General features: G+C 60.3%; 6 protein-coding genes and 1 long non-coding RNA gene across 10 annotated transcripts in view; 4 read left to right on the plus strand and 3 right to left on the minus strand.

Moving 5' to 3' along the window:
- Nucleotides 1-15,202: 15,202 nt before the first annotated feature.
- On the plus strand, nt 15,203-37,161 carry TTC34 (tetratricopeptide repeat domain 34). The gene is made up of 8 exons (XM_030865856.2): nt 15,203-15,983; nt 23,944-24,790; nt 26,198-26,423; nt 27,596-27,800; nt 28,692-28,858; nt 32,643-32,913; nt 33,683-33,897; nt 36,634-37,161. Exons 1-8 carry the CDS (start codon nt 15,203-15,205, stop codon nt 37,159-37,161), a joined length of 3,240 nt encoding a protein of 1,079 aa, XP_030721716.2.
- An 8,710-nt stretch (nt 37,162-45,871) lies between these two features.
- MMEL1 (membrane metalloendopeptidase like 1) lies at nt 45,872-77,941 on the plus strand. The gene is made up of 23 exons (XM_030865866.2): nt 45,872-46,022; nt 59,842-59,919; nt 60,628-60,687; nt 61,695-61,856; nt 62,033-62,113; nt 64,682-64,777; nt 65,166-65,284; nt 65,847-65,912; nt 67,322-67,456; nt 67,539-67,628; nt 71,647-71,783; nt 72,140-72,233; nt 73,440-73,568; nt 73,973-74,071; nt 74,489-74,572; nt 74,942-75,045; nt 75,325-75,383; nt 75,590-75,709; nt 76,183-76,316; nt 76,414-76,479; nt 77,020-77,115; nt 77,562-77,638; nt 77,711-77,941. Exons 1-23 carry the CDS (start codon nt 45,872-45,874, stop codon nt 77,808-77,810), a joined length of 2,337 nt encoding a protein of 778 aa, XP_030721726.1. The 3' UTR covers nt 77,811-77,941.
- On the minus strand, nt 74,636-77,945 carry LOC138842778 (uncharacterized). Its single transcript, XR_011377625.1, has 3 exons — nt 77,580-77,945; nt 77,026-77,257; nt 74,636-75,019 (listed from the first exon to the last, which is right to left on the minus strand). It is a non-coding gene; the product is annotated as an uncharacterized lncRNA (long non-coding RNA).
- An 80-nt stretch (nt 77,946-78,025) lies between these two features.
- PRXL2B (peroxiredoxin like 2B) lies at nt 78,026-82,745 on the minus strand. 2 transcript variants are annotated; one of them, XM_030880843.3, is made up of 7 exons: nt 82,601-82,745; nt 82,175-82,379; nt 81,042-81,093; nt 80,470-80,533; nt 80,311-80,386; nt 79,897-80,015; nt 78,027-79,403 (listed from the first exon to the last, which is right to left on the minus strand). In XM_030880843.3, exons 1-7 carry the CDS (start codon nt 82,661-82,663, stop codon nt 79,380-79,382), a joined length of 603 nt encoding a protein of 200 aa, XP_030736703.1. In that variant the 5' UTR covers nt 82,664-82,745; the 3' UTR covers nt 78,027-79,379. The 2 variants fall into 2 exon arrangements, with proteins under 2 accessions (XP_030736712.1, XP_030736703.1); XM_030880852.3 differs by lacking the exon at nt 80,470-80,533 and having other exon boundaries at nt 78,026-79,403.
- A 29,411-nt stretch (nt 82,746-112,156) lies between these two features.
- Nucleotides 112,157-112,894, plus strand: HES5 (hes family bHLH transcription factor 5). Of its 2 annotated transcripts, XM_030880880.2 has the most exons (3): nt 112,157-112,258; nt 112,334-112,499; nt 112,617-112,894. In XM_030880880.2, exons 1-3 carry the CDS (start codon nt 112,205-112,207, stop codon nt 112,892-112,894), a joined length of 498 nt encoding a protein of 165 aa, XP_030736740.2. In that variant the 5' UTR covers nt 112,157-112,204. The 2 variants fall into 2 exon arrangements, with proteins under 2 accessions (XP_030736740.2, XP_030736723.2); XM_030880863.2 differs by having other exon boundaries at nt 112,334-112,894.
- A 2,691-nt stretch (nt 112,895-115,585) lies between these two features.
- On the plus strand, nt 115,586-131,750 carry PANK4 (pantothenate kinase 4 (inactive)). 2 transcript variants are annotated; one of them, XM_030880903.3, is made up of 19 exons: nt 115,586-115,721; nt 119,312-119,394; nt 119,688-119,902; nt 120,340-120,523; nt 120,877-120,969; nt 121,339-121,492; nt 121,576-121,757; nt 122,401-122,482; nt 123,167-123,267; nt 125,607-125,762; nt 126,606-126,718; nt 126,998-127,085; nt 127,982-128,133; nt 128,946-129,001; nt 129,156-129,205; nt 129,582-129,686; nt 130,046-130,146; nt 130,234-130,302; nt 130,989-131,750. In XM_030880903.3, exons 1-19 carry the CDS (start codon nt 115,598-115,600, stop codon nt 131,200-131,202), a joined length of 2,322 nt encoding a protein of 773 aa, XP_030736763.1. In that variant the 5' UTR covers nt 115,586-115,597; the 3' UTR covers nt 131,203-131,750. The 2 variants fall into 2 exon arrangements, 1 of the variants encoding a protein (XP_030736763.1); XR_009558869.1 differs by lacking the exons at nt 130,234-130,302; nt 130,989-131,750 and having other exon boundaries at nt 115,590-115,721; nt 129,616-129,686.
- Nucleotides 131,751-134,042: 2,292 nt separating this feature from the next.
- PLCH2 (phospholipase C eta 2) overlaps nt 134,043-135,802 on the minus strand; it is a 26,208-nt gene continuing 24,448 nt past the window's right edge. The window contains 3 exon segments of the mRNA XM_060284061.1: nt 134,043-134,736; nt 135,027-135,191; nt 135,194-135,802. The exon segment at nt 135,194-135,802 is cut by the window's right edge and continues 224 nt beyond it. Of these exon segments, the coding sequence (XP_060140044.1) occupies nt 134,320-134,736; nt 135,027-135,191; nt 135,194-135,802 (1,191 nt within the window). The 3' untranslated portion in view covers nt 134,043-134,319.

Consider the following 135,802-nt stretch of genomic DNA (forward strand, 5'->3'; position numbering starts at 1 on the left):
GTGGAATCCTGCCCCTGACCCTTTGGATCTGGGGTGAAGGATGCAAGTCCAGAGCAGCCTGGGTGATCTGTGTTTTCTCTCTGTCTCTCTTTCTCTCTGTCTCTCTCTCTCTTCACCCTGCTTCTGCCCTGAGAACAGCTCAGACTGGCCTGTGGAGAAGGCTTAGGTGCCCAGCTTACAACCAGCCAACCCCCAAGGATGGGGGGGGACACAGCCTGGCCTGCAGGGTCCCCTACCTGATCCACTGCTGACCAAAGAGATGTGAACAATAGTCAGCACTGATTATTTAAGCTTTGAGTGTTGGGGTGGTTTGTTACGCAGCTGTAGCTAACTGATACAGACAGGTTCACTTGGAGACAGAAGGGTCAGAGACAGACATTTGGAGAAACAGCAATCTCCTCACCATTTTCTAAAGTATTGAGACACAGAAAGAGCTTTTGTCCAGCTGTTCTTACATGCATTAACTTCTTGTATAAGATACTTTGTTTTAATCCCCACGCACTCCCACTGCTGCTCCAGCCCAGGGGTCTTGTCCTTAAAAAGACCTTAAAAAGTTAAAATCCAGCTCTTCCTTAAGCTCTTGAGTAACACGCAGAAACCTTATCATCGTTTTCCTGACTTTAAAATTGCAACCATGGAACTTACCTGGTAGCGCAGTGGTTAAGAATCTGCCTTCTAGTGCAGGGGACGCAGGTTTGATTCCTAGTCAGGAAACTAAGATCACACATGCCTCAGGGCAACTAAGCCCGTGCACTCTAGAGCCCACGCACCACAACTAGAGAGAAGCCCACGCGCCTCAGCAAAGGGCCCACATACGTGCTGCAGCGAAAGATACGACGCGGCCAATAAATAAATATTTTTTCAATAAATAAATAAAATAAAAATTAAGAAAATAAAATTGCAACCATAATTTTTAAAGGAGGGAGGGTAATTAAATGCTTGTAAACATTTTAGACATTAATAAGGGAATAAATCGTATTTCCTCTTAAAATATTTCCATATTCTGATGAAACAAACCTCTCCAAGTACTTGTTAAATAACCCTTATAATTTCATGAATTAAACTGATAAATATAGAAAAATCTTTAAATTCTCTTCAAATTCCGATACTGTTCACACTTAGTAAAGTGATCTTATGTCGTTCAGCTTAAAATTACAAACCTGAATCAATTATTTATAATTTTAAAGTAGAAGCCCAGGGCTAGTCTGTTGGACAATCTAATACACCAAATTCTCTTAAAATATTGCAAGTACATAAAATACCAAAAAGAAATGATTTCTAAATTTAACAATAAGCTGTGGATAGTTTTGCTTTACTGTCATCTCCTTGCTGGATTCCTGTTCTCCAAGGGGACAGAGATGGTTACTCACCAGGGAACGATGACGTGCCCACTCCCAAGTGACCTTTCTCATGATCCGAGCAGCCGAGCTTTTTATAGCCACCGTGCAGTGGGCTCCAGCCCTAAAAAGGGCTGGTCTCACAGTCCAAGCCCGTGGGTTTAAATCCGGCCATCACTCAGTGCCCCTAGGGAAGCTGGCCACTCCTGCTCAGACGGGGACTGGCCTCATTCCTGGAACCCAGCTGGTGAAGACCGGCAAAGCCCAGCAGAGCTGCGGCCAACCAAGCCTTCACGTGATACAGCTGAGAAAGAAACAGCTGTCGCGAGTCACTGAGATGCGGGGCGGGGCTGTTCCCGCAGCCGAAGTGACCACCGCACCTGTCTCTGCTCCTCTGGAAACACTGAAGCATCTTCTGAGCTCAGCAGAGGGCACTGGACACCATCATCCCGTCCTTCAGCCCCGTCGCACCCTCTCACTCAGCTTGGATTCGCCTCTTCTTGTCCCCGGGGGCAAGGCCACAGCTGCTACGGGAAATGAAATGGCTCTGGATTCTGCCATCCCCCTCGGCTTCAGATCCTGCTGACGGTGGCGACCCTGATGGCTACGTGGAATCACGTCAGCCACTGGGCCAGGGACTCCTGGATTTGCTGCGCCTCGCAGGCACTGCGTTTTTTACAGACTGAAGGTTGGTGGCCACCCCGCACCGAGCAAGTCTATCGATGCCATTTTTCCAGCAGCATTTGCTCACTTCATGTCTCTGTGTCACATTTTGGTAATTCTCGCAATATCTCCAACGTTTTCATTATTCTATTTGTTATGGTGACCTGTGATCGCTGATGTTACTGTTGTAATTGCTCTGGCACATTTTAGCAATAAAGTACTTTTTTGGTGAAGGTATGCGCATTGTGTTTTTAGACAGAATGCTATTGCACATTTAGCAGACTACAGTGTAATATGAACATAACTTTTACACGCACTAGGAAGCCAGAGACTTCGCACGACTTGCTGTATTGCAATAGTCCCTTTATTGCTGTGGTCTGGAACCGAACCCGTGAGATCCCCAAGGTGCCCGTGGTGAGTTCCAAAATCACACTTTGCAGCATCTCCCAGATGGGCTCGGCAGCGTGTCAGGAAGTCCTATGGGTCAGGGGGGTGGTTTCTGATTAAAGGTACCTGGCAGAGGCTTTGTTCACCCTTCAGGAACGTCCTAACACGTTAGACTATTAAAGGCTCTGAGAAGTCCTGCAATGAGAAAACCTGTTTACTTGTATTTAACCCTGTATCTTCCCCACCATGTTACGTTGTTTTCATGTCACCCCTGTTGAAGACTGTATTATTTGTTCACAATTATCTGTTTCCCCCCATTTCCCAAGCTCCCCACGGTCAGAGCTTCTCCACCCTCCTGACTTGGGGCCTGGCCGCTTTGCTTCAGCTGAGGGAGGTGGAGTGCGCGTGCTGTTTGCTGGGCTACGGCCTCTGGCTCCTGCCCTCCAGTTCTCACGGAATGTGACCGAGAAATAAGCAGCTGTTGTGAGCCTCTGAGACGCTGGGCGTGTCCGTGCTGCAGCCAAAGCTGACAGATGCAGAAAGTGGCACCCGAAGGGTGACCGTGACAGCATCGTGACATGGCTTTGGTGTAGAGGAAACGCATAGGAGGCTGCAAGAGTGGAGACCATGTCACGACACAGCCAAACAATCCCTGAAACAGATGCCTGTGATGACGGGGGGGCGGGGCAGACCCCGCACCCAGTGAGCGTGTGGCCCTGGGAAAGAGGCTCAGACGCAGGTCCTCGGCACTGAGCTGTCAATCGGCTGCATCCGATCGAAGGGACCACAAGAGGAGGGTCTGTTCACAGAAGGGGGAACGTGCATCCAGAAATGCTGGGCTCCAAGATGCAGCTCCTTCTCTTGAATAAAAGCAAAAGATTTCAGATTAAGACTCAGCCTGGGTACAAGGACCAGATCGGAGAATGGGGCTCCCGCCGTCTGTTGGGGTGGAGGTGCACTTAGCAGGAAACTGTGGTGAAGAGGACACGTCTGGAAAAGCTTGTGCTGGTCTCAGCTCTGCTCAACCTGATTCCACACCACCCCCACCTTCTCTTTCCAGACCCCAGGCCGAGGGGTAGCCTTCATCGGGGCCATGATGATCTCGTGTGAGGTGTGGCGGGCAGGATAATGACCCCCCAAACACATACACACCCCGATGTCTGGAATCCATGTATACGTGACCTGACACGGCAAAAGGGAGTTTGAGGATGGGATTAGGTGAAGGGTCCTGGGATGGGGGTTATCCTGGATTATACAGGTGAGTCCAGTGTCATCACGAGGGTCCCCAGGGACCAGGAGGTTCCGAGTCACAGACAAGAAGTGACAGTGGGAGCAGAGTCCAGGGAGGAGAGGACACTGGGCTGCTGGCGGTGAGGATGGAGAACAAGCACGTGAGCTGAGGAACGCGGGCGCCTCTAGAAACAGATTCTCCCTGGAGGTTCCAGGAGGAGCCCGCCCTGCCCACACCTCGATTTTAGCCCCGTGAGCCTATCTGGGACGTCTGAACAGCAGAACTGTGAGAGAATAAATTCTGGTTGTTTTCCACCCCCTCACCTGTGACAGTGTTTTTGTAGGAAGCTGATGGAAGGGGGAAGGGATGGGGGCGAAGCCAAGCCTGCATTTCAGCTCCCCCTGATGGAGCCACGGGGCACGTGCGCCCACATCCCATTTGCCAGAGCTTGTCACGTGGCCACGCCTGAAGCCCCTGGGCCACAAAAGCCCGCTCCCCACCTGGGAAGCAGGCGCTCGGGTCCCGCCCTCACCCCACCGGTGAGGTTGTGCTCACAGAGCGGGATCAGGGCCCTCAGTCAAGGAAACCGTGCCGACCACCGGCAGTTCTCAGGCCTGTGGGGAGGCGTCCAGCCTGTCAGACAAGGGGGCGCAGAGAAGGCTGTGCCCTCAGCCCGGGGCTGGTGGCCCCCAGCTTCCACGGGGTCCCCAAAGAGCCCTCCTGCACCCACAGCATCAGGACCCCAGGGTGATCCTCAAGCATGGGTCTCGGGGCCCCATTCCAGATCCAGCGAAACGGCCTCGCCTGCCCGTGGAGCCCGGGAACCTCCTTTGTTCAACGGCCTTTAGGGTGAGGCCAGAGGCCCAAGGACGTGGGGGCCGCCATGGCAGAGTTTGGATTCGGGTAGAGGCATGGGGCCAGACCACAGGTGACCGTCCTCAGGTCTGTGTGCCCCTTGCCAGTGCCATTCCTTAGCCCTCAGGGGCACAGGGGTGGAGGGGCTGGCATCCGTGCTCTTGAAGAGGTCCCCCTGCATGTCGGGGTGGCCACTGTCCCCCTGTGCTCCTTGGTCACCACGTCCCTGCTTCCCTTGAGAGAGGCTGGCACACACAGGTGTTGGCACGTCCCACACGGGGCTGTGCCAGCCCCCTGGGTCCCCCCAAGGTGGGAGGGCACGTGTAGCAGACCGCAGCCCCCCACAGCCAGGCCAACCGGGCGGGGTCAGCCGAGGCCCAGGTGACCCAGCAGAGGAGACGCGTGGGAGGGCTTTCACCGCTGCCTCTTGTCCAGGGAGGACCAGCCCCCTGCAGGGCATCCACGGCAAATTCTGCCCGTGCCGAGTACTTTGTATGTACTAGGAGTGGTGCTGGGGGGCCTCTCTCCAGAGGACCAGCCCCCCTTCAATGGGGGGGCACAGGGGACCAAGAGGGGAGCTGAAGCTTCCCACTGTGGGAGCCAACATGGCCCTGTTGCCCAGCTCTGGAGTTTTCTGCGGGCATCGAGGTCCCAGAGCCAGGCTCGCGGCGGCAGCACCACCCCAGCCCACCTACTGGCGACAGTCCGGAACCTCCCCGATCACTGGTTACCCGACTGAAGAAGGGTCTTGTCAACCCCCGCCCCACCCCTCACGCGTTACCCCCGACTCAGAACCTTAGTGCACCTGTTCCCTGGAGGCTTAAACAGGACTTTGCTTTCTCACGGTCTGGAGGCTGGAAGTCCGAGCCCCAGGTGTTGGCAGGTTGGTGCCCCTGGACTCTGTGAGGGAGAATAGGGTCCAGGCTTCTCCCCAGCTTCTGGTTTGCCAGCGACCCTTGGCGTTCTGTTCCGTGGCTTGTAGATGCATTGCCTGATCCCTCTCCTCCGTGCTCACGTGGCGTCTCCCTGTGTGTGAGTCTGTGTACAGAGTTACCCCTTTTTACAAGAACGGTCCTGTTGGAGTGGGGCCCACCCTAAGGACCTCCACTTCACTCGGTTCCCTCCATAAAGATCTCATCTCCAAAGGTGGTTGAATTCTGAGGTAGGGGAGGATATGACTCCAGTACATCTTTTGGGGGGACACGATTCCACCACTATACTTAGTGAACAGTTCTCTGTAAAGACCCTCTCACCCCCTCCCCACCCCCGTTTCCTGGTTGCTGTAGAGAATGGAGCTTCCTGGGGGCCGTCCTGGACTCTAACACTCCCGCCCCCCAGAGCCACCCCATCAGGACCACACAAGCGAGTGCTGGCATCTCCTCCTCACACGCTCCAAGGGGCCGCCTGACAGCCTCTGACACCGTGGACTCTGGAGGCACAGGAGGACACCCACACGGGCAGCCTCACATTCCGCAGCCCTAGCCCAGCACCCGCAGGGTCCACGCCCACGTGGTCCCCTGTCCTGTGCACCTGCTGGCCCTGCGATTCCTCTGCTTCCCTCGAGGGCAGTGCTGAGCCCACCCCGAGATCATGAGGGAGGGGCTCCAGGAGAGAGGGGTGTCCTGCAAGCCATCTGCCTCAGCTGAGGTCTCTGGGTGGCAAGGGGAGGGGCCTGTGCTCCTCTTGGGGTCAAGGGTCTGCCTCTGCTGCCAGAGGACTAGGGACCCTCAGGCCAGAGCCTCAGGTGCCCCCACCGCGTGTCCCCAGCCAGGTTCTCGGGGTCCTGCTCCTCTGCTATCTATCACAACCCCACCCATGTCACAGGAGACCCTCAGAGGCCAAGCACCCAGCCGCCCTTGCAGCCCTGCCACGCATCGTTACGTCCTGGGCCTGCTTTCAGCGGGGTCTGCCCGCAGTTTCAAGGGAACTTGGTAAGACCGCATCCCTCCCCGTCCCACTGCCCTGTCACCCGTCAGCCACCCAAACCCACAGCCTTCTCTCGCTGAGGCTCTCCGCACAGGACACAGAGGCTGTCCTGCCACAGTCCCCATCGGCGCTGTTACCCTCGCTCAAGTCACTGCCACGGTCACTGCACGCCCAGCCTCTCACCTTCCACCTGTACCTCTGCGCCCGCTGAGAGCCTTAGCCCCACCAGGGCCCCAGGCCACTGAGAGATCAGCTCCAAAACGTCTTCCTGACAGTCTGCCTTCCAGGGCTACCTGGGTCTGGGCCCTGCAGAAAACACAGCCTAATAGGGAGGCTTTGGGGCTGCTATCTAACCAGGGAGCAGTGGGGAGGGAAGTGGAGGCGGATGGCCACCAGGTCAGGCCCCCATGGCACAGCGGCCTATGCCTGGGGCCTTCCCTCCTGCAGGGAAGGAGAGGTGGCCATCCACTGTCTCAGCTCCCCGGCCCTCCGGGTGTTCCCTTCTGCAGACTCTGGGCACCGCCCTGTGGCAGCATCAGCAGGCTGCCCTCCGGGGCCGGGAGGTATCACAGCTCACACCTCCGTGGGCTGGGAAGAGAGCAGGTATGGGGCTGGAGCTTCTGCGTGGAGTGTGGGGATACCTGAAGCAGCAGGTGCAGGACCCAGAGGCCGGGGCCCAGGCATGCCCGGGGGACACGTTGACAAGGTCATCGCTGACCGTACAGCCAAGGCTGGACGGGGAGGCCCCATCCCCGTTAGTCAGCACCGGACAGCAGCTCTGGGGATGTGTGGGCAGGAGAGGGAAGTAAGAGGCCTTAAGAGGAGGAGAGAAAGCCAAGTGCTTCCAGGGGCATGACCCAGTGCCGGAAAATCCACCAGCATCAGTTAACGGCTTTTCTAAGCCATGGGAAAAGTCAGCCACGTAACCTGGTCAGAACTAATGTAGAGAAGCCCGTGGCTCCCTCACAGGCAAACAAGCCACCCGAAGCTACAACGGAAGAAAATGTCTGTAAAACAGCAACTGGTAAAAAAGGTTAAGCAGCTCGGGTGACTCAGAAATGTGCAGGATCTAGATGAAACCGGCCAGCCTTCCCGAACTACCCAGTACGTTTAATAAGAATCCCCCTAAAACAGATAAACAACAAGCACCCACGGTACAGCACAGGGAACTACATTTAATAGCTTGTGATAACCTATAATGGAAAAGAATCTGGAAAAGAACAGATACACTTTGCTGTTCACCCGAAACTGACACAACATTGCAAATCAACTACACTTCTATTAAAAAAACTTTTTCATCGACCTAAAATATGCCATGCAGCTTTTTATCGGAACCAATCAGATTTTAGAGTCCACACAGGGGACTTCCTTGGTGGCGCAGTGGTTAAAAATCCGCCTGCCAATGCAGGGGACACGGGTTCGAGCCCTGGTCCAGGAAGATCCCACGTGCCGCGGAGCAACAAAGCCCGCGTGCCACAGTTACTGAGCCTGCGCTCTAGAGCCCGTGAGCCACAACTACTGAAGCCCACGTGCCTAGAGCCCGAGCTCCGCAACAAGAGAAGCCCCCACTCGCAGCAACTAGGGAAAACCCGTGCGCAGCAATGAAGACCAAATGCAGCCAAAAATAAATAAATAAATTTTTAAAAATAAATAAATAAATAAAATAAAGTCCGCACGGCAAGGAAAGCATGAAAGAATGCCCAGATCTGGCCACTGGCTGGTCTTGTGAGCTCGCAATGGTTTATGCACATCTTAATGGGTGGAAAATATCAAAAGAAGAGTAGTCGTTTGTGACACGGGGAAGTAATGAGAGGTAGGTGTCAGTGTCCATAACTGCAGCTTTAATGGCACACAGCCGGTCCACCTGCTGACTTTTGTGACCACTTCTGTGCCCCGACGGCAGAGCTGGCTGTGGCAACAGAGACCTGAGCCGTGAATCGTACACTCCTCACTCTCGGGGCCGCCCCTGCTCTGGGGTACCACGCAGCCAGACTTGGCCCCAGCTCAGGGCTCCCTGAGTCCTGCCGCATGCCAGGCTGTGCCAGACTCCGGGAAGACGGGGGTCTGGGCTTGGGGGGTCCCTGCCCTGGTGAGCTGACCTTCCAGCCAGTGAGATAGACAGTAAAACATGTGACTTGGTGGGTTCTGGATGGGGCAGCCAGACAGGCTCTCTGGGAGGAGAACCCTAACAGACTCAGAGTGGCATAAGCGAGCCACACCAGCATCTGGAGGGCGGGTGCTTTGGGAGACGGGAGAGGCAGGTGCAAAGGCCCCGGGACAGGAACGCCCCTGGAGAGCAGTGCAGTCAGAGAGGGGACCCAGGGCTCATCAGACACCACGGTCACCCCCTCACAGGGCTGTTCTGTGGCAGGAGGGGTTGTAAGGCACAAGAGGCAGCTCAGAGCCGGACCCATAACTGGAGCTGGTGAGAGGAGTAGGGACCTGCACTTGGCCGAGGAGCTGCAGGTCCAGGACCGTGAGGAGGTGCAAACCTGGAGAATTTGGACTTTGTGTTGACAAAGACTGTCCTCTTGACCGAGCCTCAGACGGCCTCCTGGAGCCCCGTCCTCCACTAGGCCTTGTCCTTGGGCCCTGCCTTCAGCCTGCCCAGCCCAGTGGTAGCCAGAATCCCCCCGAATCAGTTAGGGGAGAGTGCCCACGCCCCCGAGACCTGATCAGTATCCACGGCCAATCAAATTCCTTCTCCCCGACCCTGATGCCCCCACCCTGGCCTCGCTTCAGCGAGAATCACCCTCCCCGTAACGTCTGCTCTTCTAATCTTCCACCCCCTCCCCCATCCTGCTCTTTGCCTATAACTCGCCTTGTCCTGCGGTATGCGGACGGGAGCCTGACCCCTCTCCCCTGCTGCAGCAGTCCTGAGTGGAGACCTTACCATCTGAACAAGTGTCAGAGCGATATCTTCTCTGACAGTGACCCCCCACCCCGGTCTCACCCAGCCCCGGCCAGATCCCCAGCTCTCCCTGACCATCCTGAGACCACAGCCCAAGTCGGAGAGGGGCCCGACCCTAGACAGTGCCAGGGGCCAGCCTGAGACTCGGGGCACCCCGTTCATCGAGCCGCAGTGCGTCCGATCATGGCGCCAGCTCCGTGAGGACACCCACCGCCCCCACCAGGAGGGCGGCTCGGCCCGACTTCATTAATCTAACGCTCGCTCACGTGTCAAGGTGCACAGCAATTTCTGTAAAAATGATCTGGCTGCTAATTAGGCTGTTTATAACTTGTTTCCCTGGTCGCTGATGATAATTAACATGCAAATTAGCTCGGGGAGGGAAGGCTCTGGGGCCCCCAGTTCATTACCACGTTAATTACTGTTTGCTTGAGCACCACAGATATAAATGGCGGCATTTAGTGTAATGGGCAAGACGATAATTATACCAACGACATTTGGAAAAGTCATTTTGGTGCGTTATTTTTCTGCGTGATTAATGCTTCCGTGCCTGGTTGATAAACTTCGTTAGTTCAAACCAATATAGGCTCCGTACACACACCGGCCAGCAGGCGCGGCCCATTAATCTCCCCCCATCCCCGGATGGCTACAAAGTTTGGGAGGAAGGAAAAAGGCAAAGGAGAAAGTTGGGCAGATTTGGGGGGAGGAGAACTTCCCGAACTTCTTGCTTTTAAGCAGCTGGTTCCTTGGAATCTGCTCTCACGGCCACGGCAGCTGGTAACTGTTTAAGGTGCTGAATTTGGGGAGACCTGTGACGAGGCCAGCCTCCTCTCAGGGAGCTGGGCGGGCCTCACTCCTTCCTTTCTTCCTACCCTCCCTCCTTCCCTCCTTCCCTCCCACGTGTCAGGTAGGTGCCTGCTGGGCAGCAGCAGCCTTGTCCTGCTGGAGCCAACATTCCAACAACAAAATCCAGTAACAGACAAATGGGCGATGCTGGGCAGTGAAGCAGGCGAGGGAGCAGAGGGGAACAGGGAGCTGTTTTAGATGAAACGGGGTCAGAGAAGGAAGTGAGGGAGGACGTGTGGCGGCAGAGAGGCCGGCAGTGCAAAGGGCCTGGGGCAGAAACAAGGGTACAGGGTGGGGCAGGCACAACAACAGAGCCAGTGTGGCTTAGCCGAATGACCAGGGTGCTGGGCGGGGCAGGTCCCAGGGGCAGGAGCTGTTGGTTTAGGGGAGCCCCAGAAGCCTCCCTGATAAAAAGAGGGGCCTTCTCCATCAGCCTAGGACCTCAACATCGCACACCTGCTCCTTCTAAAACGGGAGCTTCACCCACAATGTGCCCCTAAGGCGGAGGCTCCCTTGGCAAGCCACGGCCACTGTAATTGAGATTAGGAGACAGGTGGGCGATGGGCGAGGAGCGTGCTGGGGACGCAGCTCCCCGGCTGCATTATTGATGGAGGGATGACGAGCGGTACAGGTGTGGTCCCCGTGCCAGCCTGAGGGCTGCTGGAAGGAAGCTGCCTGCAGGAAGCTCGGGGAGAGGCCAGAAGAGGGAGGGGTCCATGCGCATGGCTGGTCAGCAGAGAGGGGGAGGGGCCCGAGAGGAGGGGTCTCCCCGTCCCAGGCTCCCGGTTCCAGACTCCAGAGGGCCGTAAGGCCCGCAAATCCTGCCGATCTGGCAGGAGGGACGAGAAGCTGAAATTTCATCTGGTGGCAAACAAGCCCCAGCCCACCCCGGTCCCCTGGATCCCGCCAGTGTCCCTGTGGGTCCCCCGTTGCTGTTCTGATGTGTTCGGCCACTGCGCCACAGGTGAGCCTCCAGGGCTGAGGGAGGGGCTTCTCAGAGCCGGGGGGGATGTGGGGGGTGTGGCGGGGGGCAGGTTTTCCTGAGCCCTGGCAGCCAGGGGGCCCTGAGTGGCTCACACACTCTGGGAGAGCACCCTGGGGAGCACAGGACGGTGGGGCTCGCTGAGCCCAGAGAAATGACCAGGGCTGCTCCTGGCTCCTGGGGAGAGCCCAAGGTCAGCTTTGGGGGAGTTGGGTGCAGTCTTAGGCTGTTGCTAAGAGCTCCCCTTTCTAACCGAGGTTGGTGGAGAAGCAGGGAGCCTGACTTGCTGGCCGGTGCCTGGGGAGGAGGGGGCAGGCATGTTGGAGGCCAGTAGGCTGGGGGTCCCAGGAGAGCTCCCAGGGAGACAGGAGGGGCTCCATGGGCCCTCCCCTCCCTCGTGTGCGGGGTGGACAAGACCAGCTTGCCTCCAGGGTCGGGCCAAGGCCCCTGCTTGGAGCCTTGGCCATGGAGGCGGCTCACGGGCTTCAGGAGGCCCAGTAGCAGCCTCCGGGCCCCTGGTCCTCCCGGGGCCACAGCGGAGCCTGCAGGCAGGGCCACAGCGGAGCGGGACCAGACCTAGCACCCACCTCCCGATTTCGGGGCCCAGCGCTGGGATCAGGCCTGACCTTGCGGAGGCAGGTGCAAAGGCAGGGAATGGGCCAGGGTGAGCACACGCACCTGCTTTCGTGGAGGTGATGGGTAAACCGATGCCCTCCAGTCCCTCTCAGAGGAGCCCCGGGGGAGGGGCTCGTGAAGATTCAGAATGAGCTCCCGACAGGGCCGGGGACCTGGTCCCCGGGCGAGCGACCCCACTGCTCCGCGTCTTTCCATCAAAAGGGCCCAGGAGTGCCCGGCACACCCCACCTCGAAGGAGGTAAAAGACACACAAGTGCAAGGTCAGCCTCAAGGCCATCGCCTACCATCCACTTTCATGAACCGCTTTTATTTCCAACTCCTTTGCCGCTCCTGCTACCACTGAAGACGGCTCTGGAAACGGGGGCTCAGCGCTCTCTCCAGCTGGCGGGCCTGTGTCCCAGTCAGGGCTGGGACTATGCAGGGAGAACGTCCTCTTTGGGGGCAGTAACGGCGCTCGGAGGCTGTCAGCTCAGGGTGCTTCTTGCTCCATTCCTGGCTCCGTGGGGCATCCATCCAAGCGTGTTCAGCTGGAGCCTTAACGCTTCCATCACAGTGACACCCCGTGTGCCCCTAAAACTGTGGATGAGTCACAAACTCCCCACAAAGACGTGGCCTGGCCTGGCCCGGCCTGTCAAGGTTTTGAGGGGCACAGCAGTGTGAAGGGCAAGTGCACTGAGTCACCTCCATCTGGATACGGGTAGAAATGGCGAGAATCCCACGGTAACGGACAGAAAGCAGCTTCCTTTTGAACTCAGTTGTCACACCACGGCCTGAAGCAACACACATCTGCACACAGGATACCTGCGCCTGGTCCAGCATCCTAAAGTTGCCCTGGGGTTACCTGTATCCAGGTGTGCTGCTCCCAGGTAGGGGCTGCGATCACAGCTTCTGGCCCACCGAGACCACTGGGCTCATCCGGCCAGCGCCCGAGGGTCCACGGGCACCATGTGCCAGGGCAGAGGCTCGGGGGACCAATCAGGCTAATGTGATGGCGAATGTCAGGCAGGACTGCTGCCTCCACGCCCCGGGCCCTTCCCACAGCCCTGGGACAGCCCAGCTCCATTACCGCTCTTGCCTAATTAGGGTACGAAAATGAAAGTAATCAAAGCCATGGGAGATCTCTCACCGCTCAGCTCGGGTACTGTGCCTTTGTGAATGTCAAGGAGCTAAAGAACGGGCCAGGAGCTGGACCTGGGGGCCAGGCCCTCCTGACCACACCTGCCTGACCCTTGCAGACCTTGAGCCCAGACTCTGACTGTGCCCGTGGAGCCCTCCCTAAAGGGCTGGTGGGCCACATCCCAGCGGCCAGGACCCTGGGGAGGACATCAGAGGCAGCAGCCCCCTCCCCTGCCCCTGCCCCACAGCATCCAGCGCACTAGTGGGCACTCCACCTGGTTCCCTGAGCCCCACAGAGGACCGGGGTTTCCCGGCATCTGGGAACCTTGGCATCTTGAATTGGGAGGGGCCCTAGCCCCAAACAGGACCACGTCTCCAGGGACGTGCAGCTCGGCGACCTGCCCAGAGGCCCCTGCCCGGGCTGGGCTCAGCGTCTCGGACCCCAGTGCCCCAGCAGCCGTGCCCACCTCTGCACCTCTTCACACTTACCCTCCTTGCTGCTGGGAGGGGGTGAGTCCTAAAATATCACCCCCACCCCATGCTGCCGGCCCTCCTCCACTACAGTCCAGGTGACCCTGGGCCAGCAGGTGCATGTCACAGCCCCTTAGGGCCACCTCCTGGGTCTCATCTCAAGAAGGGACAGGCCCTCTGCTCAGGAGTGGCGCCCAGGCCATTGGGAGTGGAGGTGGCTGGGCGTGCACACAAGGGTCTGGTCTGTCTGCCCAGCTGGGAGTAGCCTGTGGGGAGGGAGACCCAGGGCCAGTAGGAAGTCTTACAGGAGCCCAGGTGGACAGGGCGACTTGGGGGCCGGCTTCCTAGGAAGCAGCCTGCAGGAGGGGCACCAGACCGTAGAAAGGGGCCCTGAACCAGCCGGACAGTTCTGGGGATGGCGGGGGCCCAGGGCTCCCGCACCGCCCCGGAGCTCCTTCCTCCCCTGTGAGTGTGATGAGGACGCGTGTGCGGCTAGCCCCAGACTGCAGGCAGCTCCTGCCCGGCGCCCAGGAGCGCCAAAGCCCCTACCCTCCTCCCCAGACTCGGGGCTCAGGCTGCCCAGAGCCTGGTCCTGGGGTGGCGTCTCTCCCGGCCCCTCCCTGTGCTCTGGTGGGACAGAGGGGCAGGGGGCAAGGTCAGCGGGGCGCAGGGGGCCTGGGGGACGGGGCGAAGTCCGAGGCAGGGGCGCGCCTGGCCGCTGGGGGCGCCGCTGAGCCGCCGAGCCGCCGGGGTGTTGACGGTGTCCCGGGAAACGGACCCGCCCTCCGGACCCGGGCGCTGCGGCGGTGGGCGCCTCTGGGAGCCCAGCCGCACGGACCCTCGGGCAGGGCCGCGTCCACCGCCCCTCCACCCGGCCCACAGCAGGTGGGGTGGCTCGAGCCTTTCCCTTCCCCGCGCGCCCCGCACGGCCTCGGAGCACAGGCGAGTGTGAGCGCGTTCGCACATTGGGGGGCGCCTGTGTGTGCACATGCGTGTGAGCGCGTGCGTGTGTGTGCACACGCGTGTGTGTGTCTCAGTGTGTGTCGGAGAGCATACACTGGGCGGGGGGCTTGTCTGCAGGCACTTTGGGATCCAGGAGAGGAAGGGCTATGAGCAATTCGTTCTTCAGGTCAGAAGGTTTGGGGACGGGGAGAGGCACGAGACAGGGCTGGTCCTGGAACTGACCTCAAGACCTGACCCTCCGGCCTGGGCCATCGTGGCTCCCCACTGCCACCCAAGAGCCGGCCAGGTGCCCCTCACCACCGCAGCACCCGCCGCCCCCCCCCCCGCATTGCCCCCGTGTGGGAGGTGGGCACGGCTGTGGTCCTGAGGTTGGGTGAACAATAGAAACTTAGAGCCCTGAGAAGGTGTTGAGAAGGCCTGTGTGAGCTGGATTGATGGGAGGGGGTCTGCCTTCCTGAGGGGCTCTGTGCAGGGAGGGGCAGCAGGTGGAGTGAGGGCCACCCAACTCCTCCCTGGGTGGAGCCTCCGGGGTCAGATGTCCACAGAGGGCCCATTGCTGAGTGGGCCCATTCTGCAGAAGAGGAAGCTGAGACCTAGAGGCAAAGAGCCGGCTGGGGGCCCGGCTTGGGAGGCGCCCCAGCCCCACGGAGACGCCTGCAAGGCAGGCACTGCCATACCCCTTAACGGTTGAATTCACCCTGCCTTCACTCGGGGGCTCTGCGCTGGCCCTGGGGTCTCCACGGGGAGGGGCAGGAAGCCTCTCTGGAGCAGGGCTGGGAGGCCGTAGGGCAGGTGGGCTGCCGGCCACCCACGCACTAACCACGCTCCCCCCTCCAGGTGCTGTGAGGACCGGACATGGGCCCATCTGAGGCGTGGGCGTGATGTCGGCCCAGGAGCTCGCAGCCTGCCTCTGCTGGCAGGGGGACCGGCACCTGGCCCAGGGGGAGACACCACTGGCCACCGCCTTCTACCTGGCTGCCTTCAGCTGCCACGCCCCCTCGGCCTTGCGGAGCGTCCGAGCTGCCCTGGCCGGGGCTCGGGGGCCCCCCGTGGTGGCCACGCTGGAGGCCTGGTGCCGAGGTGACAGCCAGATCCCGGCCATCCACTGGGACGGCATGGCGGTGGTCTCTCTGACGGGGACCCTGGCCCGCGCCTTCCTGGCCACGCTCTGCCCCGACCACCCAGCTGCAGCCCTGCACTCCCTGGCGGGCCTGCTGGCCCACGGGTACCACGGGGAGGTGGTGCAGCGCTGCGGGGCCCTGCTGGACGCTCACTCCCAGCAAAGTCTGGAGCTGCGGCTGACCCGTGCCCTGGCCTGGCTCCTGTCCGGGACACAGGTGGACGCCGGGGTGGCCGACTACCTCCAGGCCTTTGCAGCCAGCGCCGACCGGGTGGTGGCCTTCGTTCACACCCACCAGCAGCCCTACCTCCCCGCTGTGGTCAGCACCCTCCAGGACTACATCTCGGGATGCCAGGAGGCTGGGGACGGTGCCAGCCAGCAGGAGACCGACTGTCGGAGACTCCTGGCAGCCCTGGACCCTGTGGGCACCTGGAGCAACACCCCGTCGCCCGAAGCCCTGCTCCAAGGTGGCAGGTATGAGGACTGCCAGGCGGCCTGCAGCCGGGCCCTGGAGGCCGCCTCAGCGGGCAGCAGACCCCAAGGTAGGCGTGCCCTCCACACCCCCTAAGGGCCGGGGCAAAGGTTGCTCTCACCATCGCTTCACTGCATGGTTAAGTCCTGCTTATGGTGGGGGTGGGAGTTGTGCTGGTGCTGGGGACACCACAGTGACAAAACAGAAAGACCCCTGACCTTATGTAGCACCAAGAAAAGAAGCAAAACAAAATCTGTGCTTTGAAAAATGGACTGTGAGAGGTGCTGCTCTAGCCTCATGGCCAGGGAGGGCTTCTTGGAGGAGGTGTCGTTTGAGCTGAGACTGAAGGATTCCAGACAGCAGAAACAGAATGTGAGAAAGTACTTGGGGTTCCTTGCCACTGAATGGAGCCAGAATAGCTGGCGGGGGCGGCGATGGGGGCAGAGGGAGCCGGGAGATGCTAAAGACAGTAGCGGTGGCTAAGCGCTCCTGGCCTTGAAAGACTTTGGACTTTATCCTCAGGGCAGCAAGAAGCCATGGGAGGGTTTCAAACTGTGGAGTGAGGTGCTCTGATTTGCATTTTTAAAGTTTCCTCTGGCTCTTGTGCGCAGAATGTGCCACGGGGGCCAGACTGAGAACAGAACCTGCTGGAGGCTGGAGCGCGGTCCAGGTCTGAGTTATCACTGAGACAGAAACGACAAGACTGTGGCCAGATGTAATGATGGGGAGAGGACGGGGGCGTAAAGGAGGTTCCGCAATGATTTTAAGAGCTCGCCCTCAGCAGCTGGATTGCAGAGGCCGGGGAGGAGCGGACGGGAAAGGGGGCACCAGGGGCTGGAGACACCCCCAGTCTGAGATGACTCTCCTACCAGGCCCCTTCGCTGTGTCCGCCTTCACGGCGGGGGCGGGGGCAGTGGGGCGTGTGGTTGGGAGCGTGCGGGAGCCACACGCCAGCCGGCAGCCACACTCCCGGCTCCCTGCCGCCTCTCCACCTCCCCGTGCGCAGGTGAAGGTGGTGGCCACGCCCACTTCTGAGGGTTGCTGTGCAGATTCAGTGAAATTGTGTATCAAGCCCTGAAAATGTTGTCACCCGCTAAGCGCTCCCCAAAAGTGTCCCTTGAGCCCCTCAAGTGGACGTGTCATTAGGCAGCTGGACACAGGAGCCAACTCATGAGATGAGTGGGGGCTTGGTCTGAAAAAGGGGTTTGGGGATCATTCACACAAGGAAGGGATTTAAAGTCAAGGTCTAGATCGGGAGGGAGCTCGGGAGAGAGTGGGGCAGCCGGACACCTAGAGGTGGGGGGCAGGGGCCTGCCATTCACTCAGTGGGCGGAGCCACTGTGCGGGTTTGATAGCATTTTCATTGCATCCACACAGCACCCCTCGGAGGCGGGTGCAGGCACATCCCCACGTGCCCGTGGGGCCGCCAGGGGCGCACAGGGTGTTCACAGAAGCTGCAATTTGACCCCCGGGTGCTCCTAACTGCCCACCGCACTGCTCTCCACCAAAAGAGGACCCAGCAAAGCGGACAGGAGGACAGGAAGAAGGCGGAAGCTCAGGGGCCTGCAGGGCAGTGACGAGGGTGCTTGCGAGATAAAGAGCTGCACCGCGCTCAGAGCTGCCTCAGCTGAGTCCACGTGGAGGGCGGGCCGCGTCTGTGTGTCCCGCGAGGCTGTTGGCGACCCCAGGGTGAGAGGGGGGCCAGACAGAACTGAAAACGGAGCGGGCCAATTTCTTTCTGGAAATATGCCAGACCAGATACGCTGAAACCCTCCTGCTATAAATTACCTAGAAACGCTCGAGTCACGAAGAATCCTGAGTAGGAGACCCTTGGTGCCCACAGCACAGACAGGCAGCGGCCTGTGCGCTGGGGGCGCTCAGCACCCCCTGGGTGGAGGGCGTCTTCCACTTCAATGGCCAGATAAGCCCCTGCAGAGACCCAGAATCCCCAAAGAGCTGCAGCCTTGAGGAACAGTGTTCTAGAAAAACTCTGCTCCACCCCACCCCCACTCCCAGAGACTGCAGGAAGCTTGTCTGTCCCGCCTGGGCTCTGCAGCGACAGGCGAGCCTTCACTATGGATCGCTGCATTAATTAGGACAGAGTCACTTATGTCACTGGGAGTCACCTTATTATCCCCACCCACACTAGCATGGCTTACCATGTGAACAAATACATTCTCCTGTAACAAACTTTTTACAAATGTAGATTCCAATAACAAGTGCATTCGAATCTCCAGGTTACTTATCCAAAGTCCTTGGAAACATCGAACAAAACCTTCCATATTTGGGAATATGCTCAGCCCTTCTCAGTACGTGGACACACAAGGACACTCAGTGTATGAGGACAAGATACAGAACGAGAGTAGCTTTAACTCACGTCCTCCAGGGGCCTCAGTTCCCTGACTGCTTATCCTCTGAAAGTCCCCAGGGCAGCCGTCTCCAGTTCGTTCAAGGCTCCTCCTTAAGAGCTACTGGGGTAGGTGAGAGACAGAGCCATGGTTGCAGCTCCACCCAGCATGGAAGCAGAGTTCACTTGGCCTTGAGATTTGCTGGGACCAGCAGGAAATAGTGGAAGTGATGCCGTGTGGTTCTGGAGGCCAGGCTCCACCTCCATCCTCTTGCAACATTCCCAGTGCCCTGCAAGGAAGCTAACTAGTGAACCACGAGGGCACACACAGAGAGGGAGGCTCAGCCCACGGCCGACACCAGGGCCCCAGACATGTGAGTGAGGCCACCTTACCCCTCCTGTCCAGTCGAGACACCAGGTGGCCTTAGCCACAGGAGTGATCCCCAGTGAGACCAACAGAAGGACTGCCAGCTCAGCCCAAACTGAAAGAGAACAGCAGACAAATAGAAATGGTTGTCGTTTTAAGTCACTAAGTTTTGTGGTAGCTTGTTACACAGCAATAGTAGCTGATACAACTGCATACTGAGTCAAAGCATTGGTTTTTTTTTTTTTTTAATTTATTTTATTTATTTATTTTTGTCCGTGTTGGGTCTTTGCTGCACGTGGGCTTTCTCTAGTTGTGGCGAGCAGGGGCTACTCTTGGTTACGGTGCACAGGCTTCTCATTGCGGTGGCTTCTCTCATGGCGGATCACGGGCTCTAGGCGCGTGGGCTTCAGTAGTTGTGGCACACGGGCTTAGTTGCTCCACGGCACGTGGGATCTTCCCGGACCAGGGCTCGAACCCGTGTCCCCTGCATTGGCAGGCGGATTCTTAACCACTGCGCCACCAGGGAAGCCCAAAGCATTGGTTTTTGATGCATCCTTTAGCCAAAACTGAGTTGAATAATATAAGACTTATAGTTTTATGTTTCTGTAATAATGCAATTTACTACATTCATTAATGGAAGAAAGAAGAATATATTATCATTGCAATAAATTAGGGGAAAGTATTTTATAATATTTAACATCTCCAAGATGTAAACAACCAGGAATAGAAGAAAGCTTACTTAATTGCAAAAGATAAAATTTATCAAAACCAAAACATCGCACTTAATGTGATAGTTTAGAATCAAGAACATGGTGGCTGCCCACTCCCCCATTTATCCATCATTGCTCAGAGATGCTAGCCAAGGCAATGAGGGAAAAAAAATGTAAGACTAGAAAGGAAGAGATAAAGCAACCATTATTTCAGACTATATAATTAGCTATGTAGAAACACCAACAGAAACAACAAGAATGTATTAGATATAGGAATAGAATTTAGCAGGAGATACAAAAAGTATTTATGTTTATAGACACCAGCAACAAATAGAAACTTTATGGGTTTTTTGGTTTGTTTTTTTGTTTGTTTGTTTAAATTTTTTTTTACATCTTTATTGGAGTATAATTGCTTTACAATGGTGTGTTAGTTTCTGCTTTATAACAAAGTGAATCAGTTATACATATACATATATCCCCATATCTCCTCCCTCTTGCATCTCCCTCCCTCCCACCCTCCCTATCCCACCCCTCTAGGTGGTCACAAAGCACCGAGCTGATCTCCCTGTGCTGTGCGGCTGCTTCCCACTAGCTACCTATTTTAGGTTTGGTAGTGTATATAGATGCCTCTCTCTCACTTCGTCCCAGCTTACCCTTCCCCCTCCCCGTGTCCTCAAGTCCATTCTCTACGTCTGTGTCTTTATTCCTGTCCTGCCCCTAGGTTCTTCAGAATCTTTTTTTTTTAAGTTTCCATATGTATGTGTTAGCAAACTTTATGGTTTTAAAATACACCATTTACTGTAGCAAAAGAAAATAATTTATTTCAATGAGTCATATGACTTAATGGAGAACACTATAAAATTTATTAAAAGAGAATAAATTATACGTATATAAGCAGAGAGATAGTCACTGTCCATTGATAGGAACACTTGATATTATAATAGAAGGGCAAAGGACCCATAATAGACAAGACAAAGAAGAATGAGCAGAAGCAGAGCAGGAGGAGGAGGGGAGAGAGGGGGAGGGGAAGGGGGAGGAGGGGAGGGGGAGGGGGAGAAGATGCAGAAGAAGGTGGTGGCATAAGGATTTTCTCTACCAGTTAATACAAAGCTATGATAATCAATACAGAGGATATTGACTTAAGGGATAGATAGACTAATAAAACCAATAAGAGAGGTTAGAAGTAGACCTGTATTTGTCTGGAGCTTAATATGTGAGAGTGCGCACTGCAAATCTATGGGGAAAAGAGGACCGTGTTATCCACTGCATGGTGCTGATGCTCTACCTCTAACCACGCGCAAAAACAAGTAAATTCCAGGTGAATCATGTTAATAGCTAAGTTTTCCAGTTTCTAAGAGAAAATATGAGAGAACATCTTAAGACTTCTGTGTACAGCTGGGCTTCTTAAGATACAAAAAAAGTGGAGGGGCTTCCCTGGTGGCGCAGTGGTTGAGAGTCCGCCTGCCGATGCAGGAGACGCGGGTTCATGCCCCGGTCCGGGAAGATCCCACATGCCGCGGAGCGGCTGGGCCCATGAGCCGTGGCCGCGGGGCCTGCGCGTCCGGAGCCTGTGCTCCGCAACGGGAGAGGCCACAACAGTGAGAGGCCCGCGTACCGCAAAAAAAAAAAAGAGAGAGAACAAAAAAAGTGGAAACGGTAAAGCAAAATTTGATACATTTGATTAAATTGAAAATTTTTAACTTCTGTTTTGCCCATAACTATGGAAAATGAGAGGAGAATCCACAACAGAAGAAAATATTTGCAAAATATTCAGTGGGCAAAAGATGAGTACCCAGAGTATTTGAAGAATTCCTACATATCAATAAGGGAAAAAAAAATCCAGTACAAGAATTGGCAAATGCATTTCCCAAAAGAGAAAACACAGATGGCTAATAAACAACGGGCGGAAAATATTCAACATCATAGTAATGATACAAATGCAAATTAAAACAATGAGACACCACTTTCTACCCAGCAGATTGGCTAGAAAGGTTTTTTAAATAAATGAGCCTTACCAGCACTCAGGAAAATGAAAATTAGAACAACAGTGGGGTAGCATTATAGCATTTTATATTCCCCCACTGCCAGATTTTCAAAATGTTTAAATCTAACAATAAAAGATTCTGGCTTTCAATAACGGTGAAGTAGCTGGACTAAACTGTGTGTCCCACATATAATTATAAACTTGGGGCAAAATATAAAATGCAAATAGTTGGCAACCGAACAGTGACCAAATGCAGGGAGAAACTGGAGACTGACCCCTACAAGATGAAGACTGTACAGGTAAGCTTTGCAGGCTTGCAGCGTGTTGCCTCCTTAATCCATGTTTTTTCCATGTAGGACAGAAAGTTGCCATTTTACTGGCTTGAGATATCACATGACAGAAGTTGGGGGTGAGAAAAGTGACTGTAAAGTTAGAAGGCAAATCCTGAAAAAGAGAGAGCCACATTCAAGGGGGAAGGGTGGTAAGACCCCAAATCTGTGTATGAAAGGCACTTAAATCCTCAGCTGACCACTGAACTGTACACACATGGGAGAGACTGGGTGGCCTAAGAAAGCAACAGCTGGAAGCTGCAGGAACTAATGGAGAGTTCAGCTGCTGTCCAATAAAGAAGGCAGAGAATCTGGAGTTTGATCCTAGCCAATTCAACTGCCTGCGGAAACAAAAATCAATTCTCTTCAGAGGAAGACAACTGAACCCAGAGTCTCTACAAAGAATCAACCAGATGTCTAGTGTACAGTTTAAAAAATTACTAGGCATGCAAAGAGACAGGAAAATAAAAGGTGAGCCACAGTCAGGAGAAAAAGAAGTCAACAGAAACTGACCTCCAGATGATCCCAGGGCCGCAATTAGCAGACTAAGGACGTTAAAGGACCTGTCATAAATATCTTCGAGGACTAAGGGAAAATATGGTCATAGTGAGTGAACAGTTGTGGCATCTCAGTAGATAGGTGGGGACTATAAAAAGAAAGAACCAAATGGAGATTCCAGAATTGAAAAACACAACTGAAATGGAAAAGTCAGAGCAGATTGGAGACAGCAGCAGAGCCAGTGAACTTGAGGTACAGTAGAAAGTACTCAATAGGAAGATCAGCAGGAAGGTGAGCAGAACCCTGGTGACCTATGAGACAATAGCTGGAAGTTTAACGCGTGCAACTGGAGTCTCAGAAACAGAGCAGAGAACACACTTCCATGTGGGTAAATAATAACCAGCCCCCCAGGCCCCATGGGCTCTCCATCTGCTGCAACTCCCTAGGATCCGTGAACTATTGCAAAAATCAGGGATACAGGTGTTTTCTTCAGGACTTAGTAAATGACGGGGAAGTCTCAAAGTTTCTTTAAATTTGGCCACCAGGAGTAGACTGGGTGACCTTGTTGTTGGTTGCTTGGTTGATCTCAGGGCACAAGATGCTTCTTTTAGTTGGCTATGTGCTGTGTTGTGACACTTACCCACAATGGCAACAGGGCAGGGCAGCAGCAGGTTTGCTTCCATGCAGACGTGAAGGCTTTGCCCTCTCCTGTTTCAGTGTAAAGGATTATTACTGTTGTGGCTATTGAGTTAGGTTATAAGGAGAAGATCTGAAGGAGTCTGTGCAAAAGGCACTGGAGTGGAGGTTCAGTGCCCCAGCACTGCGACTCGCCGGGCCCTGAGAACTCCCCTCCCCAGCAGCACTTTCCTGACCTATAATGCCATAAGGGTGGGCACCCATGACCTTGAGCTCCTACCAGCACTGGGTTTTCTGCGATTCCTTCAACAGCACGCACCTGCCTGGCAGGGATGGGGTGGCCTGGCTTTCTTCACCAGTCGGAAAGCCCCCATTCACACAAGCCCCAATTCACATGTTTACGCTGCTCGGATAGAAAGTATGGGGACGGTGGAGGTGAGGCCGCTGCTGATGGGAAAGCTCACTGAGTGACGCCACCCACCAGTCCTGGTTCCAGGCCTGGACACACATTAATCCATTCAGTCCTCGCAGCCCTGTGAACGGAGACCATCCTCGTTCCCACTATAAAGCAGAAAAGGAAACTGAGGCACGGCAAGATGCAGTAAATCCCCACGTTCCCCGCTCGTTAAGCGGCATTGGGCGCATCACCCCTCTTTCCGGAACCTGATGGGGTGATCTCATTTCAAAGACGTGGCCAGAGAAGCCAGGAAACAAAGATGCTGGCCCCTAAAACGTCACAGGCTCAGAACCTCAGCCCTGACCTGGGGGGCAGGGGTGGAGTGGGGTTGCTCTCAGAAGAGGGAACTCAGCCCTAAACTCCATCACTGCAAGTGCCAGGGGTGTTGTGACAAAATGCCCGGGGCTGCTGGGCTGGCTGTGAGCCCAAGTGGCGAGCAAGTGGTGAACCCAAGTGCTAGGTGAGCTGCTAGGGAGGCCCACCCTGGTTGCCCCCTTCTGAGCCTGCTCTGTCCCTGATGGGCTGAGGGCCTCCTGCCAGCACTCATCCTTCCGGTGCCATGTCCTGGGCTTCTGGGAGACTCAAGGAAATCGCCGTGAGAGGCTTCAGAAGGTCCCAGCACTGGAGGGCTGGGGTCTGCAGGTGGCTCCCCTGGAGGACGTGGCCCAACAGGCAGGACCAACACCTCTGTCCTCTCTCCAGGTGAGCGTCGGGCCACCCTGCTGGTCACACGCGCTGCCGCGACCTTCCTCCTGGACAGCGGGGCCCAGGACCTCCTTCGGGACCTGCACGAGGCCTTCTCCGAGAGGCCCTCAGGAGCGCGGAGGCAGTTAGAGGCCGTGCTCTCGGCCGGGGACCGGGAGCGTCTGCGGGCGCAAGTGCAGGAGGCCGCGGACGTAGGCTTCGCGCGCTTCCAGGAGACCGTGCGGAGCCGCCCCGAGCTCCGCGAGGACTCGGGCCGCGAGCTGCTGGCCCCGGTGACCCGCGCGCTCCGGGTCCTGTGGCGCGTGGCACCGCCCGGGGCGCGCCTGGCACTGGGCACCCGGCTGGCCGAGTGCCTGCTGCTGCGGGGGGACGCGGTGGGCGCTCGGGCTCTGTGCGAGCGCTTGCTGCGGCCCTGGAGCACCGGGGACCGTGCGCGGGACCGGGCCGGGGACCGCGCGCCCCTGCTGGCGCTGCGCGGCTTCTGCGCGCTGCACGCCGGCGACGCGGGGCGCGCCCAGGAGGACTTCCAGGCGGTGGTGGAGCTGGGGCCGCCGCACCCTGGTAGCTGCGTGCGAGCCCTGTGCGGCCGCGGGCTGCTGCGGGTGCTGGCGGGCAGTGCGTTCCTGGGCGCGCTGGACTATGTCACCGCCTGCCGCCTGCGGCCCGAGGAAGCTCTGCTTGTCACAAAGGCCTACGTGCCCTGGAACCAGCGGGGGCTGCTAATGACCGTGCTGCGGGAAGAGGGCCGCAGGATGCTGCAGCGGAGGCCGGAGCCGGGATCCGAGAGCGCGCCAGGCCGCAGGAACAAGGCTGCGGAGACCGACAGCCGCGCTGCGCAGGAAGGGTAAAAACTAGACCCGTGCACGCCCGGGGCTGCCGCTTCATTCTGGTCTCCTCCAAGTTAGTCGCGGTGTGTTTCCTACTACCTTACAGTAAACTGAGGCAGGGAGCTGCCAGGTGATTTCCTTAGATTTAGCGCCGGGGCCCGGATCTTAGGACCCTCGGTCCCAAAGGGCAGGATGCATTATGGACTTAGTTGTCAACGAAGATTAGAAACGCAAAAACGGGAATGAAAAAATAGAACTTACCTGTCATCCCACTGTTACATTTCCTTGTTGTTCCTTGTTACATTTCCTCAGTGTTACATTTCCTCCTCCTTGTGCGTATGGAGTCCACTAAACTGAATTTGTGCTCTGTGTGCAAATACATCCCACCTGTTCTACTCCCTAGATCATGAACACTTCTTTGGTCCCTAGATACGTTTCTTGGGCAGCCCCATAGCTCATCCTGTGAACGTGCCATCAAGCCTTCGGGCTCCAGGGCGTCTGCTCTTAGTTATAACGCATCCCGGGTAATCTCCAGCCTGTGCAGTGTTCTGTGCTACGGATGGAGACAGAGGTGGAGCTCCTGGGTCAGAGAACACAGCCCCCGCGAGGCCCTTGACTTTGGAGCTGCCCAGCTGCCCATCAGTCCACACGCTCCAGCCCTCACGCTCCTTTCGCAAAATTCTTTGCCAGCCCAGTGGGTGAACCTGCAGCTGTTTTGACTTGCATTTCTCTGGTAGCTGGGAGGTGGCAGGAAGGTGTTTTAGCAAAGCTAAAAGCACTGAGCTGAGGGGCCCCTGGGGGGGGGGGGCATGTTTGACGTCAGCCCCCTCGCCCCTACACGCACGCACAGGCACGCACGCACGCACGCAGGCTTCCTCAGCCCCCTAGTTCCTTAATTTGCATTGCTTTGATTTGATGCTGAGGAGGAACTTTCTTGTAAGAGATTTGGGGCCCTTTATATCTTTTCTCTCTGGGAACTGTCAAATTTGAGGCTCCGGCCCCTTTTCCCAGTGGGAGCTCCTTCTCATTCCCAAGAGGGCACCCTGGGTGTTATCCAGCTCTGCCTACGGCACCCCTGAGCCGTGCAAGGCCACTTTTATCCTGTTTTTACAGAAAAGAAAGCTAAGGCAGGGTTGGCTGGGAGTCAGCATACAGCCTCGGTTTCTCATCTGTAAAATGCCCACCCTACGGGGTGGGGGAGAATGGGGGGGATGAGGGCCAAGGGCTGTATGTCGGAAAGGGCAGCCGTGCGCTCTGGGGATGGCACGAGGGCCCTTCCAGCAGGAACCTGGTCTCTGAGGCCCGCGGGAGGGGCGCTGCCTGGACCAGGTGCAGGGATAGGATTTGCCTGCAGCCTGCCTCCCTGGGCAGGTGAGAGGGGTGTAGCACAGGGGTCAGCCCTCTCCCAGCTGCTCTCTCCACAGGGACGCCCGTGGCGTGTACCAGCTGGCCATGCTCCTGATGGAGCTGGACACGGAGGATGAGGCTTCGCGCCTCCTGGCGGCCGATGCCCTGTACCGCCTGGGCCGCCTGGACGACGCCCACAAGGCCCTGCTGGTGGCCCTCTCCCGAAGGCCTCAGGCAGCCCCTGTGCTGGTGCGGCTGGCCCTGCTGCAGCTCCGGAGGGGCTTCTCCTATGATGCCAGCCAGGTGAGGGGGCCCCGGTGGGCCACGGCAGGACAGATGGAAACAGGGCACAGCTCTGTGGAGGGCACCAGGCCTCCACCGGCCCTCGCTCAACACCCTGCAGCCCTGCAGCCCAGAATTGAGAACAGGCAAAGCTTGTCCCAGCCCCGGTTCTGCCACCTCCAGCAGGTGCCTCACCTCTCTGACCCTCAGTCTCCCCGTCTGTGCCCTGCTGTTCCAGGTTCTCATGAGAATTAGCTGCAGCAGGTACCCCAGGGCCCAGCAGGTCTCCAGCGTGCAGTGGCGCTCTGTATTTGCTTTTCGTGTGTTGTGAGGAAAAAGGGCCATGAGTTGAGTGTAAGCAGAGCTTAGTCCCAAGTAAACTAGGCTTGGAGGTAGCCCTGTCCCGGGGAGGGGCAAGAGCAGAGGAGCCCCAGGCCCTCAAGCCCTGCTTGCCTCCCCTCCCTCAGGTGTTATGAGGGCTTCCTGTTGGAACGCGGCAGAAGATTATGTTCCAGGGGCAGATCCAGGCTTTGGGGCAGGGCTGTGGGGCCTGTCAGCTTCCCTCTTCCGCTCTGGCCTGGTTTGGGTTCCGGTCTCCCTGAGCTGGGCCATAGGGGTGGGAGGGAAGGATGGTCTGGGACCGGCGTCCGCACAGGTGCAGCCAGCAGGGGCAGCATCGGGCAGGCGTCTGTGAAGTTATGTCTCCCCGAGGGTCTCGCTCCTCCCAGAGCAGGGATTGATTCCAGGGCTTCTGCTCTGCACCTTCCGAAGGACTCCCTGGGCCCTCTGTCACTTTACGACTTGAAAGCCCCCTTTCCCCACACTTCTCAGACCTGTGGCGCATGGGCCCGTGAGGCGAGGCGAGGTCTCCATGTCACCGAGAAGGAGGCACGGCTCAGGGACACTGGGACCGCCCCCCCCCCCCCGCCCCAGCTCCCGACACTCAGCAGAGGAGCAGCCCAGAGCGGGGCCCACACCTCCCGACCCAGTTTTCCCTGTGCTCAGCTCGGGCAACCTGCAGTCCCTGCCCCATGAGCCACGCCCACGAGCCACGCCCCCACGAGTCACGCCCCCCCACAAGCCGCGCCCTTGCGGGCTGCATCCCTGAGCCACACCCCTGCACGGAGGATGGGGGTGGACTGGTCCAGCCTGGGGCACAGGGAGGACCAGTGGTGACGCCCCTGCGCCTGCAGCTGGTGAAGAAGGTGGTCCAGTCTGGAGACACAGCCTGCCTCCAGCCCACCCTGGACGTCTTCCGCCATGAGGACCGCCAGCTGCTACAGGGCCACTGCCACGCGAGGGCCCTGGCCATCCTGCAGACACAACCAGGCGGTGCCGAGGGCAGAGCCCACACCAGGGAGGCCATTGCCTACCTCTCTCTGGCCATCTTTGCTGCAGGTAGGAGCCGCCCTCGTTCCTCGTTCCTCCGGGGCCCCCACCCTGTGCCAGGTGCCCAGGGGCAAGGGGCGCCTCTGCCATGCGGGGGAGGGGGTGTGGTCAGGCACCAGGGAGTCTGAGCATGTGCTTGGCTCAGGGGCGTGGCGTGCTCCCGGCCGCTCACTGCAGCGAGCGCGCTAACGCCTAGGAGAGGCCCGACCAGCTGGGAACTGAGCTGGGACCCGAGCTGGGACCCTCTCCTCAATCCTGGGCCACCATTGCTCACACCCAGGGCCCCGAGGGTGGGAGGGCCAGACTCAGACGAGGCCCTTCTCCCAGCTCAACCCCTCTCCCTCCATCCGTGGGGGATGAGGGCCCCAGCCCCCGAAGCCCTTCTTAGGAATAGCGGGGGCAGCTCTGTGTGTGTGCGCCTGGTCTCCCCGCTCGCCCAGCCCACCCACCACGCCCTGCCCTAGCCACAGGAGGGTCAAAGAGTTGGGCCTTCTCAGCCTGGCACCTTCACGGCTGCAGCCATTCTGTGACCTGCCCCGTGGACCCTTCCCCCCACCCCCGCCCCTCGCCTGGCCTCACTTCAGATGCAGCTGCAGTGCCCCCACCTCTCAGAAGCCCCCTCGGACTGTCCACCAACCCTCCCAGATGCCACCCCTCCTGGCTGAGCTCCCCGTGTCCCTCAGCCAGGGCCCCTGGATCAATCCAGACTGCTGTTCCCTGGTGTGCTGTGGTGCCCAGCAATCTGGGAGCTCCCTAGGTGACCCGAAAGCCGCTGCACCCCCTCCCGCTGCCCCTTGGAGCACCAGGGCAGGTGCAGTAACTCCTGGATGAGGGCAGACACACTGACCCTGGCCGTGCCCAGCCGAGGTCACATCTTGACGCCACACCCCCTTCCTCCAGGGAGTCAGGCAAGTGAGTCCCTGCTCGCCCGCGCCCGCTGTTACGGGTCCCTGGGCCAGAAGAAGACGGCCATGTTCGACGTCACCTCCGTGCTAAGGGCTGAGCCGAGGAACGTGCAGGCGCTGTGCGGACGGGCGCTCTTGCACCTGGCCCTGGACCAGCAGAAGGTACGGGCCCACCCTCCCCACCTGGGGCTGGGCAAGTGGGGGTGCCCAGGGTAGGCGCTGCCCTCCTTCTCAGCCCCCCAGAGAGAGGAAGAAGGGCCAGGCCATCTGAGCGTCAGTCATCAAACCCCCGCCGGTACCGGGGCTCACGGGAGCCTCACCATCACATCCCCGGTTTGGGGGAGTCTTTCCCTTCCGTCTGCAGAGTCCCCGTGCCCCCCACCCCGCTTCAGTCGGCATGGATTGATGTGCAAAGCCTCAGGAGTACTAGGGGGCCCCCACCTTACAGTAATGAGACCTCCGCTGCCCCCTGGGTGCCACTCTGAGCTGTCTACACAGGGCCTGCGGATTTGGGTGGCCAGCGTGCAGGGGCAGGGGTGGGAGGCGGTCCATTGCAGGCCCAGGGCAGGCACCCTCCAAAGGGAAGACGTGCAGCCACAAACCAACAGCCCTGGACAAGGGCACTCTGCAGCCAAGGGCGATGTCGTTGGTGAATAACTGAAACCGATTGTCTGCCCTGATGCTTCGCTGGGCCAAAGTACAGCCCAGAGGTGTCCTCCCTGCCAGGTTTCTGAATTTCTTAAGGGTTGGGATCTTAGGAGACAAGGAAAAATGATCCAAGATGCCACTGGGATGACGGCACCTCAAGATGGTGTTTCTGCCTGTCAGGGTGTCTGTGTTTCCCCCAAGGGCCCTGGCAGCCTGATTTCTGTTCCAGCCGGGCACACGCCTGTGCTTGGGAGCCCAGCCCTATGCAGGCCCCTTCCTGTGCTGGGAAAGCACCTGTAGTTCTCGGGGACAAGCCCATTGAACAGAGGTGGGGTTCGGCCAGGAGGGCCCTACTGCAGGAGGCGGACCCCTTGGAACCCACCCCTGGGTGACCTCGACATGCCAGCAACTCCCCCGAGAGGCGCCTCAGAAACAGCCCTCCCGCCGCTCTGTCCAGGGCAGCAGGGCACGTGGCAGGGAAGGTCAGCCTGGGTGTCTGTGAGTCGCATCGTCACACCCATGAACTTCCTCCTCCTGGGGATGGGCTGAGGCCAAGCACCGCATACCCTCTGGCCCTTCACAAGAGAGGAGCTCTGAGCCAGCCCGCCAGGTCCAGAATCCAGAGCCCTGCTCCCCCGCCTCTAGCTTTCTGAGCAGGCCCTGCAACACCTCTGAGCCTTGTTTCAACATCAGTAAAATAAGGGGGGGCGGGGAGCAGTGCTTGTTCAAGGCCATCCATGCTCAGCCTTGAGGGGGCTGCTTATTCAGTGCTGTCAGATGCTCAGCGTGGTGCCTGGTCCCTAATGAGGGCTCCATATGTGGCAGCTGGAATCCCCATGAGTCAGCACAGACTTGGACTTTCCAAGCTGATCAGGTGTACCACTGGCCAGCACCAGGGTCACGTAGGGCCCAGGTCACAGTGTAGGAAGGATCGGAGAGGACCGTCTTCCCATCCACCCATCTAAGGGCTCTGTCTCTCCAAGACCTTCATCCCCCACACACCTGCTCCAGGAGAACCCCATCGCTGGACTTTAAAAGTATCTAGGCACACTTCCAGTGCTGGCTAGGAGAGGGTAACTGGTGTTGGGCTGCTGAAAACAAAATATCTGGATAAAATACATGACAACTGTCTTCAGGCCCTGAACAACAGGCAGTGGAGAACTGCCATCCCGGAGGAAAGGGGAACCGCACCAGGGGAGTCCAAGGGGAGCCCCGCGATAACCTTTCTTCCTGGGAAGGCTTTCCCATTACTGCACGCGGAGGTGGGGCAGTCAGCTTGCTGAGCTGAGGAGGCAGAGACTGGGGTTCCAGGCTGCTGCAGTCGCTGGAATTTGCAAGGAAGGGCAATGGAGAACATGGGGCTGTGCAGAGAAGTCTTCATGGGATTCCAAGTGGTTCTTGTCTGAGTCTGGGCTGCACATGCAGGGGCCCAGCAGAGCTCACCCGTGGCAGGAGATGTTGGAATTCTGACCCTGCCAGAGCAGAGACCTTTCTGAACACCTTGGGCGCTTAGCTGAGACCACACCCTAAATAAAGGTCATATCTTAGGACTAAGTTCAAAACTGAAATGGACCTGCCCTCACAAGGAACAAAACCAAGTCCAGCAGAACCAAAATGACCCACCAGAATAAAACACAACCTCCTTTATGAGAGGGTGACATAGTGCAGACTCTCTACAATGTACCATCCACAATGTCCAGCCCCAAATCAAAAACTGCTAGACACACAGAGAACCGGGAAATGTGGCCAACAGTAAGGAAACTAAGTACTCAATAGAAACAGATGTTCGTCTTGAACAGCCACCTGAAGATGGCTCAGATGCTGGAATTGGCATACAAGGATGCTAAAACAGTGATTGTAAACATGTGAAGAACTTCAAGGAAAATGTTTTCATAATGAGTGAACAGATGGGGAATCCTAGCAGAGAAATGGAAACTATAGAGAAGAATCAAGTGGAAATTCTGGAGCTGAAAAGTATATCTAAAATTTTAAAAATTTACCAGATGCGCTTAACAGCTGGTTGGAAATTGCCAAAGAAACGGTTAGTAAAATTGAGGATGGACCAACACAAATCATCCTGTCTGAAGAACAGAGGGGAAAAGGACTTTTTCCAATGAAGAGGGCTTCAGTGACCTCTGGGATGATTCCAGGCAGTCCAGTATACATATAACTATAGTCCCAGAGGAGAAATAATGGGGCAAAAATATATGTGTGTATGTATATGATGTATATGTATATGTATTTGAAGAAATAATGGCAGAAAATTTTCCAAGAAGCTCAACAAATCCCAAGATGATAAACACAAAAAGAACCACACCTAGGCACACCTTGATCAAATTTCTGAAAACAAAAGATAAAGAGAACATATTCAAGGCAGCCAGTGGGAAAAAGAAACATTACATACAGCAGTATGAAAAGATGACTGACTTGTCATAGAAACGATGGAAGCCAGAAGACAATGGAATGGTGTCTTTAAAGATACATATTTTGGGGACTTCCCCAGCAGTCCAGGGGTTAAGACTCCACGCTTCCACTGCAGGAGGCACGGGTTTGATCCCTGGTCAGGGAATTAAGATCCCACATGCCATACAGCAGGGCCAAAAAATAAAGGTACATGTTGTCAGCTTATAGGACAACTGCCAACAACTGTTAGAGGCAGAGTTAAAAGGCCAATGGAGGAACTAAAATGAAATACTAAAACTATTCAGTTAACCCAAAAGAAGGCAGAAAGGGAGGAAAAAAAACAAAACAAAAGACCATCCAATAGGAGGTCTAGAAAACCAATAGGAGGGTGGACCTGAAGATGACTCCATGGCTTCCGACTGTTGGCCAGGTCAGAGGTCAGATGCAAATGGCTCACCAGGGTCAAGGCTCTCCTAAAGGGGCCCAGCCTCCCCCCTGGCCTTGTGTGCTTCCACAGCACAGTCAGGGCCTCTAGACTCCTCCCCCGCCACTCCAAGCTGCACACTCAGCCCCTGGCCCGTGGCCCTTCTGGTACCAGCCCAAGCCCACCTCTGTGCCATAGCGGGTTCTTTATCAGTGTGGCTCTTCTGGGGTTCCAGACCGTTTCCCCCGTCCAGAACTCTGATACGCTTGCCTCAGTTTCACCACGCCCTCCATGAATGCTCACCATACGGGCCCTCACGTTGGCTGACCCCCATTCCTACCCCATGCTGGGAGGGCAGGAGCTGGGCCCTCTGCCCATTCTGGTGTCGCCAACACCCGGCATCAGGAGGAACACGACAGATACCCAGCTGGGGCCACTTCTGCCACCCACCCTGGCCTCCTCCCCTTGCAGGAGGCTGTGGACGACATCCTGTCGGCTCTGAGGCTCAGCCCAAGAACGGCGGTCCCTGAGATCCGCTCTCTGAAGCCAGAGGTCCAGGCCCTCATCACGCAGGGCCTCTCATCCCGCTGCCGGGCCCTGTTGATCCAGCTGCCGGGCACAGGGGCCCGCCTGAGCAACGAGGACACACAGAGCCTCCTGGCCGCGGGGGAAGCACTGATCGAGATCGATGCCGCGCAGCCCAGCTGGCACATCCTCCTGGCAGACGTGCTGGCTGCAGCGGGTATGTGTCAGCTCAGACACGCAGAACATGGGCGTCTGTCCCTGTTCCTCCCACCCCTGGATCCTTTTCTTTAAAATGGGAGAAAGAGACTCAGGACTCTGGGTTGTAAGGTCCCTTCCAGCCTGAATCCCAGGACCTGGTCCCCGTATGAGTCCTCCGTGTGGCTTTACCCACCAGGAGGTGAGACAAAGGAGTGATTTGGGGTTTCGTAAAAGGCTCAGATGCTCAGGCCTCCTCATTAACTCATGCGTGTATTCAGCAGATGTTTACTGAGTGCCCTGCTCTAGGTGAGATTGTCTTAGGCCCACATGTGTCGGTCTTCCCTGCAAAACCTTGAAAATATTCCAGCACTAATTTGAAAGGGAGACCTCTCTGCAGCCTGCGTTTCACAGGCCTGTCATCATCACTTGCAAGCCTGTGAGATGCCCCCACCAAGGCCTTCAGGGCCTCCGGGGCTGCTCTAATCCCATGCAGCCCTGCTCAGGTCCTTGCAGTGACCATGGTGAGGGGGCTTAGAGTCCTGTTACTCCACCTGGGGGTCGAAGAGTGTAGTGACTGCCCCCAAGTCGAGGGGCTGGGTCATCAGGTGAGTCCGTGTGAGCGACATGGTGTCACCGTGCCCCTCTGCTCCCTGCTCCTTCCTTCTGGTGCTGAGCCCCTCCATCAGCCAGCCACTCTCAGAGCCAGCACCAAGAAAGGCTGAACGGGGCTTCCCAGTGGCCCCCCTGCCCCAGCTCCACCCTGACTGTCCTTCCCCAATCCCTGACAGGCAGCTTTGAGAAGGCCGGCGCCCGCCTGCAAAAAGTCCTGCACCTGGCCCCTGCATCAGAGGCGGCCCGGGCCCGGCGTGGCCTGCTCCGGCTCAAGAAGGGTGATGTGCCGGCCGCCACACAGGACCTGCAGCGTCTGGCAGAGACAGACGCCCAGGACCTCGGCTTCCTGCTGCATCTCCTGGAGAACTCGGAGAGGCAGAGCCTCGCCCAGGTGGGCACAGCACCCCACGGAGGCCCCAGCCCAGCCCCTCTCCAGCACCTCGGGTGGGAGACCCCCAGGCCCGGGGCTCCGGGTATGCTAACTCCCCGTGCGCCTGATCTCACTTGGACATGGGGTGGGATGGAGGTTCAAGCGGGAGGCACCCAGATCTGGCCAGCTCAAGCCCTGACACCCCCAGAGACCTCAGGGCTTCTTTACATGAGGCGTACAAGCCACAGCTGACTCGGGGTCTGGGAGAGGGAGGGGGCCCCATCCTCAGAGCCAGACTGAGCCAGGCAGGAACACCTGGCCCTCGTTGAAGCCCACCCCAGCCCCAAGGTCAGGCCAGGATAGGTGTGTCCCTCCCCGTGAGCGCGTGGGTGGCGGGCCAGCTCCTGCCCCTCACGAGCTGAGAGGGACCCTGAAGGGATGTTGGGCTGCGGCTGCTGCCTCCTTGGGTGGGTGATTGTTCCACTGCTCATCTGACAAGAGCAAAGAGCACCTTCCCCCAGGCCTTGGGTGGAGCCACTGCCCTCACTGTGGCCCTGGCAACTTAGTGGTGGGGGGGGGGGACTGTTTCGGGGGAGGGGGAGTTCACTTCAGAGAGTGAAAGTGTATGGAAGACCCTGAGACAGGGCAGTGGGGGTGTGAGGCGGCCCTGGAGGTGAGACCACGGTGGCGACAGGTACGCCAAGGCAAAAGCCTGGAGGCAGGAAAGATCTCAGTGTTCAGGAAACAGGTGGGCAAAATGCAGCTGGTGGGGGAGTGCAGGGGGAGGGGCTTGGGGTGGTGGGCAGAGGGAAGGGTGTCCTCCGTCCTGGTCTGGCCACCTTATTCCCTTCACTTGCTGGAGGCAGGAGCAGGAGAGGCAGGGCTTTGGAGGGGGTGGGCGCTGAAGGGACCAGCAGGTTGGAGTGGGGCGGGGCCAAAAGCATCAGCCGGTGAATCAAAGCCCTGCGCGGCCTGGGGCACGTGCTTCACCTCCTTATGCCTCCGTGGGCTCTATCACTCAGGGTCCTTCAGGAAAACGAAAACCGCACTAGGCGTGTCAACGACGGGGTCAGTAGGGGAGTTGGCTAAAATGAGCGTTAGGGACGGAAGGAGTGAAGCGAGCAATAGGTCATGCAGGGGGGCACAGCCCTCGTAGGGCTGAGGGGGCCAAGAAGCGTGTTAACAAGGCCTAGAACTCAGAGGAGCGGCCGCGGAGCCCGGGGATGTCGGAGGAGGGGGCCTGGCTGGGGTCTCAGAGCCTTGAGGCGGGGGAAGGGGGGGCTCTAAGCTGGGAGCGGGGAGCTAGGTGAGCGTCTCTCGGTTCACAAGGCGGGGCTGGGCAGGGCTCTGTCTCTGAGTTGAAACGACGGCCTGGGCCCGGAGGAGAGCACTAGGCAGGGCCGCCTGGAGCCCCAGATTCGGTGCCGCGAGAATTCGCTCCACCTTGGCCGTGGCCGGGCGACGAGGGCCAACCCGGAAGTGAGACGGAAATAGTGGCGCCCCGTTTCCGGCGATAGTACGGCTGCACGGCCGGTGGCGCCGCACTTTTCCCCAGCTCCGGGAGGACCACGCAGAGCCCGTGGGGAGGGCGCTGCACGGAAAGGATGGGTCGCCGGTCCGCGTCGCACAGCAGGGCCGAACTGGCTCCAGCCCGGGCTCCGGCCTCCGGCCTCCCGCCAGCCTGTGTGCGCGGTCGGGCTGGTGGGAAGACAGGACCATGCGTTCAGCCCGCCGGGTGCTGGGTGCCCTGTGCTCTCCTGGGGACAGGCGGGGATCGGGGCGTTGCTAGTACCTGGCTGCATGGAAGAGGGAGGGTCTGGAATGTGCCCGTTCAGTCCGTGGGGGGCCACTGTGGGCTCTTGGCAGCAAGAGGAGACGAATGAGGCCACCGGATTTATCCGGGCCAGTTCGGCGGAAGAGGTAAGGCATTTTGGCAGGTTTGGGGAGTGGGCTTCAGTCACACTCAGAAAAGGAGAGTGAGCCTGGGGGCCAGAGGAGAGGCCTCGGCCCTCAGGGCTGCGCCATCCAGACGGGGGCAGCGCCATCCAGACGGGGGCAGCAGGGGACTCAATCCAGCAGTCCCCAGGGAGAGAAGTGCCAGGGCGGACAGCGCCCTCTGATCTCTGGCCTGGCCCTGCGGCATCCAGCGAGGCTGGGGCTGAGTCCACCACAGCCCTCCTGGACGCACCACTCTGCCCGTCCCTGGGGAGCGAACGCAACCCCAGCCCCTGGGTCATGCTGGCAGGCGCTGGCAGTGCAGGGGGCGCCCGGAGAGTGTCTCCCTGGCCTTGACTCCACAGGGCCTGCGGGAGCAGCTCATTGGTTAGCGAAGTGAGAAACACAGTAGCGCAAAGCAGACCCTGCTTTTCTGACCCCAGGCGCAGGGGGAGGCCCAAGGAGCAGGCTCAGCGGAGGCGGTGTTTGCTTCTGTCCTCGGGGCCAGGGCGGCCTCGGTGGGTGGGCAGGGCGGGAGGCTGGGAAGGGGAGGGGAAGGAGGAGGTCACCCCGGTAAGAGAAGCTGGGCCCGCAGGTGGGGCAGTAGGGCTGTGAGGAGGGGGAGGACGCCTTCTGAGGAGGGCCTGCCTAGGGAGAGCTTGCAGGGTGGAGGGATTGCAGCGGGTGCCTCCACGCTGTGCCTCCACCCCTTCCAGAGGGAGCGGGCAGCTTCTGCCTGGGGAACAAGCAGCGGCCAGCCCGTGAGGGGCCTTCAGTGTTCTGGGTTGACCTGACCTTCCTCCCTCCGTCCTCTCTGTGCAGGCCGCAGCCCAGGAAGCTGACACCCTCATGAACTCAGGGCAGCCCGGCCAGGCGCTGGGCTACTGCTCACTGGCCGTCCTGGCAGGTGGCGGTAGCGCCTGTCACCTGCGCCGGCGGGCTGCCTGCCTAGCCGAGCTACGGGAGTTTGGCCGGGCACTCGGGGACCTGGACCACGTGCTCCGAGAGGGTTCAGGGGACGGTGACCTCCAGGCACGGGTGGAGGACTTCTGCTCCCAGGGCCGCCTGCTTCTGAGCCTGGGGGACGAGGCCGGGGCCGCCGGGGCCTTTACCCAGGCCCTCAGGCTGGCGCCCGCCCTAGCCCAGAACAACCTGTGGCAGCGGCCAGGCCGGGCCCCCACTGCCCACGCGCTCCTGTGCAGGGCGCAGCGCTGCCTGGACGAGCAGCGCTACACAGAGGCCTGGACGGCAGCTGAGGGCGGCCTCCTGGTGGACCCGGAGCACAGCGGCCTGAAGAGACTGAAGGCGAGAATCCGGAGGGAGGCAGCCTCGGGCTGCCGGCTCCACTGAGCCAGCGCTCCCCAGGCCCAGCCGTGGGGCCCCCCTGTCGTTAGCATTTCTCGTCCGGACCCTGGGGTGCACCCCGCCCCCAGATCGGGGAGGTGCTCACCCACCCTCCCCCTCCTCCCAGTCCTGGGGTGGGCTGGTAACAACCAGCCTCGGGAAGCAGAGCGGAGAGCTCCCCGCTTGCCTGAGTCACCATCCCAGGAGGCTCAGACACCCTCCCCTCAACAGCAGCCTGGCCCCCAAAGCTGCGGCCCTCTTGGCCCACACGTGGGGCTCGGGCCTCAGAGAGCAGCCCCAGTCCTGTCTCTGGCTTGGGACCTGCAAGGTGGACGGGGTTCAGGCCGGCCCCTCGTGGCCCTGGGGAGACGGTGCCAGCCCAGGAAGCCCTTCTCCAGGTGTGAAGCAGCCCTTGACCCTGGCCTGACGTTTGGGCCAGCCTCCTGCAGGGCCTGGGCCCCCTCAAGGACAAAACTCCCAAGCTGGGTCCCAAACCCACGCTTTCATCAAGGTTGTTCTCCAGGGAACCCAGTGCCTCCTCCCCCACCTGCCGTGCAGAGCCCTCCGCCCCCCCGAGGGGCCCCTGATGAGCAGAGCAGCCAGACGTCTACTCGGCAGGTCTCCGGCGAAGCTGCCTGATGTCAAGGCGCTTCCTACGTGGATTAAACTGAGCCACCCCCGCTCACCAGTCTGCTTGGAAAACCTTCTCTCCTGGCGGGAGCGGAGAAGCCCACCCTTCTCCCATCACTGGGGTTTCAAAGAAGCCAGGTCCGAGTTACGCAGTTTTTCTCTCCTGTTCCCGAACGCAACTGCTGGACGGGCCATCGGGTAAAGCCGGGGGCCATGGGGTGCGTTCGCCCCTGCTGTCCTCCCCTCAAGACGTCCTGCCCTCATCCATCCCCTCAAGGCCAGAGATCCCCGCGCTGAGCCTGCAGGTGCCCGACTCACCACAGCTCTCCAGGACCTGATGCTCTTTGCGGAGCCCCCGACGTGCCTCCCACCCCCGGCTGCTCACTGCTGAGCTGGAGGCTGAGAAGCTGGGCCTGGACGTGTCCCGACAGAAGGCACAGAGGGCAGCCCTCTCCCTGCAGCCTTGCCGCCTGGCCTCATCGCCTGGCCCTGCTGGGCGCCAGGACTGCTCACAAGTGGTCCTCTCAGCCCGCGGCTTCCTCTCCCGCCTCCTCCAGGGCAGAAGCTGGGAAGGTGGAGCTAACTGCTGTCAAGCCCCTCACCACCGAGCGCATCTCCCAGAAGCTTTTCACGTGTGTTGCTGCTTCCTTTTTCTCACTGGAGGCTGAAGTAAGCTCGTCCTGTTCTGAAAGCTGAGGCTGGAAAGGTCCAAAGGTTCACAGATGGTCACAGTCAAGTTAGCCGGGATGTCTGGGGACCACTCCCAAGCTCCCAGCTCTCCAGGCAGCTTCAACAGAAGACAGGCCTACGGGACCTGCAGAGAGGGCTCATCCTCCCAGCTCCACGGGCCAAGTCTGCCCTGCCCCGAGTCGTCCCCGCCCACCTCCACCTGGGCAGGGGGTGGTTCTCACATCTGCAGGTACACATGAGGCCACTGTCCCAGCCTCCTGTTGTGGCGCCCAAGTGGACAAGGGCTAGTGGGTGCCGGACGGCCTCCAGAGCAGATGATCAGGTGGGTCTGACGCAAATCAGACTCCCCCCAGAGCAGATGCTGCACCTTGTTTTCTCAAAATCACATTTCAGGTCACCAAGAAAATGTTTATGATGTGGCATAGAGAGCATTACCTACTCTCAAGGCGATAAAGCTATAAATTAATTTTTTAAAATTCCCTGCAGGAGGGGCTTCCCTGGTGGCGCAGTGGTTGAGAGTCCGCCTGCCGATGCGGGGGACGCGGGTTCGTGCCCCGGTCCGGGAAGATCCCACGTGCCGCGGAGCGGCTGGGCCCGTGAGCCATGGCCGCTGAGCCTGCGCGTCCGGAGCCTGTGCTCCGCAACGGGAGAGGCCACAGCAGTGAGAGGCCCGCGTAACGCAAAAAAAAAAAAAAAAAATTCCCTGCAGGTGAAACACCTCTTGGATCCAACAGGAAATCAAATTTGGAATTGCAGAATATTGGAGAAAATAATTGTGACAAAAACAGTCCAGGGAAACCCCTAAGGGATACAGTGTCCAGAGGGAAGTTTACACCCTGAGTATATAACTGACCAACGAATAGGAAGCACATCTTCATCTTGAGAAGTTAAAAAAAGACAATAAAATAGAGAAAATCAGCAGGTAGGAATTAGTAACAGTAGGAGCAGAAATTAATGAATTAGGAATAGAAAAATGGAAGAACTCAGAAATCCAAAACACAATTCTTCAAAAATCAAATAGATGAACCAGTAGCTAACTTAATCTAGAAAGATGGAAAAAGCACAAAGACACATTTTTTGTAAGTAATAAGGACAAAATAACAGGAAATTTAGAGAATCATAAGGCATTACTTTTCTCAATTTCTGCGCAAGTAAATTTGAAGGGCTGGATGAAATGTATAGGTTCCTAGGAAAACATTATTTAACTAAACTAAGTCCAGAGTAGACGCAAACATTACGCGGGACAATTACCGTGGAGGGAAACAGGGTTGTTAGGGAGCTCCTCAGAGCAGCTCCAGTTCCAGATGGTGCCAGGGAAGATCTGCCAGCCTTTAAAGAACAGTCAACTCGTAATTGCTTTAAACTCCTTCATAGCCAAGAAAAAGAAGAAAAGCTTCCAAGTTCTTTTTTTTTCTATCGAAGTACAGTTGATTTACAATATTGTGTTAGTGTCTGGTGTACAGCAAAGTGACTCAGTTATCCATATACATGTATACATCTGTATTCTTTTCTTTCGATTCTTTTCCATTATAGTTTATTACAAGATAGTGAATACAGTTCCCTTCCAAGTTCTTTTTTGAAGAAAGCATGATCTCAACCAAATGAAAGCCACAAGCCAATTTCGTTTAGAGATTTCCAGTTCAGAAACCCTAAATGAAATACCCACAAACCTGAATCCAACAGCACGTTAAAAGAATAACACACCACAAGCAACGTACACGGGAATGCAAGGATGGTTCACAATTGGGAAAGGTGTTCATGTAGTTTATCACAGAAATAGACCTAGGAGAAAGCGAGTCCCGTGACCCTTCCTGGGTCTGTAGCGGGGGCACGGGTCACGCGTGGTAAGTCCACTCCAACATGTCATCTCCCTGTGCCATTGGGTTCCTTCCTCTATGGCACACAAGGGAGGTTCTGGCATCTCAGCTTCATTAGCTACAGACCACCATTAAGTCCAGATAGAGTCACTACCCGCAGCTGCCGTGAGCCGACACACAAATGCAGAATCTTTGGCAGGTGCACCCGTATGAATGGGGCCAACCCAGCCCAGTGCTGGGCTCCCTCCACTGTGGTCTGACACCCCTAGACCCAATCCCCACACATAATCCTCAGCTTTCTCAGTGTCAGTTAATTATACCTTGAAATTCTTTGGGTGGATATGCTATTTCCTTCTGGGAAAGATGTCGTACTTTCCCCCACCCTGAGCGTGCTGAGATTGGACCCTACTTATGGGTCTGGGGTCAACAGGGGGGTTGAGTAGAATGAGGATCCTCTTTCTAGGCACCTGATCCACGTGAGGTTCTCGCAGGGTTTATAGTGAAGAAGGGCTCGGGCTTCCCTGGTGGTGCAGTGGTTGAGAATCCGCCTGCCGACGCGGGGGACACGGGTTCGTGCCCCGGCCCAGGAAGATCCCACATGCCGCGGAGCAATTGGGCCCGTGAGCCACAACTACTGAGCCTGCACATCTGGAGCCTGTGCTCAGCAACAAGAGAGGCCGCAACAGTGAGAGGCCCGCGCACCGCGATGAAGAGTGGCCCCTGCTCGCTGCAGCTAGAGAAAGCCCTCGCACAGAAACGAAGACCCAACACAGCCAAAAATAAATAAATACAGTGAAGAAGGGCTCATCTCCTCAGACCCTGGAGGGGCTCAGAGGGCCCTGCGTGTTCAAGGTTCTCAGCTTCATCTGAGCCCAACCACACATCCCATTCCTCGTTTCAGGGTCCCATTCCTTCCCAGTCAATGCCCGAACTTTCTCGTAAGAAACTTGGTGAGGCTGTGAAGGCACCAACACTGCTGGGATTGTGCTACTCACAGGATCAAATGCTGTGTTTGCCTTTCAGCCACATCAGCGCTGTGCTGCTGAGAAATGAGGGGCTCTTAGGGCTGTGGCTGGAGCTGAGTGCAGACCCGAGCTCGCGAGTGTCCAGGACACCAGGGACCTCGGCTGCTGTCATTCTGTCAGCAGTGGGGGCAGCCCTCAGCTCCCGAGGCCCAGATTCAGCTGTCACATCACAGCCGAGCTCGGTGGCAGCTCGGTCACTCCCAAAGCCACCATGTGCCACGAGTCACATCTCCCACGGCCTCAGGCCCGAGGACACAACTAGGCCAGTCCCCAAACCCAGCTGCAGAGGCACCTGCTGGGGCCACTCCTAGTGCCAATTTATGTGTCATCAGGGTCCACTCAGGAGACAAAAACCACACCCAGTGATTCAAATAGCGAGAATTTAATATAAAGAACAGTTAGTTACGGGGGTAAAATAGCTCTAGGGTCCCGGAAGTAGCAGCCGAGCTCCAAAACAGGCAACCCGGCCGTCGGCACGGGGCCCTCCCGCCCCCAGGTGTTTCCCAGCCACACTGTTGGGCCAGGCACTGCACACCTGTCTTCTCCTCTGACTCCGTGGCAAACCTCGTAGGGGAGGGGACCAGTGTTCCAGCTGTTGGGGCTGGGTTGGGCACTCAGTGATGGAGCCCTGGGGCACAGCCAGACCGCCCTGGCCCCTTCCCTTCTGCCCAGGAGGCCCAAGGCCTGGCCTCAGGATGCAGTGAGCAGGGAGGGGGTGCGGGGGCTCCCAGAGGCCTGGCTCTCATCCCAGCTCTCCACCTGCCTCAAAACTATTTAACCTCTTCCGGCCTGGAGGTCTTCTCCAAGCGGGGCACCTCGTGCCTGCCTGCCGCGTGGATGGGCAGGGCCAGGAGAGGTCCGGTTCCCGTCGTGCTGAGGCCCAGAAACACGCCTGCTAGGGGATGCTGGGCTTCCTGCAGAGGACAGGACCTACCCCAGACCACCCAGCCCGAGAGCGTGGGGCAGGGAGGGACTGGACCCAGCAGTAAAGGGCAGGCGTCTGCAGGGTCTGAGGGTAGCCCCAGGAACAGAGGCTACTCCCTGCCTGCCATGGTCCCAGCACTGATGAGGGAAGGGATGCCGACCACCTGCCATCATGGGGGGCTGCCTTCTTGGACCCCAGAGCTGACGCTGGGCCTCAGACCTCCACATCCCACATCTACTGCCTGAGAGACAGGGAGGGGTGGGCAGGGAGCCCGCACTGACCCCTGAGCTCACCTAGAAGAAAGGACCAAAATCCACCTGTTGGAGGTGTCCTGAGCAGCTGGGTCGCTGTCTGTCTAGGGACCTGTCTGGGGCTGGGAGTCTGTAGCTCTTTGGCCTGTGGACTCCCCCGCCCCGCCTCCCAGCTTCTCTTGGAAGGGAGCCAGCACTGCTAGGCTTGGCACCCCCAGAACCTGCCGGCCTCAGCGCAGTGCCTGCTAGGAGGCCGGGCCAGGACCCCAGGCTCCTTGCTCCCTCAAAGTTTCTATCTTTCACTGATGGAGCTACAGACGGGGAGGACCCGGAACGGGGCAGTGTGGGTGGGAAAGCGCAGCTGAGCTCCTGAGACCAGCCAGCCTCTGCATCCACGCAGCCTCTGGCAGGGATGGGGGCCGCTCTGGCTGCACTGCATGGAGCGTAGGTCCCCAAGGCCGTCACACTCTGGGAAGGAGTCTCTAGCTGGCAGGCTGGACCCTGACCCACCTCTGCCTCCCAGGAAGGGCAGTTGCAGCTTCTCAGTCCCCTGACCTTGACCTCATCCCCATTCAGGCCAGCAGCCCAGACAGCTTCCAGGCCAGGCTGCCAGCCCCTCGCTCTGGCTGGGTTCGGGGGAGTGGAGGGCTGCCAGGGCAGCCGGGGGCTGAGGAGAGCCTTGCCTGGGGGTCGGGGTGGGTTCTGGATCTGAGCCCCGGAAGTGCTGCCCTCCTCCCAGGGAGGGGCCAACCCAAGAGGCCACCTGAACGTGGACTGGAATATTCCAACAAGGCCCAGTGCGGGCCTTCTGGTGAGGGGTGGCATGAGCGGCTGTGTACCCCCACACCCCTGGCTCTGTGGCCTGGCCCCTGGCCTTGGACACCCTTACAGAGTCCCAGGGGCCTGGGAGGATCCCTCCGTCCGTGGGATTCTGAAACGGAGGCAGAACCATGCTGATGACCGACTTGGGCCCAAAGAAGGGACATCTGGGTCCTGACTGGGGCCCACTCCACACAGAGCCCCCCAACCCGGCCTCCAGCCCTGGGCCAGGGGCACCCGCCTAACGCTCTGAAGCACTGGGGTGCCTCTGCGAAGCCCGGAGGGCCCCTCCTGTCCCCCAGCCGGGCCGCCTGCCTCCTAGGGGTTAGGGTCTGAGCCTCGAGACCCCCAGGGGCGGAGAGGCAGCCGAGCCCCACGCCAGCTGAATGTGGGTGTCTCTGGGTGCAGACCACCCCCGTCATGATGAGCAGGGACGCCTCTTCCCCTGACACCCCGGCAAGACCCCCAGAACCCACCAGCCTCACTGGAGATGGAGGGGAAAGGACCCCGCGGCCCGCGTGCTTCTCTGGTTCCGACCTCTCTCGGGCAAGGCGGGCAGGGTGAGGAGAGGGGTCTGGCCTTCCTTCCCAGGAACCGTGTGGCCCCTCCGGACTCCGAAGGGAGGGAGGAAGGAGGGCCGGGAGGCAGGGTCCTCAGCCTCCGGGGGGCCCCACTCAGCAGGGAGCCTCGTGCCCCTCCCCCCACACCAAGCCCGGATGGAACCTGGCAGCTGTGAGCAGGGGGCGGTCCAGGCCTCCAGAGAACCCATGACCGCATCACAAAGGGGGCCCGGAAGGAGCCACACTGGCCTCTCACAGCCCCACCCCTGGGAGCCCTCCCGACCCCGCCTTCCGAGACCTGCCTGTGGGTAGCGGCCTTTCTGAGAGACCTGCAGGTGAGCCGGGCCAGCTTTCCTGGCGGTGCGGCGGGGGGAACACTCTCCAAGCGCCGGCCCACTTCCCAGGCCGTGGGGCAGGCAGCCCAGCACCCCGGGAGTCAGCAGGACAGAGTGAAGTGGATTAACTGAGTGATGAGCGGACTCTAGTTCTGCTCAGAGAAAGAAGACGCTAGTGACCCCAGAGCCACAAGTGCCAGGCGAGGCTCGGACCCGGCCATTCATTCATTCGACAGCCGTCGATGGACGCCTCCAAGGTCGTGGGCACCTGTCTGGGTCCTGGGGACCAGGCAGAAGGAGCCCCCTGCCCCTGGCACTGACGTTCCCAAGGGGGCGGTGGGCAACAGAAGTAGAAATAAGGGCCGTAGAGGCTGAGCCGCAGGCGAGGTGGTGAAGCAGGTCAGGTCTGGGGGCAGGTGGGCCCGGAGAAGGTCTAGCTGAGGTGACCTTGAGCATGGACTTCCGGGGGCGAGGGGCTCAGGTGGGGGTCCGGGGTGGGGAGTGCAGAGAGAGGTGATGGGGGCCAAGGGGCTCCTGAGATCAGAGCGGGCCTGGCTTCTCCTCTCTGCTTGGGTCATGTGACAGGTGATGCCAGAGGTTGAGAGACCCAACCCCCCCACCCCCCAGCAGGTGAGAACAGCTAACCCAGCCCTGGGCGATCTCCAGGCTGCGCGGGCGGGTGGGACAGGGTCTGTCCTCTGTCCTGGGGAGGGGCTGGGCTCCCACCAACCCCAACCCCGACGTCAGGAGCGTGAGCTTGTGTGAGGACTGAAGCTCGGCAGGGCAGCCAGCTCTCCCCCGGGGCCCGGGCACATTTCTGGGTCAGGGCTCTGTGTGCCAGTAAGAGCGGCGTGCACACGAGCACACACACGGACACCCAGGAGCACGTGCAGCCCTTGGTCCGCTGTCCCCACCTGACCGGAGCAGCACACAGCAGCAGCCCTGGGTGTCTTCCACCGCTGCTCACCGCCCGGCTGTCACCGCCTGGCTGGCTGGAGAAGGCGTCCCTTCTGTAGTGACAGGGTGGGGAGACGGCGGGAACTGCACGCCAGCCAGGTGACTCCTGGAGCTGCCCTGCCGGGGCCCGTCGTGGCCTGCGTGGTCACCGCTGCGTAGGTTCCAGTCATTCTCGCCTCCCCCTTGCCCCTTGGGCTCCAGGCAGGAACAGTGGGCAGGGAGCCCAGTGGCCCAAGCCACCTCCCAGAGCGTTTCCCTGATGCTCCCAGGCCCACAGCTTCTCGGCACAAGAACCCCAGGCAGGCTCCGCTGCAGAAGCCCCTTGACAAGCCTGGGAGCTGGGCCTCTGGGTCCTGCGTGCCCACCGCAAGCTGTGAGCGGAGCCGCCCCGGACCAGCCCCGGCCAGAGAACAAGCTTGGAGGGGACTCCCTCCAGAAGGGACGGCCACCAGGGCCAGCAGGCCAGTCCTGCCCCACCCCCAGCACTCAGACGCTGGCCCGGGGAGAGAGAGAGGAAAGCCCTCAGGCACAGGCCGGCCGTGGCCTTGGGATGGAGACAGGGGCTGAGCATCCGCCAGCCTCAGGCAGGGCCTCGGGAGCTCCACGCCCGTCCTGCGGGCCCTGGCGCCCCAGGCTGGGTGGACGCCGCCCCAGGCCTCGGTCCTGGAGTTTCTCAGCTGTGCGCTTTCCCCGTCTAGAGACTTGCAATGAGGAAGCCCGAGAGCCCGGTGGGGATGGTGGAGATCGCAGGCTGCGCAGGGCAGAAGCGCCGAGGCTTCCTGGAGGGAGGGCTGCTACTGCTGCTGCTGGTGACGGGTGCCCTGGCCGCCCTGGGCCTCCTCTACGCCGACAGAAGAGGTGAGTGAGGGCGCCCCTCCCCTCGGGCCCGCCACCGACACCCTGCTCACCGCCTCTTCCCCACGCGGCCTCGGCAACGTCTGCGTGCCCGCCCACCTGGATAAGCCAGCCATTGAGCGGGCAGGTGGGGTCTGCTCGGGGCACCAGGGGCTGCCGGGCTGTGCTGCAGCCTGGAGAGAAGGGGCACTGACCTGTGGGGGCCGGGGCCCTTCCAGAAGGCTCCGCCCAGGCGCTGGCTGGCACAAGGCTGGTTCTGCTGGCTCTGGGCTGGCGGGGCCCTGCGGGACTCCCGAGATGCGGCAGAGCGGTTCCCCATGCCACATCTGCGCGGCCTCCTCCCCTCCCCTGCCGCACAGGGCGCTGCAGTTCCCGGCCTGCCCAGCAGCAGGAGCCCGCGCTCCAGCGCTGGGGACCCGCGGCACAGCATCCCTCCAGCCAGCGGGGCTCGCCTGCCGCCTCCCGGGCAGCCATCCTGCAGAGAACCTGCTGGGATCCTCCTCGCGGCCTCCTGAAGGCCTGGGTCCCCGGGGCCTCGTGGCTTCCCAGGCCCTGCTTTTTGCACAGTGATGGGTGGGGGCCAGGCCGGGGTCCTAGGGAGATGGGAATGCCAGGGCCACCCTGCAGGAACACCCCCACTCACAGTCCCTCCCCAAGGCCAACGTGGAGGAACCTGGACTGTTCCCCCCTTGCGTCGGGAAGCACTGCGGGGGCGGGGGGAGGTGCTCGCCTGCCTGCACCTGGGCACCAGGTGGCCTGGGTCAAATCCCGGAGGCACCTTACTCCCAGCAGGCACAGCCTCGGGCACAGCTGGGAGATGCAGTTGGTTCCTCCTGCAGGTGGGTGGGTGGACGGGTGGGCTCAGGACTCAGGAGGATCTGCAGGAGAAGCCCTCCCCACGGCCCCAACAGTAGGGCAGCACAGGCGTTGTTACTAGAATATTCCCTCACTGGCCAGAGCCACCTGCGCTGTGGTGGGACCATCCATCCATCACTGGGCAAGGCTGTTTCTGAGAACCAGGCGCGGGTGCTGCCTACAGATGTGGTGGACGGCCCCTGCCCAGGGTTGCTCCCACCTGACCAGGTGCCTGGCCGGACCCTGCCAGCCACTGCCGTCTCTGGCCCCTCCGGGTCTCCTGGCAGGGTCGATGGACACTGCATCTCCATGGTCACGGGATGTGGGGAGGGACCGCTCACTGCTCGGAGAGCCCTGGAGAGCCCAGACCCCAGGGAACCTCTGTTCGGGACTACTGGGCTGCAAACACCTGGTTGAGAGGCTCCCAGGGGACAGGGCTGACCCCCCACCCCCACCCCACCCCACCCCAGTCCTCATCTAGGTGGTACCAGCCTGACAGCAGGGACCCTCCCTGCCCAGCCTGCCTCCTCCTCATGGTCCCCTAAATACAAGTGGGGTCTCTGCCAGGGCCCCTCAGGCAGGACTCTGTGCCCCTACCCCCCCCGAAATGACCCAAGCCGATCTCAGCCTCAGGTCCTGATGGAGCCCGTGGAAGAGTTTAAATGCTGGATTATTATTTATTTCTAAAGACTTTCTCATCCACTATGGTTTTGTGGGGTTTTTTCATTGATTTATGAGTTATTTAGAAATCTCTCTTTTTAAAATTTCCAGATGCTTGGAGACTTTTTCTTAGTTACCTTTTTAAATTGGTTTCTAATTTAATTGCATTATTGTCAGCAGCCCTGGTTTATGTGATGTTGGTTCTTTGGTCTTTGCTGAGGCCTGCTTTAGGGCTAACACACCGTCAGTTTTATAAATAATCCACGTGTGCACGTGCAGTGCACACAATCACCCTTAAGTGAAAGTGGAGATACAGACAGAGGTTTAGACGCCTCCGTTAGGTCAATCAGATCGTCTGTATGTTTGTTTTTTTCCATTTTCTTGACCTTTCAATTATTGAAAGATGTGTGTGGCTAAAACCTTGGCCTAGAGAACCATCAGTCTTCTTTGTAGTGATGCCAAGTATTAATTTGTGTATTTCAAGGTTAAACTACGGGAATTTCCTGGCTGTCCAGTGGTTAGGACTCCGTGCTCTCACTGCCGAGGACGCCGCCAAAAAAAAAAAAAAGCCACATTATTATGTGGATGCAAATTTAGAATCAGTGTATCTTCACTCCGTATGATTACGTAGCGCCCCTTTCTATCTTAACTGTGCCTTTTGCCTTAATATGTTTTGTTTTGACTTCTGTTTTGTCTGATATGAACTAGCATTTGTTCTCTATTTTCTCCATCCTTTTTCTTTGAGACTTTGTCTCTTTAGCTTTAGGTGTGTCTTTTGGAACCGTGTGCAGCTGGATTTTGTCGCCATCTTGCACCTGGAGGATTTAGTCTATGTGCATTCACACAGAAGTGTACGATTTTTTTCTGTTGTGTTCTTCTGTGTTCCTGATGCCTCTTCTTTCTCTTTCCTTGCCTTCTTTTGGACTGATCTGTTATTTTTCACTCTGTTTTCCTGCAACTATCTTGAAAGTTTTATATTTCTAATCCTTTTAATGGTTACCTTAGTTTTTTGTTTTAATATTTATTTCAAAAGTTATAGATAAACCTTTTTCAGAAAATTGAGTGTCTTTTGAATAAAACTTTGAGTGGGAAATACAATCCTACACCCACAATCCTGCCTCCTGGAATTCTGCTTCTCAGAAAGAGCCATATTCATTGTCTAGTGCAGAGGTCTGCAAACTATGGCCTGGGGGCCAAATCTGGCCCACTGCCTGTTTTTGTAAATAAAGCTTTATTGGAACACAGCTGTGCCTACTCACTTATGTATTGTCCGTGGATGTTTTCAGGCTACAAGCGCTAAGTTGAATAGGTGAGACAGGGTCTGTATATGGCTCACAAAGGCTAAAACATATATTGTCTGGCCTTTTACAGAAAAATATTGCCAACCCCTGGACTGGAGTGTCTAAGCCTCATCTTTGGACCCTTCTCTCTTTATCGTCAGTGTTAGATCACAGGGAGGCATCGTAAGGTTGTGGTTAACACCCAGGCTCCTGAATCTGACAGCCTGGGTGGGCTGCCAGCCCCCCGGATCCCAGCTGTGTGACCTTGGAAGGTTTTCTTCACACCTCTGTGCCTCAGTTTCCTTATCTGTAAAATGGAACACAACATAGAGGCTTACTGGAGGGTTCAATGATTTAATACATCAATAACACTTAGAAAAATGTCTGTCATGCCATTTATGATCAGATTTAATAATAAAATATTAGATTTGTCATTGATTCCCTATCCATATTGTTATTGACATCCCGAATGGGCGGCAGATTTAGTTCCTTAAGCCACCCAGGCTTCCACTGTCCTGGTATAGGTACATCATTGCTTTTGGATAAATCCATATGCGTCATTACAATAGTTCTCCTGAGCATTTTTCACAGCTGAGCCATGAAGAATAGTTGGATTACATTTACTTTCCTTGTTATTATTTTGTTTTCTTATCATTAATAGCTATCTTGTTTAAGGAGTTTCATTTCTCTCTCCCTCTCTCTCTCTCTCTCTCTCTCTCAGACTCTATATACATATCTGTGGGATGGTTTGATATTATCCCACAGTATTTGGGTGTCCTGTTCAGATTTCGTTCATTCTTTTACTCTTGGTGATACAGTTTGAAGAGTTTGACCCTAATTACTCTTCAGTTCCACTGGTTCTTTCCTCAGCTGTATCCAGCGTGCTGGTCAGCCAGTCAAAGGAATCCTTCATCTCTAATAACATGCGTTTTCTTTCTGCTATTTCCATTTCCCTCTTTTTTATAGTTTCCATCTCTTGTTGAAATGTCTTGTCTGTTCATGCATGTTATCCACCTTTTCCATTGGATGGAAACGTATTACCGTATTAACCATAGTTATCTTGCAGTCCTTCTCTGATAATGCCAGTATCTGAGCTATCTCTGAGTCTAGTTCTATTGATTACTTTATCTCATGGCAATGGATTGTTTTTCCTTGCCTGTGTGTGTGTGTGTGTGTGTGTGTGTGTGTGTGAGATACATTTTTACTGAAGGCTAAACACCCAGCGAAAGAGCAGAGGCTGAGGTAAACAGCATTTGCACCAGAGACAAGCACAGTTGTTCTGTCTGTTAGTGTGAGAGATGGAATCCATCCAGTCAGGAGTCAGCTGATTCAGGGTTTTGTTTTCACTTTTGTCACCCTCGGTGCCCCACACACTTCACCTTTCTCTGGCTGTGAGCAATGATTACCTGTTCTTAGAGAAATGGGTCTGGGGGGGCCCGAGGTTCCCCATTGTTCCTGCTCCAGCCTCAGCTCTCAGCAGTCCCTGGATGTGTGCAGCACAGAGGGTTCTCCATGCCTCTGCCCCTCCACAGATGGTGGGCTGCCCTTGCTTTTTAGTGCTTGCCTCATGCTGGGGTGGGGGATCTCTGGTGTCCTGGCCCCGTCTCCGTCTTGGAGTGGGGGCGTCTCAGTACCCCTGCCCCGATCCCCATGTCCATCAATCTTTGCCTCATGCCTGAGTCCCCTGCCCCTCTCCTAGTGGCAGCAGACCTCAGCTTGATGTCAGTCTAGGATCCTGGGCCCGCAGGGGTGTCCTGTGCCGCTCCCATGAGCAGAGGATTTTTATATCTGACTCTCCTCTGGGCCAGTGGGTTTTCACCTGGTCCATGGGAGTGAGAGGTTTACTGCGCTCCCCGCAGTGGTTTAAAGCCCTTGCTTCCCACAGGAGGAGGGTCCCACAGGAGGAGGGTCCCACAGGAGGAGGGTCGTACAAGAGGAGGGTCCCACAGGAGGAGGGTCCCACAGGAGGAGGGTCCCACAGGAGGAGGGTCCCACAGGAGGAGGGTCGTACAAGAGGAGGGTCCCACAGGAGGAGGGTCCCACAGGAGGAGGGTCCCACAAGAGGAGGGTCCCACAGGAGGAGGGTCCCACAGGAGGAGGGTCCCACAGGAGGAGACGCCTCATGCTGGCACCCCAGCAGAAGCAGATAGCCTCCTGCATGCCTGTGCCCCTGAGGGGGACTCCCTGGTCTTCTGAGACCTGCCCCAGTTCTTCTCATTGACACCTGGTAAGGGTCCATGGAAATAACTGGTGAATGAGTGCAAAATCCCCCCGTGCAGGGGCTTCCCTGGTGGCGCAGGGGCTGCGAGTCCGCCTGCCGGTGCAGCGGACGCGGGTTCGTGCCCCGGTCCGGGAAGATCCCACACGCCGCGGAGCGGCTGGGCCCGTGAGCCGTGGCCGCTGAGCCTGCGCATCCAGAGCCTCTGCTCCGCAACGGGAGAGGCCCCAGCAGTGAGAGGCCCGCGTACCGCAAAAAAAAAAAAAAAAAAAATCCCCCTGTGTTGAGGCTCCAGCTGTTCCACACTGACAGGCTAACTCGCACTTGGCCTTCAAGAATTCATTAAAAGGTTAGCTGATTCTTCTTACCCACTTGTGTGGTGACTGCCTCTTACTCCTAGGTCCTGTCAGAGTTCTCAGTTCTGCTTGGTGGGACGTGTCACTCCGTTTTCCTGGTCACCCTTTTACCTCAGGTCCTAGATGAGCTCCAGAAAAGCTGTGATTTCTGTAGACTGTCTGGGTTTTTCCTGTTGTTACAAAGGGAATGATACTCTAGTTGGCTTTTGATGTTGTAAGTGGAGAGCACAAGTAATATACCTTAAATTTTATATGCGTATTTAACTTAAGGTATTCAGCTAGTCAATATCTTCATATTTCTTCCAAACAATACAAGGATTTAGAACAGTTTAACTCGTCCTCCACCCTGATCACATGTTATTGTGGGTAAGTCCGTGGTTTCTATCTTATTTTTTATTTACTGCACATAGGCAACATTCTCTAATATACTCAATTTAATTTCGATTTTCCCAAGTCCTTATCTGTTTCTTTTTTTTTTTTTTTTTAATTTACTTTTGGTTGCATTGGGTCTTTGTTGTTGGGTCCTCGTTGCTGTGTGCGGGCTTTCTCTAGCTGCGGCGAGCGGGGACTTCTCTTCGTTGTGGTGCGTGGACTTCTCATTGCAGTGGCTTCTCTTGTTTCAGAGCTCGGGCTCTAGACGCACAGGCTTCAGTAGTTGTGGCACATGGGCTCAGTAGTTGTGGCTCATGGACTCTAGAGCGCAGGCTGAGTAGTTGTGGCGCATGTGCTTAGTTTTGCCACAGCATGTGGGATCTTCCCGGACAAGGGGTCAAACCCATGTCCCCTGCATTGGCAGGAGGATTCTTAACCACTGCGCCACCAGGGAAGTCCCTTATCAGTTTCTTTGCTCATCATTCTTCCTACTTCTCAGGTAGCCCTTATGAAATCATTTACCTTCTTTCTGAAGTACATGCTTTTGGAGACTCCTACACAAAGTGTGTCCGTGGACCAGTGGTGTTGGCCTCACCTGAGAGCTTGTTAGAAATTCAGAAACTCGGGGCCCATCTCAGGCCTACTGGATTAGGATCTGCATTTAATCCCCAGGTAACTCAACTGCACTAAAGTTTGGGAAACACTGATTAGGACACAGCATTTGTTGATCTTGCTTGATAATCAGAGTAACCTGGGGCAATTGTTAAAAATCCAGACCTTGGACCCTGTCTCCATCTGCTTGGGCCACTGTAACAAAATACCATAAGTCAGGGTGACTTAAGCAACAGAAATCTATTTTCCTCTAGTTCTGGAGCCCAGAAGTCCAACATCAGGGTATCAGCCAGTTCAGTTCCTGGTGAGGACTCTCTTCTTGACTTACAGACAGCCACCTTCTCACTGTGTCCTCATGTGGTGGACAGAGCAAGTTCTGGTGTCTCTTCCTCTTCTTATAAGACACCAGCCCTACTGGATCAGGGCCCCACCCTTATGACCTTATTTAACCTTCTTCACCTCCTCACAGGTGCCAATGCCAAATGCAATCACATTAGGGGTTAGGACTTCAACATAGGAGTGGTGGGTGGCGGGGAGAAGATACAAAAGTTGAGTCCATAACAGGACTCAACCTAGGCAGAACCAGGAAATCTTACAGGGTAAGACCCCCGATTCTGTACTGTAACCAGCATGTGAGGCCTTTCTTGTGATCAGGCAGACTTGGGGAGCACAGCTTCAAAATACTCTTTCAACTGTAAACCTTCATTTTTGTTTACTTGAAAATGACTTTATTTGGTAGTCATCCTTCAGTGATAGTTTAACTGGTTACACAAATCTGGGCTTAGTTACGTTCTCAATATCTTGAAGATTTAGTTTCGCTGTCTCTGACTTCCGTTGCTGCTGTTCAGAAATCTGGTTCAGTCTAATTGGCCTTCTTGCCAGATGAACTTTTCCCCTCTGAGCTGTCTTCTCCCTGACTGTGCATTTTTACCGTGAGGTGTCTAACTATGAAGCTCTTTTTATTTATTCTGCTTTACATCTGTTGTGATTCTTGAATCCGAGCACTAATGACATTTATTAATTTTGGAAACTTGTAGCCACTGTCTTTTTAATATTGTGTCTCCCACATTATCTTTATTTTCTCCTAAAATTATGATTACATATGCACTTAATTTTTCTCACTCTATCTTCCATATCTTTTAGAGAAAAGTTTCCATCTCTTTGATTTTGCCCCACATTTTGGGTAAATTCTTTAGAACTACATTCAAATTCACTAAATCTCTCTTCAGCTCTGTTGTATCTGCCACTTAACCCATCCATTTTGGATTTTTTCTAAAAAAAAAAAATTATTTTCAACAATTTCATGTTTTTTATTTCTAGAGTTTCCAAGTGATTCTTTTACAAATTGATTTTTTCAATTTTTTCTTTGCCCTCATTTTTAATTTTTATTCCTTTCAATGATTCAAACATACGTGAGTTATTTCTGCATCAGCTAGCCACTGCTGCCTAACAAATCACCCCAATACTCAGGGGCTTAAAACTACACTTATTTATCATGACACACATCCATCAGTAGGCTGCAGGGCTCAGCTGATGTAGGTCAGCCTCAGCTGGGGCAGCTGTTCCACGAATTTCATCCTCCTACAAGGACTAGCAAGCATGTCACTCTCCAAACAGAAGCTCATGGGGACAAGTGGAAACACACTTAGGGCCTAGGCTCAGAGCTGGAGTACATTATTACCAAAGCCATAGGGGCAAACCCACAGTGAAGAGAGGGAGGAAATATTCTCTGCCCCTTCAGGGGAAGCAACTGCAATGGCATGTGCAAAGGCACAGATACAGAGACATTGAGGTTTGGGGCCTGTGATGCCAGCTTCCACATGTTATGGGTCAGATAATCCCCAAATATGAATCCTTGGGGTTCTAGTCCTGCTGTTTGCTGTTTCTCACTCATAGAATCTGGTCTTTTCATAAACCTCAGTCCATGTTCAAAGTCCATGTCCTTCTCTCAAAGGCGAGAAGCCTTTGTTACTTGGGCTAAGTTTCCCTCCAGACAATACGTGTGTTTGTTTCCATCAGGCACCTGGGAATGCTACCAGCCTAAATTTAATTTCTCTGCTTGTGGTTTCCTTGACCACAGGGTCATGTAAGCTCACACCCCACACCTGCATGACAACCAGCCTGTGATGATACATTCTCCAGGCAGGACGGTTATTTTCCACCCAATAAAGTTCTTTGTATCCCTCTTTTGTTAGGTAGGGAGAGACAGACACAGGAACAGGAGAGAGACAGAAAGAGGAAACAAATTACTCACTTCAAGGCCAACCTTTAGGAGAACAGATCTTTCAAAGGAAATGTCAGGTTGTTGGTTTTTTTTAATGTAGAGTGTCTATGTGAAAATAATTGACATATTACAGAAGTTATTCAAGCAAATATAAAAAAGAACAAGAGTAGACACATGTCAACTGGGCACAAGGAAGTCTACTCCCTTCTGGAATCATGAAGGGGGGAAATATCCCTGTTTGGGTTCTGTTTGCTGTGTGTCCTGTTGATCCTATTTTAGCATTAGAGGAAGACTTCATTTCTATTCAGCTTTTGTGTCAAAGGCATTGCTGTTTGCCTCTTCTCTTGCTCAGAAGGCTAGTGACTGGCCGTGGGTGCATCACCCCACATGCCTGTCAGTTTTCTCATCAGAAAAATGGAGGTGGTGACCCTCACAAATGAGGTGGTGTAAGTTAAAGGCAAAGTACACAAACATGGTGATCTCATCTCATTCAATTTTGGAAATGTTTTCTCAAGAGCCCACTGCATCCTCTTGAGCTGTAGCGTCAGATGAACTTACCCCAGGAACTTCCCCCAACCAGAAGGTTATGGCAGCCCACGCTGGAAATGCAGTGGAGGAAATGGGAGGGGGACATAAACATGGAGAAGGCATGAACTTACCTCCCCAGTGTTGGGTGTTTGTTCTGGTTTCGTCTGACTAGACTGGAAGCAGATCAATCAGATGCACTGTTTGGGTTCCCACAATGCTTCATTCACCCTGTTTACCCTGCGCTCCCCTTTCTGGTCCTGGTCATTATTCCTTCCCACCAACCTGGACTCCCAACTGGTTACCTGCTCTTTCTATGGGAAGACTTTCTTTAGTTATTTGTTGTAGTGAGTGTTGTGTAATGGAGACAAATTCTATCAGATTTTGCCTGAAATGTCTTTATTTCACTTTCACTTTTTACTATATTTTTGCTGGATATAGAATTCTAAGTTGGTAGTTAGTTTGTTTTCTTCAAGCATCCATTCAAGAGTTTGTTCCATCGTCTTCTGACCACCACTGTTTGTGATGAGAAGCCAGCTGTCACTCTTCTTGTACCTCCCATGAATTAATGTCTTTTTTCTCCTCTGACTGTTTTTATGAATATCTCATTCTCTATAGTTCTTGGCAGCTTGACTTGATGCTGCTGCGTGCGTGGTTTTCTTTGTATTCATCCTGCTTGGGATATACTGCCCTTCTTGGATCTATAGGCTTATGTCTTTCATCAATTTTGAAAAATTATTAGCCATTATCTCTTCAAAGATTGCTGACTCATACCATTCTCCTGTGGGGCTCTAGCTACATGGATGCTAAGCTATTTAATATGGTTCCACAGATCTCAGATCCTCTGCTCATGTTGTTTCAAAGTAATTTTTCTAAATTTCTTTTTCTTTTTCTTTTTTTTGGCCATGCCACACGGCATGTGGGATCTTAGTTCCCTGACCAGCCCCTTGCATTGGAAGAAGCATGGAGTCTTAACCACTGGACCACAAGGGAAGTCCAACTTTTCTAAATTTTAAAACAGCTTTAGATTTACAGAATTATTGCAAAGAGAGTACACAATTCCCATATACTTCATACCACATCTTATATCACATAAGTGTGATACATCTGTCACAAGTAATGAACCAATGTTTATATATTACTATTAACCCAGTTCATGCTTTATTCATATTTCCTCAGTTTTCCCCTCATGTCCTTTTCTGTCCCAGGACCCCACATGACTTAGTTAGCAAATCTCCTTGGACTCTTGGCTGTGATGGTTTCTCAGCCTTCCCTTGATTTTTATGATCTTGACAGTTTTTAGGAGGACTGGCCAGGTATTTTGTAGAATGTCTCTCATTTGTCTGATGTTCAGACTGGGGTGATGTTTTGGGGAGGAAGCCTACAGACCAAGGGGACATAATTTCAGTGACTTACCACATTGATGTCAACCTTGATCACATGGCTTGAGGTAGTGTTTGTCAGCTTTTTCCATTGTATAGGTACCTTTGTCCCCTCTCTTTCCACACTGTCCTCTTTGGAAGGAAGGCAGCACATGCAGCCCAAACTTAAGGGGTGGGGAGTTACACTACACATCCTTAGAAATGGAGTATCTGTGTAATCTATTTGGAATTCTTCTGTTTGGAAGACTTGTCTATTCCACCACCACCCCCATTTTTTATTTATTCAACAATTTAGAAAACAACTTGTCAGCACTTCAATGAAGCCTCACTTGTCGAGTTTTTCTTTCATGGATCATGTTTTTGTGTCGTATTTTAAAAGGCGTCACCAAACCCAAAGTCATGTAGGTTTTCTCCTGTCTTCTTCAAGAAGTTTTACAGTTGTGCATATTATATTTATGTCTGTGGTTTATTTTTAGTTAATTTTTGTGTAAGGCATAAGGCCTGTGTCTAATTTTTTTGGTTTGTTTTTGTATCTGAATGTCCAATTTTCCTTTTGGAGCATTTATTGAATGGCTATACTTTCTCCATCGAATTGCCTTTGCTCCTCTGTCAAAGGTTAGTTGACTGTATTTGTGTGGGTCCATTTCTGGGCTCTCTATTCTGTTGCATTGATCTATTTGTCTCTTCTTTTGCCAATACTATGCCATCTTGATTACTTGTAGCCTTATCGTAAGTCTTGAAATCAAGTCATGTGTCTCTCCAACTTCATTCTTCTTCATTGTTGTTGTCTGTTCTAGCTACTTGAGCCTTTCCATACAAACTTCAGAATCAGTTGGTCAATAAATACAAAATAGCTTGCTGGGATTTTGATTGGAATTATTTTGAATCTGTAGATCAAGTTAAGAAGAATCAACATCTTAATAATGCTGTCTTCCAGTCCGTGAACACGGAATATTTTTCCATTTCTTTACATATTTGATTTTTTTCATCAGTGTTTTATAGTTTTCCACATATAGGTCCTGTACATATTTTGTTAGATTTATACTTAACTTTTTCATTTTTTAGGTGCTATTGTAAGTGGTATTGCTTTGAAATTTTCAAATTCCAGTTGTTCATTGCTAATATATAAGAAAGCAATTTGTATATTAATCTTGTATCCTGCCACCTACTATCATCTCTTATTAGTTCCAGGAGGTTTTTTTGTTGTTGTTGTTGTTTTGTTTTGTTTTGTTTTGTTTTGCTTGATTCTTTGGGATTTTCTACATAGATGACCATGTCATCTGCAAATAGAGTTTTATTACTTCCTTTCCGGTCTGTGTTACCTATATTTCCTTTTCTTGTCATATTGAACCAGCAGGACCTCTCATGTGATGTTGGATAGGAGAGATGAGAGAGGACAGTGCTGCCTGTCCCCAGGCTTAGGGGAAATCACCCAGTCTCTCACTGTTAACTACCATGTCAGCTCTGGGTGTTTTTTAGATGTTTTTCTCCATTTGGTTTTTTTATCTTTTTCCTTTGTGCTTCAGGTTGGATCATTGATACTGACCTATATATGCTGACACTAATACTTTCTTTTGCAGTATTCAGTGTGTTTTTAAACCCAAAAAATGAATTCCTCACTCTTTCTATTACATTTCCATTTAGTTCTTTTTTAGAATTCCCATTTATCTGGTAAAATTCACCATCTATCTACATATTTTTCCGTCTTTTGTACAAGACCCTTTATCTTAATTATCATGGTGAGTTTAAAGACTTTGTCTGCTAACTCTGACACCTGGTCACCAACGAATCCACTTTGAACTGTTTTGGGGTTTTCTTCTTGGTCATGGGTCACATTTGCCTGTTTCCTCATGAAGGAGGATTTCTCCCAGCTTTCCTGCCCTGGCCCTGCCTTCACCTGCATCACCGCCATGCATTATGGGAGGCCCCAGAGCAGGAACCAGAGCCTTGTGTGACAGGGGCTCCTTGGAACCCGGATCCCTCCCTCCAGCCCACGGGCAGGAGCAAAGGGCTTGTTAAAACTCCCCCCACTCCATGCCCCTCCTGGAGGAGCCCTGCCCCTCCTCCTGCCCCGGTTGCAGGTGAAATAGCCACAGTCTGCTTAGACTTTCTGCATCCTAATCAGAAGCAAAGACCCCTTCTCCCCCACCATCTCTTTGGCCAGAGCTCAGATGCCTAGTCCACTCTTCCACCGAGGGCGTGGCCCTTGTCCAGAGGCTCTGGGTTGCTGAGACTGGCAGATGCCCGTGGGGCAGACAGACGTAGCACCCACTGAGCACTGCATTTCTGTTTCTGATCCATGGGACCGTCCACGGTTTGCCTCAATCTATGCATCACTTTTCTCCTTTTCCACTGGACTGGGGGCCCCTTAAGGGCAGTGCCCGTGTGGGACTCAGGTCTGAATCTCCAGAGCCCAGCACCAGGGCTGGTTGATAATATTAGCAAATGTTGGATTCATGGACGAACAAATGGATGGGTGGAAAGAACAGCCACTAACAGGTGGAGGAGAAACACCTCTCCCCACACCCCCACCCCCCAGATCACACATCTCATAAACACTCCCTCCAATGGCCAGGCCCCCAGGGGACACCCAGCACATTCAGGGCCTCCTACACCCTCTGCGGTCTCAGGGGCCGGGCTGAACCGGGTCCCAGGCTTGCCCACAGCCCTGACCTGAATGAGGCCCTGTTCCCTCCTGCCCACCTCTCCGTGGGTCTCCCTGGTGGGGAAGGTGGCCATGCCTGGTGGACTCTTTCCCTGGACCTGACCCCCTTCCCTGCACTCACGCCCCCTTCCTGCACCCCCTCCAGGCCGTGCCCACCCCCCTACGTAGTGGACAAATGAGAGAGGGCAGCTTTGCACTTTCAGCTGCCTGCACAGGTGGAGGGGCTGGAGCTGAGGCCAGTGGGCCAGGAAGATTCCCCCCAGAGGACATCCTTTCCCCCTTAAAGGGCTTATCGTCCCTGTCTTGGTAGACCCCAGGGGCTGCCCACCCCCGCCTGGGTGAGGCCCGTGGCCCCGCGGTAGAGGAGGATGTCAGAGAGCACCTCTTAGGGGAGAGGTCCTGCCTCAGGACCCCTCTGGGCCCAGCAGCTGCGGCCCCAGGGCCGGCGGGCCTCCCCCTCTGCTCAGATTTGAGTTCTGCTGGAGCCCCTGTGTCTTGGTGTGCCTGGTGACCAGCCCTCACTACAGCGGGAAGGGGCCACAGCCCTACACAAGGAATCCCCAGAGCCCCCAGGACCCCCTCCGCAGGAGAATGCCTGTGCTGCCCCAGGTCGGCCCCAAGGCACCCGGGAAGCGGTGGCAGCAGGAGAGCTGAGTTCTGTGTTTCTCCCCAGGGAAGCAGCTGCCACTCTTTACTAGCCGGCTTTGCTTCTCAAAGGAAGAGAAGACCATTGTAAAGCGAACACCCCGAGGTAGTCCCATCTTCCCTCCCAGCACGACCCGAGCAGGGGGGTGCTAGGAAATGGCACCCCGCATGGGCAGGCTGGGTTCCACTGCAGGCCCGGGGTGTGCGGCAGGACGGGGGCCCTGCCCAGGGCACCAGGGTCCCGTGGGAAGAAAGGGCAGTGGCAGGGATGCAGCCGTGAGCACCTGCTGATGCAGAATGCTTCCTGGGCGCCTGGGAACCGGCAGTTTCAGGGAGCGGCTCCTGAGGTTCTGCAGCTGCCCATTGATACAACCAGCAGGTGAGGGGGTGGGGGGTTGGGAGAGAGTAAGTGCGTGCAGGGACGGGGCAGCACAGGCAGGCTGTCTGGAGGAGCTGACGCCTGATGGGTGAGGCTGGCTGGGCCGACAGGCAGGAGGGCAGAATGGCCAGCTTCAGCCCTCAGCTGTGGGGATCACAGGTCACTGCAGGGTCACTGCAGGGGTCACTGCAGGGGTCAAGCCAGAATGAGCTTACCCTCACTTAAGGCCCCAGGACTGGGCCACCCAGGGAGGATGCAGGCTGCCCTCCAGATGCCCTCAGGGCCCAGGCTGGACCGCCCATGGGGGTGGGGGTGGCCGAGGTTTAACCCTGCCGGCCCCATCCCTTCCCACCCCACCTGTGCCCCGCCCACCCCTGCCAGCCCCACCGGCACCGACCATCCTCGCCAAGCGCTCACACTACTCCTTGCCGGCAGACGTCCAAAAGCCCAGGGACGCAAGCGAAACCTGCACCACCCCTGGCTGCGTGATGGCAGGTAAGCCCCCCTCCCCTCCGAGCCTCCCACAGCCCTGCCAGGGGGCGCGGGGGCCCCCCGTGATGCTGGCACAGGCGCTGCTTGAGGCCACGGGGAGCCACCGCACTCCCGACACGCGACATTGGCTGGTGGGCAGACCCTGGATGTGCCTGGGGGCAGGGACTCTACTGCGGGCGTCTCACCTGCCCTGCCCCCCAGGAAGCTGCTCCCTGCCTGCAGAGGCCCCCGTGACCACAGTGAAGCTGGCACAGGGACCCCAGGCGCTCTTTTTTGCACTTACAGAAGGAAGGTCACACACACACACACTCTCTCTCAAGTTGTCTCCCAGGAATTTGTCTTAAAACTGGGCGCCACGTGCCATCATTTCCAGATAAAACACAGTGAAAATGGTATGAAGAAACACTAGTGTAAAAACTCAGAAATGTGATTTTTCTGCCCACGTTGGGGTAGTGGATGGACTCCTGTGGGGCTGCCCCCTGTGAGGTCCCAGCCAAGTGGAACAGAAGGCGAGGGAGGGTCCTGGCTTGGGGTCCAGCCTGGCCACCTCTGCTGAAAGCATCCTGCCGGGAACATGGGGGCCCCACTGTCCGTGCCACATGGGGTTCTGGGAGCAAACCCATCTGCTCCAACAGAAAACAAACCCCTATGGTGGGCGAGAGCCACCCTCCCCCACGGACGCACGGACCGGTGAGGGGGCTCCAGGGCAGGGCCAGTGCTGAGCACTCGCGGCGAGCCGGGCGGGCTTGGCCAACACCTGGCCATCTGTGTGACCCAGGCGTCCCGGATTCGCAGATGTGTGAGCGGAGGATCGGAGAGGTCACGGGGTCCGAGCTCACGTGGCTGATAAGTGGGGTCCTTAGAACTGGAGGCCCTGCTGCTGACCTCCCTGAGGTCCCGGGCTGACTAACGCTTCTGAGGGCACAGGGCCGTGATTGAATCCCCGACAGCCCACCGGGCTGTCCACACCGGATCTCCCCTCTTCCTCTGCACCACCTGGGGACGAGCAGCCGCCAGGATCCTCCAGAACATGGACCCGTCCAAGAAGCCCTGTGACGACTTCTACCAGTACGCGTGCGGGGGCTGGCTGCAGCGCCATGTGATCCCCGAGACCAGCTCGCGATACAGCGTCTTCGACATCCTCCAGGATGAGCTGGAGATCATTCTCAAAGGTGAGCGTGGCCTCCACCCAAGGAGTGGGGACGGCCCATCGGGTCAGTGGGCCCAGGGGAGGGGGAGTCCCCTGGGATAAGGGCCTCCACTGGGTGCGGCAGGGACACGGGCACCTTTGACCTGGCCTCCCCAGCAGCCTCCTCAGGGCTCTGTCCGGTTTCTCCTCTGCCCACAGGGGTGCTGGAGAATTCTACCACCAAGGATCGGCCAGCTGTACAGAAGGCCAAGATGCTGTACCGCTCCTGCATGAACGAGAGTGAGTGGCCGATGGAGCTGCCCCGCCAGGACCCTGTTCCAGGACCCCATAGCCCTGAGACAGAGCACAGTGGCGTGGGCGCCTCTCCAGAGTCGTGCCGGTGGGAGCTGTGTGCTCCCCCTGGCTGGCCACCGGGCCCAGGTGCCCTATGGGGTCCAGGCTGACTGCCAGCTGCCCGGGACCGGCTCACACCCTGACCCCAGCCAGCCACACTGTGCCCAGGGAAATGCACACGCGTGTGTGTGCGCGTGCCTGTATGTGGTTTGAAGGAAACATTATTCAGGACACTTGGTAAAGACAGTAAGAGGCAGACTCTTCAGGGCCATCTCAGTAGGTGCAGGCATCACCGCGGTGGGGTCTAGCAAGAGGGGAAGGAGATTGGCCTCCACTCCAAATACAGCGAGGGCAGGCAGGTGAGGGTTTATAGCCAAGGGGCAGGAGGGGTCAGTGAATGGAAGATTTTACTAACAGGAAACATGGGGGGGGCGTGTCTGGCAAAACTAACCTAATGGGATTCTTGCCGAAGGCAGGCCAGGCAGTCAGACATCACCTGGGGGACAGTGAGGGGCGAGGACTGCGGTCAGCTACCGAGAGGGATCAGATATTCAAGGGGCGGGGGGGCTTCTCGTTAAAACGACCACGCAGAGTTCTTGCTAAAACTGGATTTTACCAGGAGGTGCGGTGATGGGCCCAGCAGAAGGTGCAGGAGCCTGACTGAAGGCAGGATCGAGAGAAAATCTTACTCTGTGTGTCTGTGTGTATGTGTGTGTTTTGTGTGTATATGTGTGTACACGTATATGTGTATTGTGTGTGTGTATGTGTGTAGATCAAATGCATGTCTATTGTGTGTGTGTATGCACATGTGTGTAGGAACATGTGTGTATGTGTATGTGTTTATGTGTGTATGTGTGTGTGTACACGTATATGTGTATTATGTCTATGTGTGTGTGTTTGGGTATATATATATGTCTGTATGCCTGTATGTGTGTGTGTGTCTATGTGTGTGTACATATGTGTGTATATGGGTATTATGTCTGTGTGTGTCTGTGTGTCTGTATGTGCATGTGTGTATGTGGGTACGTATATATGTGTATATGTATGTGTGTAGGCATATGTGTGTCTGTGTGTATATGTGTGTATGTCCATGTGTCTGTGTGTATTTATGTGTTTTGTGTGTATGTGTGTGTACATATATGTGTGTATATGGGCATTCTACCTATGGTGTGTATGTGTGTATGTGGGTATACGTGTCTATGTGTGTGTGAGTTTGTGTGTATGTGTGTATGTCTGAGTGTGTGTTTGTGTGTATGTGTGTGTTGTGCGGCAGGGGTGGGGGGAGTTTCCCAGTGCTTTAGTTCCTGTTAAGAGGTTCACACACTTGGGGCCCCTCCGGCCCGTCTTCCCTTAGGCGCCTGCCTGGGGGCCTGCAAACCCGGCCTGTGGTTCCGGCTGCTCTGGGGGCCGCTTCCCCTCCCCAGCACCAGGGTCTGCGGCTGGCTGTTTCCCCAGGGGTCTCCTGCAGGGCGGGGTTTGTTTCTGGTGTGCCTAGGGCCCCCAGCATTATCGGGGTGTCTCCATGGTGTCCTGGGCTGGCGCGCTCCTCTCCTCCCCATGGAAACAGGAGGTCACGGGATCCAGTCTGGCCAGCACCTGCCAGGTGAAGTTCCCACCTGTATAGAGTTTCTGGCCTGAGAGACCAAATGTACGAAAGGGCCAGGGCCAGACCGTGTATAAAAACACAACTCCGACCCCCGGTCTGCAGCCAGGCGGCCAGGCCGTCACTACAGGAACCAGTGCAGGAAGCCAAACAGTAACTCCTGTAACGATCTGCCCGACATGGCCGACCTGACCCGGCACTGGCAGCTCCCTAGGTTTTGTCCCTGCTCCCAACTCAGGACCCAAGAGAGCAAGCCCAGTGTGCCCCCACCAGCCACGTGGGACACCCTGCTTCTCGCTCCCCCAGGCCCCGGCCCCCATCAGGGCGCCCTTGGAGCCGCCCCCTCCCCCTGGACCGCCCCCCTCCCAGCCCGCCCCTCCAGGTCGAGCGACCAACCGGCGAGGCCCTCCCCGCCCCAAGCCTCCACCCCGTCAGCAGCGGGCCAGCTCTATTCCCACCCTCGCGGGTTCTTGTGCCAAGTTCTCCCAAGCTTCCTGGGCGCCCCCATGCTGGGAAGCTGTGCTCCGTGCTCTGTCAGCAGTTCAGTCCACCCGGCGCTGGAGCTGGAGGGCACGCGGGCTTCCCAGCCGCCGGCGTGGACCCCCACCCCTGCCTGTTCCCGGCCTTCCAGAGTGCCGCCTGGGCTGCTCTGAGCTTCGGGGCCTCCCTTCCACACCCTTGTCCTGGTGGCGCCTGTGCTTCCATCGACCCCAGGCCCCTTTCCCGCCTGCGTCCCGTCCCTGCTCTTTCCAGGCCCCTGCGTGTCCTGTGCTGCAGAGTCTGCACCGGGAGGGTCAGGCTCCGCGCTGGGCGTCAGCATCCCCGCGGGTCCATGTGCCGGCAGGTGTCACGCCCGCCCCCCCACCTCCCCGCCAGGGCATCGGGTGAGCGACCGCTCCCTCCCCTCTCAGGTGAGATAGAAAAGCGAGACTCGCAGCCCCTGCTGGACATCCTGAAGGCGGTAGGAGGCTGGCCAGTGGCCACGGACAAGTGGAGCGAGAGTGTAGGTAAGGCAGGGCCTGGTGGCAGCCTCACATGGGCGGGGGCCCTGGGCCTGGTGGCGGCCTCGCATGGGCGGGGGCCCTGGGCCTGGTGGCGGCCTCGCATGGGCGGGGGGCCCTGGGCCTTCCAGGCCCGAGCCGGAGAGTGTGCAGCAGCTGCTGGCGGGCTCCCAGCGGCTGGGCCCCTCCGCTCTGCAGAGGGGCATCCCTTCCAGAGCCCTAGGGAAGGGCCGGGGCCCCGGCTCTCAGCATGGGCTCTGCTCCCTGCTCTCGGGGGGTCGGGGGCGCACAGCGCTGCTCTCCGGGCTCTGCTGATCCCCGTGGACTCTGGACGAGGGGCTGGGCTAGGACCCCAGGTCCTGACAGGTCTCCAGCACGGGGTGCCGGCCCCCAGGTGCCCGGTGGGAACTGGAGCAGCAGCTGGCCGTGATGAACGCGCAGTTCAACCGGCGGGTCCTCATCGACCTCTTCATCTGGAACGACGACCAGAACTCCAGCCAACACATCATCTATGTACGAGCCGCGCAGGGGGGCCGGGCAGGCCGGGTCCCCTGGGCCTGGCTGGGGGCTCCCGCAGGGCAGCGGGGAGACAGCTGTTACCACAGGGGGCGGGTGGCCCGCGAATGCTCCCAGGGCCCTGCTGTCATCCACACCTGCAGCTCAGGGGACCTGTGCCGATGGTCTGGGTTTCTGCTGGGCCAGAGGGGCGGCCCAGGTGCCGAGCTGGTCCTCGGGACGGTCCGTCCAGGCCTTTGGCAGCAGCACAGAAAGCCCGACCTCAAAGAGCCACCACTGGCCACAGATAGGCCACAGAGGACCCCGCGTGGAACACACACTCCGCTCTGGGAGGGGGGCTGTCCGAGGCCCTGTGGGTGGCCCGCACCCCCTGGCCACCCCTCAGCCCACCTGCAGTCCAGCCCCAGAGCAGGGGTCGGGGCCCAGTACCTGCACACGCTCCAGATGGAGCGCCCGTTCCCACCAGGCACGGCATGGTGGAGGGGAGAGGGCTGGGCCCACCTCGGCAAGGCTAGGGGTGTCCCGGCTCCATGCCCAGGGTCCCACGCTCTGTCTCCAGATAGACCAGCCAACCCTGGGCATGCCGTCCCGAGAGCACTACTTCAATGAGGGCAGCGACCAGAAGGTGAGTCAGGGGCAGCCGACGCTGGACCTGCCCGCCTGGCGCTTTCCCGCCGGCCCCTTCCACTCTGGGCGCCCTCCGCCCGTCACTCCAGGGCCCACCTGTGGCCCGGCTCCCTGTGTGTCGCTCAACACCAGCCCCTCAGCTAGCCACCTGCGTGGCTCAAGCCCGGCACTGAGGGCTGGACATGCAGACGTGGACCCGTGCCTTTGTCACCATCGTAGGGGTGTCCCTGAACCCCCAGGGGCAGGCTCGGGGATCCACTCAGCCCTGCAGCCCCGAGGGGCACACCTGCCATCCCCATCTCGCCAGGGCAGGACTGCGGTCCACACCGCCGGCTCACTGCACGTGGCCTGTAGAGGTCTGAGTGCAGGCCACCCGGGCCCTGAGGCTGCTCCCGGAGCCACCCTCCTCCTGCACCCGGGAGAAGAGAGATGGGGAACCGAACAGCAGCAAGGCGCGCGGGACAGGGCCGGGGGGTGTGGAGGGGGGAGTCGGGGGGAAGGCCAGGGAGCAGACTGAAAGACAGGAGGTGACATGGCCCGCGGCCTGGAAGCAGTGTGGGGGGCCTCGTGGAGGAGGTAGGCTGTGAGCTAGGCCGGGAGGGTCCAGCCAAGAGAAAAGGCAAGCGTGGCCAAAAGAAGGAGCCGTGGAGTGGGCAGTGGGGCTGGGAGAACAGCCCAAGGAGCCCAGCTCAGAGCAGCAGGGACTGGGGCCCCTGGAAGGGCTCACGCCTGGCAGCCACGGATCAGACCCGGCAGCTGCTGGCCAAGACCAGCCTGGCGGCATCAGCCCAGCCTGATGCCAAGTACCTGGGAAGACGTGGCCTCTGTGGTCCCTGCCTGCAAATGAGGAACCCCCCCCCCGCCCAGACAGGCCCCAAGAAGGTGGGTCCAGGAGGGACGCACAGCCTCAGGACCCAGCTCCTGACACCCGGCCTAGGCGAGCCTGGCTAGGGCAGCCCACCCGAACCCTGGCGCCCAACGGCTCTGGGCCTTTACTAGCACCTACTGTGTGCCCCGCACTTTATATGCAGCCGTGCAGTCCGCTGGAATAGGTCTCCGGTCCCGTGCGAGCTGCTCGGGCACGGGGTCACACACAGAAGGGAGGCAGCAGGGAGCCCGGCACTAAGCGTCTGGCTGTGGGTCGGCGAGCAGCCCATCCAGCAGGTGTGGGGAGCAGGCGCCGTCCACCCACGGGGCTCACAGCCTCCTACCCGCCGGCTTGCCAGCAGCATGAGTCCCAGCGCCGAGGGCCCCTGGTCTGGGAGGCGTGGGCCGTCTGGAACCCCCAAGCCGTTGAGCATCCCGAGGGCTGCTTTGTGGCATATGCCCACCCCACCCCCACAGAGAGCTCTGTGGGGGCCAAGGTGCCCGAGGCTGCCAGACGGTGTCCTGCACCCTTTGGCTCAGGTACGGGAAGCCTACCTGCAGTTCATGACGTCGGTGGCCACGATGCTTCGGGCGGACATGAACCTCCCCCAGAACAGCGACCTGGTGCGGGAGGACATGGCCCAGGTGCTGGAGCTGGAGACGCAGCTGGCCAACGTGAGGCCGCGGACCGGGGGCGGACGGGGTTGGGGGGATCAGGGCAGCCGCCCCACCCCTGTGACCACCCGCCCCGCTGCAGGCCACGGCCCCACAGGAGGAGCGGCACGACGTCACCGCCCTGTACCACAGGATGGACCTGGAACAGCTCCAGAACGAGTTCGGTCTGAAGGTGAGCCCCAGCCATACCCGCCCCGCCGCTCTCCCCTAAGCCTCAAGTACGCCCACCCCAAGCAGGGCCCACGGGACCGGTCACCCAAACAGGGTCACGTCCACACAAGGACGGCAGGTGTCAGCTGGCTGCCTGGGGACGCGGGGCCACCCGCCTGTGAGGTGCCGGCTGCGGCGTCCCAGGTCTTCCGAGCGGGAGAGCGGCCTGCGAGGGGCTGCTGACTCGGCCGCCCACATCGGGCAGGCCCCCCGCCCGGGGCTTCCTGTCCCCAGGCCCGGCTCGGGGCCCCAGCACAGCTCTGCCCTGACAGAGGGCCCCACGGTCGGACCCTCGGACCCTCCCCTCCCGCTGGCCAGGCCCGGGAAGGGGGAGCTCAGCCCTGCGCCCCCCAAGGCCCTGCACTCACTCAGCCTGTCCTGAGCCGTCAGAGGGGCCTCCTCCTGTGGAAGGAGGGTCCGGACGTGGCTCTAGCCACCGCCAGCTGACTGCAGCGACCGAGGCCCAGGTCAGGGGAGACGGTGCAGCTGGGGACGGAGCCCGCCGGCAGAGGCAGGGCCTGAACGTCCTTCCTGTGACCAGAACACCTAAGTGTCTGGAGCCACAGAACAAGACGGGAGAACTCGGGGGGACCCTGCCCGGGGATCCCGCACCTGGCGCCCCAGAAGGCCCCGTCGTCCCCCACGCTTCCTTCCCGGCTCCCAGCGCTGGCCTGCCGTGACACCACCCCGCACCGCCCGCCAGCTCGCCCCCTCCCAGGCGGGCACTTTGAGGGGCCAGCCGTGCTCTGGCACTGACTCCATCCATAAACGAAGCAGGCAGCCCCCCGCCCAGGGCTTGGGTGGGGGAAAAAGAGATGTGGCCTGCAGAGTGTGTCGGAGGGCAGGCAAGGCGGGCACAGAGGAACAGCGAGTGAGTGCCAAGGTCCTGAGGCCGGGGCTGCAGGGCGGCTGGGGCCGAGCCCAGGCCGGGGAGGGAGGGTGGGCCGTGTCGGGCCTCTGGGGCCATTTTGAAAGCACCGGCTTTGATGGGACAGGACTTGACTCATAGCGAAGAGAACCTGGCTGCTGAGGACACAGGGAAGGACTGAGGGCCAGAAGCAGGGAGACGGGTCAGGAGGCTGCAGCACAGCCTAGGTGGGACCAGGTGGCGGCCTGGGACAGCGGCAGCAGAAGGGCTGAGAGGCATGGCTCGTGGATTCATTTGGAAGGGAGAACAGCAGGACCTGCAAATGGACCAAACGTGGGAAGTGAGAGGAATGGGGGACGCAGATGGCCAGAAGGTGCCGCGGAGACACCCCGGAGCAGGGGTGGCCACGTGCAGGAACGCAGGGCTCAGGGTGTCTGGACTCTAATGCGTTCACAGAGCTTAGAATTGCCACACGTGAGCCCATCCACACAGCCCCCTCCCTGCCCTCCTCCCCAAAGCAGCCACCACCCGGCCTCCACCACACGCGTGGGCCGGGCTGCTCTCGCCTACGTTCTGTAGGTGAGACGACTTCTCACCGTCGTCACACCTCTCGCTGGGGCAGCGGCGGCCTCTCAGTCACCCTGATCCCCGTGCGATCGATCCTAAGAACACTCAACAGCTGTGCTCCCGTTCTACTCTTGCTGGGCCTCTGGCTGTTCCAGTTCTGGACTTTTCTGAGCGATGTGGCTACACTCATTCCCATGCACGTCTTTTGGCACACACGTGCGAGCATTTCTGTCAGGTGTCCATAGGGATGAAGTGGCCAGGTCTTAGGACACAGGTCATTCGAAAATCATCATACAGATGTACACTCCCCAAGAGGAGTGTGTGAAACACCCCCTCCAGTGCTTGGCGGTGCTCGTTCCTTCCGTCTTAGCCCATCTAGGGATGTGTTGCAGATGAACGTGTTGCGGAATTTCATCTGGGTTGGATTTGACTTTCCCTGAGCACTACTTCACACTGATTGGCCAGCAGTGGCCCCCTTTTGTGAAGTGTCTGCTCAGGTCTCTTGCCCATCTGCACTACTCGGATATCTGCCTTCTTCTCACTGACTTTTAGTTCTCTGAATACATTGGATGTGACCCCTTGGTCAGTGTCTGTGTAGTAAATGTCCTTTCCAGTGGGCAGCCTACTGTTACACGTTCATACTGGTTCTTTTTTTTTAAAAGAGGGCTTAAAATAGTCCAATTTATCCAAAGACGGATGGATCCTGTCTCTATGGCTAGCGTTCATTGTGTTCTGCTTAAGAAATTTTTGCCCGCCAAGGTTGTTTAGGTCGACAGTCTACCCTGAGTTGATTTTTATGTACAGTGAGAAGGAATTGTTTCATCTGCTCCTTGTGGCTGTCCAGATGACCTAGCACCACTTACTGAGAAGACTCCCCCATCAGCCATTGCGCTGTGTGCCAACTTGATTAAAGACCGAGTGCCTTTTTGCACGCTTGTGCCTAGTGCATGTCTGGGTCTGTGCGTTTGTACCTGTGTATTTCTGAACTCTCCTCTGTTCCAATGGTCTGTCTGTTCATGTGCCGGAACCTACCGCCTCCATTGCTATAGCTTTGTGGTAAGTTTTGATGTCTACCAACTTTGTTCTTCAAATCAATTATTCTTGATCTTTTGCATTTTCTTGCAAGACTCAAAGTCAGCTAGTTAATTACACACACACACAAAATGCTGCTGAGATTTTGACCAGGATTGCTTGAAATCTAAGCATCAATTTGGGGAAGAGCCACATCTTTCCAAGGTTGAGTCTTCTGATCCATGAAACTTCCATAGAGTTACTTCCATATATTTATGTTTTCTTTCATTTCTCTCAATAAGTTTTATAGTTTTCTACTTCAAGGCCTTACATATCTTTCATTACATTGGTTCCTAGGTGCTTGGTTTTTTAATATTATTGTAAATGGTATCATTTTGCAATTTCTCTCATTGTTGCTAGTATACAGCAATACTTTGTATACAGCAATTTTACTCAAAGCATGTAGTAGTTCTAACAATTTATCTTTTAATATTTTATAGACACAGAATCATGTCCTTTGTAAAAAATAAGTTTTATGTCTTCCCTTTTCAATCCTTATTAATTTTTTTCTTGTCTTATTGAACTGGCTAGGACTTTCAGCATAAGGCTGAAGCCATGATATCTTGTTTCCCTCCTGATCTCAGAAAAAAAGCTTTGCAACATTTTGCAAGCTTTCATTTAATTTTGTTTGCTGTAGAATTTTGTGGGGTTTTGTTTGTTGCCACTGTTGCTGTTGTACAGATCCTTTTATTAGATTACAGAACTTCTATTTCGATTTGCTGAATCTTTTTCATGAATAGTCAATTTTAATATGCCTTATCTGCATCTATTGAAATTACCATGTGATTTTCCTTCTGTATTGTTACCATAGTGAATTATATTGATTTTCAAATGTTACACCACACTTGTATTCCTTGAGTAAATCTAATTTGGCTGTGTTGCATTATCCATTTTATATAGGTACGGATGAATTCCGATTGCTAATATGTTGCTTAGAATTTTTGTATCAATTATCATAAATGAGACTGGCTTATTGTTTTCTTTTCTTTTAATGTCCTTATTTTGGTATTAAGGTTATTCTTGGTCTCATAAATCAAGTTGAAAGAGTTTTCTCTTTTTTCCTTCTCTGGAAAGTTTAAGATTAGTGGTACATCTTCCTTAAATGTCAGATAGTATTCATTGGAAAAGCCAGATGAGTCTGGAAATTTCTATGTGGAAATATTTTAAATTAAATAATCCAGTTTCTTACATACGAAACTATTTATATTTTCTATCTCCTTTCATTTTTTGCTGAGTTGTGTTTTTCCAGGAATTCTTCCATTACACTTGGATTTTCCAATATATTGCCATAATCTCTTTTCACTGTTTGTAGGCTCTGTAGTAATGTCACCCACCTTTTTCCTGATTCTGATTACCTGCACGTTCTCTCTTATTTTTTGAATATTCTTTAGAGGGGGCTCGGTTTCTTGGATGCCCAAGAACTGTGTCTACCACTCCATCTCTCCCTCTTTCTCCTCACTCCCTCCTTCTCCAGGGATTTAACTGGACTCTCTTCATACAATCTGTGCTATCCTCTGTCAAAATCGAGCTGCTGCCAGATGAGGAAGTGGTGGTCTATGGCATCCCCTACCTCCAGAATCTTGAAGACATCATCGATGTCTACTCATCCAGGTGAGGCTCAAGGAAGGTCCCAAGAGGTGTCAGCATCTTTCCCCTGCTCTCTCCTCATCCCCAACAGCTCCTCCTCTCAGGAGAGAACCCCAGAAAGCATTACTCTGAGGTGCGAGGGACATGATGGGGTCAAATGTTTGTGGGCAGTGGAACCTTACATTAGAGATGCGAACCCCTCCTTGAGTCATCCAGGGGCAGGCAGGATGTATCTGTGGGTCGTCTTGGAGATTTTTTCCACCACCCTGAAGTCTCTGTTTGGTGTGGAGCCTGCTGTCCAAGGGCCCATAAACCACACCCTCTCCCTGGGCAAACAGCGCACACCTGTTCTATCCGCTGCCCTCTGCCTCCTGCCCCAGGACCATGCAGAACTACCTGGTCTGGCGCCTGGTCCTGGACCGCATCAGCAGCCTGAGCCAGAGATTCAAGGATGCACGCGCAAACTACCGCAGGGTGAGCGATGCCCTGCCCCTGCACCGAGCCTGGCCTGTTTCCTTGTTAACACTGACCACCTGCTGTGGGCCAAGCACCAAGGTCCACCCTGGGATCAGAGCTTCGATCCAGGCTCATGAGACACGCCCTCTTGGGGCAGCCTAACAATAAGCCATTGACAAAGCACAATCTGCTCTTTCAAGACCAGCAAGTAGGATGTGAGGGGAGGGGGTGAGGGCAGGGAGAGCCTCTCTGAGAAAGCGACCATGGAGACCTCAAGGCACGAACGACCCAGGCCAGATTCCCAGGAGCAGAAACAGCTAGTGCAGAGGTCCTGGGGCAGGGACCCCGGGGTCACATGGGGGAAGGAGGGAGATGAGGTCGGGGAGGAGGGGGAGGCAACCATGGGCCAGAGCAGCATGCGGATTCCACGTGCACTGAGAGCCACTGGGGTGTTAAGAGCGGGAACCACAGTCCGATGTCCCGCCTGGTGTGGTCATTCTGGCCGCTGCTGGGGCACAGGCCGAGTGGACGCAGGGGTCCGGCCCCGATCGGGGAGATGGGGGCAGAAGCCGTTGTGGCAATCAGGCCTCCTGCTTTGCCGTCTTGGGCTGAGGACGCCACGAGCCAAGTGTGGAGAAGGGAGCTGAATCCCAGAGCTCAGAGGACAGAGAATGAGTCACACTGACTTGCTAAGAGGCAGGAAACCCCACAGCCCCGGAGCGTGTGGCCAGATGCTGGGCAGAGCTCCGAGGGGGCCACGATTGGGGGCCAGAAATCTGACGGGGGGCACATTTCCATCTTGTGCCCTGTGTCCCCAGGGACAGATGGGCAGACATTCTCATCGTCATTTTGGAGACGGGAAAACCAGGGCCCAGACAGCTGGCGGCTCACGGCTGAGCTAGACAAGGCCCCCAAGGTCAACGCCAGCCTGTGCTTTGGGGTAGGGCTGGAGTCCTTGAGAGCAGAGTCGGCCAGACAGCCAGGCCAGGGTGGCAGGGACAGGGGCCAAGGAGGAACTCGGGGCCGGGCAGGGCACCCGCACCCCGGGGTCGGCCTGGGCCGGGAGCCCAGCCTTCCAAACTGCACACCCGGTCCTCCCACACCAGGGGCGGTGTTCAAAGGGGGTGTCTGAGTTCACCAATGTCCCCCACTGGCCCCTGGGCACACTGGGGCCGAGGCCAGGGAAGCAGACGTTGGTAAACGTGGTGAAATGAAACGTGCCAGGCGCTGTACGGCACGTCGGCACAGGAGGTGCGCTGGCGGGAGTGCGTCAGCTACGTCAACAGTAACATGGAGAGCGCCGTGGGCTCACTCTACGTCAAGGAGGCCTTCCCCAGGGACAGCAAGAACATGGTGCGTGCCCGGAGACCCCGCCCTGGGCCAGGGGACACCAGCCCGTGGCACCTCTCGCCCCAGCAGCGCCTGTGTGCTCAGCGGTACCGGGGAGCACGTGTTTGCCCGGCGCCCCATCACACAGCGGGATGCGGGGAAGCCTTGCCCGCCCCAGGCCTCTGGCCCCCAACAGCTATTGGCCCCGACCCCCAGCCCTGAGGGCCTGCCTGGGAAGGGGGCAAGTTGTACGAGGTGTGGGTCCAGGGCCTGGCAGGCCCTAGGCCCACCCAGGACAGAGTGCTGCCGTGGGGACCCTGTCCCAGGGGGTCAGATTCCGCCCCCAACCCCCCACCACGTTCGGAGCGGCCCCCTGCAGAGACCCCAATGCCGATCAGCTGGGCACCAGGGTCACGCGCCCCCGCCAGGTCAGAGAGCTCATCGACCAGCTGCGGGCAGTGTTCATGGAGACCCTGGACGAGCTGAGCTGGATGGACAAGTCATCCAAGAAGGCGGCCCAGGAGAAGGTGGGCAGGAGGCTGGGAGAGGGTGGCCCCGGGGCGAGGGGTACAGGGTAATCGTCGCCACCCCTTCTTCAGAGATGAGGGCAATGAGCCTGGGGGTGGGGGGCTCAGGAAGGGGCTGCGGGCAGAGGCGAGACCCCCCAGCAATGCGCGGGGGCGGCCACGGCCCCAGGGGGCAGGACCCCCTCTGGGCTGGTGTGACAGCAGCCAAGCAGCTCTGCCCGGCCCGACCCCAGACCCCTGGCTGGCGGCCGGGTGCGAAGGTCGGTCTCTGGTCGAGCCCTTCCACGCTCTGTCCCCATTAGCCTCCCCACAGCCTGCAAGGAGGGCGAGTCCCTTAGCCCCTTACCCACACGGCGGGGGCAAAGCCAGGATGCCCACAGTGGGGTGGGCAGGGACCGGCCCCCATCTCCTCCCTAGGCCATGAGCATCCAGGAGCAGGTTGGGTATCCCGACTACATCCTGGAGGAGGGGAACAAACACCTGGACGAGGAGTATTCCAATGTGCGTGCCACCCACACAGCCCCACCGTCCCCTGGCCCCAACCCAACCCGCCCCTGAGCCAGCTCCCGAGGACCTTGGGCCCTCAGCTACCGGGGGTGGATTCCGTCCGTAACTCAGCCCCCTGGCCGCATGCTGGGGCTCTGGCATCACCTCCCATTACAGGTGGGGAAACCATGGCTGGGAGGGACTTGGATCTTGCCCGGTAAGTGCACAGAGCCAGGCTTGGCCCCTAGTCCACTGCAGGCAGAGCCTGTGGGCCACATTTGGGACTGCCTGGCGAGTCCTGAGGCCAGTCCCCAGCCGCCCTGGACCTCCCTTACCCCCGGGCCCCTCGAGGACCCCACACGCATGCCCACCCGTCTCCTGTAGCTGAACTTCTCGGAGCACCTGTACTTTGAGAACGGACTGCAGAATCTCAAGGCTGGCGCCCAGCGGAGCCTCAGGAAGCTGCGGGAGAAGGTGGACCGAAACCTGTGAGTGGGGACGGCATGGGGAAGGGGGGCACATGGGCCAGCGGGGGAGGGCGGTGGGTCTGACTCAGAGCCCCCCTGCACCCGCCCTCTGCTTCTGGGGTCCCAGGGAGAAGCCAGGGCTTTGGACTGGCCTAGACCCTGCCCTGGCCGTTGGCCGTGCTGGCCTCGTGGCATGACCGCTGTGCATGGGTCAGGGTGGGCTCTGGCCAGCTGAGTAGGGGGACCTGGAGGGCAGGCCCAGGAAACCTGGGCTGTGAATGACCCACTTGTCTATCACAGCTGGATCACCGGGGCCGCTGCGGTGAATGCGTTCTACTCCTCAAACCGAAACCAGATTGGTAAGTTCACCCCACGCCCCATAAGCCCTGCCGTCTTGCCTTCAGAGCCTACGTTTTCTGCTCTGTAAAATGCGGCAGGGGATCATAACCTTCACCTCCCGGCCGTGAGGTTAAATGCCAGGACGCCGAGGTGCACCCACCCCGAGCCTGGCGCACAGGTGTGCTCGCCCACAGCTCACTCCGCCCCCCACCGCCTCCTCGCACAGTGTTTCCTGCCGGGATCCTCCAGCCTCCTTTCTTCAGCAAGGAGCAGCCCCAGGCCTTGAACTTTGGGGGCATCGGGATGGTGATCGGGCACGAGATCACCCACGGCTTTGATGACAACGGTACGGGGCTGCCTGGAGGGCAGAGCCGCACCTCCAGTCACAAACACACCCCTCCCACCGCTGCGCGGGGGCCCCCCGCCTGGTTCCTGCCTGGTTCCAGGGGCCTCCAGCTGCCACCCAGCGAGGTTGCCTTTCCCATTGGGCTAGACCAGCGAAACCTTCTGAGGGCAGCCCCATGTCCCCAGGGTCCAGCGCTCCCCTCCCCTGGGGTTTAGAGAGTGTGGACACCACAGCAAGGCTCCTTAGTCCACAGTGCCTCTGGGGTCCTGTGACCCAAGACCCTGGGCCCTGACCTTGGGGATGGCATGGACACCACTGAAGCCTTCCATCCCCCAGGGCCTGAGCAGCCCCGTGACAGGGGGCCCATTCTCTGCTCACGTGAGCTCTAGACACTGGGGTTCCCGGGAGGACGTGGGGGAGAGGCTGGCGCTGCACAGGCCGGGCCTCGTGGGCAGCCCCCCGCCCCCATCCAGGCCGGAACTTCGACAAGAACGGGAACATGATGGACTGGTGGAGTAACTTCTCGGCCCAGCACTTCCGCAAGCAGTCGGAGTGCATGGTCTACCAGTATGGTAACTACTCCTGGGACCTGGCCGACGACCAGAACGTGAGCGGCCACCACCCGGACACACCGCAGCCCTGGCCTGGGGGAGGGCGGAGCTGGGGAGCCCGGGCACCCCCGCCATCCTGTCTCCCGCCTGCAGGTGAATGGCTTCAGTACCCTCGGGGAGAACATCGCAGACAATGGAGGGGTGCGGCAGGCCTACAAGGTGCGTCCAAGCAGGGCCCCCGAGGAGGTGGGGCGGGGAGCGACCAGGTCCAGGCAGGGACGGCCCCTCAGCGCGGCAGGGACTGACCCCTTCCCAAGCCCAGGCAGATCCCGGGACCCTTCATCTGACAGGGAGGCAGCAGAGCCCTGGGGGAGCCTGCCGGCCACAGGCGGGCAGGCCCACACTTTACCCCAAGCTTAACTGAGGTCTCCGCGCTCTGGGGAGACCACTGCCCACTGCCAAGTAAGGCAGTGACAGTCACTGAACGCCCGCCAGCCTCAGCGACAGCCCTGCACCAGCAGCCTCGGGCACTGGCCGTCAGGCGCTCATTCATGTGGCGGGCTGCCCAGGCAGTGGGCTCCTACCGATGGTCCCTGGGGTTCTCAGAGGCCCCACGCTGCAGGGGCAGGACCCCCACCGGAGGAGGGCCGGAAGCCAGACCTCCCTTCCGCCCCAATGCAAGGACCCTGGAGTCCTGGCCAGCCCGGTGCTGCCCCCAGGAGGGCAGGCCCTGGCCCAGCACCCGCTTGGTGCCTGCAGGCTTACCTGAAGTGGGTGGCGGAAGGCGGCAAGGACCAGCCGCTGCCAGGACTGCAGCTGACCGACAAGCAGCTGTTCTTCATCAGCTATGCACAGGTGGGGGTCGGTCCCCTGCCCCACTGGCTGGAAACCGGCTCCCCCACTTGCACCCTTGGCGGGCCCCCACTGACGCATGCCTCCAGGGACACCCTGGCGGGCAAGCCAGGCAGAACCAGAACTAGTGGGCCAGGAAGGCTTCCTGGAGGGAAAGGATGGTGGCGGCGTTGGAGCCGGGGAAGATTCAGACGTAGCTGTGGAGGGAGAGGGGTGACCCGCTGGCTTCCCTCCCCCCACCCAAGAAGGAGCAGCGGGGGTCCTGACGGGACTCCTTTGTGCCCAGAGAGGAACCAGGCCGCACTCCCTCCGTGCCACAGCCCTAGGGGCGCCTGCCTCCCCAGGCCCACGGTGCCCCCGTAGCATCCCCTCTGGTCCTCCTTGCCCCTGCACCCCACCCCCCTGCCCCTCCTCCAAGTCCCGCAGACATGCCCCTCATGCACCCACAGGTGTGGTGCGGGTCCTACCGGCCCGAGTTCGCCATCCAGTCCATCAAGACCGACGTCCACAGCCCCCTGAAGTACAGGCAAGTGGCCCCCGTGCCCCTGAGCCCCGCGCCCGGGCTGGCGCTGTCTCAGGCTCCTCCGTCCACCCGCAGGGTGCTGGGCTCGCTGCAGAACCTGGCCGCCTTCGCAGACGCGTTCCACTGCGCGCGGGGCTCCCCTATGCACCCGAAGGTGCGATGCCATGTCTGGTAGCCAAGGCCAAGCCGAGCTGCGCGGCCCACGCCCACCCGCCGACCCGAGATGCCCCGTCCGCGCGGAGACGGTGCTGCCAGCGAGGACCCGGCGTGCGCCCCGCTCCTGGCGGCCGACCCACCCGCAGCCAACCCACCCATGCCGCGCCCGGCCTCCGCGCCCGGCCTGGAGTGCGACCCGGCCCTGAGCCCCCTCCGCGCCCGCCCGCGAGGATCCACACCGCCCACCGCAGCCCTGTAGACACGGTTATCAGTCTTCTGCCCGCTCGCCAAAGCGCGTCCTCCTCAAACGTCCACGAGCTTCAGACTTGAGCTAAGTAAAGGCTTTAAAGCAGTCGGCTGCCTTGTCTGTGTAGCAGGGCCCAGGGCCGGCCGTCGGGGTGACATACCTGAGAAAGTGCCCCACTCTCCCGCTGCACCTGCCGCTGACTGCTGGTGGCCAAGTGAGGAAATGGCAGGGCGCTCCTGACAATTTCCCCAGGGTCTCTCTGCTGGGGGCACAGCAATGACCACGATGCCCCCAAATGCCCGCCCTCGGGGATCACAGTTCAGGTAGGGAGAGGGGATCCTGACCCAGGAAGGAGCTGAGTTCCAGGAGAGGGGCGAAGGGATCTGAGCTGCAGCCCAGAATCTGGATTTGGGGTTTTGTGTAACTGGAAGCCAGTGAGCGGTTAAACCTTGTCACCTGCCCTGAGTTTTTAAATGACCACAGAGAGGCTCTGCTAGGGGCTGGGGACGCTGGGACGCCAGCTAGAAGGCCACTGTGGTTGTCCAGGCCTGGACCAGGGGCATGGAGGGTGCTGAGAAAGTCATCTGAACTCAGACAAGAGAGCTCCTGACGGGGCAGGACAGGAATTCTGCTCTAGACCTGTTAGGTTTGAGGTGCTTGTCACCTCCCCGCCTCGTGACAGGGGCATCGGGGGAACCGGACATCCCCCCCCCAGGCTACCCCCCACCCCCAGCGGGGCGCACATGACAAGTCTCACGTGAGTAAAGGGCCTGCTGGCAGAGCAGCCCTTTCCCTAAAAGTCCCCGACTGTCCCCCAGACTCCAGCGGGTGGAATGGAAACCATCTCCTCCCTGGAAACCCAGTCAGCTCCCACCCCTCCGGGCCAGGCTCCCGCCTGGAGCTTGGGGAGTTTCCTCACTATCAGACGGAGCCCATCCCACCCTCGTCTCCCACACCCTGGACCTGTTCTCAGACCCCTGACCCACATGTGCCAAAGGCCTGAGGTCTCCAGGGAGGCTGCAGGGGCGCGTCCACCAACAACAACCCACCAGGGAAAGCGACTCTGCTAGCAGGGAAGGTGCCGCCTCGGGAGGCATGACTGCCCCGCTGGCCTGCATGAAGCCAAGAGCGATGAAGGCCGGGGTGGCCAGGGCTGCCAAGGACGCAAGATTCAGAGGCAATGAAGAAACACTGTCCAGAAAGTACAGTTTAATGCTCATCGCTGCCTGCAGACCAGGCAGAGTTGAGCCCCAGCCCAGAGATTCTGGAATTTGTTCACATCCAGCTCCCAGTGTGCCCAGGGCAGGAGACGCCGCTCACAACCTTGGAGGCCCGGGGCCTTCACCTTGAGCACGCCTCATCACACTGCGGAGCCAGCAGAGGCCCCGTCAGCCTGGCCACACTCCCCGGGGCCAAGAGCAGCGGATCCCACCCTCCAGGGGTCTGTGGCCCAAGCAGAAGGAGGAGTGTGCTGGACAGTCCCCTCCATTCGGGGCACAGGAGGTAGACCACCAGCACCATGCTAAACTAACGTGGGCAACGGTCACCTGGGACAAACCCCAGCCCTCCCAGGCTGAGAGGACGGGCCCCTCCTCTGCCTTGCAGCCCCTGACCAGCCCCCTGTCCCCTGGAGAGGGCCCTGCTGTGCCTGCCCATCTGGCCACCCTGCCCCTGGCCCGTCACCGCAAAGTGGGGTGGCAGTGACATCCTGGGGCTGCTGTGAGCCCAGAATCACCTAAAGCCAACAAGGTCTGGCTCAGCACCTGGCCACAGCAAGTGCTCAACCCAGGGGTTGGTGGTGCAGGTGGGGGGGGGGGCAGCATTCTTGGCGCAGCGCCCGCCCCAGACCTGGGCTCACCTTGGGCGGCTCACTGGTACAGATCTCCGCAGAGATGCCCAGGGCCTGCAAGATGCTCTCCTGGGGGGCATAGTCACCTGGAGACTTCTGGACGAAGTGTAGCAGCACTTTGTCTCCACCTGCAGCCGGCGGGCGGGGGGGGGGGGGGGCGTCGTCAGGGTGCCCCTGTGTGGCCACTACCCCACCTGGTTACTGAGATGAGTGAGCTGTTCTGGCCACACCCCGCCCAGTTAGGATGACACTCAGAGCTGGGCCACTCCACTAAGGGGGTAACTGTGCTGAGATCAGTAAGCCGGAGGGAGGGAGGGTGAGGGCAGGGTCGAGTTCATCAAGACCTTCCCACCTGAGTACGTGGCCCTGCACCCCCGACCCCGTGACCCTGCGGTGGCCCCTGATGCCCCGCCCCTGGCCCACCTCTGGCGACCACCAGCAGCCCTCCGCTCTGCAGCAGGTCCCCGGAGAGATTGCCCTGGATGCCGACAGCCTTGGCCTGGGGGGAGGGGAGCAGGCCCAGGTCAGTCCCAGACAGAAGGCCCTGCACCTGAGTCCCACACGACCTTGGCCGTCACAAACCTTGGCGGCTACATCACGAACAGGCTTCCCCAGGGAGGCCGGCAGGACGCTCAAGTTGTTGTACCTGCCGAGACACGGCTGGCTTGTCCAGGCTCTGCCTCTTCACCAAAGACAGCCCAGCGCCTGCCCCCAGTCTCTGCACAGACCAGTTCCCACAAGCAGGCCCCGCCCCATCTCACCAGGGGCTCAGGAGGCACGGGGCAGCCAGCCTGTGGGCTGGCAGGCCTGGGGCCCCACAGAGGGTGTGGGGAGTGTGGACTGGGTGAGCCCGGGGGTGCCGGCTCAGCTGGCACTGCCAATCAGAGGAGGCAGCCAGCCAGTGACAGATGCACCCGAGGTGGCTAGGGTGGCCCCTGACTGGGGCACTAGGCCCAGGTGCCCTCTGCAGCCAGTTGTGGGGAGGCCCTGGGTGAGAAGCCTAACCTACAGCCCATAATAGACACTCGGCACCCAAAAGAGAGCCCAGCAGGGCTGGCTGGAGCAGTGGATGGCCCCAGAGCCGGCTTGGCCAGGGAGAGAGGGAGGGGAGAAGAGGAAGAAGGGAGCGGTGAAGCCCCGAGCCCCCAGCTCACCGCTTGAAGCCCAGCTCCTTGTAAAACTGCTTGCTCTCATCCAGGTAGAGCTCTGAAAAGTAGAGGCCACAGGTGGGTGCCCCAGGCCCACCTGCCCCCCTGGCCCACCCTCCTGCATCCGGCCTTCTGTCCACCCTTGGTACCCAGCTCGCCCACCAAGGACCAGGAGGGGCAGAGCAGGGCTGACTGTCCCCATTGTTAGAGGAGAGGCAGAGGCCCAGAGGTACAGGTGGAAAGGGAGAAGCAGGACTTGTCTGGACTCTGCCACTGGGCCCAGGGCTCTGTGAGGGGAGGGGTCCAGCGGGGTGGGGTCGGGAGGCAGCGGAGCCTGAGCTCTGATCCCAGATACTCCTTGGGGAAAGCATCTGGAGAAGCTCAGGATCTGGCTCCTGGGGAGGCGAGGAGCTGGCAACTGACCCAGTAAAGACCTTTGCCCTGGATTGCAGGCCAGAGTCACCACTGAGCCCTCCACAGTGGGAAGAACATCATGTCTGGGGCAGGCGGGTAGAGGCCACAGCCGGAGAAGGCAGGGGAGGGGAGGGGAGGGGAGGGGAGGGGAGGGGAGGGAAAGGGGGAGGGGAGGGGAGGGAAAGGGGGAGGGGAGGGAAAGGGGGAGGGGAGGGGAGGGGAGGGAAAGGGGGAGGGGAGGGGAGGGGAGGGAAAGGGGGAGGGGAGGGGAGGGAAAGGGGAGGGGAGGGGAGGGAAAGGGGGAGGGGAGGGGAGGGAAAGGGGGAGGGGAGGGGAGGGAAAGGGGGAGGGGAGGGGAGGGAAAGGGGAGGGGAGGGGAGGGAAGGGGGAGGGGAGGGGAGGGAAAGGGGGAGGGGAGGGGAGGGAAAGGGGGAGGGGAGGGGAGGGGAGGGAAAGGGGGAGGGGAGGGGAGGGAAAGGGGGGAGGGGAGGGGAGGGGAGGGAAAGGGGGAGGGGAGGGGAGGGAAAGGGGGGGAGGGGAGGGAAAGGGGGAGGGGAGGGGAGGGGAGGGGACACAGTAGCCTATCAAGGCTGCTCCTGGAGAGAGAAGGGCCTAGGCTGTGCAAGAAGGAGGCAGTGAATGCCCTGAGTTTGAGGAGGGGTCTCAGGGCGGGCTGGGCATTTGAGGGGGGGCCGCAGGGGGAGAAGGGTGGGGAGTGCAGGCACCTCCCGCGAAGTAGCCACCGTCCAGGAACTCCTGCAGGCCCAGGGCCTCGGGCCCCACGCCCACCAGGCGCACGCTGTGCTGGTCCAGGAGCCCCTTCAGGCTGCTGAGGTCCCGGGCGATCCAGCGACACACCATGCAGCCAAAGCGCCGCAAGCCGGCCACCACGCACGCCTGCTCCTGCCACAGGCTCCGCAGCTCCACGGCCTGCGCCGGGGCGGGTGAGAGGCGCCGTCGGACCACTGCCCGTGCGCACGTCCTCACCCCCGGCCCCGCTCCCGCGCCCCGTGCCCCCGGCCAACGCCGCGCACGCCCAGCCTGCGCGCCCAGCCTGCGCGCCCAGCTCCGCCCTGTGCCCCAGCGCCAGCCTCGGATGCCGCTGCCAGGTGCCGGGGCGCACCCACCACCCTGAGCCCGTCCAGCCTCACCTCCCCGGTCACCGCGTGCTTCAGGACACACGCGCCCACGCGGGCAAGGTCCACCGTGCTCATGGCGACTGCCACCCCGGACACCAGCAGCAAGCCCGCTCTCCAGCAGTCCGCTCAGCCTTCAGTACTACGCGCGGCCCGGCTCCGCCCCGGACACGCCCCACCGCCCCAGCCCGCCCCCTCCGCCCCGGCCCCGGCCCCGGTCCCGCCTACCGCAGCTGCCCGTAAGCAGAATAGGCTCCCGGGCACTCGTTTTGTATATGCATGAGCCCGTCAGCCAATGGCGCCGCTGATAGTGGGCGGAGCTTGGAGGTGCGCCTGCGCAGAGTGCCCCGCCCGGCTGGGGGCGGGGTCAGTCGTGGAGTGCGGGGTGGTAAGCGACGGAGCGGTGGGGGTCCTGGAGTTCCGGCGGGGGTCCCATCTGGTGGAGGAGTCCGAGGGCTTAGCTTTTCCCGTGGTCTTGTTTCATCTTGAAAATCCATGAGAATGCAGCGTTTTCTCAGTTACACGTTCGTGTTGGCTTTAATCATAAAATACTGTCAATTTCATGCCAGCTAATACCTGCCTTTAACCCCCAAACTTTGGGTGAAAGGGACCCGAAAGGGATAACAGCAGTGTACTAGGTGCCTTGCCGATTTGTCTTGTTTTTTCCTCGCGACAGCCCTCTGACACCTTTCAGTATCACCCAATCTTACCGATGAGGGCCCTTGGCACAGAGGCTGAGGGGTGGAGCAAGGCGACTCGGACCGCGGGGTCCCACCTGGCCATGGCCCGCCCCGCTCCGAGGGACTGCGGTTCCTGGCACTCGGCCTCACTCCCCAGGGCCCACAGACGGCTCCAGGCCCTGGACAAGGCTGGAGAATGAAGGGGCAGCAATCAGCCTGCCCTGGGTTTGGGGAGGGGGGAGTCCCCCTCTTGATGCCACACGGTATTCCACAGGGCCTCCCAAGAGAGAGGGGGAAAACTGAGACCCAAGGGGGTGCTGCTGCCTCCTTAGCCTGCCCTTGGGCCTGGGAGGATGACGGGGCTGGGAGTGGCTGAAGGTCCAGGCTCCAAAACCAAGTTACTATGCCAAAAAGAGAAGGACTTCAGTTTCTGGGTATTGAAGGCAGAAAGGGCAGGCCATGCAGAAACTAGTAGCAGCAGGGGGCCGTTTGCCCAGTAGGGACGGAGAAACAAGGGGAAAATGCCACAGCTCCCAAACCCAGCCGTGCAGCCCCCGAGGCCGAGGTACCTCCGGGATCGCTGTGAGCATCAGGCATCCTGGTGCCACGTGTGCTGTTCCACATCCCGCCTCTCCTGTCTCCAAAGTGCGGCAACCCTTTCGAGTGGGAGGCAAAGCCTGGGACCAGCAGCACAACATCACGTGACCTGTTCCTCCTGGAGCATTTATCTCGTGGTTATCATCCCCGTCGTTCTTGTGGGACTTGTCATAATATACTGGCAATGCATGAAAACCAGAAGGCTACCTGGTGAGCAAAGCCTGTGGTCCTGTCAGGGCTCAGGTCCCGAGGAGTGACAGCCCAGAGACCCTCCACGCCCTATCCCTCAAATCTAGAGGAGGCAGACCCCAAGAGTGTCTCCAGCATTCCTTGCCCCTTAGGGATGTGGACCTCCCACAGAGCCAGAGCCACCATGTCATGAGATCTCTCAATGGTAGGGGGACAGGATGGGGAGCCCTCTTCCTCCCTGATGCCCACACACAGTCATGAACTCTGAGCTCCCATCCTCCCTGAGGGGGCAGTGGGGGCACAGGGCAGGCTGCAAACAGCTGGGAGAGGCACTGGGATAAAGGGTTAGAAGCCCCGTTGTCAAGGCCGTGTCCCCACCAAGAGCCTAAGTGTCCTTCATTCCTTTACTGGTTCGTTCATTTATTCCCTTCTTCTCTTATCTGCCCTACTCTGGGCTCCTCGTCTGCACCAGGTCCCAGCTGGACACCAACATCCGGCCTGTGTAGACCCAGCTCTGGCCTTTGGGAAGCCCCATGCACACCCAAAAGGGAGCAGGTACTCAGCAAAGATATCCAAATTAGAGAAGTCGGCGACCATCTCAGGGTGTGTCAGCAAATCCTTGCTGTGTCCTCACCCGAAGTCCCCCAAGGCGCAGAGAGGTCTCGGGTTCCAGGCTCTGAGCAGACCGGCTGGGCAGTGGCCAGTGTCCCTTCTCACCCCAATTCTGTGGCACCTGCTCCTTGAGGGGTGGGGGGGAACCTCCCCTCTGAAGTGCTGACCCCCTGTCTGTGCCTGACGGTCAAATTGGAGTTAGGGAAGAGGGTTTGGCAACGGAGGAGGTGGGCAGGTTTGCCCCCATATCTCTTCGTGTGTCCTGGGCCCCTGGGGGTCAGGCCAGCAAGAAGCCCTGTCCGCTTTGGCCTGGCCTGTCTCTGTAAAGCTCAGTCTCCTGGGGAGAGGCCCCACATCTCTGTCTGGTTCCTCCTCATGTGTGTCTCTGTTCCACAGGAAGACCCGCCGAAGGGAGATTCTCCCTCCAGGTATTAATACCTGTCCCCCCAGCTGGATATTAATACCTGTCCCCGCAGCTGGAGGTGATGCTGCGGGGGTGGGTAGACGCTCCCAGGCCTCTGATGGTCTTGGGTCCTTAGTCTACAGCCCTGCCTGCTAAGCTGGGAAGAGAGACATAACTCCTCCCATACAAACTGGGTCCCCGGGACACCGGGGGGCTGGAGCCGGGCTGGAGCTGAGCGTGTCCAGCAGAAGTGGATGCGGCTCTCCAGGCTCTGCAGGCCCTGCCGGGTGTCACCGCAGAGGCTGTGGAGGACACTGCAACCGAGTTCACTGCGAGGGGCCGACCTGCTGATCAACGGGTCCGGGACGCAGGCGCCTGAGATACCTCGGGCCGTGCCTGCTGGGAGCTTCAGCCCCCCGGGCCCGAGCGTGGAGGCAAGGGGAGCTGGTGGGACCCCTCCTGAGCTCGCTTCAGACTCCACCCAGCAGAGAGAGGGGCCGCTGCTCAGGGGGCTTTGCAGACCCCTCACACACACCTCCCCGTCAGCTGCAGGAGGCCTCGCTCCTGAGCCGCCCAAGCACTGAGCCAGCCCCGTGAGGAGGCAGCCACTAGCCCTTCCTGGCGCCCCAACCCCCAACCCCCGGCCCTCTGAGCCCCAGGCGCTCATCCGGAGGACGGTCCTGTGGGCACGTCCCTCCCGGGGCTGGGACTGGACCGGACGGGCCTGAATGTGGCCTTATGTGAGCATCACATTTGGAAGGGATTTCTCTAAATTGTAGTCGTGTTCTGCTCCGTTTCCTCATTTGGAAGCGCCGGCCTCCACTGGGGGTCAGACAGGTGTGGACACAGGCCTAAGGCTCCCGGCAGGGAAGATCCCCGGGAGGCGGGGCAGGGCCGGGGGCAGCACCTGTCCTCCACATGCTGGGGCTGGGGCAGTAGCAGGATCTGGGGGCCGGGGTCAGCTTTCCTACCTGGGTCACAGACTTGGCACTGCAGACCCTCGATCAGGCATTGAGGTGGACCATGGAGGCCCTGGGGTTGCAGGGAGCAACTCCCCACAGGGCAGCCTCACCCGGTGCCCTGCAGCCCAGGGACCCAGGGCACTCAGGGCTGGGAGGGCCGGAGGGAGCCCCCCATCACTGGACACCCCAGCAGGTACGACCCCATCTGCAGTGACCTAAAGGCACCTGGGCTCTTCCCCACGCCCTGGTGAGCATGCTGGGGGAAGTCAGACCGTTCCGGGGGAACGTGGAGCCCTCCTGGGACACCTGGGCCTGGTTCTGTCACAGGGGCCACCCTACAGGGCTCATGGCCCACTCCTGCCGTCTGTGCCCCCTGCCAGGGGCTTCATGCCAGCCCTGGTGGTGGGCGCTGTGAAGGGAGGGACTCCTGGACAGGGAAGGGGCGGGGGGATCTGCCCTCAGCCCACAGCGCTGGACCCCCAAACCAGCCCCACAGAGAGGGTCCCTCCAGGGCTGCACTCGGGCCGCCGCCTCCTCTTGGCCCAGGGTCATCGCTGGGAGCAGGAGGTACAGCACCTAAGGGAGATGGCACCGAGCCTCAGTCTCTCTCTCTGTGAAATGGGGCAGCAGCCCCTGCCTCTGGCCATGCCCTGCAGGGATGCCACGGGTGGACCCAGGACAGGTTCCAGGAATGCCTGAGTGTGACTAGCCCGCTCAGGTCTTGGCACCCCCTGCCTGGCAGTGTGGGAACGCCACCCTCAGGGAGCCCAAGGCCCTGTGGTCTGGACAGCATGCCAGCCTCCCTGCTGGCCTGTGCTGGGCCTGCTGAGCCCTGGGGAGCCGGAAGCATCAGAGCAGGGGAGGCCCCCAGGCCTGCCCAGTTGGGGAGACAGGCTGCTCCGGGCCCGGGGCTGGGGGAGGCCACGCTGGGGCCCTGGTCCCAGGGCTGGCTCTGCCCGGCAGTCAGGGGCCCTCCCTGAGGAGTCACGGCCTGCACTGGCGGGGACCACACTGCCGGGAGCAGGTGGCCTCTGGCCCGGTGCATGAACATCTGGGCTTATCACCCAGGACAGGGCTGCCCGCTGTGGGTGGAGATCGGCTGCCTGCTGCAGAGCCCCACCCCAAGGGCACGTCCCAGCCAGGCTCTCCCAGAGCAGCCAGGCCAGGGAGCATCCTCGCCTGCAGGGGGCTCACCTGAGACTCCTGAATGGGGCTGCGGCGCAGGGGCCTGTAGAGGACAGTTTCTGCTGGTGGTGGGCCTGGCTCTCCTGAGGCCAGGGGGGCAGGGTGCCAGGGCCTGGGAGAGCCAGATACTGGGGGACAGAGGCCCATGTGAGGTCAGGACAGGGACATGGCCCAGGCCGGGATGGGGAGGGAGGGGTCAGTGGGGCACACCCAGGGGGCAGGAGTGAGGACGCTGCTGGGTGGTGGGACAGGCAGACAAGCTCAGGGGTCTCCCCAGGCTCCAAGCATTAGCCTTGGGCACCGGGCACCAGGGTGGCAGCCCCCCGCCTCGCAGAGGCTCCGTGTCCCTCCACAGGACCATTCAAACCCTGGCTACAGTCCCCCAGAAAGCCAGGGAGGAGGGGTCACCTGCGGCAGGAAGTGTTTGCTCTCCAGCCCCCAGGGTCCCCTGGGCCCACAGCTGCTGGGGCAACAAGCCCTCTGGGCGACAGCTCAGACGGGGGTGCAGGCTGCGTGCAGGGGAGAGGCAGGGAGACCGGAGTCAGGCGGGGGGTGCGGGCTGCCGGCCGGGCGGGGGGGCGAGGGGAGGGGCGTGTAAGCGGGGAGGTCGGGCCCCCACTGGTGCAGTCTCCGGGCACAGGTCCTCCTGCCCCAGCCAGTGCCAGCTTCCTGGCCCCGCCCCTGTGCATTAGCAGGCGCACTTCTGTTCCTGTAGAAGCGGGTGGCCCCCCAAAAGTCATGTGCGCTCCGCCCAGTGCACTGAGCCCACAAAGGGGGCCCAGCTTGGCTTCCCTTTACCTGGCCCAGCCTCCGCAGGTGACAGTCCCCGCCCGCATGCAGTGTGTCCCATGCGCGTCCCCACCGCCGCCAGGCTGTGAGTCCAGGTGCCTCCTGCGCCTTCCTGAGCTCAGCTCTGCGGAGTCCGAGGGGATGCGGGAGCGCACACTTTGCCATCTTTGACGGCCAGAGGGCCTCCCCACCTTGTCCACACCCCACCTGTCCCTGGAAAGGGGCAGGGCTGGGTCATTTTGCTCCATTTCATTGAAGGGGAGACAGGGGCTCAGAGAGGGACGGGCCTTGCCCAGAGTCCCCCGTGCAAACTGTGCTCAGACCCAAACCCCGATCTTCCCGTCCAGTGGGGCTCGGGGCTCTCCCCACCCAGGCTTCCCAGCTCCACCAGTGCCCTCAGAGCTGGTGAACAGGGGCAGGCCTTGCGGGGGGGGGACCACCACTGCCACCCTCTTGTGCCTCCGGGCTGCAGAAGGAGGGTGTGAAGAGCCCCACCTCACATGACACTGGAGCAGGACGCCGGGAGGGTGGGGACCCCGGCGGCAGGTGCGCGTGTCGCCAGGCTGCAGGCACGTGGGGTCAGCCAGCTTTGCCTGGATCTCCCCAGGCAGGAGCTACACGAGTAGGACTGGCCAGCGGCCACCACGTTCTCTCGGTCACCACCTACTTCCATTTCCAGGGGAGCCTGGGGAGGAGAGCCTGGGTGCCAGGGAAGGGACAGGGCAGGGGTGCAGTCATGGGCGTTGGGGGGGGGTTGACTACCATCCTGTTTGCAAAGCTTCGCAGAGCTCAGACGCAGAGCTGAGCACCGGCCCCTGTCCCCCAGTGCAGCCAGCCCAGCCCCACAGACTCCAGGAGTCTGAGGCAGGGTGGACGACAAGTGTGACCCAGCGGCTTGGGAGCCCCTGTGAGACGTCCACCAGCACAGGCTCCCGTCCCCCTGGGAGGGCCTGTCCTGCTATTCACCTCTCCACTGCCTGCAGGCCACCTGGAGGTTCCAGTAAAGGGGAAGGGGCACCCCTGCATCCTTGGAGGAGGCTGGGGCGGGGCCCTTCCCCACTCACCATGTGTCCCCATCTCTGGCTGTCATCTGCTGGGTGTCCCCTCTCCTCCCTCGGCTCCAGGCCCCCAGCATCAGCAGGCAGGGCAGGATCAGAGGGTGTCCCCCAGAGAGCCCTGTGTCTGTCTGAGGCTCCGTGGGGCTCCTGCACCCAATCTATACTTGGGGGGATAGAGGCAGAGCCCGCATCCCAGGGCCTCTCCTTCCACTTCCCTGTATGACTGCGGCACTGGGACCCAGGGCCTCCTCTCCCCTCTCCTGACTGAGCCAGAGCCTGTGCCAGAGACCCCCCCGCACCCTCAGGGCCCAGGGGAGGGCTGTGCCCGGACGGGATCACAGACCCTGACACAAGGCTGAGCATCTCCCCCATCCCAGTTCTACTGCAGCTGAAGGAGCCCCAACTCCAGCCCCCATCACCCGCTGTCCCCTCGAGATCCTCCCACAGCCCCAACTGTGCCCTCCAAGGGGCTGCCTCTCCCACTGTGTCACCCAACACCCCAGCCACCCTGTCAAGACACCTCCAGATGGACTCCTGGAAACCCCTGATCACGTTTCCCCTCTCTTCTTGAGAGGGAGATTTCCAGGGTCTTGAGGGTGGAGAGAGATTGGGAGATGAGCCACAGTCCTGGGGGGCGGGAGGACGGGGCATCCCAAGCCCCACTCTGGAGGCTTCCCTTCCTGTCCTCTGTGTTCAGGCTAGCCTCAGCTCCCCCTGCTCTGTGGCAGCCCCAGGCTGGGCACGGGGCTGATAGGCAAAGCAGCCGGGTGCCCACCTTCCTGGGGCTCGTGGTCTAGTGAGGAAGCCGAGTCTAAAAGCTAGAGTAGCCTCATGTGGTGAAGGCTCACTTATAGGCAGCAGATGCCAGGCAGGGCTCTGAAGGATGAATAGGAGCCCTGCGGGGGGGGTGGGAGGGACAAGGTGAGAAAGGCGCTCTCTGAGGAAGGATGTGTGCTGAGCAATGTGGCAGGGCCCACTCCTGGTGAGGCCTGCAGCGGGTGGCGACACAATGCCGGCCATGGCCCATCCTGTAGGCAGGCCGGAGCTAAGGCAAACCACCTGCCAGGAGAAAATATTCACATCACATATGTCTTGGATCCAAAAGATATAATTCTTCCAACTCAATAAGACAAACAACCCAATCTGCAAGAGATTTGAACAGATCCTCCAAACCAGAGAAGACGGCACCCGCAAAGAGGCGCAACGTCATTGGTCAGCGGGGAAACCCAAACGACAACCGTCGGAGCTGCTGAGGTAAAAGTCTGACCAAGTGCTGACGAGCCTTTGGAGCCACTGGGACTCTCAACACTCCCGGTGGGAATGGAAAGTGGAACGGACACTTCGGACAACGGACTGGCAAATCGTTACGAAGTCACATACATACCTACCATAGGACCCAGCAATTCCCCTCCTGGGTAGATAACAAAGAGAAACGAGACCACGTGTCCACACAGAACTCGTTTATAGAAGTCCAGAGCAGCTTTTCCTGGTAATAACCAAGAGCAGGAAACCACCCAGACACACAGGTGAGTGGATATGCGAAGCGTGGCATATTCATACAATGGGATACTAGTCGGTAATATGAAAATGAATTTTGATACGCACAGCATCACGGAGGAACCTCACAGTCACGATGCTGAGTGAAGAACCAGGCCCAAAGGAGCCAGGCTGCACGACTGCATGGACGTGAAATTCGGAAGCAGGCAGATACAACCTAGAGTGACCGCCGATCAGGGATGCTTGGACCAGGGCTGGGGCCTGCCTGCAAGGGGCCGGGGTTAGTGGCAAGGGCTGCCACGGCAACGTACCTGGGGCTGGAGGGCTTAAACAATGAGAACTTATTTCTCTCGGGTCTGGAGGCTGGAAGTCTGAGATCGAGGTGTCACAGGGTTGGTCTGAGGCCTCCCTCCTTGGCTCGCCAATGGCTGCCTTCTCGCCACGTCCTCACCTGTCCTTTTCTCTGTGCACATCCCTGTGTCTCTCTTCGTACAAGGACACCAGTCTTATGGGATTAGGACTCCTGCCTTTCGAGCTCCTTTAACTGGAACCACCTCCTGAGAGCCCTGTCTCCAGATCCAGCCACCCTGGGGGTCAGCGCTTCAACACGTGAATTCAGAGCAAACAGTCTCCGAGCAGAACGCCAGTTCCCCAGCGCAGGGAACTCTCTCCCCCGCTCAGTGCTATGTCGCCAGCACCTGGCAACAAGAGGGCACTTGGAACAAATCTGCTGGACAACGGTGAGGTGGAGGAAAGCCACCCGGTGCTTTCAGCCAGCATCACTGCCCTCCTGGTGAACTGAACCATGTCACACCTGCAAGGACATGCCGACCAGGTCTGACCTCAGACTGAACTCAAACACCGTCACCGCACAAAAGTGACCAGGCTGATGCAGTGACCGCAGCTCCTTCCTTCCACACCCACAGCTCCAGCCCCGCTCCATCCACCGACGTCCTGGATGAGATGTACTGAGATGCCCCATCACGGACTTACCTGGCCCCTGACAGTGAAACCGAACAGGAGCCTTTGGGGATCCTGGGCACGGAAACCTTTCTGTGTCCCCCGTTTCTTGTTTGTAGGGAATAGACTCCAGCCTCCGTGACCTTCCCTGAGTTCCAAAGGGCAGATTTGAGCAGTTGCTAATCAGGGAAGGGAGGGGATGCAGAGACAAGGGAGGAGACCACCTGAGGCCAGATTAAAGGAGCGCAGGCCCTGCACCGCAATCCTTATCAGCAGCCCACCCTTGAGCCATGGCTATAAAACTCCTCACCAAATCCCCCCAGGCTGGGACATAATTTTCAGGGCATGAGCCCACTGTGCCCCTTTGCCTGGCAGAGCAATAAAGCTATTCTTTTCTACTTCCCCCAAACTCTGTCTCTGCGATTTGATTCGGCACCTGTGCACAGAGGCCGAGTCGTCAGCATGGAGAGTACTCCTTGAGCCCTCCCCCCATCACCCTGCACAGCGCCACACCCCAGATTCCTGTCTGACACCCTCACCGGGACACCCTCACTGCATCCTTGTGGGACGCGGACGTGCTCCCAGCGCCTGGCTGCAGCGCTCCGGCTAGTATCCGGCTTCTTCAGGTAAAGTAGCAACAAGATGAACAGATGCTCTTCCTCTTGCCTGTGGCAATCCACCCTGGGGCAGAACTGGGGGATCAATTTGCTAAAAGATCTGGGACACCCACACACAAAAGTGTGCGCTAGCATCCACACACGTGTGTGCACGCACATCCCAGCCACAAGGACAGGGAGGCCCAGCCGAAGTCCCTCCTGCGTGCGTATGCTTCTCCACAGCCTGAAAAACGCCAGGTGTGCTTCCGGGCTGGGGGCGATGGGGGAAGTGGGGGTGGGGGGGGTAGGGGACTGCCACAGACCGCGTCTGCTTTCTCCTCTATCCTCTTCCGCATGGTGTGAGTGTTGGTAATCGTAAGTTTCACTTTTTACAAGAAAAAGGCTGATCAGGACACAGATTAACATTCACTTCTGGTCAAGGCCGAGTCCCCAGGCCAGCACCGGGGGGCCCCATGCTGTCCCCAGAAGGGAGCCCCGCCAGGCACTCCCTGTCCGCTGCACCCCCCATTCCCCACTCTCCACGCTGGGCCCCCAACTCCTCAGTCCTGGACTGCGGGGTTTGGAAATGAATCGGGCCCAGCCCTTCCCGGCCACATCCAGGGCTTGGTACACCCATGTGGCAAAGCAGCGTTAGTCACCCCATCACCAAAAGGTGGAAGACACCTGGGGATCCAGCCACAGAAGAGCGGCACCCCTGTACAAGGGAGGTTTATTCACCCAGAAGAAGGAATGGAGCTCTGACGTCTGCTGCAGGGTGGATGAACCTTGAGGATGTGATGCTATGTGAAATAAGCCATCACCAAAGGACAAGTACCGACGAATTCCAGGCATGTGCGGTGTCTGGAGTAGCCAAGCTCGCAGAGACAGCAGGTGGAAGAAGGGCCACCAGGGCCACCGGGAGAGGGGAAAGGGGGAGTGAGTGTTTAATGGGGAGAGAGTTTCTACTGAGATGGCAAAAAAGGTCTGGAGACGGATGGTGGCAATGGCTGCACAGCAATGTTTATGTCCTTAAGGCCACAGAATTGTACACTTACAGATGCCTACGGTGGTAACTTTTATATTATGTATGTATGTTTTATCACTATCTGAAATCAATGATTCAATAGTTTTGGGGGTTTTTTTCCCCAAAGAAAGCAGAAGTGATCCTTGCAGGGATGGGATGTTCTATATCTCGACCCGATCAGTGCCTGTTGCTCTCATCCCTGTACTATAGTTTTGCGAGACGTTACTGACAGGGAAACCAGGTGAAAGGTGCGTGGGATCCTCCTGTGTTGTTTCTTACAATTCCCTGTGAATTATCTCCAAACAAAACGTTCAACTAAAAGAATACAAATAAAAGGGAAGCACTGTGAATTGAAGTTTGCTCTGGAGGTGCAGGAAAAGTTGGCCAACAGGTGCCCAAGCTCACCGGCCGTGGACCCTGCACCTTCGGAGACGCCAACTGGGGTGTTTCACCAGCTTCGGTCCTCGACCAGAAACAGGAAACGCTGCCCCCAGGAGGTGACCTGGGAGGGTTAGGCCCCTTGGGCCTGGAGTGCCTGTCCTGTCCTCCATCTTCAAGAGCTATAGTTTCCTTTTTTTTTTTAATGTGAACCTTGAACATGCTTTTCCCCATAATCATGTTTGTCATCAAGAAATAAAAAAGATAGCTCACCCTGGCCTGTCGCCTTTGTTTAAACACGGTCACAGGATGTAATTTCACAAAGAAAACCTGGGACGATGAAGGGGATGTTGGAGCTGAGGCAGGAGATAGATGGGCCCCGGGCTGAGCAGCTGGGATCTGTCTGCTGTGGACAGATACTCCGAGATAAAGAGAATCACAGAAGCAAGGAGGAGCTGAGCCCTGCCAGATAAAGAGACCACACAGTCCTCATTCTCGAGGTCAAGGAGACCTTCCCGACTACACATGCGCAGAAAGCCTCCTTGGGGGTCAAGAGGGAGGGGTGCCACCCCATAGTACGTGATGCCAATCTACCCATAGGCCTCTGCGCTAGAATCCATCTTGGCTAAGAGATGAGCACGCACACAGGGGAGGACCCTGAGATAAACCAAATACGGACCCAGAGCCAGGCAAACCAAGATGACTGGCCAGAGGAAACCAGAAGAAATGCCCCATATAAGCGATTCAAACTCTACCCCAAGGGCACGACTCTTCCTCTGAGCCCGCCTGTGTGTGTCCATCCACACGTACCTTTTCCTCCCTTTTTCCTCCTAATAAACACTTTACTTGTTTCATTTCATTTCATTTCATTTCTACAAAGCAGACAAGCTAGGGTCTTGTCACTGGCCGCTGGCCCTCGTGGTCTAGTGGCTGGGATGCAGCACTGTCACTGCTGAGGCCCGGGAACCGAGATCCTGCTTCAAGCCTCTGCAGGCTGAGGCCGCCGGAGATCCGTGTGTGGCAGCAGCCTGGTGAGAGGCTCCCCATCCCCCACTCATTCTCTCTCACCCCTTCGAGCATTTGTGGGGCAGCCCTGAGCCCCCACCCACCTGTGAAATGGACACGCTGACGCGTATCCATGGAGAGCCTGTGACACCCAGGGCCGGGCTGCTCTCCCACTCCACACTCAGTGTACGTCCCACACCTGCGTGCCTGTGTCCCATAGAAGGTCCTCCGCACAAGCCCTCGATCGACCCCCAAATAATCCCCCCATACTGCTGCTGAGATATCTGACAGGTGACAGATCGGATCCCTGGATTCGCCATCCAGCCACACTGACCAACTGCCCAAGTGACCCAGAAGCAGGGGGTGTGTCCACGGCCCCAGCCCTGCCCCTGGGCAAAGGCCCTGAGATAGGCTGGCGGGGAGAGGAGGGGGCATCGGCCCAGGCACACAGTGGTCGCCCGCTGCGTGGCTGAGGGTCTCTGCCCCTGCCCCCTTAGGGAAGCTGGAGGGCCCTGAGCCAGCGCGGCCTTACCCTGAGTCCAGGCTCCGCAAGCCTCCAGAAAACCATGCTCTGTTTAGCCCACATTTATTAAGCACCTACTGCATGCCAGGGAATGGGGCAGAGGGATGGCCCATTGGGGCTGTCCCCTCCCCCAGAGGAGTGATGTGCTGGTAGACAGGGTAACTAGAATCCTGAGTGCGGACAAGGGGGCTCAGAGGTGGGCACCTTAATTGGGGCGGGAGCGGCTCACGACCCCATGATCTGGAGCTGCTCCAGGCACAGAGGCTGCAGCGGTATCCACAAGGCGGCCGCAGGCTGCTGTGGTCACCACACACCCCTGCTCGCTGACCTCCCTCTCTGGTCCCTCTCTGCGTGAGGCCGGCCTCTGCCCCCCCCCACGGGGCGGTGCTTCCCGGAAGGTGACGCCCCTCTGGTTTCAGCGTAACCCCACCCCTTTCCCAGAACTTGCCTGAAGGCCCGCCCAGGCCGGGGCGGTCCCTGGCTGTCTGTCCCCACCCACCGTGCCCTGCACACACCCGGGGCTGGCGCAGGCTTGAGCCGAGGAGCCCTCCGCCCACGCCAACGCCAACGCCTCCGCCTCCGCCTCCGCCTCCGCCGCGGGAGAGACCTCGGCGCCCCTTCCCTTCCCGGGAGCTGCCAGGCGGCAGGGCCAGGCCGCGAGCCGCCAGGGGGCAGCAAACCCCACACCTGTGCCCCGGTCTCTCCTGGGCCGGCTTTAGCTTCCACCGCGGGCTCAGGGAGCTGGTGGGCAGGGGTCTGGGGCCACACTCCCTTTAACACTGTGACCCCACGCCCCCTCCTGTCGGGTTCAGTGCAGGACACTTCTCAGCCCTGCTGCCACGTGGGAGAAGGTGGGGAATAAACGGGGGGCGAGATTTGGGGGACCAGGAAGAGGTAGGCAGGGGGCGTTCCACTCCTTGCTCTGCTCCGTCATGCTGGGCGGCCACAGCAGGGGCAGGGAGGGGGCGAAGGAGGTCAGGGCGAGCCCCCACTGCTGAGGGGTACCAGCCCACCCCCGGCTCCTGGTGTGTACGTGGCAGGGTCCCTGAGTCAGCAAGGTCTCGGAATGCTCTGCTGTGACAATGACGTTGCTGCCTTGGAACCCACGACTTGGGCACCAAGCGGGGCTCACACAAACGGAGGCTCCCCCCAGGAGGCCTGGGGGGGGGGAAGGAGCAGTGGCTGCCTCAGAGCACCCTGAGGGTCGTCTTTGTCATTAGGGGCTGGGGGAGTGGGCTGGGCATCGACCACGGTTCCAGAGAAGAGGCCAGCAGGGCAGGGGTCTAGCCCAGGATACCCCGGCACAGTGCCCCACCCAGCAGGCCCAGTTCCCTCCCCGTGCGCTGGGCGGGGGCCCTGAATCTCAGGGGTGGTGGTCAGCTTGGGGGTGGGGCAGAGACCCAGGGGGAGTCTGCAGACCACAACTTGTATTCAAGCCCCACGTTATCCAGCTCTGAGACATACACGGTATTTACCCTGCAAGCATCCGCAATGCATACACCTGCATCCCACGGGGATCTCACGTGCCCCTCGCCCCCACTGGTGTCGGGCAGGTGGCCACGCCCTTCAAGTGCACAGCATGCCCCCAGCCCACTCCCTCTCTAACGTAAAGCATCCAGCCCTTTCCTGGCCTGGAAGAAGCAGAGGTCCAACTGCAGGGCCTGGCTGGGATGACCAAGCACACCTACCCTCCCCCAGGCCCCTCCCCACTTCCCTGCCACGGACGATCTTGACCAGTTACAGCCTTTGTAACACACAAAACCCTTGTCCCCAGGACCCCTCCTTCAAAGTTAAGACCCAGGCACTGCCTGCAGCTGACGGCCCCGCCAGTGGCAGGCTGGCTGCTCAACGTTGGCCCTGGCGCAGGCAGGAAAAAGATGGGAACCACATTCCTTTCTTCAGAAGAAGCGCTGCGCCTAGCCAGCCCGGGCCCCCTCTCCTTTGGGCCCAAGGGGCCTGGCAAAGTCCCCACCAGGGCCTCACCCGGACCCTGTGGGAGGGGGCTGCGCGGGCGTGCTGCTCTGGGGCGGCGGGAGAGGGAGGTTCTTCTGCAAGTCGCTCTTCAGCTCCACCTGAGTCTCCATCCTCGCCTGGTGATGGGAGAGTTCAGGAAGGCTTCGCGGAGGCGGCGCACCGTGCCTTCCCTGGATCCATCCGTGGTACTCTCAGTGTTGGGGTGCTGCAAAGAGTGAGCCCAGCTGGTGACCGCGCAGGGGAAGCGGGGACTGGCGGGGCGCCGAGCCCCCGGTTTGGGTGACACCCCCGTCACAACCCCTTCCACCCCCCAGGCCGGGCGCGGAGCTCACCAGGGAGGGTGCCATCTCCTTCTCCGTGATGTCCCTTCCCCAGCGCAGGCGCAAACGTCTCAAGCAGGAGGGAGAGCAGAGCGGTGGCGTGGCGTCCACAGTACCCTGCCGGGACCCCCGAGGGCGCCCTGTGCTGCTGTCACACCAGACCCTGATTGGGCTTCACGTTGGGGGTACTCACGGGGCCACGCCTGCCACCGGGCACGAGGGGCTGGAGCGCCTGGCGTAGGAGGGTGGCAGGAAGGCGGTAGTGGTGGTGCCTTTATGGGACTGGGTCGGGGTGGGGGGGCCCAAGGGCAATCGGGCTTCTGCACCTCCCCACTCTCGGCAGCCAATCGGAGGCTGGAGCTGGACAAAGCTCGGGACACCAGAGGCCGCTGGGCTGGGTAAGGACGTGCCTCCGCCCCCAGCAGGTGGGGGCGTGGGCAGGGCGGTCGGGGACACGTGGGGCGCAAGCTGGATGCCCTGCCCCTGCGTCCAGCCCTCAAAGCCCCACAGACCGGCCCCCAGCGGTCCAGCAGCAGCCCCAGGATGCAGGGCCAGGAGCAGGGTCCTTCCCTGGGGTCTTAGCATACGGAGCAGCTCCTTCCCTGACACCAAGGACGAGTGTCCCCACTGGCCACCCTCTGGTCACTGCCTGTCCACCGGTGACACCCTTGGTCCCTCTTATGAACCTCTCCAGTTCCTCACACCTGACCAGGAGCTCTCTCAGCCAGGGAACCTGCTGGACCTGCTCATTCTCACTGGGTGACAAAAGTGGTGCAGGGGCCGCCCAGGATAGGGGAGCAGCATGGAGACATCCTAATCAGAGAAGGGTCCCACCAGCAGAGCTGCACCCAGGGGTCAGGGCCCCCGGACTGGGCCAGTACCTCTGCCCCTGGGAGTTCCCACCCTCCCCTTGCTTTTGAGAAGCCAGGCTCCAGCTGCCACCTCCTCCAGGAAGCTCCCCTGGCCTCCCCTGGCCTCCCCCAGGCTGGTTCTCTTCTGATTTGCTCTGGGCAGCTAATTCCTGGGGCCAGGTACCCTGCCTCTCCTCCCTGCCAACCCCACCCCCGCTTCTCCAGGACCTGCTATTTTTAAACAGCTGAACTTAGGGGGCTCTTACACCAGCCCAGGGAAGTGGCAGTGCTGTCCCGCACGTCAGATGAGGAAGCTAAGGTCAGGGAGGAGGCCTTGCCCAGCCCTCTGCCCCCACCATGTCCTCCTCCTGTCACCAGCACTGTGGGGCAGAACGGGGTTGGGGTGGGTGAGGGTTTCAAAGCAAATGAGAGGTGGGAGAAGCAAGGCAGTGTGCTAGCGAGGTGACGGCCCAGCGTGGATGGCGGGGGGGGGGGGCAGCCCGATGGCAGCGGCAGGCACAGCAGCAGGAATGTGAGGGTCCGAGAGAGAAGGCCCAGGATGAGTGACGGGGCCCAGGAACCGTGCCAGCCTCGGGCAAATGGTGGGGGTGGCGAGTGGCTGGCCCGGGTGGCCCCACAAGGCTCTCCCAAGGGCCCAGCCCAGGGACCACTGGGCCCTCGGTGGTCAGCGGGCAGGCACCGCCCCGTGGACACAGGCGCTGCTTGGGGGTGGCCAGGTAGGCTGCAGCGGAGCCTCTGCTCACCCCGCCCGCCTCCGGGCCCTGAAAGGCTGGGAGCCTTTTGTGGGAGAGCAGCTGGCGGCCCGGCCTTTATGTGGGGCTGTGGGAAAGTCCCCGGGCCAGCCTCTCACAGCCTCTCAAAGGCAGGGATTATCTTGGGGCCTGCAGGACACCCTCTCAAGGACATCCCTCCCAGCAGGGGTGGGGGCAGGGCGCCTCCCAGAGGTCCCGTCCACCAAGCCCTGGCCCTACAAGCCCCTTAGCCGGGATGGGTCCCCTGGGTGGAAACCCTGCCCCCAGCCGTCCAGCTGCCAGGCTCAGAACCGCGTGCCACACAAGAGTGCCCCCCACCATGCCCCTCTGGGGCTCTCCCCTCCGATTGTCCAGGCCCCTGGCCCTTTGGGGGGCTGGTCAGCAGAGGGCCATGCTCGGGGCTGTGCCCGCACTGGGCTGACTCAGGGCAGGCCCAGGGATGAGGTCAGGAGGCCTGGAAGGGGGGGGTGGGCACACTTATTTAGCACCTACTGCATACAGGCTGAGCGGGACGTGCGCCTTCTCCCTGGAATTGCTTGGAATCCCGAGAGGGAGGCAGGACCTCTGCTGCTCCACAGAGCAGGGGACAGAGCAGGCCCAGCTCCCTGCTGAGGTCACCCTGTCCTGGGTGCACCTTGGCACCGTGCCTGGCCTTTTCCTGTTCCATCAGCTGGCTTCCAGGTGGCGCAGACGTAGGCGGGGATCACCCACCCAAGAAACGGAACAAAGCGGGGTGGGCGGAGGCAAAGGCTCAGGGTGACCCTGGTGTTAATACCAGAAGCGGCTGCGAGGCCACCTGAATACTCTGCTTTTGACCCCTCCCCCCATCCTCAGCACATACCCACGGTGGGCTGTTATTAGGCCCATTTTACAGATAAAGATACTGAGGTCCAGAGAACCCAGGTACTAAGTGGCAGCACCTGGATTTGAATCCTGAGCCCACAGCGCTGTCCCAAGTCCGTGCTGGTTCCAGAGGCTCTCTGCGGGCGCATCCAAGGGGAGGCAACCCGAAGGGCTGGGGGCAGGGAGGCAGGTGGCCCCCTGGTCCCCTCGTCCTGCCTCCTGCCGTCATGCTGTCATGCCTAGCGATGCCAGGCCGGGCGTGCACAGGACACCCGGGGGCTGTGGGGCAGGAAGGCGACGCTGGGCCAGATGTGTGGCCTTCCAGCCGCTGCCGCTTCCCCAACCTTCAAAGGCAACCCGGGGCCCCGTCCCGCTGGGACGACTGCTCCCCAGATGGCCTCTGGGCCCACAGCTCTGCACACAAAGCCAGGCGGCCCATGTAAATGAGTTTGTCGCCGGGCACGCGCCTTTTGTGCCAGATGAATGTCCTCAGCAGGGGGGCGGGGTGTGGGAAGCCACCCGGAGCGGCCTCCCGCCCGAATTCTCTCACAAGACTGGGGGCGGGCAGGGCTCTGGGGCGGCTGCTGGTGGAGGGGGAGCCCCAGAGCCAAGACCCGGTGGCACAGCGGCGGGCAGCCCGCACCCCCCCCCGTGCCCCATACTCCTGGGCCTTCTCCAGTGGCATCAGACAAACAGGGCTCCGTGAGGCCAGCGAGACCACTGGAGTTCTCTGCGCAGACAGAGGACCAGAGGCCCTTGGGGGACTGACAGTGGCAGTCCTCACTCTCCCATGGGAGTGGGCTCCAGGGTAGGAGGCGGCTGCCCCATGGGGCCCAGAGCCTACTGGGCGAGCCCAGGTGGTGACCTTCTGGACGCCTCTGGTTGCGACCAGGCGCCATCTGAGTCCTGGAGGGCAGGGACAGGAGACAGGATGAGGCCACTGCCAACTCAGGGACAAGCAGAGAAGGGAGGGCCAGATTCCGGAGCCCTCACCTCTACCCAGTACCCCCGGCCCTACCCCGCGCCAGGCTCTGGACACTCTGCCTGGCACAGAGCAGCTACTTCAAGTGGGTCATCACTGCCCAGCTGGGGGTGGGCAGCCTTGCTCCGGCCTCCTCCCCTCAGCTTTCAGCCAGCTGTGAGCCCAGGGCTGGGCTGGCCACACTTGCCTTCATCTGTGGACCATGTCCCCTGCCCCACTGAGTGGGTCCAAGGAGACCCCCAGCCCAGTGGCTGTAGGAGCATCAGATGTGCCCTGGGCCACTGCTGAGCCTCACCGAGGGGTCCCCACAATGGGCTGGAAGCCCAGAGCCCCTGACAGCTGGCTCTGACTGCCAGTCTAATGCGGGGTCTGCAGGAGGTGGGAGCCCCAGCAGGTACCCACAGGGAATGCTGATGAAGTTGTTGTTTGGCGTCAGGGCAGCGGTCCTGTGGGGGGTTGGGGAGGAGCTGGGGCATCCAGGGATCAGGGAGCAATGACCATGAAGGGCATGGAGGCTGAGTCCCACAACTGTGATCCCTCAGGTCCCCATAATACCTGGGAGCCGAGGGTCCCAGCTGGGATGGTACCTGCAGGGCTGGGGTTCTTCTCTCCTTTCAGCCGTCATAGGATGGGGGGAGGCGGGCCTGGATCAGCCCAGTGAGGCAAAGAGAAAGGACTTCCAAGCCCAGCGCCCCAGAGCTGCAGGTCCCCTTCCCACCCCAGCCCCCATAACGGACCCACCAGCAACAGGCAGCCCCCATCCCCCATGGGGCCCTTTGTCCTCTCCTGCCAACCCCTAAAGCCCTCGTCCTCTGAGCCGCTGCCCTCCTGTACTTCCCGCCCCTCAAGAAAGCAGGGTACTCCCACCCCCGTGCTTGTGTTGCAAGCCCCCAGTGACCTGACCAGGAGGCAGGGGAGCTCCCTAAAGTTCAGCCAGGCCAACGCAACCATCAGTGGGGAAAATGAGGCCCAGGGCAGGCTGCCTGGTCTCCAGCAGGCCCACAGCGGGACTGCTGGTGGAGGAAAGGAGTGGACGAGTCAGTCTAGGGCCCCCGATGAGAAAGTGGGGGCAGCTGGTGAAGGTGACCTTAGCCAGGGACGGGGAGCTTGATAATTTTAGGACAAAACGGATCTTCCCCAGGTGTGCAAGAGCACACGTGCTCGGGGAAGTGGGGAGGCACGGTGGGTGTGCAGGGGAAGATTCCCCCCAGGCCGTGGAGGAAGCACAAGGAGGGGCTTGGGGGCTGCGTGACCACCTTGGTGCTTTCTCCGGGGAGGGGGAGCTGCCCCATCTGCCCTAACCCGGGGTCCAGTCTGGCCTCAGCCACCACCTGTACAATGTGCAGGAAGACCCTCAGCCTCAGTAAGGCAGCCACCCCTGAGTGGGGCTCCCACACCAGCCCCAGCGGCAAGAGGGATGGGTGGGGCAACCCCCCTCCCGCCCCCCCGCCCCCCGTGGGTGGTAAGGACAGCAGTTACCGCAGCGACAGCGTGGTGGGCGCCATTCCACCCTGCAGGTGGGGCAAACCTGCCCCACAGTAAACACGTTAGGGTTTAGGTGACTGTTTCACGCACTCGACTCTGCCTCGCATCAGGAAAGCAACACTCCTCATAGTAAAGGAATGGCCTGGCTGTGTTCCAGTAAAATGTTATTTCTGTGTGCTGAAATTTGAATTCCATCTCATTTTCACTTGCCTCAAAATATTTTTCTCCTTTGGATGTTTTTTTAAGGATTTAAAAATGTAACAGAGTCCTTCTTGGAAGGCACAAAAATGGTGACGGGCCTGATGCTTGCCCGGCCCTAAAATGGTTTGATCCTCCAAAACCCAGCAGGTGTGCGCAGGCATCGTCCTCGTTTTACAGGTAAGAAAACCGAGGCACCGGTAGGGTACATGGCCTACCCGAGTCATCCGGTGCCGAGACACCCCGGGAGGGGCCTCCGGGACTCCTCCCGCCCCAGGCCCCGACCCGCGAGCCTTCCCCTGGGCGCCGGGCAGCCCCGCCGGGAGCTGCGACGCGCGCGCCCATCCGCGCCCCTCCCGCGGCCGGCGGGCTGTGGGTCCGCGCTGCCAGGCGGTTCCCACACTGCGCGGCGGGCGCGGAAGCGTGCCTGCCCCCCGCGGCATTAGTGCCGGGGTCTGCCTCTGAATGAATGGGGGCGGCCGCGGGGGGCGAGGGGGGGCAACTCCCAAAAGACCATCTGGCTCCGCGTTATAATAGAGCAATAAAGGGCTTGTCTGCCTTTCAGAGGTTGGGAACGAGCTGCTCTCTGACACCGCGGGGTTTTTAACCAGCTGGGGACAGCGACCCGGCCCTGCCCCGGCCTCGCGGGGAGGGGGCGGGGCGCGGCCACGTGGGCCCGCGCGGCCCCTAATCCGGAGGCGCCCGTGAGACGCGCGGCTCCCGCGCTTTCCCACCGCCCACCTCTACGCGTCCCTGTGCCCACCGCCCTGGCCCCTGCTTTACACCTGGGAAACCGAGGCCCGGGAAGCGGGGGTTTGAACGAGCCTGGGGTCTATGCCCATGTCTGCCAAGTTTGGAGTGCAGCCCTTTTGGGAACCTGGGGCCTGATTTGGTCCCCAAAAGCGGGGGTCCCCAAGTCTGGCCTGGAGACTTGACAGGACTGCAGAAACTGGCTAACCACCGTCCCCACCCCCCACCCCGCCTTGGAGGGCAGGGGTCCCTCAGATCTACAGACACCCTGCCCCAACCCCACAGTCAGGTCCCAGGGTAGAGCCTGACCTCGGTGAGATGAGAGAAGGGGGTGGGGGGAGCTGGGCAGCCATCCAAGGGCAGCTTCGGGGGAAGGGTCCAAGCCCCCCGAATCACAGAACCTGATTGAGTCATCAGGTTTGTGACCTGACCCCCCAGCTGGCCAGACCCGGGCCAGGCAAGCCGCAGAAACGGACACCCGCAGCCCCAGCCCAGCCCTACCTCCTGGGCACCTGCACACAAGCCTTCCTGAGCAGCCCTCCGGCTCGGAGTCCCCAGCGGCTCCCGCTGCAGAGGGAGAGGTTGCTGCGTGGGCCTGGGGCACGGAGGGCCCTGTCCCATGACTCCGCGCCCCTGACTCGGTGCACTGGCCATACTGCAGGCAAGAGCCACAGGCAGCCCACGTGATCAGCCCCAGCAGTGGGGGCTCCTTCTGGGCCGGGGCGCCCAGCAATGCCCCAGCCCCGCTTTGGCCATCCTCGGTCATCTCCAGCAACCTGGAGCCAGTCCCTCCCTCAGGTGGCCTTAGCAGGGAAAGCCCATGCTACACAGGTAAACTGAGGCCACAGAAAGCCAAGGGCAGAGCCCAGCCTCAACCTGGACACCCCCTGTGCCCATCCTGCCCAGTCCCTCCTACCCTGAGACCCAGCTCCAGGCAGCGCAGCACTGAAATGTCGGAGGGAGGGAGACTTTCTTCAGCGAGGACGATCTGTGTCTACACAGGGGGGGCAGCACAGACCCCAGAAACTGGGAGCCAGCTGCGGAGTCGACCAACCACGGGAAGGGCTTCTTGGTCCCACTCAGCACCCGGGGTGAGGTGCCACCACGGGCCCTGGTTGGCTCCCACTGGCGACCTGGAAACCACCCCGCTTTGGATGGGGCCCAGCCTGGAAAACTCGGAGCTGGGGCAGCTGCTGCGAGACAGAGGCTGAGGGTCTGACCCCCAGGGGCGGGCCCAGGCAGGGGCTCTGGGGCCTTAGGGCGCGAGAGGAAAACTCTAGGCAGGAGCTAAGGGGGGGTAGAGAGGAGGTGAGCGCAGAAGACAAGGCTGCCCGCCCCTGCCTCTGCCCCTGGAGCATCCCCTCCTCTGACCCCTGGGCTAGAAGAGCTGCAGGGCCCCAGCTGCCCGGCTCACTCTGTGGCCTTGGGCCAGTCCCCTCCGCTTGCGAAGCTTCAGTTTCCTCATCTGTGCGATGCACAGGATAAAGATCATCGTTCAGTCCCAGAGCTGCTGTCCAGATACAAAGCCCCTCCTCTGGGGCTCGGCGTGCAGCAGGCGCTCAGTAAATGTCAGCTTTACGTTAGTGCCTTGTGAGCTGGGGGCAGCCCCGCCTCGAGGGCTGCCTGGTTTCCACCAATAGGATGATAAGATGCCCAACCCCTGACAGAGGAGATGTGGAGACAGGATGGCAGGCACCCCCCCTCCCCCAATCACCCCCTGCAGCCTGCTCTCTGTCCTGGGGCTGAATGGGCTCTGCCACCAGGAACCCCCCACCCGGCAGCACCCAGACTCAGCTGCGAAGCTGTCTGCAGCCCCAGCTGCCCTGGGGAGAGGTCTGGGGGCCACCCCTCTGCAGCCCGGCTCCCCTATGGGGGCTCCAGGCTGAGGGGCAGGAGAAGGCATCTGGCCCCTGCCCCCCTTCCTCGGGGCCTCAGGTTCCCGCTGTGTGTAAGCATCCCCCCACCCACCATCACTGGACTCCAAGTCTCCCTCTTGGGTCCAGCATAACCCTGAGGAGGAGGGGCTGGTCCTGAGCACGGAGGGCCGTGCTGGAGGGAAGGCCCCTCCCCGGCCACCCTGAACCCCCAGCCTGCTTCTGGGCTCTGGGGCTGACTGACCCACCATGTGGCCCAGGACCACAGCCCACTCCCAGGTAGGGTGGTGGCAGTCCACGGCCACAGGCCTTTGGGCAGGCTATTGCACCCTCAACACCTCAGCTTCCTCGGTTTCCCCCATGAAACAGGGGTAATCCTTCCTGCCTCTGAACGTTGCTGGAGGCCTGGATGAGCCATGGTGCCGCACTGGGCAGGGCACTGACCCCTAGACAGTGCAGGAGAGGGGCTGCTGACAGACAGGGTCTTCCTCACACCCACCCGGGGCCCAGGGTCCACCTACTCCAGGAGGGATGCCCAGAGCAGCCCTCCGCCCAACTCAGGCGCCCCTCCCGTCGGGGCCTCTAATGCTGGGCAGTGGGCAGGGAGGAGAGGACGCCTGAGGTGTGTCCACGCGTTGACCCGCCAAGGAAAGCGGGCCAAGTTGAGGGGCCGGGGGGCAGTGCCAGGCCCTTTACCTCCAGAGCCCAGGCACGGGTGTGTATTCACAGGCACGCACGCAGGGGAGCCCCTTCCAGCCATTCTTGGACACTTCTGGTGCCTGCTTCTGCTCACCCCCAGGTCCGTGTCCCACCATTCTCTTTTCCTGGATAAAGCTTCCCAGAATTCCTCACCTGGACACACCCAGGCTCCCTTCAAGGACCTCCTCGGGCATCACCTCCTCCAGGAAGCCCTCCCTTGGCAACCCTGCCTTTCCCTTCATTGTCCTACATCCAGGGCTCTTCTGAAAAACGTCAGTGTCTCAAGCCTTCCCCAAGACGCCCCCTTGTTCCCTGGGGCCCCTGTGGGAGCCTAAACGTGCCTTTTTAGAAATTATACAAACAGTAGACACTCCTTCCAGAAAATCTGGAGAAAGCAGACATAAGAAAAACTAACCAAGCTTCTGGTCCCCAAAATGTCAGCATTCGGGAGGTTCCCTCCATCTCTCTGCCAATGTCAGGTGGACGCTCGGTCTTCGATGTAACTCCATGGTGGGCTAACTACACCCCCAAAGTGACCTCCTACGTGCAAGGTCTCCCCAGCCCCAAGTTCAGCCCCCGTCCACCCCCCAGGGCAAGGTCCAGGCCTCAGTCCCTTCTCAGCCCAGGTGTGCCCAGGTGTCCGCTGCCCCAGGGAAGGGAAGGGAAGGGAAGAGTCCCTCAGCTGGGAGGGAGGAAAGAGCCCCCTCTCGCATCCACTTCTTTGGTCTGGTTCTGGGGGGCGCGGGGAGCTAGGGCAGAAGGGGGCTGGGGAGTGGAGAGCGGGGTTTCCTCCCACCCCCCAGAGCACCCCTCCCCCAGAGCGGCCACGCAGCCGGAGGTTCCCACACTCTGGACCCTCCGCCTGCGGGGCTCGCAGGCCGCCTGGGAGCGGCCGCCCTTTGTCCACGGTCCTGGCCACCCGCCATCTGGAGCAAGAGTCCGACTGGGGATGGAGGGATCAATGAGGCTGCTCCTGCGTGCCACGGGGGAGACGCATGCCACCCCTCCCCGCTTCACTCTCCGCGGCAGGCTCCACTCACGCCAGCGCCCCAGGCCCACAGCCCAGGCGCTGCGCCCCTTCCCCTCCCCCATCCCATCTCCGCGGGTCCAAGTCCCAGCTCCCACCCTCACCCTCCAAGTGGCCTCAGCAACCTCTCGGTGCCTGGGGGCTCTTGGAAAAAGGAAGTAATAATGCTGCCTGGTCCCCAGGCAGGTCTAGCCTGGGAAATATACCAGAGCTGTTAGCCCTGCCTAGTACGTAATAATAATAATAAATGCTCAAAAACCCTCTGGTTCCTATCTGTGAAGTGGGGCAGGGACACTCCCCTCACAGGGCAGTTCTAAGAAGGCAGATTCCTGTTCCCTGCCTGGTGCCTAGTAGATTCTCAGAAACCGGGAATCTTACCCCAATCCAGCTCCCGCCCGAATCCCCAAGGAGAGACCCCAAACCCCCTCCCCACCTCCAGACAAACTCAGCAACCTATAGCCACCGCCTCTCCAGTGCTCCCAGGGGCCTGCCTGGCTGGGGGCAACTGGGAGTGGCACCCAGTCCAGCCTTGCCCCTTCACACCTGGGGACCCGAGCCGGGCGCCTTCCTGCTGTCCTGGGTGCTCTTTCAGTGGCCACCGCAGGTAGACCGGCTGGTGACGGAGGGCTGGCCGGGGGCCCCGCTGGGAGCCACTGGAGGGCAGGAGAGGGGCACAGCACTGAGTTTGGATGGGCCCAGGGCGAGAGCCATGGCACAGAACCACCCCAGGGGGCACCAGTCTCTGGTCTGTGCGCAGCCTGGGGTCCTTGTGGTGGCACATGGCAGTGTCACAGTGGGTTGTCACTGTCTCTTTTCTCCCAGAAGGCCAGCCTGCCCACTCCCCACAGCCCAAGAAGGAAACCCTCCTGGGGCCAGAAACACCCAGGTTGTGGACAGCCTGGGGCTTCACAGAACCCTGTGGATGGCACGACCTGCTCCAGGGAACCTGGCCCCAGGCTGAGGTGGAGGCGGCAGAGGCCAGTGGGTACAGCAGTGTCCCTTCCACACCAGTCCAGCCTGCAGGGCCCTGGGAGGTCCAGGGCAGGGTCACTTGGGGCTGGATGGGGGGTGGGTGGGAGGGAGCGTGTGGCTCTTCTCCAAGGAGTCCTCCTTTTTTAATTTTTTTTTAATTGTGGTAAAATACACATAACATAAAACAACCTTAATTATTTATAAGTGCACAACTCAGTGCATTAAGCACAGGCGTGCTGTTGTGCAAACATCACCACCATCATCTCCAGAACTTCCTCATCTTCCCAAACTGGCACTCTGCCCCCATGAGACACTCACTGCCCACCCCCGCCCCCAGCCCCCGGCCCCACCCTCCTCCTTTCTGTCTCTGTGAGTGTGACTCCTCCAGGGACATCACAGAAGCAGGATCATGTAGGATGTGTCCTTTCTGGCTGGCTCATCTCGCTCAGCACAGTGTCCTCAGGGTCCATCCACGTTGGAGCAGGTGTCAGAATCACCTTCCTTTCTAACGCTGAATAACATTCTGTCATAGGGATGGACCACATTTCACTTATCCATTCACCTGTTGATGGACACATGTTGTTTTTACCTCTTGGTGATTGTGAATAATGCTTCTGTGAACATGGATATGCGAGGGTCTCTTTGAGACCCCGCTTTCAATTCTCTTGGGTACAGAGCACAGGTGGAATTGCCATGTCACATGGTAATTCTACGTTAAATTTTGGAGGAACGACCACACTGTTTACCACAGCAGCTGCACCATCCCTATGAGAAGACCTCCCTTGTCATGGGGAGCAAATGCCCCTGGATCACCGCCCCCATCATGGTGCCCTTTGCTTTGCAGTCAGCCTGGGAGGGGTGGAATTGGGGTGTGGGTTATTTAGAAATAGGTTATGGGGCTTCCCTGGTGGTGCAGGGGTTAGGAATCCGCCTGCCAGTGCAGGGGACACGGGTTCGAGCCCTGGTCCGGGAAGATCCCACATGCCGCGGAGCAACAAAGCCCCTGCGCCACAACTACTGAGCCTGCGCTCTAGAGCCCGCGAGCCACAACTACTGAGCCCACGAGCCACAACTACTAAGCCCGCGCACCTAGAGCCCGTGCTCCGCAACAAGAGAAACCATCGCAATGAGAAGCCCGCGCACCGCAACGAAGAGTAGCCCCCGCTTGCCGCAACTAGAGAAAGCCTGCGTGCAGCAATGAAGACCCAACACAGCCAAAGATAAATAAATAAATAATTTTTAAAAGAAAAAAGAAACGGGTTGTGGTCCTAGATCCCTGAATTCTAGCATAATCATACCCAGCTCGTGGGTTTGGCCTGGAGCCCCACATCCACAGCAGGCACCTTGCCTCAGCGGCTGTTTCTAGACACCTCACCCCACCCTAGACTTACCGAGCTCTCCAGGGTGGGGGCAGGACGAACTCTCCCCGCCCTCCCCCCAGCTGCTGGGGGCAGCCAAAACGGAGGGTCCGAGCCCCCTCCACGCTCTGGGATGCTTCCGCGCTAAGCCTGCCAGCCAGGAGAGGCCCTGGGCTCTTCCCGCCTCCTCCCTCCTCCGCAGCCCCCCCAGGCTGCTGGGCCACTCACCTCGGACGGACGTGTGAGCCAGGAGCCCAGCGACTTTCCCACACTTTGGCCCCATTCACAGTGTTAAACGGCCCACAAAGGCCAGGCGTGTGCCTCGGAGGCCGCGCTGCCATCTGGCCCGCACTCGGGGCGGGATCAAGCCTTTCATCCGGCCGGGCTGAGACTTAACACCATTCATTTCATATTTCCCACAACTCAAAATTGGATCAAAGCTGCTACTGTCCAGGCGGAGGGGGGAGGGGAGGAAGGCGGGAGGAGTCAGCCTCCCACAGCCCACCCGCCACCCTCACCTCCACCCTGGCCCACTGCGGGTGGGCGTGCAGCTGGGGTGGGGTGGGGTAGGGCCTGGACCACCTCTCTGGCACGTGTCTCCCTTGGGCCGAGAGCTGGCTTGGGGGAGGTGGCCAACTGCCCCTCTGAAGCTGGCGGGGTGGGGGACAGGGGGACGGGCCCGGCCCGCGTGCTGCCCTCAGTTCCGGGCAGAGCCCTGGGGCCCCCGCTGCCCGCAGCGAGGCAGTCGAGCACACGCCCCTCGTCCCTGCATTCCCTCTTCCTTGGCCAAGCTCCTCCTTGGCGCCAGGTGCCGGGCTGGCAGGGTGTGGGCGACGGGCACACAGGCAACTAAGCCATGCCCTCCCCCCGACAGTCCACCCCCAGGGAGTCCATAGGCAGGCGAGGGACCCACCAAAACGTGCTGGTCGCCCAGCGCAAGCCCCACTTTTGGTGCAAAAATGGCTCCACTGAGCGTCACCGGGTGCCCCTTGCAGCCTGTGGGATATGCCAGCCCACGCTGACAGTGCCAGCCAGGGCTGTGGAGCAGAGGACAGAGCACATGTCTCCAGCACGCCCATCCCAGTTTGCCTGGGTGCCCTCTGCCCTTTTGCATCAAACCTGATCGGGCCGGATATCTGTGGTAGAGGGTCCACCTGCTCGAGAGGAGCCCAGGGCTCAGGGTCACCCACCTCCCAAAGCCAGCCTGGGGCCTGTTTCCCCTTCAAGAGAGGTGCTCTGGGGGTAGAGCAGGTGCCAAGGGGTGAATGGGGCTGCCCTCCACTCCCTTCCAAAGTCACCTATAGGTTCCCCCCCGGGAGCCCCCCAGCCTAATCCATCCCAGTGGGTGACCAGCAGGCTCTTGGGGCTGCCCTGGCCGTCCTGACACCATCCTCCTGCTTCCCGGATGGGCCCATCTCCAGGTCCCCAAAGGCTCTTGTGCTGCGGACCTCTTGAGCAGGTCCACCAAGCAGGCCACTCATAGCTGTGAGTCACTGCCAAGACCCTCGTTAAGGCCCTGCAATTCCCAGTTGCGCTCGGACGTGGCTGCCGTCCAGGGAACTGTGCTCCTGGGTTTCGACTCCGGCTCACGCACCATGATGCCAGCCGCTGGCTCCCCGGGCTGAAGCCCTGCCTCCTCTTTGGACCTTGCTGGGTCCCGCCTTGCCCCTAGAAGGTACTCCCAGCCCCACCCCCTCCCGCAGTCCCCGCAGAACTGGATTCCTGGCTGCAGAGAATCCAAGTAAAGTGATTGTTTTGGGTGGAGGGGTGCTCCCAACAAGCCCTCCCCTAGGGACCCAGGGTGGGGTTGGTGGTCCCCCAAGCAGCGGCTGGCCCGCAGCTGGGCTGACCAAGTACCGGGATCAGCGGTTCCTCCAGGGCGTCTGAGTAGGTACAGCGTTCGTGTGGGCTCCAGGCAGGAGCCTCATGTCTGCCACCTGGCATCCCCTTCCTCAGCACTGGCAAAATGCCTAGGGACAGCAAGCCCTCCAAGTGCCCCTCAGGCAGTGCAGAGCGGAGCATGCCGGCCAAGGCTTCCCCCGAGTCACGCAGGAGCAGTGACCACACAGCTGTACAGAGCACGCCCGCAGCCACGCGCCCTCCCGTGCTCCGTGGACAGCCACGGTCAGACTCCCATCCAGATGGGGGTGGGGTGGGACCCTGGAGGCCACCTGCTGATTCAGAGCACCCCAGTTGCCACAGTCTGCTGAACTGCTCCAGGGAGGAGGGAGTGCAGCTCCTGGGGGGACCGCCTAGGTGCCGGGCTCCATGCTGGGCGTTTCGGGTACTCTGGCTCCCTGAAGCTACCCAGAGCCCAGCCAGGGAGGCGTGGCAGCCCATTTTCTAGCTCTGAAGTCACGTGTCCCAGGTGACAGCCTGGGGAGACTTGCCACATGTGCCAGTAGGTCTGATCCTGAGAGCCTGGGCCCCTCTTCCACCTGTGCAGAGGGAGGTGACTGTGTCTGTTCAGGAAAAGGGCGGCTTCCTCCGTCCCCCTCGCCTGTCAGGGACGGTGCCCACCCTCCTGGAAGCCGCCCGCACTTGTGCATTCTAAAGCTTCCCCTTATCTGGGCTCCCGGCCTCTACCAGCCAGCAGCGGGGAGTCGCTGGGGAGGGGGGGGACGGGAGAGAAGAGGGGGAGGGAGGGAAGGGGAGGGGAGGGGCGCAGCTCCTTCCTGCCCCCACCCTTGTCCCCGCGGCCTGGGAAAAGGCAGCATATTGAGGCGCGGGGCTCCCAGCATCAGGCCCCGGGATGCTAATGAGGGCGAGCGCGTTCCCACAGCCCGGACATTGTGCCGCGCGGCCCACCTGCTCCTCGGGGAGCGCCCATTGTGCCCGCGCCAATTCACAGGCAATTTAGCGTGCGCTAATGGGCCGGCGCCTTTGTGCGGCCCGCGCCGCCATTGGCCGCGGAGTGTGGGAACGGCCGCGGCGCCCGGGCCCCAGGCGCCAGCCCGCCGCCCGCGCCTATATAGGGGCCGGGGCCCGCGCCAGCACGGGACGCGCCCGCTCCGCTCCCTGCTTCCTCGCCTCCTCGCCTCTCCCCGCGCCAGGCATGGCCCCCAGCACCGTGGCCGTGGAGCTGCTCAGCCCCAAAGAGAAAAACCGAGTAAGTGCGCGGCCGCGGCCCCTGCGGCCCCCGCGCTGGCGCGGCCGCGCTGACGCCCCCTCCTCCCGCCCGCAGCTGCGGAAGCCGGTGGTGGAGAAGATGCGCCGCGACCGCATCAACAGCAGCATCGAGCAGCTGAAGCTGCTGCTAGAGCAGGAGTTCGCGCGCCACCAGCCCAACTCCAAGCTGGAGAAGGCCGACATCCTGGAGATGGCCGTCAGCTACCTGAAACACAGCAAAGGTGAGCCGCCCGGCGCCCTGGAGCCCCGGCCCGCGCGACCCCCGCCCCGCCCCGCTCCCCGCCGCCCCGCGCCCCGGGCTCCCCGGCCCCGCTCACCGCCGCCCCGACTCCCCGCAGCCTTCGCCGCCGCCGCCGCCGGTCCCAAGAGCCTGCACCAGGACTACAGCGAGGGCTACTCGTGGTGCCTGCAGGAGGCCGTGCAGTTCCTGACGCTGCACGCGGCCAGCGACACGCAGATGAAGCTGCTCTACCACTTCCAGCGCCCGCCGGCCGCGCCGGCCGCGCCCGCCAAGGAGCCCAAGGCGCCTGGCTCCGCGCCCGCGCCCGCCCCGGCCAAGGCCGCCGCCGCCGCTTCTGCGCGCCAGCCCGCCTGCGGCCTCTGGCGGCCGTGGTGACCCGCGGGCGGCAGCCCTGCCCGGAGGACCAGAGGGCCAGCGCGTTCCTCTGGCAGAGGGAAGGGCCTCCCCATCGTCCGTGCCGCCCCTGGCTTGGACTGGCCCCTTCTCCGGAAGGCTCTCTCTCCAGGCTGGCGGGCCAGCAGGAGGGTCATTCTCAGAGAATGTGCGTGCAGTGTCCTTGTCATTTAGGGCCCATCTTCTGCCAAATGTCTGACCCCATGGGGTTGCTCTGTGTTTGCATTTCAGCAAGTGACTTCTGGGAAGTCCCCACTGCCGGGGTTCTATGATATTTGTAGGCGGCGGGGCTCGGCCAGCCGGCGCCCCATGCGTAGAGGGCTTTCTTCAGATCCGGTGCTGCCAGGCCACTGGGCCTGGCGCAGGCCGTGCCGTGGGCACATTTGCCTTTTGTGAAGGCGGAACTCAAGGTGTATCCTCGTAGGAACGACAGTGTCAGCCTGGATGGGCGTGGAAGGACAGGGCAGAGCCGTGGGCGCAAAGCCCCTGGGGATGCTTTGCTGTCTGGCCGGGGCTCACACCGGGGCTGTGTGGGGCGGCTGGGGGTCTCCACCACGATCCTTAAAGGATTCCCGTGTGGGTGGGTGCGCGTGGGCACAACTCTGTACTCAGAATTTGAACTCTCAGTCACGTGGGAGCCACGGGACTGCTCTAAAGACTTCTAATAAAATCCGACGAGTTCAGCCCCCTCCACTGTCTGTCTCTTGTGCCTCACACGTGTCCTCGGTGGCCACCGGGCAGGCGGGTCTGCAGGGATGACGGGGAGTGGGGACTATCATGGTCTGCAGCCACGGGTGGGCAGTGTCCTTGCCAGCGACCCCCTGGACACAAGAAGAAGGGCTGGGCTCCTGCTGAAGGGAGGGGGGAGGGAGGAGGGCAGGCAGAGGAGAAGCCCGGAGGGAGGAAGCAGAGGTGACAGGCAGGGAGGGAGGGAGGGGGCGGAGCAGAAGGTGGAAATGACGGGTGAGGGGTCAGGTCAGGAGGCCGGGGAGAAACGGGCTTTCGGGGAGAAAGTGAGTGAGAGGCAGGGAAGCAGGGGAGAGGCAGGCCAGAAGGGAGAGGGCCTCACGGAACACATCAGGTCCCCCGTGTGCAGTAGGAGGGGACATGGCGGGGAACCTGGGTTCCCGCCCTAGACCTCTCACTATAGCTCCCTGCAGGTGGGGGTGGTGGCAAAGTGACAGGAATGTCCAGCTCCGTCCAGCTGAGAGCAGCCCAAAAGCCACAGCCTGCAGCAGACCTCTTGCTGCAGCAAAAAGGGGGTAGCTGGGCCAAACACACAGAAGGTGTTTGCCCCGCCACGGTCCTCCCTGCCCGGCGGCCCTGTCCTGGGACAAGCTCCTGGGGTAACTTTCTCGGCCGGCCCACAGATGGCCAGCTGCCCTGCCTTCCTGCAGGTGGACCGCTCACCAAGGCTGAAGCAGGCAGTGCTGGCAATGAGCCTGCCAAGGGCAGGCCCTGGTCTCAGAAAGGGCACCTATTTTTAGGCAGGCCCGGGGTGTTGGTTGAGTCTGCAGGGACCCAGAGGTACCCAGACTTGCCCTCCCTCGTTTCTGTTTGGCACCTCTCCTTGCTCTGCCTTCCATCCCTTTCTGTCCACTCTGCAGCGGAGGTCCGTAGCACCCCTTCCAGGCCAGTACTGCTAGTGGCCTCTGGGGTCCCTGCTGAGCCCTGGGAGTGGTGAGCAAGGGATGGGAAGCCCCTCTCACACCCCTCACGTTTATTGCTTGTGCGGCAGGCACACCATTGAACATAGCGGGGGCAATCGCTGTTCTCGTGGGTGTACCTCCTGGTCAGGCTGACCTGGTCAGGCAGCTGGTGGCATGCTCAGACCGAGGCTGAGGTCCAGAGACTCCAAGTAACTGGCCCAGGGTCACCTAGGAGGCAGGTGCCAAAGCCACCGCGGGCCCTCGGCATGCTTCCAACACTGGGCTCTTTTGCAAAGTGCCCACTGCCTTTGAGGGGTACACGCCTCTTAAGAAGAGCCCCCACGCCTTCCCAGAGACTAGCCCTGAAAGTCTGTCCCCAACACCACATGGAAGCTTTCTCAGCTTGTTCCCCGCAAACTCCCACAGACTCCCTCTTTTGCCAGAAAACGGCCTCCTCCAGGAAGGCTGCTCGGCTTTCCCCTGCAATTTCTGAGGATCTCACCATCATTCACACATCTCGCCCAGCTGCAAGGGTAGCTCCTACTCCGGGCGGGGTGAGAAAGGCTTCTAGAGGGCGGGGTCCGCAACTTCCCCTGTTTGCATAGGGTTTTTTAACACCCACGGTCCTGCACTCCTAGGGAACCAAGCTGGTGGGTCCCAAGCGTCTTCACGTGCAGGTGCCAGGCTCACAACAGCAGTCACTAAAGAAACCGATTACCCTGATGGTCTCCAAACCCCAGGTGCCCCCTCTGCACTAGCTCATATCATTGGAGGTCAGCATCCGGCCAACTCAGTGAAGGAACAACAAAGACGACGACAGCCCAGAGGTTTTGTGTTGAGCTGCCTCGCGGTCCGGTCTGGGGGACCCGCGCCCTCCTGCCTGAGTCGGCCCTCCCGCCGCCACCGCCGCGGCGGCGGGAGGGGCGAGGGCCGGCCCGAACGCTCATTAGCATAATCTATGCGCGGGAGGCGTTTAGCAGTCAAATATATGCGCATATATCTCCATGGCTGATGAGGCTGGCCAAGCACATTCAAAATGGCGGAGTGTGGAGCGAGCGGCAGCGGGAGCAGCGGGGACAGCCTGGACAAGAGCATCACACTGCCCCCCGACGAGATCTTCCGCAACCTGGAGAACGCCAAGCGCTTCGCCATAGACATAGGTCGCCGCGGGCGGGCGCGGGGAGCGGGGCGGCGGGGGCGGGCGCGGGCGCGGGCAGCGAGGCCGGCGGGCCGGGGCGGTGGCAAGGACGAAGGGCGGGGCGCGGGCCGTCGGCGCGCACGGCCTGTCGGGCCTTGTAGTCCGCGGGCAGCCGGCGGCGCCCGCTCTCTGCGGCAGCCGGACTACAGCTCCCGGCAGGCGCCGCGCGGCCGGAGCGGGGCATGCAGGGGCTCGTAGTCCCGCGGGAGAGGCGGCCTGGCTGCCCCTCTGGCATCCCGCCTCGGGAGCGGGGGTGGGGGTCGGCCGCCGGGCGGCGCAGCTCCCCGCCTGCCGGAGATCGGGGGTCGGGTGTCTGGGGCCGGGGCTTTGGAGGACCTGGGCGCAGACCTCAGGTCGGAAGCACCCCCGAGCCCCGCCCCCCGCAGGGCCCTCCTTCCCTCTCCGACGCGTTGACGCCTCCCGCCGACCGCTTTCTCAGATGTGGACGCTGAGGCGCGGATACCCGGGCGGTTCGGGGCCGGTCCATGACCTCCGGCCCGGGACCCCCGCGCGCCTGGCCCGCCGTGGCCGCTCAGTGAATGCAGGGACAGACCGTGCGCTTCTCCCCGGAGGGGTTGGGCCGCCCCGCTCCCCTGTCCTTGGGGGGGGGCGGTGTCCAGGGAAGTGGGGAGCGTCCTGAGCCCCCACTTGCAAAGCCAGAGGCCGGGCGGAGCCAGGCAGAGGGCGGGCGAGGGCAGCTGTGAGCCTGAGGTCGGCCCCCCGAAGGGGACCCGCCAGAACGGTGCCCGGCTGGACGTTGGGCCAGAGACGGTGAGCGCGAGGAACCGCCTGGGGGCTCAAGTCAGCCCCTCGGGGCCCTGCCGCTGTCCTCGGAGCCCTGTGCACTCCGGATGTGATGGCAGTCCAGTGGCCGTGTGCTCGGAGCTTCCGCACTTGATGCTGCTGCCCTGACCCTGGGGGCTCTGCTCCAACGGGTCGGCCCCTAACGTTTCTGAAGCGCCCCCGAAAATTGGCTGGCCACAGGGCTTACCTGGGTCGTTCTGCGTGGCCCTACCTTGTGGCGCGGAAGGGGGAGTGCCTGCCTGTCCTCCAGGGCCGAGCCCGGTCAGGGTTCCTTAGCAGAAAGACACTCAAAGGCATAGTTTCAGTGTCCATGTTTATTTCCTCTCTGAAATTTTCCCCCGGCTCTGAGTCCTCTGTCTGGTTCTTTAAAAGACACGTTCATTGCTACTAAGGACAGACATTTGTGGGTTTATTTTGGGGGGGGCGGGGTTTGGCCACCCTGCGAGGTTTGTGGGGTCTTCGTTCTCCGCCCAGGGATTGAACCTGGGCCCTCAGCAGTGAGAGCGCAGAGTCCTAACCACTGGACTGCCAGGGAATTCATAAGGACAGACTTTTGTTAGTGTAGCTGATGGGAGGTCACGGGGCTCAGGGCAGGGGTCCTCCACCCAGGAATCCACAAAGCCAGAGTGCTGTCAGTGGTTCACAAGCAGGTTTCCGGTTTCCTCTCCCCTCCCCAAGCCCTCAGTTCAGCTCTGACGGGGCGCCCCTCTCCGCGGGTGGAGTCCCTGCTTCAAAAGCCTCAGGGATGCTTTGGGTCAACACATACCTGAAGCTGACTTGACTCCAGGTTTCTGCTGGGCAGAGGGAGGGTCCCTTGGGTGAAGCAGAAGGGGCCACAGGGCAGGGATGTGCACGGAGGTGCCTGGAGTGGAAGGACAGCCCCGCACCATGCCCCGGGGTTCTGGATGAACTGGCGGGTCTTGGCTCAGGTCCCTCCCATCAGTCGGGGATGCTGTGGGCCCCAGGGTGGAGCATGGGGTGGGGTGGCCCGGAGAGCCCGTGGCGTCCACCAGAGAGCGCGGGACTGTGCTGGCCGCCTGGTCACTGCCCTCGTCAGGTGTGACGTGTGCGGCCCTGGCCCGAGTTGGCATTCACTCTAATTGCAAGGGACCCTGAGAGCAGATAGGCTCCCACAGGCGCCCCCTGTGCTGCTCTGTGAACTCACCCTGGCTCAGACTGACCGCACTGCTCTGCTCGCAGCCCCGTGCCCCATCCGCTGTCTCCTGGCTCGGGTGGGAGACAAGTCTGGGCAGTGCCGGGCTTCGCCCCACTTGGGGTGCACGGTGTGCGGTGCACAGAACCCAGCTCACTCGCCACGGCCCCCCACAAACCCCAACACTGTGTATTTGGGTTGTGATTTATAGCTGACTTGAAGAGCACACTGTCTGGAATTGGATTTCTGTGACCTGGGTAACTTATGATGAGCTTCTCAAAACATGTCTTCATCCCTTTGCGTTGCCTGTCTTTTTAGGAAACGATTTATTCACAGAGGTGCATCGGGCAACAAGCATTTCAGTGGAAGATGCTCCGTGCCAGGCCGGGATTGGGGGCAGGGAGGAGGGATAAGGAGGCTTAAGGCCAGGTTCTGTGTCTTAAGCTGACGGTCTGGGGATGAGAGCAAGCCCAGGACGACGGGGTTCAGTGACCAAACGTGGCCCCGCGAGGCCAGGTCGCAGGACGTCCCGGGAGGCCCTGTCCACACTGCCAGACAGGTGGCTCCGATGGGACAGGTGTGACTGGCCTCGGAAGCTGGGCTTTGATTTTTCTTACCTGGAAGAGCTTTGGCCTTCGGATACCGTGTTTCCGAATCTGTGTTTCTGACTCGAGTGTTTGTGGAACACTCCCTTAGTGTTTTGCCACAAAACAACAGTTGTTAATAGTTTTAGCCGCCTTCTCCAGACAAGGGGTTTCCCCCTTATTTTTGTCGGGCCTCCTAGGAAGCACAGTTGGTTCCAAGGTCACTTTGCAGAGCTGAGCCTGCTGCCTCTCTCTGCTCCGCTGTTCGTGGCTTTCACAGCCGTGAATCACCTATAGCCTCCGACGCCTCCTCTCTGACTCAGGAGTGGGGCTCGCCAGAACTCCTCCTCCAGGAGGACTGCTCTGGGGATCTTTTTAACTTGCCCGAAGGCCTTATCTGCTTCCTGATATTCTGTCCCTCGTCACAGGCCAGGGGCATCCAGGCTTCCCAGGGGCATTAACAAGTCCCCGCCGCCCTCTGCAGGGCCTCCTTGGTGAGTCCGGGCCTCAGCTGCTGCTCTCCGGCCCCTTCCTTGCACATTCCTGGTGAAAACAGCCCCTCCCTCGCCTGCATTGCCTTCTCCACCTCCTTCCGCGGACCGTCAGTTGTATGCTTTTCAGTGAAAACAGTGCATTTGTCAGCGTTTTCCTTTGGTTCATCCTCAAGATCAGAGTCTGAAACAGAATTTTCCTAAACCACTGAGGGTCGCCCAGCCACCCAGAAACAGCAGGTCCCGTGCTCGTCAAGGACTCAGTGCTGGTGGAGAAACGGACGATCTCCATTTCAGTCTGGGCCCGGAGGAGGAACAGAGCTTTTCAAGGAAGGCAGAGTGTGTTTAGGTCTCCCAGTTCATTCCTTTCCTCTGTTTGGTGCCCTGCAGGGTTTTCACGTTCAGGTAGCACCAGACTCCTTGTGGGCAGGACCCAGGGCTGGCAGAGGAGGCCTGTGGAAGGGCAGCCTCGGGTCCCTTCCAGCCACCTCTGAATCCGCGGCATCTGTCTCCCCTGTAGGCGGCTCGCTGACCAAGCTGGCCTACTACTCCACCGTGCAGCACAAAGTGGCCAGAGTGCGGTCCTTCGACCACTCAGACAAGGTGAGCCTCCTGGAGGACCCCGGGCAGGCCCTGGAAGCTTCTAGTGCCGATGCCCCTCCCTCACGCTCCCAGCTTAGTTCCCCTTCCATCCCAGCCCTGGCAAGAGCACCCCCGCCTCCCGCCTGCTCGTGCCTCCCCCCCGAATCTCCCACCTGCGTCGCCATCAGGACTCCCACGGACTTCAGGGTAGGCAGAAATCGTCGCCGCTGCTGAGGGTGCCCAGGGGCTGTGTGTCAGCGTCGTCCCCTCCCCGAGGCAGTGCACACACGCGGGTTCCCCACCCTCACCCCCAGGACACAGAGCAGGACCACGAGCCGCCCTATGAGATCTCCGTCCAGGAGGAGGTTACCGCCAGGCTGCACTTCGTCAAGTTCGAGAACACCTACATAGAAGCCTGCCTGGACTTCATCAAAGACCACCTGGTCAACACCGAGACCAAGGTCATCCAGGCGACCGGGGGCGGGGCGTACAAGTTCAAAGACCTCATCGAAGAGAAGCTGCAGCTGAAGTGAGTGGGGACCTCGGGGCGGGGAGGGGAGCGTGGGGGCCGGTTGGCCTCCGCTCACGGGGTCGGGCCCTGACTTGGCGGCTGCAGTGGCCCCTCTCCTGCACCAGCCCGTTCGCCCGGCTCTGGGGGTGCCTAAGACCTCAGGACCCAGTGAGGCTCCGGGTGGCTGGTGGGTGGCCGCGGGCCTGAGGCCAAGCTCTGGGCCGGCTGCAGTGGGATTCAGGTGGCCGAAACTCAGGAAGGCTCGGGGGACTGAAGATGGTGGGTGGGGAGAGGCAAGGGCTGAAAGGAAGGGAACGGAGCCCCGAGACCGAGTCGGGCCCGCTCCCGCGGGACGGGGGGTCCCGGGGCCACGGCCCTGCCAGGGGGGCGGGGAGGCAGGGGCCATTCGTGCCGTGGCCCGTGCCGGTGCCAGTGGCTGGGCTGCTCCCTGGCAGGGTTGACAAGGAGGACGTGATGACCTGCCTGATCAAGGGCTGCAACTTCGTGCTGAAGAACATCCCGCACGAGGCCTTCGTGTACCAGAAGGGCTCCAACCCCGAGTTCCGGTTTCAGACCAACCACCCCAGCGTTTTCCCGTACCTCCTAGTCAGCATCGGCTCTGGGGTCTCTATCGTGAAGGTGGGGCCTGGCTCGTGGGAGACGACGGGCCTCTGCAGCGCTTTGTTGAGCACTGGCTGCATGTCGGAGCCATGCCGGGCACAGGCACGCGGGCACAGGGAGGCGGACACAGACCCAGGCCTGCCTCTGGCGCTCACGGCGCGAGGCCGCACGCGGAGTGCCTGGCGCGGGCGGTCTGCGGGGAGGTGGGCCCTCTGCTTCCAGCACGAGCACCTGCCGAGCCCACCGGACTCGGCCTTCAAGGGCGCCGCCACGCAGGGCAGGGGATACCCCTGAGCCGCCGCGTCCCCGGGACTTGCTGGGCAGTGGCTGGGGGCCCCCTTGCTAACGCACCTGCCCTCGTTTCGCTCCAGGTGGAGACAGAGGACAGGTTCGAGTGGATCGGCGGCAGCTCCATCGGGGGTGGCACCTTCTGGGGGCTTGGGGCTCTGCTCACCAAAACGAAGGTATTTGGGCAGCTCTGGGAGGATGCTCCTGGCTCCACGGAGCAGCCTGTTTCCTGGTCCCCTCAGGAGAGGGTTGGCGGCTGTGGGGTCGGAGGCTTGTGCTTGGCTGGGGTTGTTGTGAAAGTGGCTCTTCCCTGTACCTCGTCCTGCGTCCCGAGTCTCTGAAGGATGGGCGTCCAGGTGGCCAGAGTGTCGCCCAGCTGGGTGGTGCACAGAGGCTGCCCGTCTCCCCCCACCTCTGGGCCATAACAGGAGAGGGCCTTCCCTACCCAGCGCGGCGGCTGGCCTCCTTCCGTGGGCTCGTCCAGGGCCGTGGGGTTCTCCCAGCTTGCGGCTCCTCAGGTGCTCCCGTCTGCTCTGTCCCCACAGAAGTTTGACGAGCTGCTGCATCTGGCTTCCAGAGGCCAGCACACGAACGTGGACATGCTGGTGCAGGACATCTACGGAGGGGCCCACCAGACCCTGGGGCTGAGCGGCAACCTCATCGCGAGCAGCTTCGGGAAGTCGGCCACCGCGGACACAGGTACGGCCTCTCGCCCGCTCTGGCTGTTGGAGGCGCGTGGCGCCCACCTGGCCGCTTGCCCAGCGTGCCGCTTCCGCCCCCAGAGTTCTCCAAGGAGGACATGGCCAAGAGCCTGCTGCACATGATCAGCAACGACATCGGGCAGCTCGCCTGCCTGTACGCCAGGCTCCACTGCTTGGACCGGGTGTACTTCGGGGGCTTCTTCATCCGCGGCCACCCTGTCACCATGCGCACCATCACCTACAGCATCAACTTCTTCTCCAAGGTAACGGGCCACCGCGTCCTTCCTCTGCTCTGCCCGCCCCTGGCCCGGGCCCCCGTGTCTCCAAACTCTCAGGCCTAAGAGGGGACGGGAGCAAGGCGGGACCCAGCTGAGCACCCCCAAGCCCCTGCCCGCAGCCCCTTCCCACCCACTAGCTCCGGGCATCCTGCGCTTGGGGCACCGTGGCCATCCCTGAGTTTGGCACGTTGCCGGGGGTGGGGTCTAGAGACCGCCTCCCACTGTCCGCGAGCTCCAGGTGAGCTTCTAGGTGTTGGTCACGGCGTGGGGGGGTGTGGCCCCCAGCAAGCATGGGGACCTGGGTGGGTATCCGTTTTGTGGAAGAAGTTACCCTCTGAACCGGGGCTCCCCACGCCCCGGGCTGCTCCCCGTCGCGCGCGTTACCACCCGAACCATCACGCCCCCCGCCCTCCCCCGACGCCACCCCCGTCCATGGAAAAGTGGTCTTCCATGAAACCGGTCTCTGGTGCCAAAAAGGCCGGGGACCGCTGCTCTAAACGGTGGGCCCTTGAATTCCGCGTGTGCGTACAGCCCCGTGGACAAGCGCCGAGTCGGGAGGGAGGCCACCTGTGTCGGGTGGACTTGCAGCCTTGGGCTGAGTGGCGCTTCAGGGGCGTCTCCGTGGCAGGGGGAGGTCCAGGCGCTGTTCTTGAGGCACGAAGGCTACCTGGGCGCCATAGGAGCGTTTCTTAAAGGAGCCGAGCAGGACAGTGAGTACAGCGCGGCCTATGTTGGGCAGTGGCATCGGGAGGCGGGGAGGCCTTGGGGAGTGACTGGAATGGCTGCTCGTGTTAAGCGACGATCAAGGGCTGTGGGTGGACATGGTGTCTTCGTGGGCTCTCCCCAGCAGTGGCAGGAGCCTTTGCTGTGATTCTCCTGAGGGGCCGGTGGAAACCGACTCGCGTGGGTGCCACGTAATCAACCCATGGGTCCTTAAGTGACGGGGCTCCGTGCAGGGGCTGCGCGCACGGCCTCGCCTCCGAAGGCTTCGGCCCGCCGGCTCCTCCCGGCCGTCTGCCCAGCTGTCGCTTCAGATGCGCATCCGGTCTGTCCTCTTTGAAGGACACGTGAAGGAATCGCAGGCGTGATTCTGCACGAGGAAGCACAGGGCAGACTGCGTGGGGGTCAGCGCCAGTCAGAGCAGCCCAGGCAGACCTTCACTGCGTCCCTAAGTCCAGCTTCTCACTTGAGATAAACCACGGGTACCTTTCGGAAGCTGCCGCTCAGCTTGAGAGGTTTCTGTGCCAGTAAGGAATAACACAACAGAACAACGCCCCCGGCCCGCCCGGCGCCAGGGAGGCCTTCGGCAGCCGGTCCTCCCAGAGGCAGTCCCGCCGCCCAAGGTTTGCCGAGCCGCTCGCCCCTCGGTTGACGCCGGGTCTCTTGTCCCACAGACCCAAACCAGTACAGTTGGGAAGAGAACTACGCCGGCAGCTCCGGGCTCATGAGCTCCTCGCCCGAGCTCTGCCCAACACAGCGGCCGAGGAGCGGCACCGTGAGTACGGGCGTGGGTGGCCCTGGGTCCCACGTGCGCCGCCTCCTCTGTGGCCTCCTGGTGGTCCCTGAGGAGAGCCGCCGTGGCCGGGCTCGAAGGCGCCTCCTCCTGGTGCAGGCTGGTCGTGAACCACAGACTCTGGGGCCGAAGAGAGACGTTTGCAGCCTGCAGCTGGCTGTTCTCATTCCTCCCGTAGTGTCTCACATTCTTCGGGTGTTCAGCCGGAGCCCTCAGGGCCACGCGGTCCCTGCCGGGCTTGCAGGGAGAATATAAAGTTTCGGGACCACAGGGGGTCTTTCCTAGGGCTCTGGGACCGTTCACAGCAGAATCGGGGTAAAACTGTGGGTCGCAGGCACCAGCCTGGGCCCCTTCTCTTAGAACACGTTCTCTGCGTGATGGTTTCAAGGCGGTACCGAGCCTGCAGAGTCTGCGAATTTCCTCAGGCGATTCCACCTTTTCCTCAGTCGCCCCTTGGGGTGAGGCCCACCATGTCTGGATGGGAGCTCCCCCCGCCAGCCGAGCCGGTGTGGAGAGGGTCTCGCAGCTGGGACGGGATGGTACTGCCGTGGCCCCGTCCTGGCCCAGATCATCGTTGGATGAGCTGTTGCCATCTTTTTTTTTTTTTTTTTTGCGGTACGCGGGCCTCTCACTGTTGTGGCCTCTCCCGTTGCGGAGCACAGGCTCCGGACGTGCAGGCCCAGCGGCCATGGCTCACAGGCCCAGCCGCTCCACAGCATGTGGGATCTTCCCGGACCAGGACACAAACCCGTGTCCCCTGCATCGGCAGGCGGACTCTTAACCACTGCGCCACCAGGGAAGCCCGTTACCGTCTTATTGACATCACGTCCCTGATAACCCAGGAAGTGGTTTATCAGAATCGCACGTGGGGCTGGAGGACAGGCCGAGACCTGCAGCTGCCTGGCCTGGCCTGGCCTGGCCTGGCCTGGGCACACAGGTCGGGATGCTACCTTCAGGACAGGTTGCTAGCCAGTTTGGAGGGAAAGTTGGTTTTCAGTTGTAGATGCAGATTCTCTTGTAAATCAGTGTAAACATGGCAAGAATGTGCCTCATCCGCCTCTCACTTCCTGGGGAGAGTCCCCCCCACGTGTGGCACCCCCAGTTCCCACAGCTCCACACCGCATCCTTTGCAGCCGGCTGTGCGGGGGTAGCTGGGCCCTTCCCAAAGGCAGGCACCAGGGGCAGGGTTGGCAAGGCCCAGGCCCGCCGTGACGGGTGTACAGAGAAAGGCGTTAACGTCTCTGACTTGTCGAAGGACGACGTGGATGCCGGCCACATGGACGGCAAAATGAAATGGGTGGGCGGGCCAGAAATCTTTCAGCCAACGCTGATGTGCAACGCGGCCCCTCTCCGTGACAGCTTGGGCACCCCACGCGCCTGTCATGCTGGGGTGTCCCTGCGAGTGGGCGTGGGGATCCCCAGGGGCAGGGGGCCAGGCCGAGCTCAGATGTGAGCTCCCACTCATCGGAGGACAGGGCGGCCCCTGCCGGCCAGCCGGGCAGCAGGCAGCCATTGCTGCCTTTGACCCCCGTGGAGACACACCGGCTCCTTCCCTGCTGAACGTGCGCTCACGTGGCGCGTCCCCAAAGCCCATCTCTCCCTCGTGGGGTGGATCTTCTCATCCAGACCATCCCTGGTCCGAGCACACCTGCCGCCTCACCCTGCTAGTGGGCCAGTCAGCAACACAGGGCCAAGTCCCAGGTGGGCAGCTCCCTGGAGGGTGGGGGGCAGGAGCGGTGCCTGGAGGACGAGCCCTGAGCTCACTCGCTTGTCACGTCCCTGGAGCAGCTGCCTGACACAGTTCTCATCCGAGAACGGGGCCAGGCGCACAGGACCCTTCGTTTGAAAGACCCTGGCGTGGGCATCGAGCGTCCCGGCCTTGCTGAGCATGGCAGGGGCAGTGGGTCTGGATGCGGGGCGTGGGGGGACGGGGCGGTGTGTCCCCCCCGGGAACTGACCCCGGGCAGGAGCCGCAGGACAGAGCCCGGTGGGCAGGGCGGTTGGACCAGAAGGGCGGTCGGTGTGCGTGCTTCAGAGCGCGGAGCAGAGAGCATGGGGCGCGGCAGGAAGACGGGTGCGTGAGCAGACCCAGGGTCGGGGCGTCGGGCTCAGGGCCCCGGACAAGTGGAGGGCTCGCCCGGGCTGAGAGAGGCCGTGAGAGGCAGGCAGGGCCCAGGGCCGGGGAGGAGCCGGGCTCTCCATTAGCCGCGCACGGCAGCCTCCCTTCGTGCGGGGAAGCCGGTTCCAAGACCTGTAGAAGGGGCTTTTGATCTTTCAGAAAGGGCACGGCTGACGTGCCTGCCTGCTTCTCGTCCTCCCAGTTCGACTTGCTGGAAATGGACCGTCTGGAGAGGCCGCTCGTCAACCTGCCTCTCCTTCTGGACCCGTCCTCCTACGTGCCTGACACGGTCGACCTCACGGACGACGCGCTGGCCCGAAAGTACTGGCTCACCTGCTTTGAGGAGGCCCTGGACGGGGTGAGGGCCTGGGGCGGGGCTGGACACCCCCAGGAAGAAGACACCCATCCGTCCAGGAATTGGGCTGTGGGCCTTTGAGGTCCTGGCTACCTCTGACTGTTTCAGGTTCCCAAGGGGCAGTGAGAGGCGGGATGGGGGAGAACAGGGGTTTCCAGGAGCCTTTTATTTGAGGTGTAATTCATAGTTCCCAGGTGGGAGCCTGACTGAGTAGTTTGTTGGGACGTGGTGTCAGTGAGGTGCGTCCTCATCAGCTCGCAAGTGGCTTTCCCGGCTGCCGTGTCTTTTTAAAAAGCAAGCAGTTTGCCCAGGGCTCAGGGGCAGCGGCGGCTGGCCTCCGGCTCCAGGCTCGGGGCAGCGGTGGCTGGCCTCCGGCTCCAGGCTCGGGGCAGCGGTGGCTGGCCTCCGGCTCCAGGCTCAGGGGCAGCGGTGGCTGGCCTCCGGCTCCAGGCTCGGGGCAGCGGTGGCTGGCCTCCGGCTCCAGGCTCGGGGCAGCGGTGGCTGGCCTCCGGCTCCAGGCTCGGGGGTCAAGGCCATGGGAGCCTCCTGGGAACGCCCATTCCTCCACGACGCCCCTCAGAGAGGCCCGTGGGGTCTGTCTTCAGAGCGAGGGGTCCCACAGACTTGGAGATGCTCCAGAACCACCAGTTCCCCCAGCAGAGCAGGAGCTGGTGTCCAGTGGGCCCTGGGGCTGGTATCAGAGGACACGGACATGAGCTTTGGGTCAGAGCTGGCGGCAACCCCGTTCCCACCTGGCAAGGGAAGCCCCCAGTGGCTGCCACCAACGCCTGCCGTCCACGGGCTGGGGGCTGCCCTGAGCACTGCTGGCCGCCCCGTCCTTGGTAGGTCGTGAAGCGCGCCGTGGCGAGCCAGCCAGGCTCCGTGGATGCAGCCGAGAGGGCCGAGAAGTTCCGCCAGAAGTACTGGAACAAGCTGCAGACGCTGAGGCAGCAGCCCTTGTGAGTGGCCCACCTGCTCGCCCTGGCCAGGGCCCCGAGAGGCGGCCTCTACGGGGACGCGCGCTCGCACCCGAGGGCCGAGTCCCTCGAAGTTCTCCAGGAAGCTCTGTGCCCCTCCCCGGCACACACTCGGGGATGCTCAGCACCCCGCTGGCCTCCTGGGCTTCTCCTTTTGGCGCCTGGACGCCACGAGGACGCCCCTGGGTGGGGAGAGTGCGATGGGCAGTGCAGTCGGCCGTCCAGCCCACTCAGCCGCCCTCCGCCCGGCTCTGTCTTCAGCGCTTATGGGACCCTGACCGTGCGCAGCCTCCTGGACACGAGGGAGCACTGTTTGAACGAGTTCAACTTCCCGGACCCCTACTCCAAGGTGAGCGCCCCCTTCTCGTGGGTGGGCACATGCTTGCAGGGGGCCGTGGGGAACGGGGCATCAGTCCCGTCCTGTCCAGCGAGCGGGTGTGCTGGCAGCCCTGACCCCCGGCACTGGCGACAGGCTGCATCCTGGAGCCGCCCTGGTGAGGGTCCATCTCCCAGGAGCTCTGGGCCGCAGCCCCTCGGTCGGCAGCACCGGCTGTGGACCGATGCCGGCGCCACTGTGACCTCGTCAGCAGCGTGTCCTGGGGGTTCTAACCCGCAGCCGGTGAGGGTGGCGGGCATGTGGCACTGAGGCCCCCTCGCCTCTTCCTGGCCTCCTGAACTCAGCCTGGAAGCTCAAGGGTTGGTGCCTGAGGATGTCCGTCCTGGCCACGAGCCTTCCAGGGCCTGGCTGGTGGCCTGGAGGTGCCTCCCTGGGCTCTTTGACCAGGAAGCCGCGTGCCCTGGAGCCGCGGGCGGGGTCCGGAGCCCACCGACCTCAGCTCCCTGCCGCCTCCTCCCTGCCCTCGCACGGGGTGTCTGGGGACAGTGGGTCAGGGTGCCGAGGGTCTCACGGTCAGGGCAGCGGGCACCCACGGGGTGTGGGTCCTCCGTGCTCGGCCACGGCACCGTCACACCTGAGCCTCTGTCCTCAGTGCACGCTTCAAACCTGCACCGATACCAGCGTGCCCCCCATGCTTGCCCTCAGCCCGCGCTGCTCAGAGTCAGCGCTGCTTTTAACCTGACGCGATCTGGGTTTGTCTAGCCTCCCGCAGTGACGTCACATGGGAGTCTTCTGTCCCCTAGAACGGGCTCGCTGTTGGTGCTCTCCCGGCGCAGTGCTCTCCTCTCCCTGCTCTGCCGGGGGCCTGGGGGAGGCCAGACCACGTCTTCATTCGCATCTCCCCACAGGTGAAGCAGAAGGACAACGGCGTGGCATTAAAGTGTTTCCAGAGGGTGATCCACTCTCTGGATGCCCTGGGCTGGGAGGAGAGGCAGCTGGCCCTGGTGAAAGGGCTCCTGGCTGGCAACGTCTTCGACTGGGGAGCGAAAGCCGTCTCTGAGTAGGTGCCCGCTGTCCTCACAGCCCCTGCAGGCCCATCCCCTCCCCTCCTCCTTCCGGCTCGGCCTTAGAGCCACAGCCCCTGGGCCCGAACTGACGCCTGGGCCACACGTGGCTCCGGCAGTCCCAGCCTCGGCCGGCCCAGCTTGGCCCTCGAGGAGGTGGCAGAGGGGGCACCGGGGGTTCTCGGGGGATGGGGTACTGCTGGGGGCTTGCTGGGCACGTGTGGCCTCGGGAACGGATGGGACAGGTGCTGGGACCCAGCCTCCCTGCCCGCACACAAGAGCAGGCGCGTAGAGGGCTGCGGGTGTGGGTGTTGTCAGTGTGAAACTCCGCGTCACAGTGACCGTGTGGGGTGGGCTTAGACGCTGTTGGGTGTTTGGAGCGAATAGGTGCCTCGTGAAGTTCAGCGGTGGGCACGCGTCTCCCCGTCCCCCCAAGGGTCCTGTCCCGGGGCCTGCTGTCTGGTGCCTTCCCCGGGGCTCCCGTGCAGGGGACTTGCTGGGTCACCCAACGTGCGCTTTCGGACCCGGGCACCCGGGACAGCCATCGCCCCCTCCCTGCCCTCAGCACTGGCTGCCCCTTGGGCGGCACGTTGGGGCGAGGCTGGTGGCCGGTGCTCCCCAGGGGCCTGGCCTGTGGCTGCAAGCACGGAGGCTTCCCCGTGCCACCTCCCCCGTCCTCGAGCCGACGCGGCAGCAGTGACGGGGGACAGCACGCTCGTCCAGCTCGGGAGGGGCTTCGTGGCCCACGGGAGCGACGGAGGCCAAGGTCCGGGGCTTTGGTGACTTTGTCTTCTCCTCCCCTGTGCAGCGTCCTTGAATCTGACCCCCAGTTTGGGTTTGAGGAGGCAAAGAGGAAGCTGCAAGGTAGGGGCGCCCAGGGCTCTCCTCCAGTGCCAGGACTCGGGCCGGTGGGGGGAAGCAGCGAGGCGGCCGCGCGTGCCCGCTGAGCCGGGGGGAGGCGAGGACCGGCTCCCCGGAGAGGCCGGCGGGCGGGTGACCGCGTCCCTGTGTCCCGCAGAGCGGCCCTGGCTCGTGGACTCCTACAGCAAGTGGCTTCAGAGACTGAAGGTACATGGAGCTGTCCCCGCTTCTGTCCTGTGCCCTAGGGGCCCGGGCAGGGTTCACGGCTGGGGAGGTGGCGCGGGCCCACGCGGTGCACCGAGGGCCCCCCGGAGTGTCCCCCTCAGCCCCCCGCCCCGAGCTACAAGCATGAGCTGGCGTCCCTGCTCCAAGCCTGACTTCGGCGGGACAGCGATGAGGTCACTGGCCTCAGGTCAGAGGTCCTTCGGGCTAGCAGTTCTGGAAGAGGCCGGGGCTGCCCCTGTGCCCCCAGTGCCTGCAGGACCCAGCAGCCCTCACCCGGCCGTGGGGAGTGGAGTGTGGAGGTGTCTGGAACGCTTGGACGCGCCTGTTCCCAACTGAACGTCCTGGTTTTGTCTTACAGGGGCCCCCTCACAAATGTGCCTTAATTTTCGCAGATAACAGTGGAGTAGACGTCATTTTGGGAGTCTTCCCCTTTGTCAGGGAGCTTCTCTCTAGAGGGACGGAGGTGAGTGTGGAGGGCCGCATGGCGGGTCCCTTGCCCAGCTCCTGTGCTCGGTGGGGTTGGCATCGCCCTGGGCCCCTCCGTGTGCAGGTAGGTGCCGGGTAGGCAGTGGCACGGCAGGAGCAGAGGAGACCTGGCCGGTCACGTCCTGGGGCTTAGGTCAGCCTGACCGCGGGGCCCTGGGGCCGTCTCCATCCTGCCCCAAGAGCCGGCCCAGCCGTGAGAGGTCACCAGAGGCCGTGCTCCTCCGCTGGCAGCCCCAGGTGGGTGGGTGGGTGGCGGGCGGGCAGGCGGGTGAGCCCAGGCTGGCTCAGTACTGCCGGTGGCCAAGGTCCCTAAGGAGCCCGGGCATCCTGCCGCAGGTCATCTTGGCGTGCAACTCGGGACCCGCCTTGAACGACGTGACCTACAGCGAGTCCCTCATTGTGGCTGAGCGCATCGCGGCCATGGACCCCGTCGTCCGGTAAGCTGGGCGGGGGGCTGGGGCGCGGCGGGGCAGCTTCCGGGGGCGCCGCCTCACGGGTGACCTCACGGGTGCTGTGCTCGACAGCTCGGCGCTCGGAGAAGGGAGGCTGCTGCTCATGCAGACTGGCTCCAGCTCCCCGTGTCTCGACCTCAGGTAACGTGGCCCCTCTGCCCCCGGGTCCCCCGGTCCCCTGCGGAAGCCAGCTGTGCCAGCCACAGCCCCGGGCAGGGTCCAGCACCTCTTCCCTCGGGACCCTGGGAGGAAGAAGCAAGGGGGGCGTGTCCCCACCTTGGATAATTGTCCTTGGATAATCAGTTCGTCACCACAGTGCTTTCCACCCCGGGGCTTCTAGAACCTGGAGCGGCCCGTGTAAAGGAGGGCACATCTGGGCTCTGGACTGTTAGCCTCTCAGTCTGTTCCAGTGCTGATTCTCCAGTATTGACTTAATCCCCTTCCAGGTCCACTATTAACCAACAAGGAGGGACAATAAAAAGCTATAGAAAGGACTCAGATTCTTTAAAGTTCAAAATACAAAAGTATCGTTAAGGCCCAGTTTTCAGAACCGGCTTCCTTGTAGCAACGGGAGCGCAGCTGCCAGGGGTCCCCAAGACCCTGGGCCCCGGGCCCCGGGAGGGCAGCTGCCGGGCTGGCTGTCCGGGGATCAGGCTGGACCCAAGGCCCACGTAGTTGGGGGGGCCGAGGGTCGGGGGTCTCCGGCGTTCCCGCCAGTCGCCGCCCTTGGCTGGAGGCAGGGTGTGGCGTCTGCCCCGGGTGCAGCTCAGTGCAGGGTGCCAGGCCCCCCGCCTGCACCCTCCTCACTGCCCCCTTCCTCCCCGAAGCCGCCTGGACAAGGGGCTGGCCGTGCTGGTGCGGGAGCGCGGCGCCGACCTGGTGGTCATCGAGGGCATGGGCCGCGCCGTCCACACCAACTACCACGCGGCCCTGCGCTGCGAGAGCCTCAAGCTGGCCGTCATCAAGAACTCGTGGCTGGCCGAGCGGCTGGGGGGCCGGCTCTTCAGCGTCATCTTCAAGTACGAGGTCCCGGCCGAGTGAGGCGCCACCGCCGCCGGGCTGCTCCGCCCGTCGCCTCAGGAACATGTCTCGACGGCAACAGGGACCCGCGTTCAAATCAGAGTATTTATATTGTGCTTCTGTGAGAGACCGGCTGCACCCAGGTGTGGGCTCAGCGCTCGTGGCCTCGGGCTCAGTGTTTCTTCAGTGCTGACGTGTTCGTGGTGGGGAGACACGACTTTTGTCCCGTGAGACGTTCTTATTGGAATATATTTAACTGTTAAATAATCTTTTATATATATATACATATATACATATATATATATATATATATATAAATATAAATATATACGTATACGCCTCTGACAGGACGCTGAGGTCAGGGCACGGCAAATAGCTTCCAGAGTGAGAACAGAGCGTTTCTGCCTTGGCTCGTTGGTGTGAGGGTGGGCAGCCCCCCCCGGGGGCCCTGCCCACGCCTCCCCCAGGGAGCACAGCAGTGGGGTCTCTCCCTAGGTGATCTCTAGAACTCTTAGGCCCACCTTGGCCCGTGGGCCATGGCCGCTGCCCTGTCACGTGGCCTCCAGCATCGCTCCCCGGCGTGTCTATCTGGAGAAGGCCTCCCCCGCGCCCCTGCCCCGCCTGGCCCCGCTACGCACGGGAAGGACAGACAGGCTGCTGAGAGGAGGCCGCGGGCTTCGAGGGCCCTCGAGGACTTTCAGGGACTTGGTGGCTGGTCCAGTCCTCCTGCTCGGAGCCCTCAGACCACGTGGGTTCTGTCGCCACGGCCTTGCGCCCATGCCCAGAGCCCTGCCTGACGGCAGGCGGGTGGGGGGTTCACTGGGCCCGGTGATGGAGGTGCTATGAGATGGCAGGGGCTCCTCCCCCACTGGACCCGTCCCTCGGGGTGCAGACCTGAGCCTCAGACGCCACATCGCGGCAGGAGGACTGGCCACGGAGCTGCGAGGCCGCCTGTGCGTGCCATTGGTCTCAGGAACGAAGAGCTGCGCGGGGGCCCTGCTGCCGTGGCCCCGGGCCCTGTGCACTGAGGAAGCCCCACTGCCCAGCACCCAGGTCCCTCACTGCTGGAGCACCCAGCAACGTGAGGACGGGCGGGATGAGGAAGGCCGTCGGGGCTGCCCCTGCAGGGACCTGAGCCCCACCCTCTTTGCCCAAGATCCCCTCGCACTTGCCCTGCTGGGCCAGGGAAACCGGGGCCCTGCACCCCCTTCCGGGAGCCTGAGCTCAGCGGTCTGGGACCTGCACTGAACCTCAAGGGGTGCTCGACCTGTCCTGCACCACAGCAGCCCCCCTGGGTGACCCATGTGCTGCACTCCACTCCTGGATGGATGGACCCTGGATGGAGAGGGCCCTGGCCTTCCTATGAGCAGCCGCCAGGGGGAGCAGGGGGCACGGCCATCCAGAGGGCACAGGCTAGGCCTGTCCAGTGGGTGGTCCATGGATCCCCTTTCCGCAAAGGTTCACCCACCTTGACCCCAACACAGCCCCTCGCCACCCCCCGGCCTGCACCTACGCACGGCTCAGCTTCCTGTGGTCGCCTCTGTGAGGCCTGGCCTGCGCCCTCTTCTGCCCAGGCCACCCTCTGTCCTCCCGTCCCTGGTGTCGCAGCAGCATCATCCCAGCTGGTCTGGGGCTCCCTGTGCAGGGCGTGCCCTGCCCAGACACCCAGGGGGACTCCAGAGGTCCAATCAGAGCCCAGCTCGGCCTGTGTCATGATGCCTCGCTGGGCCTCCCTCCTGTCAGGCCCTGGCGCTCCCCTGAGGGTCGCTGGACAGGCGGGGGGAGCCTGCGGTGGCCCCACGGTGAGTAGGGCACCAGGGCTCTGAGCACCTGCCCTGCCCTCAGGTACCCCTCTTGCGATGCCCTGTCCCTCTCTCAGCTGGGACAGGAAGGGTCTGGGCCTCCCAGCAGCTGAGAGCAGCCCCTGGGAGGTAATGGAACAAGAGGCAGCGCCCACCCGGGGCTGGAGAAGGGCTGGCACCCCCCCGCCATATCTTGTGAGCCCTGGCAGATTGGCCCAGGCTGTGTCCTTCCCTGCCCCCCGCCTCCCCTTCACTTCTCCCAAGATTCTAGTAGCCCAGACGCAGTGCCTTGGGGACCCCTCCCTTCCGGGGTTGGGCCACAGCTCCCCCAGGCTGAGCTCCCCCAACCAGAGGAAGGAGGAGGGCCTTCCCGGTTCCGAGGGGCCTGACTGGTCCTGGGAGGAAAGTGGCACTGGCACAACTGCCCATCCCCCAGGCCTTTGCTGAGTTTGGGCAAGTGGCTGGCGTGGGTCCCTGGGGCCTACGAGGGACACAGCAAGAGACAGACCGCCACAGAGCGCCTGGCGCCCACCAACACCCAGCCTTTCAGACGCCTTGCCCGGCGCCCACCGTCCCCAGGGCCTCCGACCCTGGACAGTAGGGCTGATCCTGGTGTGGGGCCCGAGGCCTCCCCGAGCTGAGCCATGGGTGGGCTGCCCCCAGCCCCTGCTTGTTGTACCAAGTGAGTCCACCCTTGGGGGGGCCTCTGACACCTCAGCTGGCTTCTGTGCAGGCCAGGTGCCCGGGTGGGGAGGGCAGTCAGCCCCCCAGCTTCTCGAGGGAGGGGGCGGCCCTGACGGTCCTCTGTGCGCAGAGACTCCAGGAGCAGCAGCCCCACAGCTGGGGACCCTCTGGCCTGGGGCCCTGCCAGGGCCAATGTCTGCCCCCGATAAGTGGGGCGGGAGAGGGGGAGGGAAAGAACAGGGGTGTGTTCGGGGCTTGTGGCCCTGACCCTGGGCGCGGTCCAGCCAAGCCATCCGCGGGCAGAGGGTGGGGGGCATCTTCTGGGTTCCGGCCCCGCGACACCGGGTACGCGGCCACAGAGGGAGCCCACTCGGAGCAAGCGCAAGCGTGTTTATTGGAGCTGTGTTCAGGAGTTTACAAGAGTCTACAATGTCCCGTACAGAGCAGTGTGTGCAGAACAAGCCAGCAGTCGGGCCGGGGAAGCCACGCTCCAGGTCACTGGGCGCCTCGCACGGCAGGGCCCGGCAGACGCGCGCCCGCACACGCCCCGCAGCTGAAACCAGGGGAAAGTGGAAAAGGACACGGCACCATTTTCTTATTGTAGAAGCTTTGCCTCTAAAAATTTAAGTATCTTTCTATGTGTACGTGGATCTTAAAAGATCGTGAAAACTCTGCCCTGCCCCAGGGTGGGCTCCTTCCTCCCAGGAGGAGGGGCAGGGCCGAGGGGCACAGCCACACCGGACAGGCGGCAGCCTCGGGGGCAGCAGCTCCGCACCCTGAGCAAACGCGGGCCCCGCCCAGCCCTGGGCTGCAGCAGGAGGCCAGTGGCGGCAGCACCTGACAGCTGGTTGGTGGCGCCCTTGGCGGGGGCCGGCACATCCCCACAGCCCTCTTGGCCCACGCAGCAGGCGCCCTCAGGGGTGCCCCGCTCCTTCTCTGGGGAGCCCCTCGGGCCCTGCAGCCGCTGCTGCCGCTCCCGGGCCCGGTGGGCCCGGCTGGTGATGGCGCGCACACGGCTCTGGCTGCGGGAGGAGGAACGCCGCAGGAAGCCCGGGGCCCCCGCTGCCCCCTCCCCAGCCGGGACCCCCGCTGCCCCCTCCCCAGCCGGGACCCCCGCTGCGCCCTCCCCAGCCGGGACCCCGCTGCCCCCTCCCCAGCCGGGACCCCCGCTGCCCCCTCCCCAGCCGGGACCCCGCTGCCCCCTCCCCAGCCGGGACCCCCGCTGCGCCCTCCCCAGCCGGGACCCCCGCTGCCCCCTCCCCAGCCGGGACCCCCGCTGCCCTCTCCCCAGCCGGGACCCCCGCTGCCCCCTCCCTAGCCTGGCCCCCGCTGCCCCCTCCCCAGCCGGGACCCCGCTGCCCCCTCCCCAGCCGGGCCCCCGCTGGTGGGCAACGTGATGCCCCCAGCCTGCTGGAACCCCGTGAGCCTGCGCAGCTGCTCCGTCAGGGCGTCCAGCCGCGCCCCCCGCCCTGCCGGCCTCTCCCCGGCCAGGCCCAGGCCACGGCCCGGGCTCTCCACGCGGGGGGGGCAACGTCGTCCACGGTCAGGTCCCCAAGGTTCTTGGACTTGGCAGCCACAGTGCAGTCCGGGAGGCCCACCAGGGGGTGGTGGGCCCAGGGTGGCCATGGGGCCAGGGGGCGGGGCTGCAGCTCGTCAGGCCCCACAGGCAGCTGGCCAGCAGCCTGCAGGTTGGGGTTGGATTTGCTCTTGGTCACAGCGGGCAGGTCCAGGCAGGTGGCCGAGGCCAAGCAGGGCCACAGGGGCAGGCGTCCCGCCGGGGCCCCCGGGAGGCTGTCAAGTCCCAAGCCCAGGCCCTGCAGGGAGAGGTCGATGGCCGTGTCACCAGACGACAGGCTGGAGGACGGGGACACGCTGCCACAGTGGCTGCCTGGCTCCAGCGCCTGCCATAGCTGGTCACCGCCAGTGGCATCCAAGGACACGACGGGGCGGGACCTGGCCAGGGGCCACCGTCCACCCAGGGACTCCGAGGGGACCTGCCCCTCGCTCCTGGCCCTTCTGAGCACGTGGCCCAGAGCCCGGGGGTGGCCCCTGCCGTCCGTCTGGCTACCGGGGGCGCCCTTGCAGGCCCCAGCAGGGCCCCCGCCGTGGCACGCCGACTGCCTGCTTTCAGGGGC

This window comes from Globicephala melas, chromosome 1 (assembly GCF_963455315.2).
Source record: "Globicephala melas chromosome 1, mGloMel1.2, whole genome shotgun sequence".
Taxonomy (NCBI): Eukaryota; Metazoa; Chordata; class Mammalia; order Artiodactyla; family Delphinidae; genus Globicephala; species Globicephala melas.

Bases quoted from the DNA above. Each gene is read 5' to 3' on its own strand.
- TTC34 (XM_030865856.2), top strand. From the start codon at position 15,203: ATGTCGGCCCAGGAGCTCGCAGCCTGCCTCTGCTGGCAGGGGGACCGG. The intron at 15,984-23,943 runs GTAGGCGTGCCC...TCCTCTCTCCAG, and splicing joins AGCGGGCAGCAGACCCCAAG to GTGAGCGTCGGGCCACCCTG. The intron at 28,859-32,642 runs GTACGGGCCCAC...CTCCCCTTGCAG, and splicing joins TGGCCCTGGACCAGCAGAAG to GAGGCTGTGGACGACATCCT.
- MMEL1 (XM_030865866.2), top strand. From the start codon at position 45,872: ATGAGGAAGCCCGAGAGCCCGGTGGGGATGGTGGAGATCGCAGGCTGC. The intron at 46,023-59,841 runs GTGAGTGAGGGC...GTTTCTCCCCAG, and splicing joins CCTCTACGCCGACAGAAGAG to GGAAGCAGCTGCCACTCTTT. The intron at 75,384-75,589 runs GTAAGTTCACCC...CTCCTCGCACAG, and splicing joins CTCAAACCGAAACCAGATTG to TGTTTCCTGCCGGGATCCTC.
- PRXL2B (XM_030880843.3), bottom strand. From the start codon at position 82,663: ATGAGCACGGTGGACCTTGCCCGCGTGGGCGCGTGTGTCCTGAAGCAC. The intron at 81,094-82,174 runs GTGCCTGCACTC...TCTACTTTTCAG, and splicing joins CGGTGGCTACTTCGCGGGAG to AGCTCTACCTGGATGAGAGC. The intron at 80,387-80,469 runs GTTTGTGACGGC...CCCTCCCCCCAG, and splicing joins TTCGTGATGTAGCCGCCAAG to GCCAAGGCTGTCGGCATCCA.
- HES5 (XM_030880863.2), top strand. From the start codon at position 112,205: ATGGCCCCCAGCACCGTGGCCGTGGAGCTGCTCAGCCCCAAAGAGAAA. The intron at 112,259-112,333 runs GTAAGTGCGCGG...TCCCGCCCGCAG, and splicing joins GCCCCAAAGAGAAAAACCGA to CTGCGGAAGCCGGTGGTGGA.
- PANK4 (XM_030880903.3), top strand. From the start codon at position 115,598: ATGGCGGAGTGTGGAGCGAGCGGCAGCGGGAGCAGCGGGGACAGCCTG. The intron at 122,483-123,166 runs GTGAGTACAGCG...CTTGTCCCACAG, and splicing joins TAAAGGAGCCGAGCAGGACA to ACCCAAACCAGTACAGTTGG. The intron at 126,719-126,997 runs GTGAGTGGCCCA...CTCTGTCTTCAG, and splicing joins ACGCTGAGGCAGCAGCCCTT to CGCTTATGGGACCCTGACCG.